At 34.6% G+C, this 130,749-nt stretch overlaps 7 protein-coding genes across 9 annotated transcripts; 2 read left to right on the plus strand and 5 right to left on the minus strand.

Annotated features, from left to right (window-relative positions):
- Positions 1–2,803: 2,803 nt before the first annotated feature.
- Positions 2,804–3,851, minus strand: LOC144848089 (P2X purinoceptor 7-like). The gene is made up of 2 exons (XM_078704771.1): positions 3,532–3,851; positions 2,804–3,240 (listed from the first exon to the last, which is right to left on the minus strand). The coding sequence occupies exons 1-2, from the start codon at positions 3,720–3,722 to the stop codon at positions 3,054–3,056; spliced, it is 378 nt and encodes a 125-aa protein (XP_078560897.1). The 5' UTR covers positions 3,723–3,851; the 3' UTR covers positions 2,804–3,053.
- A 15,105-nt stretch (positions 3,852–18,956) lies between these two features.
- Positions 18,957–23,798, minus strand: LOC144849213 (uncharacterized). The gene is made up of 6 exons (XM_078706271.1): positions 23,594–23,798; positions 22,890–23,004; positions 21,759–21,818; positions 21,482–21,643; positions 19,660–20,018; positions 18,957–19,092 (listed from the first exon to the last, which is right to left on the minus strand). The coding sequence occupies exons 1-5, from the start codon at positions 23,743–23,745 to the stop codon at positions 19,677–19,679; spliced, it is 831 nt and encodes a 276-aa protein (XP_078562397.1). The 5' UTR covers positions 23,746–23,798; the 3' UTR covers positions 18,957–19,092; positions 19,660–19,676.
- Positions 23,799–31,078: 7,280 nt separating this feature from the next.
- On the minus strand, positions 31,079–37,694 carry LOC144848048 (uncharacterized). The gene is made up of 8 exons (XM_078704715.1): positions 37,572–37,694; positions 37,063–37,392; positions 34,497–34,745; positions 33,777–34,031; positions 33,409–33,545; positions 32,895–32,939; positions 32,742–32,786; positions 31,079–32,535 (listed from the first exon to the last, which is right to left on the minus strand). The coding sequence occupies exons 1-8, from the start codon at positions 37,609–37,611 to the stop codon at positions 32,419–32,421; spliced, it is 1,218 nt and encodes a 405-aa protein (XP_078560841.1). The 5' UTR covers positions 37,612–37,694; the 3' UTR covers positions 31,079–32,418.
- Positions 37,695–44,252: 6,558 nt separating this feature from the next.
- On the plus strand, positions 44,253–46,137 carry LOC144849216 (uncharacterized). Its single transcript, XM_078706276.1, has 3 exons — positions 44,253–44,615; positions 44,826–45,016; positions 45,705–46,137. The coding sequence occupies exons 1-3, from the start codon at positions 44,345–44,347 to the stop codon at positions 45,936–45,938; spliced, it is 696 nt and encodes a 231-aa protein (XP_078562402.1). The 5' UTR covers positions 44,253–44,344; the 3' UTR covers positions 45,939–46,137.
- A 64-nt stretch (positions 46,138–46,201) lies between these two features.
- Positions 46,202–80,256, minus strand: LOC144849200 (uridine 5'-monophosphate synthase-like). 3 transcript variants are annotated; one of them, XM_078706246.1, is made up of 11 exons: positions 80,061–80,256; positions 53,653–53,748; positions 53,237–53,398; positions 53,027–53,130; positions 52,738–52,912; positions 52,294–52,425; positions 48,504–48,637; positions 47,799–48,013; positions 47,516–47,614; positions 47,015–47,127; positions 46,202–46,633 (listed from the first exon to the last, which is right to left on the minus strand). In XM_078706246.1, exons 1-11 carry the CDS (start codon positions 80,205–80,207, stop codon positions 46,559–46,561), a joined length of 1,452 nt encoding a protein of 483 aa, XP_078562372.1. In that variant the 5' UTR covers positions 80,208–80,256; the 3' UTR covers positions 46,202–46,558. The 3 variants fall into 3 exon arrangements, with proteins under 3 accessions (XP_078562372.1, XP_078562373.1, XP_078562374.1); XM_078706247.1 differs by lacking the exon at positions 80,061–80,256 and adding an exon at positions 79,700–79,798; XM_078706248.1 differs by lacking the exon at positions 80,061–80,256 and adding an exon at positions 54,886–55,005.
- Positions 80,257–110,657: 30,401 nt separating this feature from the next.
- LOC144848935 (uncharacterized) lies at positions 110,658–112,994 on the plus strand. Its single transcript, XM_078705886.1, has 3 exons — positions 110,658–111,129; positions 112,075–112,169; positions 112,905–112,994. The coding sequence occupies exons 1-3, from the start codon at positions 110,658–110,660 to the stop codon at positions 112,992–112,994; spliced, it is 657 nt and encodes a 218-aa protein (XP_078562012.1).
- A 1,006-nt stretch (positions 112,995–114,000) lies between these two features.
- Positions 114,001–125,154, minus strand: LOC144849228 (DNA helicase MCM9-like). Its single transcript, XM_078706291.1, has 16 exons — positions 125,105–125,154; positions 124,068–124,164; positions 123,255–123,396; positions 122,840–122,951; positions 122,453–122,541; positions 121,536–121,709; positions 120,985–121,061; positions 120,153–120,282; positions 119,641–119,691; positions 119,105–119,264; positions 118,246–118,422; positions 117,325–117,404; positions 116,887–117,109; positions 116,382–116,475; positions 115,808–116,070; positions 114,001–115,515 (listed from the first exon to the last, which is right to left on the minus strand). Exons 1-16 carry the CDS (start codon positions 125,145–125,147, stop codon positions 114,725–114,727), a joined length of 2,703 nt encoding a protein of 900 aa, XP_078562417.1. The 5' UTR covers positions 125,148–125,154; the 3' UTR covers positions 114,001–114,724.
- Between the last annotated feature and the right edge of the window lie 5,595 nt (positions 125,155–130,749).

Consider the following 130,749-nt stretch of genomic DNA (forward strand, 5'->3'; position numbering starts at 1 on the left):
TGAGACAATGGAAGGGCTGGAAGTGGGATGTGTTAATTATTATCACAGGCAGTATAGCCTATTCTGTGAAACTGTTTACTCTATGCCTTATCATGCACAAGTTGTTTATCATTTATTTCATCACAATTATTAGTATTTCAGGTTTTAAAATTGTTTTAATGGGCAAGTGAACACTTTTATCTGTTTCAGGAAATAGAATTTGTTCCAAATGTAACATCTACGCCCACAAAGGCAGTTACAAATGATTCCCTTGATGCTTCTCTTGATGTTACACCACAACACGAAGATGATCCAAGTTTCCATTTGGTTAGTGGGAGCAGTAGTAGTAGCGACAGTGATGAGGATGTCTGCCAGGTAGAAAAAATTATACAGGCAAACAAGTACATTGTTTTTGAAGATGAACTACTTAAACTGATAAGGTGCCAAGAGGAAAAGTGTTGTGCACCGGTGCCTGAGCCAAAACAGCACACAGTTGGTAGCATGCTTAGAATAACGGGAACATGTTTATCCGGCCATGATTTCTATTGGACATCACAGCCTATGTGTGAAAGCACAAGGCGACCAGCTGGAAACATTGCTATAGCTGCTGCAACCCTCCATACTGGCAACATTTTATAAAATTCAACGTGAGTTTCTTCTTCCAAATATTGAAGAGATGTATGAATCACACATTGAAGATGTCCGGAAAAGTAAGTTCCATTTATAGTATAGTCATTTCACAATTTTGGTAAAAATAGTAGTTACTTTACTAAACTGAATTTATTGATATTAAGTTGATAATATTGTCATTTCTGTATAATAAAATAGTATTACTGTAATGTAATGGTAATCAAACAAAAAGCAATGCAAAGCCATCCAGAAAACAAATATACTGGACATTATTTAAATGTTGTTTACATACTTTTGTTCCCCAGGATATGACAACCTACAGGGAAAGCTGATTGTAGCTGGAGACTGTAGGCATGATTCGCCGGGCCATAATGCGACATTTGGGACCTACTCTCTAATGGATACAGATACCGATCTGATATTGGCCTCTAAGACGGTATCAGTAAATGAGGAGGGGATACCAAATTCTCATCATCTTGAAAATGTTGGTTTAAAAAGATGTCTTGAAGAATTAAAGGTTTGAAATCTTGTGTTTTTCTGTGCTACAGTAGATGTCATGTTTTCAGTAATTTTTGTTTTGTATAATGTAGACAATACATACATGTTTATTGTTTTACAGGAACACAAACTGAATGTTGATATTATATCCACTGATCGCCACCCAATGATAGGAAAGACTTTACGTGAAAACTACCCAGAGATAAAACACGAGTATGATATATGGCACCTTGCTAAATCTGTGAGAAAGAGAGTTGCAGCTGCAGGAAGCACAAAGAGTTGCAAGTTTGGGAAAAAGGCATCATTAACCATCTGTGGTGGTCAGCCAAACCTGCAAAGGAAGTGTCACACAGCTCATGGTAGGGATTTATTAATGTAGAATGTTTAATAATTAATCTCAAGCGACAGCAGTTTGTTTTAATCACTAATAATGCATTCTGAAATATATTTAACAACAGGAACGTTGGACCTCTATTGTGCGTCACATAGTTGACGAACATGATTGGATTTGTGGCTTCGAGTACATGAAGTGTAGTCATCCTCCACTTGAAGCAAACATGACAAAACCCTGGCTAACACCAGAAAGTGATGCCCATAAAGCACTACAAGATATTGTTACAAATAATTTACTTCTGCGTGACTTGAAGAAGGTGAGTTATGCATTATGTATAAATAAGTAGCTTTTCAGTATTGTGTGCATTCACTGGAGGTATTATCATTAAGATAAATTGAATACAATTTTTAATTTACTGTATTTCTATTCAGGCAACAGAATTTTGTCACACTGGAAATTTAGAAGGATTCCATAACATGATGCTGAAGTACATGCCCAAACGTAGCAAGTTTGAGCACGAGGGAGCAATAGCTCGTACATATCTGGCTGTCATAGACAACAACATGACATCGAACAGATCATATGCAACATTGGCCGATGGTGAAAGTCAATACCGTTTGGAGTGGTCCAAAAAATCCAGAATGTATGTGGTTAGGCGTGTGAAGGAAGCAAAGAAATATACCTTCAGGAAAGACTTGATGAAAGGTGTTTTTGATCGCGTCATCCACGGTTAGTTAATTGCTTTTAATCTGAACAAACATGCAATGAAAGAATTTACAGTACTGTATATACACCTTTTTATGTATTTTACTTAACAGGCAAGAAGACTAAGTCTACCCTCGTGAAAGGAAAAATGAAGAGTTATATAAAGACAAATCCAAGTAAAGCTGAAGCTGTGGCAAGCCACAAGTCAAGATTGAAATAAGTGTTCACTACTGTTATTACTGTACTAAAAATGGTTAATTTAATGCCTACAGTATATTGAATCGATTATAGATCTTCAGGATCAATGGCGAGTCCCATTTTAAGTTCATGTAAAATTTATACTGCTTTGATGTTATGATTTCATTAGATGGCATCTGAATTTCAAAAATTGGATGTTTCGTCACAGTTCATCACATTAATTAGAGCCTGTATCTTGTTATGAATTTTCTCCAAAATTGCATTCTGAAACAATTCCCTTTCACATCAAATTGTTTTCATAATAGTTGCACAAAATCCTGTTTACAATGCTAATACTGTACTGTCAACTGTTGAATGGTAGAAATTGCCTTCAGCTAGAGTAGAGCTAAATATTTTGCACAATAGTTTAACTTTTGTTGATAGTTTTAATTTAGTACTGTAACAAGTTAATTATTGTTAGTCAATATTTTTGAAAGCACTAATAACTGCAGTTTTTATTACAAAATAAAGATATTTTATTTCTCATACTATTCACCATTATTTATTTCATTTTCTTATACATACATTAGTTACACAGTTATAACTACTACCGGTACAATATAAAACTGTAGTGGTATCATATTACAAGCAAATAATTTTGTAAAAAATACAGTACTGTACAGGTTATACAGTACTAGAGGCAAGTGTTAAATGCATACAAACATTTATATCAACCATCGTCGGAATTAAAAGGAAGTCCATCCACATCTATAAATCCTGTATAGATCCCACTATCCTCCGGATATTTGTCTCTAATTGCCCATACGCAGCATGATGGAATAGGCCTTCTGTCGTTTTTTCTTAGTCGCGAATACACCCACCAAATGTAGCATCTATATGCGATAAATCGATAAGTTCTGAAAATAAATAAATTTACAGTCAGCAGTTGGTCAAAATACAACTGGACAGGAACACACAATATGCAGTACACAGCCACAGTGGAAGGAGAGTATTAACATTGAATTAAATTGCATTAAATGTATTTTTATGACCCTTGCAAATCGTTAAATTTTGCACTGCAAATAAAGACTGATATTTTGCTTGGAAATTTTAGATTTTTAAGCCCTATCCTGCAGCTGGCCGAAACTAGATCGAGCGGCCGTACTAGGCCTACATACAATTATTACTAGCTAGGCCGGCGTACCTACCTGTTCTTAATTTCATCTTGTGTCACGCTCTCGCCAAGAATGTCCTTTTTTGAGACATAAACCAGCTCTAATACATCCTTGTCCATGCAAAGTTTTTTAAATTTCTCATTTATCAAACAGGTATTTTCTCCAATTTTGTCTTCTAATTCTACCCTCTCTCTACAACAAACGCTCCCCTTTACATTCTTCATTAAACGGCAATTTCCACAATGACACCAATCAAGCGAGGTTAATCTCCATTCGTCTCTCTGTTGCTGGGGCCTAGTAGGCCTAGGCTGATTTACATCTTCGCCGTCGGCAGTTTGAGATGTTTGTATGGGCCTAGGTTCTGGTTCAAATGCATAACCATGTCTTTCAGGTCTAGGTCTACGATTAAACATTGCCGTTTGATCCGTCTATCCACGCAATAACCACGCAAAACAATCTTAATCTTAGACTTATTATTCGTATCCTAGTTTATCGAGTCGAGAAGAGATCGATCGAGTCGAGCGCGAGGAGGATCGGCGGAGGCGCGAGGAGAGGCGAGTAAAGAAAGCCAACAGCTCGCGCATGCGCAAATTGATTGACTCCCTAGAAAGTAAAAATTACCCACTTGGCTCAAGTGGGTAGTTTTTTAATTACGTTAATTACGCAAAAATAAATTGGTCAACCCCTAAAAAACACATCGGGAATGAAAAATTTGGCTTCCGAAGAATCTGAAAACATATATGTATAATATTTTTGGAACTTACATATATTTTTTACGATTTTTTTAAAACGCATCGTTTTTTTTCAATTTACATGCAAATGAATAGGGAAAAAGGTTTGTAATTTGAACTATCCCCCCAGATGGCATTTTTTGATGTTTTTCAGAATAACCATGCAGCATACAACAAATTTAAAAAATACCTTAATTTAGATGAAAGTAATGTTTATTATGAACTGAATAAAATAAAAATGTGAAATTTGAGCACCTCCACTTTAAATGACCTGCCAATGCCATTAAAGGGCAAATGCAATGAGAATGTCCAATTTGAAAAAAAAATAAGATAATATATAGATAAAATTACAAATAATAGCCTGTCAATGATTTTTTTCCCGTTCGAATACGTTAAATATTTTATATAACGGATTTAAATTCACAATTATAGCTCAAATATAGCGACTAAGCCCCGCCCCCTTTACAGCCTCGCTTTCGCGTTGCATGTCCGTGACGTCATGTAAGAAACACGGTTTGCGCTTGACTTACCGATCGTCATTCTTTTCATGCACGTGTTTAGCCTGCTACCGCTCTATAACATAGTCTAATTCTCATTGTTAATACAATAATAGCTTTTCACATCACTATTGTTCGGGAATAATGCCTCGTTGTGTTGCTGCAAATTGCAGTAATAATCACTTCGATGCTGTAAGTTTCCATAAATTTCCAAAGGATGCGGAGATTCGTAAACTTTGGACTGCCGCCGTTTCCCGCACAAGACTAAATTTTACCCCGTCGGACTACTCTGTACTGTGCAGCAGTCACTTTACTGAAGAGGATTTCGCGGTTCGCTTCAGCCTCTCAGTTGAATTGGGTGTTTCTGGAAAACACAGTAGAACATTAAAAAAGGGAGCTGTACCCTCAAAATTTCCAAAGCCTGCCACACCTGGAAATTTACCGCAACATCCAGCCAAGAAGAGGAGATCCGGGGCATACGAGAAGAGAGAACGAGCAAGGGTGAGTTGAGTTAATGAATTGAACAATTGAATGAATTTATCCTGTATAATAATATTATTATTATCGTACCCCTCCTACTAGCTAGGCCTAGGCCCTAGCATATAGGCCTAGGCCTAGCCTAAGTATTATTATATGTAGCCTAGTACTGTACCACCATACATGCCCTGGTAGTGGGTGAGGCTTTTAATATTTAACTATATACCTAGACCTAGCTAGGCGGCAAGAATGGAATCGTTTGATGACAGCCTACTATGATACAGGGCTGAACACAGATCAGAGGTTATTATATAAAGTAATACTGTAATTGTTGATAGAATTAAATATGTGAATTTTATTTATCAAAACAATTTTTTGTTAGGTTGTAAAAGACATCTTAGTAGCATCTTCTTCTACTGCAACTAAACAATTTGTCGATGTCAATGATGTAGATATGAGTGATGAAATGACTGAAACAACAAGCGTTGCAGTTCAAACGGATGCATATGACGTAAATGACCTGCCAATGCCAGTAAATGACCCGCCAATGCCATTAAATGACCCGTCAATGCCAGTAAATGACCCGTCAATGCCAGTAAATGACCTGCCAATGCCAGTAAATGACCTGCCAATGCCATTAAATGACCCGTCAATGCCATTAAATGACCCGTCAATGCCAGTAAATGACCTGCTAATGCCAGTAAATGACCTGCCAAATAACCTGCCAATGCCAGTAAATGACCTGCCAATGCCAGTAAATGACCTGCCAATGCCATTAAATGACCCGTCAATGCCATTAAATGACCCGTCAATGCCAGTAAATGACCTGCCAATGCCAGTAAATGACCTGCCAATGCCAGTAAATGACCTGCCAATGCCATTAAATGACCCGTCAATGCCATTAAATGACCCGTCAATGCCAGTAAATGACCTGCCAATGCCAGTAAATGACCTGCCAATGCCATTAAATGACCCGTCAATGCCATTAAATGACCCGTCAATGCCAGTAAATGACCTGCTAATGCCATTAAATGACCTGCCAAATAACCTGCCAATGCCATTAAATGACCTGCCAAATAACCTGCCAATGCCAGTAAATGACCTGCCAAATAACCTGCCAATGCCAGTAAATGACCTGCCAAATAACCTGCCAATGCCATTAAATGACCTGCCAAATAACCTGCCAATGCCAGTAAATGACCTGCCAAATAACCTGCCAATGCCATTAAATGACCTGCCAAATAACCTGCCAAATAACCTGCCAATGCCATTAAATGACCTGCCAAATAACCTGCCAATGCCAGTAAATGACCTGCCAAATAACCTGCCAATGCCAGTAAATGACCTGCCAATGCTAGTAAATGACCTGCCAATGCTAGTAAATGACCTGCCAATGCCAGTAAATGACCTGCCAATGCCAGTAAAGGATACTTAAGTAGTGCATGAAGATACCCCTGGACCTAGTACCATACCGAGACACAGTGGTGTAATTGTCACTGCCAAAAGCAGCACCCCTGAAGAGCTACGACCACTTCCAAAAGCAGGACCAAGAAAAACAACAAAGGCTCAAAAGAGTCGCAAACGTGACACTGCAATTTTAACAGATACGCCTTTCAAAAAAACAGTTGAGGAAAAAAAGAGCAAGGAACTTAGCAGCTACTGTAAAAAACAATAAGATTAAAAAAAGTCTGTTTAAAAAAAAATAAAAAAGATGTGTCGCGTAAAGTAAAAGGCTAAAAAAGCAGCCTGTGAAGGCTATAATTAATGAATCATCTTCTGAAGAAGATAATGACGACTTTTGTGTTGTATGCATGGAGCCATATTCTAACAGTAGGTCTAAAGAAGCTTGGGTCCAATGCTTAGATTGCAAAATGTGGGCTCATGAAGATTGCACAACATGTTTAGTCATGTATGTTTGTCACAATCGCGAGTCTAGTGGTTCAGATTAGGACTGTTTGAAAAAAAAAATAATAATTTTTAAATGTAGTATTTATGACAGCACTGTTGATAGTTACTGAATAAATGTTTGTTTTGATGTAAAAAATAAATGTGTCATAGTTTTCTGTTAAATCTCACTAATTAAAAAATTAACAAAAAATGAAAAACGTGACAACCATCCCCGGTCTTCCCATCTCAATTATAAGCGTACAAAGGCAGCAGAACTAAACAATGTCAATTATCGTACACTCTTGCGGTATAAAACAAAATACAAGACAAACACCAGTCTGGATGACATAAAGTTAGGGTTAATAGTCAACCACGTTTGGTGCTCAATGCTGACCTCAAACAAAATATACTTGAGTATGCTAAAAAAGCAGTAGCTATTTTTTATGCCATTAACATACATGTTCTTTGCCAATTGGCCTATTCTTTGGCAGTTGCAAATGATGCTCCTAATAATAATATGGTGATCATTCTTTAATAATCATACTTTCTGATGAAATTTTTTTTAAATAATTGTTATCTGTTGCAGAAACGCCAACAAGACTTGTGAATTATGCAGACGAAAATCATGCGACTGTTATCCCAACCACTTAGATTGATGGAAATCTAGCCGTTTGGCCACCCTTTAAGTCCTTATTCAATCTGTGAGTTAATAAAATACTATTCATTCCTCTTGGACTAATTACTACAACAAAAGAACAAGAAAAATACAAATAATTTGACTAACATCAACAATAATACAATAATCCCTGTACTTAGCTATCTAAACAATACAATGTACACAATAAGAAAGAATGAAACGAGACCTATGAACATTCCATCTATTCAAAACTCAAGTTTAGCTTTTGCATGATTGGAAATAAGTTATTGAAATCCTTTGTTAGTTAAGAATGCGATTCAATTTACCTGTATCATAAACACCTTATTTATTAAAAAATGAATTTATTCAACTTCATCAAAACAGACATTCTCATCATGCCTTGATTGAGACTGAAAATGTTCTAAACCTAAATTGATTTTCCATTCAATATCTTTGGATTTATATGTACACAGTGGGAGCAGGATAGCTGTTGCTAGAAACCCTGATCCCCTAAACAACCCACCCACCCACGACCTAGACATTCCCCAGGCTGGCGCACCCCTCCCCGCCCTCTCTCTGTGACATTTCCCCCTGGTCCGTTCCCCTTATGACATTCCCCGCATTATATTTTATCATTATTCAAACATATTTAAATTAAATTAAATTGGGTCCGAATACTGTGTTTATAAAACTCTTCATTTAACTATGTCCAGGAGGAAAAATACCAGGGTAAATGATCTGTGGGAATATGTCCTGGGGAACCCAGCAAAATGTCATTCTAGAGGGGGTATTTTAAAAAATTCTAAAAAATAAATGCTTCAATAAAAATAATACATATGGGCATATAGTATGTCGAATTTAGCGAAAGCTACAAGACATGGCTATGCATTTGAGCCAGAAGCTAGGCCTATAGAAGGCAGTAATGTAAATACGCCGAGGCAGCCCACTGTGCGTTATGCAGCAGCAGAGTGGCGACTTCGTAGGACGACTTGGTGTCGATGCTGTGAAATAGGGAATAACAATTTTCTTATTCAATTCAGAATCCTTTCCTGATTATTCAAAGAATAGTATAAAGTAAATCGTAAACGATCCCTTTTTTTAGTAGGAAACAATTATTGTTAACTAGGCAAGCCTGTTCTCACAAAATAAACTAAATAATCAACAGAAAAACAATACTACATTATAGTCCCACATGAATATGCCAGTAACATTACTAAGCCTATTCACTATGCTTACAAGGTTATTCTGCTTTATTTACAGAACATATAGCTATATAGCATATCGTTGTTACATCTGGTGGGTATACTCAAAACTCAGCAAAGGAGATACAAGAGCAATTCCAGCTTGTTGTGTGTGGAAAATTAGAGACAAATATCCAGAGGAAAGCGAGAACTACACAAGATTTATAGCTGATGAAGTTCCTTTGACAATGAATTTTCAGAACGAACATGATAGAACAATTTTTAAAAATTGGATAATTTATTCAAAAGTATTGTGAGACAATCTGAATTTTCAAAGGAATTCCTTCTATCATAGTTTTCAATAGAGGGAGCTATGTGGTCAGACCTGTTTTTCATGTCAGTAAAAATTGACTATTATTCAACTGTAATATGTATATTACGGTATGCCATTTCAGGCGCTCGAGCTCCTTTATTCTGAGGCTACACAACTTTGTTATTAGCTACAGATGTAGAGGGGGTCTTAAACTTCATCACTACCCATCTTTCTTATTGCTTGGCCTGAATCGCCAGAGGTTGCAATTATACAACTGGGGAAAACGACCTGGCTGACCGAGACAATTGCTACATAATCCCATGCTTAGTGAACTTCCTGCTATGCGGAAAAGGTTGTAAACTCGCGATGATTTGTAAATTACTTAAATGATCGTCGACCGTAGTGGGCGGTCGCTTTAGAATGGCATAAACTAAATCGTAATCGATCCCTTATTTTCAGTAGAAAACAATAATAAATGTTATTGTTAATGGCAATGCCTGTTCTCACAAAATAAACTAAATAATCAACAGAAAAACAATACTACATTAAAGTCCCAAGTGAATATGCCAGTAACATTACTAAGCCTATTCACTATGCTTACACAGTTATTCTGCTTCATTTACAGAACATATAGGTATATAGCATATCGTTGTTACATCTGGTGGGTATACTCAAAACTCAGAAAAGGAGATAGAATAGCAATTCCAGCTTGTTGTGTGTGGAAGATTAGAGACAAATATCCAGAGAAAAGCGAGAACTACACAGGATTTATAGATGATGAAGTTCCTTTTGACGATGAATTTTCAGAACGAAGATGATAGAACAATTTTAAAAAACTGTATAATTTTTTCAACAGTATTGTGAGACTAGTAGTACTGTGTAATAATCTGAATTTTCAAAGGAATTCCTTCTATCATAGTTTTCAATAGAGGGAGCTATGTGGTCAGACCCGTTTCTCATGTCAGTAAAAATTGACTATTATTCAACTGTAATATGTATATTACGGTATGCCATTTCAGGCGCTCGAGCTCCTTTATTCTGAGGCTACACAACTTTGTTATTAGCTACAGATGTAGAGGGGGTCTTAAACTTCATCACTACCCATCTTTCTTATTGCTTGGCCTGAATCGCCAGAGGTTGCAATTATACAACTGGGGAAAACGACTTGGCTGACCGAGACAATTGCTACATAGTCCCATGCTTAGTGAACTTCCTGCTATGCGGAAAAGGTTGTAAACTCGTGATGATTTGTAAATTACTTTAGTGAGAAGATTTTCAAACTTACACTCTCCACTATGTTCAAAGTGTCAGGATTAAAACACAATACTTAACAAGGAAATTGTTGCATTATCTTCATCGTTATCAAGAGAGATTGTGACAAAGAGAGATGGTAAAACATTCAACTGGCCTGTGCGGAATGCAGTTTACTTTTGCCTTGAGCAGTTAAGTTTGCAGTTAAGGAACTTGGTGGTATGATAATTCGAGTTCTACCTGATGCGGTCTCATGTTTACATATGCTGTGTGCAATGAGAAAGCTTTCAAGAATACAAGTTAGTGAGGTGTTGAAAGGCAGTCTTGAGACTGATAACTAAAGTAGTTCTCATATTATCTAGAAAATAACCATAATGAGACAGAATTCAACCAAATTTCTTGGATGTAAGTGCCAATATAATTCAGAACTGTGAGAGATCCTTGTGGTTAACAGTTTGTGGGCGATCCAGAGAACCATCATATGTGGCACATGCAAGCGAAATTGCATGTGTAGATTTGTAGAAACAGCCAATAAAAGGCTGAAAAATTACATTTTTTTTATTTTTACAGAAAATGATAGCTGAAACAATATTTATTTACATTACATTGGTGTTTTTTCTATTTTGAGACAAATAAATATATACATTTTAACATTTTATATGTTGGTTAAAAAGATGGTGTAAATTATGTATGATTTTTATAAAACCTATCATGTTTTATGCTTAAATTGAAAGTATTTCTTTGGGTTGATTTTAATGGAAAATTTTGCATAATAATAGAACAATAGTTATTTAACGAAGGTGCAAAGTTTCATTGAAATAAAACAATTAGGCATAAACTTCAACTCCCTGTTTATTTTTTTGTATTTGTCTTTTAATTACTTAACTTTAAAAGCATTTTTCTCAAAACACCAAGACAACACAAGACTGAGATATCTCTGGAAGTAGACATGGTATCAAGATATTTTTTTTCAGCATTGTAAATCTTTGATTATGTAGTTTCAGTTTGTGGAAATCTTGGGTGGTTTCCCTTGCATATGCCACATATGCCACAATGAGAAGAGAACTGGACATCAAATTTAAATACAGAAAGGTACGTTTTCTTACATATCAAATGGATATTTGGATACTGTTGAAAATAGTTTTTTGGCTGATATACAATGAGTAGAAAACTAAACATTGCTTCTGACTGAAAGACAGGCAATTGATTTGTTGATACAGTACAAGTAGTACAAAATATTAAAGGACAAAGACAGAAATCAGTTGTGGATAGGAATGGATTGGGTTTTTTCCCTTGTGTGGTAAACAACCACTTTTATTCATTTTTGGCAATCTCATGTTGATCATATGAAACCAAAAAATAACTATAAAACATCAAAATACATCAATTGACAATTTCAAAGATTAAATTGATTAATTATGATGGATTTTTTACAAGAGGAGTGTTTAATGGCGTTTAATGCAATACCGGATCCCACAAATAGACAGTCTGCAATGCAGGATAGTGGATATACAAATTAAACATACCAGAGGCTAGTAGCCATACCTTTGCATGTACAGATATCATGCAGGTTAGTTGGTGATACTGCGACAAGTTTTTAAGTCCCTTGTTAATGTTATGAAATTAGATTTAAAAACACTATCAGGATGATTTTAATAAGTAAAAATATAGCAAGTACTATGTTTTGCGAACGTTCAAACAGACCGATGATGTTATTTTTAGTATGGTCTTATGTCACCTTGGTGTTGTTGATGGCTCTGTGTTTCACTGCATGATCATCATTACCACCCACCCCTTGATTTTACTCTAGGCCAGTATGATGTCATAACAAATATACGACAAGTTTTTGGATTTTCTAATCCTGATGGATTCTCTGACTTTAAACCAGGATGACCCCTCCTTTCTGAAGATTTTAAGTGTCCAAAATTAGAATGTGGATGGACTGCGATGATAGCTCATAATAATGTGAATTGACTTTCTTGACGTCTGTATTTTTTGTGTTCTCTTGGACATCAGACTGATGTTCTACAGTAAGTTCTTGTTTTAAGGGCTTGTTTCAATCCTGTTTCTTCAAGGCCTCCTCCAATTCTCCTTGTTGGCAGTTGAACTTTGTAAATGTAGCCACCATTAAGTTTCTTCTTTTTCTATATTTTGGGTACTATTCCAGTTCTATCTTTTTCTGTGCTTTGAAGAAGAATAGTCTTCTTTTTTAAAAAACAAACATCTCAATCAGTTTTTTTTTATTTTAAGTTTTTGGAAGATGTTTTTTGTTTTTTTGTTGCAGACTTTATGAAATGCATAATCCAGAGCTTGTCTGATGTTTTCCTTTCTTGTTTCCTCTTCTTGTCTGTTTATAGGTTGATATGTGTTTACACTGTAGTTCATCATGTTTTTGATGATATGAGTCAAAAAATGGCATGATTCGATAGAGGAAAAAAAAGAGGTTGGAGGAAATTGTTGATGATGCAGTAAAACACAGTACTCTCAACACCACAGTGCCGACAGATCAGACTAGAAGCATCATCAGTTTATTGAAAATGCATTGTTAATGTATAGTAGTTGTAAATTCTTCATTTTTATCTTTTTTACTTTTGCTAGGATTAAGAATCACAATTATTGTGATAAGTGTTTGTAAATCACTTAAAAGTGAGGCAGTGTATTGGCATTGAAAGATGAAAGGTTGTGAATAAACGATGTTTATGATATACAGAATATTTAGGAGATGGGGACACTTCTATTAAGAAAGTATGTGAAACAAACTTAATGTGTAAAGATAACCAGGCGGAGACTACTAAAAATCTAAAATTCAGTTTGGGAATGTCTAGGTGGTGCAGCAAAATTGATAGACCAAAAAATTGACACCTTACAAAATAATATGCAATGTTGTCAATTAAAAGAAAGGATAGACCAATATGAAGGACACGTCATGGAAATTAAGCAACTTCTTTATCTCACTTTTCAGTCTGGTGGTTTTTGGTGTCTTCACCAAATCAGGACTGATTAAAAAAATAATGGAGTTGGCTATTGATCGTATTTTCGCGAGGTCGATAGCTAATTTTATCACCTTGCATTATTTTGTAGTTTAACATTTTTTTACCATACTATTCAAGATAAAATGCATTTGGTTAACAAATAAACATTTTATTGTTTGACCACACTAAAAGTATAACAAAAATAGCTATAAAGAAGATTTTACTTATATTTAGTACAGTACGTGAACCAGGAAGTACTAATGGCTAGAGCTACAAACAGTAAACAAGCGCAGGTGAACAAAAATGATCGTATAAGAATGTGGAGGTGTACAAAAGCATCAAGCAGTTGAGATCTACTGATCTCACGAGATTCGAGGTAAGGCTTTGGCAATTTGTTTTTATTTATGGCTATTATATGAATTTGTTGTTGATGCAATTGAAGGATTTGCATTTTTTGAAAAGGAAACAATAGATGGAAAACGAAACATAGTAGATGAATGCTGGAAAGAGCGCAAGCATTCCCAAGTACACATAAGATTCACTTCATTATGCCTGTTAAGAAACATGTTGTACACTATGCTTTATAGCCATTCCACTCAGATGCAACATTTCACATTAAAGCAGTTAGTGCCATTGGAAACAATAGAAACTCAACCAGAAACATCCGACTTCACCACAATTTTCAGAAAAGGATTTTCAGTAAAGGAATTTACTTGCTTGATTGATTTGTTGATGGACTTCTTCAATTAGTCCCAACGTTCACTCGACCTTCATTGGATGATCCAACAGAAGGAACTCTTATTGATCACTTCTACATGAATCCGTCTGACAGTCTTTCGTTAATACAAACCGCAGACAATCCACTTGAATCTGACCACTTTGCTGTTGAATACAAATTTCAAATGCGAAAAGCTCAACCTGAACCAGCACTTATAAGGCAGTTTTTAAAAAATAAAAAAAATAATACCAATAAATATAAAAGGCGACAGGAAAAAAACAGAAAACTATAGAGACATTTCCCTAATTCCAGTTCTTGACCAAAAGAAACGACCGAAACGATCAACAGCACCATCACCAGCTCAAGCATCACCACCAGGATCAACTTCAACAGCTCCTCCTCTAACAACACCACACCCGGCATTATCACCAACATATCCCATCCCATTGCCGCATTATCTTGAAAAGACTAACATCACCATCATCATCAACTTCTCCAGCATCATCTACGTTTCCAACATTCTCACCATCATCTCTTCCTCCATCACCACACCCATCATTAACACAACATTGCCGCATTATCTTAAAAAGATTACCATCATCTCCAGCACCTCTCCGTTACCAACATTCTAACCATCATCTCCAGCATGATCACCATCAACTTCTCCAGCATCATCACCTCCTCCATCACTAACACCACACCCATCATTAACACAATATTGCCGCATTATCTTGAAAAGATTACCATCATCATCACCATAAAAATTATCTGTCAGTCAAAATTTCAAAAACAAATTGAACAACACAACGTGCGCGATCAATAAACGCAAACACAACACAAGGATGAACTTTGTACACCACAAACAAAGCATAGAGAGGAGATGAATATCATACAAATACAAGAAATGAGAATTCTTAAGCAAAAAAAAGACAACAATAAAGAAACGAAAAGAATGCTGCTTTCTAAGCGTGGGTCAGAAGGGTGGGGGTTCCGATCATAAATCTCACCAATGAGAGACATTGGAAAACGTTGGCATTGCCAATGCTGCAGTGATGGTTTGTTAATTAATTATCACAAAAAGTATAGTACTAGTAAACAGAATTGCCTTTTGATGCTATATATGGTAATATCAACGTATGCAGAAGATTGAATGATGCTAAAGTCAACCTGCAAAAGACACAAATCCAGACATTTGCATAGTTCTTTAAGGAAAAAAAAGCGGGTGAAAACATTTTAATATTTCAATAGCATTTCCACAGCATTGTATTTTAGTGTTTATTTGATAACATCAGTGTTTGCAAAATCTTCATTGATGCTAAAGTCAAAACACAGAGAGAGGCATCTGCAGACATATTTTTTAGGAAAAATTAGTCTTTAATATTCTTCATGGGCACATTCTGTAAACTTAAGGCTAAGTCGGTGCAAAAGATTTGTGTATGATAACAATCTATACTTATGCCAATGGAATAATGGAATAGGACCTTGGTTCTATTGAGTTGGTTTTCGGAACTCGAGGTAATGATTCAGAGGGACCGACTGGGGCATTCGTATTGCGGTGTGAGTGGTGAAATTCTTGGACCGCCGAAAGAATACCAACTGCGAAAGCATTTGGCAAGAATGTTTTCATTAATCAAGAACAAAGGTAGAGGTTCGAAGGTGATGAGATACAACAATGTCGACATTCTGTAACTTTAGGCCAAGTTGGTACAAAAGATTTGCGCATGGAAAAAATCTGTACTTGCATCAAAAAAACAAAAAAGTACCACAAAACAGGGAAGACAAAAATCAATCTGACATTGTATGCAGAACAATAACTATGATATTGCTCAAACAGGCAATATAAATGAAATATTTTGATATTATGTCTGAAAATCCGAACTATGAAAACACAAAAACGTTTTAATATTTCAATAGTACTTCAACAGAATTGCCTTTTGATGCTATATATGGTAATATAAACATATGCAAAAGATTGATTGATGCGAAAGTCAACCTGCAAAAGACACAAATTCAGACATTTGCAGAGATTCATTAAGGAAAAAAAAGCAGGTGAAAACATTTTAATATTTCAATAGTATTTCAACAGAATTGCCTTTTGATGCTATATATGGTAATATCAACATATGCAAAAGATTGATTGATGCTAATAAAGTCAACCTGCAAAAGACACAAATTCAGACATTTGCGGAGATTCATTGAGGAAAAAAAAGCGGGTGAAAACATTTTAATATTTCAATAGTATTTCAACAGAATTACATTTTAGTGCTTATTTGAACTGGAGAAACAACTGTTATTTTGCCCTTTAATGATAATTCCAACCGCCCTGATAATAATCTATCTATAATCTATCCTTGAAAAGATCAAGACTTAACTGATGCTAACTGGGGTACTTACACACTGACCCCTGAATTTGAAATTGAATTAATGAAAAGGAAAAACTGGAAATAACTTGTAAGATTTTACTTCGTTATTATTTAAGATCTAGCTAGGCCTACAGTAACTAGCTAGGCCTAGGCGGCATAGTTCTACTGTGCTTGGCAGTTGCCTGCGTTGACATGAACGGCGGTTTTAGCTATGATTTCTGTAAATGAACGAAAATGAAGCAGAACTTTTTGAGCTCTTAACTACAAGTAATGAATCGACTACAAGAAACGTATGTACATTAATCTACACATTTTTTAATGTTATTCAATAGAGATGTTAAATTACAAGGCAATAAACACTGTTCATTACGAATACTTTACTAACTATTAAGTAAGTTAATTACATTTTTTATTTATTAAGTGTAGGGAAAAAGCGTAGTACATCAAAACCAAAGAAGATAGATAAAACTAATCCACAACCAGAATCAATTATACAAGTTGATCAAATTCTGGAAAGATGTATTGTCAACTATAAGAAGAAATCCTTTGTATTTGGACTCTGAGAACTAAGTGAATTTGTTGAGCGTTTTGGAGCACCAACCAACCAAGAAAAAGAACTCAGGGTTAAATAAATTTAAGGTAGAGCTTTGTAAGAAGATTATCGCAGCCATTGTAGTAGCGGACCAAAAACAAATTGCCACACAGTCTAGTGACCTTTTGAATAAGGAAATACACAGAAGAAGAATGCTTTTTTTTTTATCTTGCCTCATGAAGTCCCGCCATTGAAAGAAAGAATGAATACTTCCACTCTTGACGAACATGAGGAGCAGATTGTGCAGTATGTAGCTGGTTATGTGTCTTTTGCATTGGTTAAGCGATACAAAAGACAATCCACCGCAGTTGCAAAAGCATATGTACAAGTGCTGAATTGTTTTAAGACAGATGATAAGATGAACAACATTACACTGAAAAGTGGATAAACATACAGAGGTGGATTATTTAGGGTTAATGCTACTGCATATAGCATCTTTAGCATTATGGAGAAAGTGGTGAAGTCAAGCCTATGGATGACATTAATAGATTTCGGACTGAAAGTATGCATGATTTCTTGACAGTTACAATTTTGAAGAATGACTGTGTTTTGAATGTGTAGTACGATTCATAAATGGAACACTATCAGGAGATGCAAGCCACATACTGTTAAAAATTATTGATCAATATTATGTCAAAATAAGGAGCAAAAGCTTTGTGAAAGGCATAATCAATATTCGAAAACTGAACAAAGACCAAATTGTTTCCAAACAATTTGAAAAAGCAGTGAGAAAAGTTGTTGATAAATAATTTAGAGTTAAAACCCAGCTATCGGACTACAGAACACAATTTGAGTCGGACAAAAACAGAATAGTCCTCGGCAAACAGTTGGTTTAGTATTATCAGTGAACTCCATGCAAAGTTGATGTTTTTAAAATAAATTTTATGATTTCTGACATGACAGTCCATATTATACAATTTTTCTTTTAGTTTTATTTAAAAGGGATGTCGATAATCATAATTTTATGATTTCTGACATGACAGTCCGTATGTCGATAATCATAATCTTATTAACTGTGGTGTCATGATTTAAATGGTGTTTAAAGTATGCAGATAATAATTTTTATAATCCAGTTTGTTGTTGTGACAATATGATCCTTATTTTAACTTAGCATACATTAGTCGCAAGTTACGCATGGGCAGGAAATACTCCACTTCCGCTGTGTTTTGAATTACTAATTATTATTTTATTGTTCCCAGGCTTATGCCATTGTATCCGTTTGTAATTCAATAGTGATGCACTCCGTTACGGGGTACCTGAAATGTTAGCGCTATAGTATCTTTGCTTCATTTACTCGCCAGGCCTGTATACGCAAGCTTGTCCTCCTTCGCATTGTGGTGGTATTAAATGCTTAATAAATGTTACTGTAGGCACAGTTACACAAGACTGACATGAGCAGCGACGATCGTCAAGATCCGCCAGGTCTGGGTATTTTCCTAGCAGATTGTTGCAACGTATCATATTATTATTTCTTTGACTTTTTATGGAATAACGGTGTATTTTACACGGCTAGATCATAACTCCTGCTAGATATTCATCTCGATTATTTAGAGTCAAAATGGTTCTTTTTTTACATAAGCCCACAGAATATACAGTATTCTGAATACACTCTTAAAAACAACTATACCTCAGCTCCATATAAAAAATAAAACAAAGCATGTGGCATGATGCTTGAACTGCCATAAGAGTATTATGTTAGGGAGACAGGATGAGAACTTAATTTGTGAGAAAAATTAATAGCTAAATAATGAATAGATTATGTAGTATAAACTGTTCTGTTGAAGAATGGAGCAGCACATCCACAAACCTATACTTGTATGAACCACAATTCACTTGGTTGCATTTGATTGAGTCACAGTTGAGAGATGTGAACGTGTAGTAAATAAAGATGCAAGAACCGACCTGACATTAGGCAGACTTGTTGGTGAGCATCATGGACTGCATATCGTACTGTCAACTGAAGCCTTTCATTCATCTGCAAAATAAGGATAGCAAATATCAGATGCCTACATATTATGATTGAATCATCTGTTACTCTAAATAGCCTCGTAAATGGGTGATTTAAACTGAAGGTACATTTTGGATTCTATGTAACCAACACTGTGCAGTCACATGTATCAATTAAACAATACTTGACAGTACTTGGGATCAAAATTAGTATAGGGCTCTCTGTCATATGTTACTTTAGCAACACAAACATAGTAATGTTACGCTGAGATTCTATCCTTAGATTATGAGTAATAAGTCACGTGACATAGGCAACTCAAACGAGTAAGACGTTCTGTGTGTGGTTATACAGTCCTTATAATTGACATGTGCGATTACACTATATTTCAGTATTTGTAAAAGATTTCTTATTGTCAAAATCATTTCATCAAACCCTTTCATACTGTATGGTTATCCTTGCTTATATACTCTTTATAGATGTTTCAACATGAATTGAAATGCCAAAATGGACAAAAGATACAGATTTTTTTTTTTTTTTTTTTAAAGGCTTATATTCGCAAGGAACAGAGGAATTTAAATTCTAAAATATATTTACCTTTGTTTAACATTTAGTCATGATGCTTGTGAAAGACAGATTAATGTTCCTGTGAATTCATCATTACCATAACAACACACCTTTTCAGCATCTTTAGAATCTAGTTTACATATAATCACAGGTGTCCGGCCCATACTATTTAAAACAATAGCTTGTGCCGTTTCCAGTTTCTTAGCAACTCCACCAGTAACATCATGAGTTAACTTTGATGTCTTGATGTTTGTTTGGAGCTCTCCATTTTTAGATAAAATCACCTTCGGCAACAGAACAGCACCATCTTCTTCTGGAGATTTGTTAAAAATGCCAGCAACATTTGTCAGGAAAATAACTCGATTTGGTTTTAGATTTTCAGCTAATTCCTGAAGAACAAATTAATGACAAAACAGCTCAGTTAGACATTAAATTTGAATGATTATTTTGGATCCCCATTGAAAAGAATCCTTCAAAACACTCGGAAAGTCCTAGCTCAAAACTGCGGTTCTCAAATTTATTACAGGTAAAAAGCATACCTTAAAGATGTATTGTCCCTTGAAACATATTTAATGAGGGTGATCCATCCAGCTATTGCTGATCATTAGGGACCCTCAGAGGTTTACAAGACAAACATATACACAAGATGCTCTACATAAACAAAGTCTTATTACAAGTCTTTGGGAGTGGAGTAATTTGGTCCTTAGAAAAAATCCTGACATGTGACGGGACTTGAACCCAGGACCCTTGGAGTGGTAGCCAAGCATCATAAACACCAAGCCACAACTCCACTCCAAAAACTAAAAATGAAGGTCAAATATTCTAAATTTAAATTGGCCTTATCATATTATTATTAAAGTTATTCACTTTAAGTCGAAAATTCAAGCCAAAAACAATAAGTTTACGTAATTAACAGGTAAATTAATTTGATTACATTTCGCCTGGAAAATCATCGCAAGCGAAAGTAAACAAAGACTTCAAACCACGAGTATGCATTATGCATGATGCTAATTAGGATTGTTTACAACTCGTCACCGTTGGGAAGGTGTTTTCACACAGATCGCGAGGAAGTTTTATGATTATGCATACATAGTAGCCAAACAAGCGCGTTGCATTATGAGATATGTTTTGATCGAAAACTTTGACTGACTTTCAAAGTTATTTTTTGAACAAAAAAACGTCTGTATTTCAGTTAAATGATTTTTTTTCAAAATATTAAAAAACAATTTTTTTTGGAATTAGTCAATGGGACAATACATCTTTAAACAAAGACAAATTTGAAATATATAATAACCTGTTTAAGTAGTTTATATCAGCTGCTGCTTTTACAGATTTTTTCGAGAGCTTTTCCAACTTTTATAAGTCCATGATTGACACCTGATATCATGAATAATGATGCTGAACTTCTGACAGCATAATAAAATTAGGATAAATTAGAGTTTTTTGCAAACATGTTTCGTTGTTATGCTGAACAACATCATCAGTGCAATTAAATACGGTCTGGGAGGTTCTAGTTATATATACCTCTATACTGGTGAGTATTTAAATGATCAAATGGATTTTGTAACAAGTTAGAGAAGGTTTATTCCATTGTATATATAGGGCTTCATTTATTTTTTATTTGTAACTATTGATTGATTGATCTAGGCAATTCTTATTATTGTGTTTGTATATATGTGAATTTTTTTCCCTATTCATATGTTCTTGAATCCTTGTCTTTAGATGTCGGGAAGGTTCGGTGTCAATCAAGGACTTACGAAAGTTGGAAAAGCACCCAAAAAATCTATAAAAGCAACAGCTGAAATAAAAATTACAAAACATTCATCGTGTTTCCAAAATGTATAAAAATAACCTTTATTATTGAATCTCCACTTAGGATGGTACATCCCAATGTTTGATCCAGTACACAATCACCATTGACAACTGGGATAAACCCTGCTTTCAAAAGGCTGCTTATAGAGTCTACGTCTGATTTGACTATCTTCCTGTTAGCTGTCTCCCAACTTCCAATACACTATAACAACAGAAATGTCTTCTTTAATCACACATTGTTTTAAGCACAATATACCTATGTTGGTAGTGTCCGAGGTGATACAAGGATATAGAGAAAATAAAATTGTGTTACTTACAGAATAACTGACTGCTGGTAAACCATGCTTAACCAGCTCTTCAACAATTATATGGTTGAGCTGTAAAAAAAAACCCATCATAATTACTCACACAAAGGAATTTGGAGGAATATATAAATTATGCTTTAGAAAGACAAATTAATTTTTCACAAACTTTATTTCGTCTTGAATGTACAGGTAAACTATCAAGAGAGTACAACATTTTTCACGAATAATCGGTGATTATTATACAATAAACAATCTCACTATACTAGTATCTTGTACCAGACTATTTCAAATGAATTAAATGAAATAACATTTGAAAGTGTTTTTCTACGGGGATTTCCATTGCCTAGACCAGGCCTAGTCGGTAAGATTGCAACGCACCGAACCATGACTGCCATTTGATTTGCTTCAGTCGACAGACCATAATGTACTTGGGCTAACTATCATTGAAAATTTGACGGAGATATTTCAATATCATAAAACAGAATTCACAGATTTTTATCTCTGAATTCTCTACTACTGTACTACCTCATCAATTAGCCTTTTTATTAACAATGAGAGAGGAACTTCATAGTAAATTGGCGGCCATTTTTCCCGGAACTTAGAACCGAGGGTAAGGAATTTTATAAACGTCAAAACATATCTCGCTGAAGGTATTTATGTACTAAGAAATAGCATGTTAAACTAAAAAGCGCTAGTGTACAAAACAAGAACTGGTTTTAATGAGTCGGTCATTAGGAACACATAAGTCTTCTACATGTAGGCCTATTTTATACAATTACTAGCTCAAATCTGTCCTTATCATTTTAGGATTCATGCCTGTAGGTGGCAGGTAAAGGTATATCATAATTAAGCAATTATTATTTTGATAAGACACTATTTGAAAATAAGTCATTTTGAACAGTAGAACTTAAAATAGATACTAATGCTAACAATTGAAATCATGTTTTCAGATCCCCTAAATATATACAATTACAAAAGGCTCATTTATTTTTATACATGCAATTCTTTAATTTGCCCTTTTCCATGATTTTGATTGGCCCATATGGTATTTTAACAAATTGAATTCATAGTAAAAAGGAATTATTAGAATTTAGGTTCAAAGTATATTGGATAAATTTGTATTATACACCTATAGTTTTTTACCTTAAGAACTGATATCCGTGTTAGTGCAAAGCCATTGCGTACAAAGTCACAGTTAGTGTGCCCACTCCACCCTTGAGCTACACAGTATTTATTTGCCTGAAAATGACCAAATGACCTTTGAAAGAAGAAAGTGTGTTAGAATATTAGTTGGTTAAAGACTGGGGGACTATATCCTGCAGTACGATGATCTTACTCAAATGAAAATTAAACATTCAAATGTTATGCATAATATAAAATGTTGAAATGAATATTGCCAAGAGATCTGGAAAAAAAGTACAGGGGCACACTATATTTTTACTTGATGCTTTTTAAAAACTATTTGATACTGAAAATTTTTCCAGTTCATTCTTTACAATATTTATGGAATGAATTTTATAATCCCATCAGACAGACGATTCCATTCATGAATTGCTTTTTATACACTTTTTACTGTAGAATTTACCAAACTATTTTGTCTGAATGTAGCCTTAAAATTTAAATAAAGTGGGTCCGATTTTACTCAACAGGGGTGGATCCAGGATTTTTCTTAACAGGGAAGTGCCAACATAATAATTTTAATAGTCTGTCAAAAATATTGTAAATATAAAAAAGCAAAACAAAAATCATTTTAGCTGTCAAAGGGGGCTGGTGCAACTCAAGCACTACCCTCCTGGATCCATCTCTACTGAGCATGGGATTATATACGGTATAAACTGCATCATTACCCAGCACCATGTACAATGATAATTTTCTTTTTAATTTTAGAAACCATAACAGCAGCTTGCTTGATTGCATCTAAATTTGGTGTTTCAAATTGCTCTTTAAAAGTAACAGCACTGCCACCCAACTTGATAATGCTATCAACTTCCAGCTCCATCTACTCAATAATGTTTACCACCTTTTGAATGCCTATAACAAACTGGAAAACAAAAGTAATTTGTGGTCAATGCTCAATGTTAGTATTTCAAAATCAAGAGATAGTGCGTTTTCTTCGGCATGGACTATTCATGCACTCGCCATAGCACTCCAAAGACCAATAAATGTCTATCTATCCACCATTAACGGTATCACAGATGCCCGTTTCAGGATTCTAAACAGAACTTTCAACCAAGAGTGCAACTAAATAAACAAGAGAGTCCAATCTCAATTATGTGAAGGGAATTTTCGAAAAAGCAAAGAAAACATGGACTATTCCTAGTAATTTGGTGCCATTGTTGGCTCTCTCGAAACCAGAAGTTATAACATTAACCAGTAGTCCTAAACCATGCACTTAGGTATCAAGGTACTACATATTTCAATGGATAAAACATTAGTAATTCAGACTACAGCATGTACTTCTCAACATGCAGTGCACTGAGACCATCTACACAGGGGAACCTCGCATTTGGGTAACCAGGGTACACCTTTGTTAAAGGGACACTTTACTATGGAACGAGTCAATACATGCTCAACACTATGCCAATCCCAATTTAAACGACAGCAATATTATTATTTTTTTTGTTTTGCGTTACTTTCTTATTATTTCTTAATAGATGTCATCATCTGATAAAGATTCCCTGACAGTCGAAGAGGCTTTACAAAAACAGAATAATCGACAACCAACCAGACAGAAATCACCTAATAAACCATCTGCGTCAACATTTACAAACAAAAGTGAAGATTACAGTTTTTCAGCGTACGATTTTCCATAACTGGTTTACTGATTTCACCAATGATGAAACGTTTAAAAGCAATATGGACACAAACAATGAAATTTGTAAATCATACAGCCAAAATTATGCTGATGAAGTCTTTAGAAATTTTGAACATGTTGACGGACAGTGATGACTTCTTTCAAAAGGCAGTATTCATAAAAGGACAAGCACCTGCATTTATGCTTTTTACGAAAGACCAAATAAATGATTCTGTTACGGAAAAATAGTTCCAGGGATCGACAAGACCTTCAATTTAGACAAAACTTATCTCACGCTAATGGTATACAAAAACCTAGCTAATTACTAAAATGGACAATGAGCCTCCATAAATTGTTTACCCTTTAGCATTTGCAGAATTCTACACTTTCTTAAAGTATAATTTAATTAGCAATGGTGTTAAGAATTTTAGCAATTTAACAGTAGGTACAGATGATGAATTAGCCATGCACAAAGTATTTATAGACGCTTTTCATTGCAAACATGTACTATGCAGAAAGCATATTCTTAATGTAAGCAGCACCGAAATTAGACCCCTATAAAATTTAGTTCAAGGACCTGTGGAGTATCACATGACCTCCTTTGCAGCTAAGGTTGGGTCTCTGGAATTTGACTTATTATCATTAAATAGTCAGATACTGAGACACCAACACTTGCATTTTGGGACCCGGATAACAAATTTGGCGATCCTGCCAAGACCATACTTTTATTAAAGAAGTTGAACAAAGAATTACAACTTAGAGAATTTAAGCATAGAGCAACAAAACCTGGCCTAAAAGTTATTCCAGTTAACGAAAGATATCAGGGGGAAACTCTATGATCTGGGAAAGAACCAGCTCCAAGAACTTTGTAACCTTTTAAAGATTGGTGGAACGGACCAAGAGTTAATCAAGGACAAGGATGAACATGGACTGATAAAGTTCATTGCGAGATATATCGATGGAGATGAGTTCGAGAAAGCAGAAGATCAAGGACTCTCTATACTATTAACATTCCTTCTTTTTATTTAAAAGTGATACAACTAAATTCAGCATTAGTTGTTGATGCAATGGCTCTTTAGCAAGGCATGAGTGAAACTCCAGAAACTGGAGAATTGGCAAACAAAATCTTGAGACTGATTGATATTCCTAACATTTGCGCACAAACGACGACCTTGAAGGATGGCACAGTAAACTCAATCGTAAAGGACGGCACTATAAGTATTCTACAGTATCGATGATTAATTATAATAGTAGATTGAAATGTTTCACTCTTCCCCGGTTATAAGTAAATATAGCGACTAGCTCATAATGCTTATAGTTTAATTTATTATTTAGCGACACTACATTCTTCATGATGCTTGAACTTCTATACAATGAAAGTAGAAATGTTCAAATTACTATGGAGCTAGTTAATCGCGAAGATTTGGACAGAGTGCAGCATTGGCAATAAGACGACTGCTAAGATTGTCAGAACAGTACCGATTGGGAGACCGATTGGCGCGATAGCTTTTGAATGCTGAATGTCGAGTAATATTGCATGATGTTCGCGAAGATATTAGGTATTTGCTTTAGATAGTTAAAAGAATTTATATGCCTATAGTATTTATAATATTATTATGTTATAATTCAGTGCAATCAAACTTTATAGTAAGTGTACATACTATACTATATAAAAATAAATATGTTATGGCTTGTTGAGATAATATTATATATGTATTTGAATTTTTAAAGTTTCAAAAGTTTATCTGATTTGATGAAGCCACAATGAAGGCCGCATAGCAGTTTTATTGCTGCAGTTTGCAAGATTTGTTATAAAAATGCTGTTGGTTTGTCCGCTGAAGTTGAAGGAGTAGTTTCAAGCTTTTTAGAGACATTATCACCTATCATGGGAAACCGTTTTCACATTTTATATTGAAATGTAATGGGTGTTCATCTGTTGCTGCTACACTTACAAAAGTCTGGTCACGATTTGATGCGCCGACAAGTAAAGCTTTGCTACGACCACTTTTAGAGGTTATTATTGATGTTTGCAGGCGGTATTTAACACAATCCCAGTGATGAGTTACAACAACAAGCAAAGTCATGCACAAATAATATTATTATTATTGGTGAGAGAGTATTTGTATTACTGGACCACTACATCAAGCAAAAGCTCCCAATGCCAGTTTAAACTATGTTAGGTACCTGCAACTTATGGTGACACGCCCCTTTTTGATGTCGCCAAAAAAGTGTGACCTGATATTCAGATCGCGCTGAAGGTCCTTTTTTAAAAAAATCTTTAAAATTACTTCTGGTTAGATAATGATGACATTATTGGTACCAAAATGTCAACAGGGAGTTGTTCTACTGCTGGGAAATTTTTTTTTCTTTTTTCTGATGTTTATTTCATGAGTTACAACGATTCGAAAATATACCTCATCAAAACACGTCTTTTTTTCATAAAAAGTGAGTTAGTCCATTATTTTCATGTTTCAGTCCATATACTACATGCTATTACGATTATTTTGACATAAGTTTTGTGTATATTGATAGATGTTACAATGGAATTTTTAGATGTTGAAATTTTGTATTTTTTCCACATGTTTACCTAGGCCTAGCATAGCATAGGATGTAGTGTTACGCAGGGATGTATCTCCCTGGTTAAAGAATAGGCCTTTGACGGTCTATGTCGACTCCTTTGTATACATAATATTCACTCTAAATCACTCTAAATATGTTTTAAAAAGTAGGAAATAAAATAAAACAATGTTTGATTTATAACATTCAATTATGTTTTGGTACTAAAGTTGTTAGAATACAGCGATTTTACAAGATTGCAAATAAATATTTGTTATTAATAACAATAACCCGTATGAATATTAGTACGCTAGGTTGTCAGTTTACAATGCGGCCAATCAGAGTGCGTGTTTTTACCCAAGCTGGTGTAGATTTGGGTGTGCAAGTATAGTATGTTTGTGAATATCAATTCGACTGAAAGACAATTTGTAATAATTGTCAGAGGGTAGGGAAAAAGTTGTTATAACGTAAATGGGTTTGGTTGTTGTTGAGAAGAGGTAGATTCATGTTTGGAAAAATAATAAATTTAAATAATAATTTTCAAACAATTTTTAAGAATATTGCACTTCATTGCCACACTTTTTTTTTCTTATGCATTGAAATGCCTATACTGATTTTTTATGAAAAAAAACAATTACCATGTTGACGAATTTTAATTATTTTTGTGTTATTAAATTTCTATTTTTTTTCTTCATTTTTTGATGTATGACTCGATCTGTTTCAATAAGTTTGAATTTTCATGTTAGGTACCTAACTATGTGGAATACAAAATAGTATACAAAATTACAAATGCAACAGAATGTCCGAGTGGCTTTAAAAAAAAAAATCAGTTACGGAACAGGAAGAACTACTTTTGATTGATGCCGAAAGGACACAAAGCTTTGAATAATAAATACGAGCCTAGGCCTAACGAAGTACTACTACTACTTACATTATTAGTTACATAACTAAACGCCTAAAAAAGTTTTACCCCTACTAGGCTACTACTACTTACTAGCCTAGGCCTAGGCTATATTTAATAGGCCTACTCTAATAGGCTTGGTGGCCTACAGGCTAGGCCTAGGCTAGCTAGCCTACTACTACTAGAAGACTCCTACTACTAGTAGTACTAGCTATGGCCTACTACTAGGCCTAGGCTAGTCTCTGCTCTTCTCTGGGGAGAGAGGGATAGAGGTTGTACGTCATCCAAAGTGGTTGGTACCAAAGAACCTACCTACTTTCTTACATGTGACTTTTGTATACATCGCCGCCGCCTCCATGTGCGCCACCAGGCTTCATCTATACGAATAGAGGGCGCTGTTCCTAAATTAAAAGCAGAGCCATAATATATAAAGAGTTTACGACATTGGATTATAAGATCCAAATCCCTCAAGTCAATTATTTTGCATGTCGGAACCAACAACTGTGCTTCGGATGAAACCTTTTCTAATAGTATCAATGAGTATGACTCTTTGGTTAAGCAGATCAAAACAGATTACCCACAAACAAAAATTGTCATTTCAACGGTGTGTCCAAGATCAGATGATACAAGGAATCAAGAAAGAGTTAACTCCCTAAATTGTGGTCTGAAGAAAATAGCCAATAGCAATACATATAAATGCCAAATTATCGACAATGACGATACCTTCATGCTAAGAAATGGGTCAGCGGCGAAAGCAAACACAAACAAAGGAGGTATGCATCTGTCTTATCATGGAACAAGATTGCTATTGGGTAACATTGAAGGTGTACACAAAATCCTTAAAAGCCCATTAGGAAGTGCTTCATCTCTCGAAAGAAACCAAAGATCTCGCAGAAGCTATGATACACACCACAGACAAGATCTTCGATCCTTTCAACATTAAGTTCAATAGACAAAAATAGGATTTTGCACACAACAGCATAGATTCACCACTTAACAACTATCATGTTCTTAATGACGAAGCCGAAACTACAATTTTATATCCAAACGAGGATAATTCTCCAAAACCACTCGCCAAAGACACTGTTAAACGTCGCCATAGGAGAGGCGGTAAATGGAAATATAATGCTAACAAAATAAATCAAGTTAATATCGCTTTTAATAATGTGAATTGGCTGCGTCCAAAAATGTATGAGGTATCTCAGTTCCTTACTGATAATAATATTGATATTAATTCTCGGAGTAGTTGAAACATGTTTAAAAAATGAGCTTGGTATTTCTGTAAAAGGAGGAGAGGGGGATTGGTAGGCCTATGTTTGTGTCCAATAATGTTGTTATTTATAATGATAATTTATTTAATTCTAATTCTGATGAATTTGAAAGATTATGGATCCAAATTAACACTAATAATGGCACTGCTTTGTTTATATCAGTAGCCTACTTCCCTGTTGAAGGTTGTAATTTTGAGAAAACGGAAGAATTATATAATCAATTACTATCAGAAGTCATTCAAATTGAAAACATGCATGAAGGAAAAAAAGAGCCTAATATTTTAATCTTAGGCGATTTTAATGCTAGAATAGGTAGTTCTGTAACGGGTGGCGACCCAATAGTCAACACGAATGGTAATAGATTAATTGAGTTTAGTAGTAATTCAAACTTATCAATTCTCAACAAAACTATTTTCTGTGAAGGCGAAATCACATGGTGTAGAGGCAAACAACAAAGTACCATTGATTATATTTTGTCCTCAAAAAACATGTTTAATGATAATACTATTTCCGAAATGAAGATAGACGAACCAAATGCAGCAAACTGTGTATCCCATGATAAATCTTCAATTGAGTTGTCCAACCCCTTTAATGGACTTGCCATAGAAGGGACTATATGTGAACATAACCCTGTAGTAAATACTAATACATCAGTTATTTCAGACGTACACACCAAAGAATCAATTGAATGCAAAACTCTACTAATCGGTCATTCAATGCTAAAACATAGAAACTAAAGTGAGGACCATGAGAGGAGCAAAGATCAACAAAGTCTGCAATAGACTCAACGAATATATTATTCATGTTGGAACGAATGATTGCAGTGGGGATAACTTTTCTCTGGAGAAATTCAAAGATGATGTTGATGCACTCGTGACTTTGCTAGAGGTAGAGCAGAAGATAACCGGAAATGTCTACATTTCAGCTATGTGCCAACGCTTTGGTGATTCAAAGGCTAACGAACAAGTGAAAATTGCCAATAAGATACTAAATACTGTTTACAAACAACAATTTATTGACCATGCAACGCACCTAATAAACTCTCCAAGTAACTGCACCTTAACATCAGGGGAACTACAGCACTACTTCGTAGTATCCATGCTGTTAAACCCATACTCAATTATTCTAGGAGCAGTGTAAATCGAATGGGTCCCGCCGCTGCCACTAACGTATGTTACTACTGCAACGAACCTGGTCATGTCAGTGCCTGTCGTCATCGTAGCCCTGTTACCTGCTGGAACTGCGACATAAATGGCCATAAAGCTAAATTCTGAACAACTGTCTACTGAGATGAAGGCGAAGCAAATGAAGCCGAAGATACTAAATATGAACTAGATTCTTCTTTTTCAACTAATATTAAGTTTGATTTAAACAAGTAAAAATTAAATAATAAGAATTGTAATAATGATATAACTGCAAACAATAGTGAAAAGTGCAACCATATAGTTCCTAAACATAAGTTTTTAACAAATAATAATATTTTAAACCCATCACAATCTGGTTTTAGAAAGAAACATTCCACAAGTACACTTTTAGATGTATCTGACTATATTCTAAATAATTATAATGATGGTAATGTAACTGCTGCAATATTTTTAGATTTAAAAAAAGCTTTTGATACTGTTAATGACAAGTTACTTATTGCTAAACTTAAGGAAATTGGTATATGTATTGATGCCTAAAATTGGTTTACTTCATATCTAAGTTATAGATCACAAGTTGTAAATGTAAATAGTTCAATTTCTGATTTAAGAGAAATTGACATTGGAATTCCACAGGGCTCTATTTTAAGTCCTTTGTTATTTATTATATAATATGTAAATTCTCTTCCTGATGCTGTTGATTGTAAATGTGTTATGTACGCTGATGACACCACTCTTTTATGTAGCTCCTCAAATCCTATAACTCTGCAAAACAATCTAAACTCAAATTTTATTAAAATATCAAAATGATTAAATAACAACAGATTGACTTTGAATGTTAAAAAAACTAAACTTATAGTATTTGGTACTAGTCTCTTATTAAATAAATAGATCGAATAAATAGTGTATCATCAAAAGTTTCTAAACGAATAGGGGTAATAGGGCCTGTGAAATAGTACTTACCATCTCATACAACTATTATGCTGGCAAATTCGCTTGTAATGCCATTGTTTGACTATTGTAGTGCTGTATGGACTTATTGTACAAATCAAAATTTAAATACGCTTCAAATATTATTAAATAGATTAGGTTCTGTTATACGCAGATATAATAATATACACTAATAAATGATATTTTTAAAACACTTAATTGGGTTACACTAAATGAAAGAGGAGGGAACATCTACTATTTACAACTTTGAAATACATTAATGGCCATTCACCATCATTTTTAACCTCAATGTTTAAGTTTAATGACTCCCTCCACCCCAAAGCACCCGTAGCCAAAGTTGTAAAAGTGCTCAAGGTAAAAGAACCTTCAAATACAGAGCAACAAAAAAATGGAATCTTTTACCAACTGAAACTAGAATAAAAGTAACTGGGAAACATATTTATAAACTAAATATAGCAACTCTAATGTCTAAGTGATCCTACATTTTTTTTGTATGTCTTTTATACAAAAGAAAATTTGTTTTTAACTGTTCTGTATATATCTTTTAAATTAGGCCTACTATGCTTTTATCTTTCTGTTATTACAAAGTGCGACACCTCACCTTGTCTTTAGTAAGTCAGGGGGCTTAGTGTACCCAAGATGAAAAACAAATAGCATACTATATTTGCCCTACTGCAATGAGGCAATTCAATGAAACTTTTAAACGTTGATCATTTTATGCTATACCATTTTCACACACCAATATTGCTTGTATTTTGTATTTCAAACGATGTACTTTATCTGTATTTTAAATGATGTGTTTTATCTGTATTTTACCAAGTTTTAATCTTTTTAAATCATTTTTATATTTGTATGTGAATTTTTAAAAAACAAAAATAATTTCAAACCATGTATCAATCAATCAAAGCATAAAAAAAGCTGGTCTTGACCTTCTTTAAGGCACATTTGTATATGATGTGTGTATTTTTTTGTGTTCATAACGCATTAACAATTCGTCACATCATTTGGTTATTATTAATATTATATTGTTCCTCTATTCATTTCTAACATCACTTTTCTAGTTATATTTATTTCCTGGCTTAACGTTCTCATAAGCTGACTCCTGTACTGTATGTTGTAAGTCTTGGTAGGTTTGGTTGTCTGTGCCACTGTCTCCCATATATTCCATATAAGTCTAAAATAATAATAAAATAATATAAATGAAATATAGACTATAATTCATAATAATAATCTGTGCCACTGCCTCCCATATATTCCATAGGCCTAAGTATAAAAATATAATACTAAATATAAACGAAATATAGAATATCATAATTCATGGTAATAATCAATTTTTTGATTGTCTATACTGATTGTTCTGTGCAAACAAACAATACTTACATCATGGCTTCTATTTTCTGTGCCTTGTTTCTCTGGCAATTTCCTCTAAAGAATAAATACATAATAATTAAACACTCGGTTCAGCATAATTGCCTAAGCGTATATATTAGCCTATCAGTCAGTTCTTAGATTGTATTTAAATGAAATGCTCACATCTTGTTTTCTTTTTTCAGTATCTTGTTTCTCTGGAAACTTCTTCTACAGAATAAATAAATAAACATTAATTAAAAATTCATATCAGGATATTGTCTAACGCATTCAATCTATTTCAATAATTATAAAATATATATACTTAAACCATAACTAAGTTTATTTCTATAAATCAATAATTAAAGAATAATTAACACAATTGCAAATTAGTAAAATGTTTTTTTGGTTTTCTTTTTTCCGCTATTATGAGATAATTATCTTTTTTTTTTTAAATAAAATACAAACAAAATGAATAAACAGCAGATCCACATTGCGTACAAACTGTAGAATTAATAAAGTATTATGCTACTTTACTTCTCTACAACTTAGGGAATTTTTAAAATTATATTCATCAGTGAACTCATTTAATGAATTATTATATCAATTAACTCATTTAATAAATTATCATACAGATAATAATAACGGTTTCATAAAGAATGGTAAAGTGTACAAAATTATTGCTATTATCGAGGAATACCTTTCTTATCTTATTGTAAGTAATTTCTGCAATGTAAAGTCCAATTGCCCCTACAAAGACACCTACAAAGAACATCCCGATGACCAAACTCTTACTATCACTGACGTCTTTATTGTGTTCAGCTTGCTTTGACGACTCTACAGAAAAACACAAATCAAGTTAAATAAACACTTATCTTCCACTGATTTTTATCTGTCAGATACTGCACGCATTGGTAAAAGGAACGTTGCTGTAAGTGAGGTTGCAAGACAAGTAATGACTTGTTGTTGCCATACTTAAGGCGTCAACTGCTTGTTAAATCATTAAAAGTTGGAGATAGTTCGATACTTGTTTGTTTCTTTCACGAACGAATGAAAAAACATACTAACCTGAGACTGTAATTCGTACTTTCTTTGAAGTTGATCCAATGAGATTAGTAGCCTTCAGTGATATGTTATGAACTGTGCCAACAACCATTGATGAAGTAAATGTGAATGTTGCAGGGTTTGTATCTACGTCGTTAACATCATCACTGCTCCAAACGTAAGTTACCTCTTGAGGGTTAGCTTGAATGTCAGGGGCGATAACATATGCCACACCAGGTTCAATACTATCCTTTTCTACTGTCTCAATTGTTGGTTTATCTGAATACATTATTAAGACATTCTTGAAATTAGAATTTCTTTCGAAACAAATGTGTGTATTACATTACGAGATTTAAAAACTGGGCGTTTTTGTTGATTCAAAGTGTTGTGTTGGCTGATAGTACATTTAATTTAAAACAATCTTGCTTTTTCCCAAAAAATGTCAATATCAGTGTTTGCAAGTATCTTTAATAGGACAATCTGATAAACCTCTTAGACTGATTCTTTATATATACAGTTTTTAAAGTTACAAAATTAGGTCGTCAAATATCGTATGTTTATTTATTTGTTTGTTTTTATTGTTTTGGTATAAAATCTATTTCTAAAAATTGTATAGAATTGTATTAACAAAATAATTTGTTTTTACACCAAACCCAGTTCAATTATAATCTATTATGTTTACTTTCATCACATTTTGAATTAGTTCATAATCAACAAACCACACATATATTATTGAATACTTACGCAGTTCTAGTACAGAACTATTTGTCGAGAGAGCAGTGCTGTAAACTTCACACATGTAGCTTCCTCTGTCATTTTCTGTTACACTGCTGATCATGTATGTTAGAGGTAAGGCAGATTGTTCAAGAATGGTATTACCGTCTTTATAGAGCTTTATATTTGGAACCGGGTTACCATCAACTGAACCAGAGCATGTAACTACAATATCAGTATCATTAGAAGTGGAATTAATGGTGACAGTACCGGTTAAATCTGAAAAATCAATTGTTTCACTTTTATTTCTCATTTTCAAGATGAACATAAACATTTATACTGAAAAAAAATAACTTCATCTTTTAATTTATTATTTCTTACCCGTAATGCACTACTATGAAATATTAAATGAAGAAAAAAAAAATAAGCAAAATAAATTGCTGAGTGCATTTAAATATTTGCTTTGAGTTTTGAATTTATTAATTAATTTAGGATTAAAAATAGTAAATCTAACAGTTTGCGGTACACCGTGTGTTTACAAAGCGAATTAAGGCAATTATTTATTCTCGACGTTTCGGTTGTATTCTACCACAGTCTTCTGTCGAATTAAACATGAGACTATAGACTGGCAGAGTGAACCAAATCAGGTCTATTAGGACAAAACAAGTAGTTCTTTATTCACAAATAGACATGAGAATGTTACATACATCCCTGTTCACAGCTTGAGGACCAAGCATATGCAAACAAAGCAAAAAAAGAAGTTTAACATACACATACAAGAAGAAACTAGATTTAATTCGTCATTATGACGAATTATAGGTTATATGCATTGATTTAAATAAAGATAATTGATTTTTAAAAGATATATTGATTGATTGATTTTCTCAGATTCTTTAATTATTTATAATATATGATAGGACCTTGCTAACGCGAATACAATAGCCGGTATCACAATCCGATCAAATAAAATGTCATAATATGTTTGATTGTGGAAATTAATTTTTTAAAATTTAATATGCAACTAGATTTAATTCGTCACTATGACGAATTATAGGTTATATGCATTGATTTAAATAAAGATAATTGATTTTTAAAAGATATATTGATTGATTATTTTTCTCAGAATCTTTAATTATTTATAATATATGATAGGACCTTGCTAACGCGAATACAATAGCCGGTATCACAATCCAATCCAAGATCCATATGCGTATAATGTCATAAACAACATTTGTTCTTGTTACATAATAATAAAGACATACGTTACTTTTTATCTAGATTTCATTATAAATCATGTGAAAAATCTATACACTAAGAATTAAATTTGAACAAACAATACGGATAATAAAAAAAAATTTTATTTCGTTTCCCAAGGTGAGACTCGATCTCGGTAACTTGAATGCCATAGACACGAGCACAGACCAGCGAGCCATACACAACTGACTAAAAGTTGTAGACAAATTCCTCCGTGTATTTACTATGCAGTAACCACTTTGGTGCAAATAGATTATTACATACCGCAATGAATTATAATTTTTTACTATGATGACATCTTTAAAAATGTAAAAAAATGATGCACTGTCAAATATATACTTATACGAGTATGCATTATGCATGATGCTAATTAGGATTGTTTACAACTCGTCACGGGTGAGAAGGTGTTCTCACACAGATCACGAAAAAGTTTTATGATTATGCATACAGAGTAGCCAAAAAAGCATGTTGCATTATGAGATATGTTTTGATCAAAAACTTTGACTGGAAGTCAAAGTTATTTTTTGAACAAAAAAACTTCTGTATTTCAGTTAAATGATTTTTTTTTTCGACTAATTTTTGGTGAAAGTTAATAACTATTATGATACTTCAAAATGACCCAATTTTTTTCGAAATCTTTTTTTTTATTTTTTTGGAATTAGTCAAAGGGACAATACATCTTTAACTTATACGTGCGTCACTTTTGACGTGCTCGTATAACGCAATTTCGAGTTGAAACGTGAATAAAATATGATTATATTATTAAAGAAAGGTTGTACAACAGAAATCGGACAAAGAGTGCGCATCAACGTATAACGCGCAGTGCGCGTGCAAAAATCTGCGCACTCATGGCAATTTTTTAAACGTTTAAATTGCATGAAACGTATCTAATTTCATCGAAAATAAATTTTGACAATTTTGAAAATTTTAGGCGCGCGTACGCATGCGTTATATGCGCTACGCACGTAATTATATTGCCATATGATGGAATATGACCTGAAATTTATGAGTACTAAATTTTGTTTAAAAGTGATTCATGCTTGTGAAGATATGATTACAAACGTGATTTCGTGGAGATCGCGTAATTTTTGATTGCGCACCGAAACATAACCACATCGATTCCTGGCCATAAGGAATGTTCTCTGAGAAATTTACTTACCTAAATGAAACTGATATCAAGATAATTGACGGACAAAATAGTGCTAAGGAAAGAATAAATAAATATTCTGACAGAATCAAGAGGTTATATGCATGATAATGCATATAACCTATAATAATAACCTATTCATAATAATCCAATCATAATTATGTTATATTAATAATAACGAAATTTGATACTTACAGTGAACATTAAGTTTCCCAATGTTTGAACCAAATTCTAAATTGGAATCTATAACTTGACATAGGTAATAGCCATCGTCAGATAACAATGTTTTTGCAATGGTGAGAGTAGCTACATCAGGTTGTGTGGTGATATTAACTGTATATCTATCATTTGGATTAGTGTCCCAGTTACTAACAACAATGTTTATCCCATCTCCCGTTGAAGTACTATTGTACCATTGTATACCAATAATGTGTGGCTGTGTGTAGACACAGTTGATAATAGCATCTTCACCTAATGTGACATTAACATCTTGTACAGTAACTGGAAATGTATGTCCATTCATAACTGAAATTGAAAATGTAGGCCTACACAATTAAATATTATACTTGCATTTTTCAATAGGCCTAATAAGTAATATACAAATCTATTTAACTGGTTAAATACGATCTTCCTCATAAACCTGGCAACTAAGTTTATAACGTTTTACAAATTAATTATCAACATTAATTATGATTACGACTTACCAAGGTGTGAGAGCAATATCAACACAAATGTAACATACATTGTTAGGTTACAAACTATCAGCAATTTCCTACATACATTTGAACCGTCCGTTATTCTCGAGTATTATGCCTACTAGTATTTCCTGGTTCAAATTCAATAAAATGGTCCGGTATCCACTCAGTATCCACACTCATACTTGGCAATCCACGAATGAAACTGAATAGTCGCACATGGGTTGGTCACATTTATGCAGCTGGGCTTCTTAATTTTCCTTAAATATTGTGTTCTAAACGTTTCATATTGATATTATTATTATTATATTACTATTTTTTTTAAAGTCTGATTGATATTGTCATTTATTATACCAAAACAAATGGCCGTAGCCTTTTGACAAATCGTCTAAACGTAGTACTGTTTATAACAGATTTGATGAAGCAGAAAACGAAACCATTTACCAAAATACATTTACAGAAGGAAGTGAAAACAATTTATTCTACAATACAAACTCTATATCTGTTTATATGTTTATTCTATTTATTTTGATGGTCTTTTGTGAGTTTCATTAACCTTATTTTCATTTCGAAACATAATGGTTACTTAATTCTTTTGACATATATTGCTGTTTTTGTTTCCATTCTTATTATGCTTTTGTATATATATATATTTAAATCTATAAATATTTTCCTTCATAAATATTGTATAATATAATAGTAATATTGTATTTAATGTTGTTAAATTTGTCTGTATAAATGACTGTTTGTATAATGTAAAAAAGGCCTAGGCCAAAAGGCCATAGTTAATCAAAGTTAAGAAAACCTCAAATAATCGATCATTCTGTAGTAATATACAATACAAACTAATAATATACAAACTATTATATTTGATAATTATAATATAATACAGAAGCAGCAATAAAAACGGTTTATGCCTACTTTTATAATGGACTTAATTGTCTCCACAGTTATTGTTTCTTATCACTTCTCTGTTTGTTCACATAATTTCTATAACTAGATGATCGTGTCCACAGATGGTTCTCGAATACACAGTAATTTAGCGTAAAAAAACTTGCGATTTCAAATGTACATACCGCAGGACTATAAATACATTGTCGTTTTCAGAAACGAATAAATAGACACGATGATTAATGTAGTCAACTAAAATTAGAACCCTGGGAATTATGCCTACTTTCGAAGGAGAAACTTGTCTTAAAAATGAGTCCAAATTTTTAATTTGAACTCATTTAAACAAACCCAATTTGTGTTTTGTATATAACATTAGAGTTAAGGGATGGGGAAGAGGATGGGAAGAACAATTTTTAAATATATTCTTTATCCACTCAGTAACGAAATATTGTTTTAAATGTTTTATAGGCCTATCAATAATATACCACTAAACACAGTAAAACATTTACGATTTAATACCTTTTTAAAACTGTCCCTGTTATAGTCGATTGAAATAGTAAAGTACATGTAACGATACACCACTACGACGTTTATATTTTTATAATTATTAATTAATACAAACGTTGAGAAGCAAACTGGGAGTCTGAGAGATTGGAATGTTCCATTCATCGCAAATCAATACATTTGTATAAACGTATATTAAATCTATCAAAATAGTATTTTTTAAAGAAAATCGGCCTGTCTTCAACATTATGATGCTGTACTCGAGCTGTTCAACCGGTTTTCAGCCATTAAAAGCAATTATCGTAGGAGGCGATAGAAAAATGCAAAGCATCCTCGTATTATTGACTTCGGGTATTTTTCAAGATTGACATCCAAGATTGACAGTGTATACCACGATCGGAAAACACCCCTATTTGGGGCAATTAATCGTTGAACCTAAATTCGTTCTAATTGTCATTAACTAATTATCGAACTCAATTTAATTAGTAAACAGGGTTACATCAGGTGGTAAAAATCAGTACCGAAAGTACTAACCAACTTTATATACCATCGAGTAAACATTCTAGAAATAACGCGCGATTTACCGAATTTTGCCCTTACGTAAATTTATATATAGATAAGAGGGCTATAAAACAGCAAACCTGAAAAGCATAGGCAGAAAATAGAGCTTTATTTCACTGGCACACACTGAATTTATGCGTTCTACAATAATGATATTAACAAAAAGTGAAACAGCAAAACATAAAATCAAAACCTTTAAAGATGTATTGTCCCCCTGAAAAAATAATTTTTTAAATGTTTTTATGTTGAATATGCCATTTTAATGTCACATAGGCCTAATAGTTATCCATGGTTGAATTTGACCATTTATTTTGGCATTTTATATGAGAAAACATTCGTTTTTGTTTTTACGGAAAGGATTAACTTTATTAAAACTACAAAATAATTAATCTTCATTGTTCATGTTTTTTGGGGGACAATGCATCTTTACATACATGCCGGATCTACCAATACCATGCCGGACCGCCAAATCACAACAATGTTTAGTCTCGGCAGCCGACCAACCGTATAGACCGATGTTCTCATTAATTACACCTATCCTTGGAACAGAATGAATTTCATAAATCACGGCTAGCCCAGTGAGTAATTATGCAGCAGAAACAGACAAAACGCCGTTCGCCATTGATATCAATGCTTAGTAATTTCGAGTTCAAATCCGCGAAATGTGTAAATAGTAGCCTATCCACAGCTTATAGCAAAAACATCAAAACTAGACCACAATTTAATTATAAAAGTAGCAAAAAATATAACAAAGATAGGTATAACAAAAAATGTAAATGAATAAAAATAAACACACATAAAACGAATAAAAATAATACGGAAAATGTGTGAGCGATATGAGGTCATTTGTATGATTTAGGTCGTTTTCATTCGATTTATGTCCCCTTTGATTTATAGGTAAATGTGACCACTAATTCACAGCATAATTAACAAACAAAATATCAAATAATAAACAACGAAATATACACCTAAAATAAACTTTGGTATTTTATACTTTATATTAGTGTCCGCGTGCATCATCTAATTTCTACTACCACCACCATGTGCACTTTTTTGTGTTGATTTCAAGTCCGTAAGCAATACTTAATCTTAAATCTATAAATTACCAATTCATATTTTATCATCGAAATGTTTTAAACTGCCGACTGATTGAGTTCAATCTGCATGTTCCTCTCTGATGCGTTCCTAGATATTCACACAGCACAATTTTTCTTTAGCGTCTTTTATTTTCGTAACGTCTTAACACAATAAAGTTCCATATCCAGTAGGCCTATTGCTTTCATTTTTTAGCTTATAGATATTTCAATAAGGAATTCTTCGTGTATAACAAAATAAATGGCCGTAAATAGTTCCAAATTTTATTCTTGATACAATTTGTTTTTTTTTTATAATTTGTCAGAGTACTTTTATCAGGGAGGAGTGCGCTTTTATTATACTTACTTAACCCATGCGAATTAGTATAACCACATTAAGGTAGAAAAAACCGGGTTACTGCTGGTAATCATAAACATAATTACTCACCATAAGGTTGAGTTTATTTATATAGGCCTATATCTTTATAAATGCTTCTATTAGTGACGTGTGTTCACTGTCCCTGTGTTCCTTTCTGTACTGGACTACGCCAAAAGGATTGCGCCTGACTGCTATGCAAATTAGGATCAATATGAAACAAACCAAAATTAACAGATAATGTATTAGATTCATTGTTTTCATTTTCTGAACGTTTGGACAAATTCTTAAGATATATTTCGACTTATTCCAACTCAACTCAACGATGTTTTGTAATCCATACAACCCGCCATTTTTGCTCATTTTACCATGCCAACACCATTCTGGTTTTCAGTCAATACATTAACTGATGTTAAACAGTTTAAGCCTGGTTTGTCGGTCCGTCCGTCTGTCAGTCAGTCAGTAAATTTAAATTTCGACATCGTTGAACTTCAGCCTAGCTGATGTCTGCCGACGTCTGCTATTTACGATTTAATTTAGCATTTTGTATTTTTGTATCTCCATTGAGATCAAAGGCACTGATTATCTGTATCATGGCATTGTCATTTTATGCCTTTTGCCTATTATGGGATGATTATTACACTTTCCAAACTAAGAAAGAATGTAAACATTTCAGGAATGAGAAAACCAGTTCTCATTTTCCTACCACACCGGCTAAAATTTCATTTTAAAAATAAACTACATCTTATATCCTTTTAGTAGTGAATTGTTATTTAAATCACAGAGAAACTTATTTATCCGTGTTTAAACTATCCACAGGATTGAGAACAATGAAAACATTAACAATAGCAGCGTAAATTCGATGTTTTGACATCCGCTGCCTGGAGGGATCACTGTGGTAGAGTACGGTGGACCGTCCGGCTGACCACCGTCTGGTGGACCACCTCCACCTTTTCCCAATGATACAGTTCCTCTGAAACAACCTAAAATGTAGGGGAAATCATGTAGTGTGGTAGCGATATTCCCCGCCTGAAGACATTAATTTTACCATGACACTCGTCCAGATCAGCTGATGTCAATCTTGTGCCGTCTTCATCGATTGGACCGTAGATAGGAAACCCGTCCCGAGCTACTCCAACAATACTGGATGGCACACCTTCAGTTACAGTAAAAACACAACTGGATGGCATCTTGTATTCAATTTTCTAAAATACAATACAATCATCGACAGCCACTGTCATCCTAGAGAAATATTTGACGTATGAGTATATCTTGGTGCATAAAGATCGAGTATACATCTTGGGTTTCTCTGTAATTTTTAATAATTCTCTCAACGCTGCTAATATTACCTACCTTACCCAAGCATATAGTCCACTTGTATCATTCGCAGTGCATAAATGCTCAATGATGTAAATACAGGTACACTTTCTTTATAAAGGGTACCTGGTCGAACCGTGCGCGTTATATTTATTCGGTTTTCTGTGATAAGACTTAAGAGTGTATTTAATGACTAAGCTCAACCTACAAACATACACATATCATATCTCAACCTGCCTATTATTCTGGCCTATTCAGCTGTATAGACATTCTGCTGAATATAATAGTAATATTGATTGATTGGCATGCACCATTGGTATCGACTCCTTCAATGATCAGTTTACTACGGTGGCCTATAAGTGTCACGGCAACTTTCAAAAAATATCACGGCAATTTAAAAAAAAAAAGCCACGGCAATTTGAAAAAAGCCACGGCAATTTGAAAAAAACCACGGCAAATTAAAAATAAAACATCACGGCAAATTAAAAATAAAACATCGCGGCAATTTAACAAAAATACCACGGCAACTTAAAAATGAATGCACAAATAATTACTTACCTCAGAAAAAATCGAAGATTCCAAAGGTTTCACTTCCGCCGTGGTAACTCACTTCCGCCGTGGCATTCTGTAATTTGCCGTGGTGTTTCATTACTAATTTGCCGTGGTGTTTCAATACTAATTTGCCGTGGTGTTTTATTTTTAAGTTGCCGTGGTATTTTTGTTCAATTGCCGCGATGTTTTATTTTTAATTTGCCGTGATGTTTTATTTTTAATTTGCCGTGGCTTTTTTCAAATTGCCGTGGCTTTTTTTGAAAGTTGCCGTGATATTTTTTGAAAGTTGCCGTGACACTTATAGGCCACCGTAGTTTACCGTATCACATTGGCTGCGCATGAAAAGGTAGTCAAATACAACATGTAACTAACACACTGGACTGTCTATATGTAACCCTTAACCTGCAAATAGGCCTATATTTTTTTTAAAAGTTGCGTACACTCAAAAGCACATCAGAATTCACGATGTATTGTAACCTGTTCTCATTAAACACGCACACATATATTATTATAGCAGTATATAATATAGTATATAAACGCGACTCTACAGCTCACTATGTCGGTCGGTTGGTCGGTAACTAACTCAAACTTGCGCACGCGACTGCAGCCATGTATATTGCCTTGTTACAGACCACGGTGGTCGCAAGCTTTGTTTATGCAGGACCCGCGTCAATCCTTTAGTTGGGAACGGGGGGTGGGGGTGTTGGCAATACAGCACATAACAAAAACAGAAGAAAACAAATCCCTCACATTTAGGCTATTGCACTTTAAGGTACAGATGCATGTGAATATGCATGGTCTTTCTTTCCATGGCAATATATTTGTTTCTAGCTATATTGGAATTTGAGTAATTTCTTAAGATATTGTATGCTGGTGCTGCACACATTTAAGGTTTCCATCATAGGTAGATGATCAGATAGCAAACTCGTTCTTATGATGTTCAACCAGTGATGTGTATCTCGTTTTGTATTAATTACTTTTCTAATACTGTTTAAGTTACTAGTCACTATATGAATACGAAACACGAGCTAGTCGCACAATATCTTTTATGTATTCAATTTTTCGAATAAGTAAGTTGATCATGATGACGTAACCAAACCACTCGTGATCAATCACATGATATTATAATAACCCATGATAATGATAACACGTTAAGTGGTTATTTACCTATCTCGATAAAGAAGATACAGGTATGCTTACTATGATAGCCATACCATTTGTAGCTGAAAATGTAATTGTATCTCTGCTAAGCGTCGAGAATTAAAAATGCTTAAAATGTAAGTCATGGCGCACTAGCATTACATGAAACGCCATGTCCTTTTAAATTTGTTTCTGATGAGACGCAGACATTGATTGTGTGTAATAAATGTAAAGAACTTTGATCTCTGACCTAAATTTCAAACAATATAAAGGACTATTACTATATAACTAACGATCCAACAAAAGATATACAGTAGTCTTGTTATAAAAAGTTAAACAATCGTCAAAGTATTATCAAATACGAAACAATGGCGAAGCTAACAGGTTTGGTATGTTTGTTGGTCTGTGCTTCTCTTTGCAGTTCTTTAACTGTCAAAATCAAGAAGCACTGTAACAAATTAGATTCGGATTTATCTGATAACTTCAGCGAGAATATAGCACATGCTGTCCATTCTATGACTGTACAAGGTCTCCAGTTGTTCAATCCAAGAGCTACGGTCAAAAACTCTGTACCAACCGTAAACCTAAATGTCTCTGCACCAGAAAAGGTTGTGCCTTTTGCACCAGATGAGCCAACTGGTAGGTATATTTACATTACATTACAAATATTAATTTAGTACAGTATTTTGGAAACGGCCAAGTATAAACAACAGGGCCATGGGCCTAATAACCTAGTGATACAATTTAAATGACTAGATATAAGGAACAAATAGACAACAAAAACAAAAATCCTCGTCACCGGGTAGTGTTCAATGAGAAAACATGCTATAATGACAAACTATTTTACAGGATCCGACTTTTCCACACCAACAATGAATGTTATTGACATGATCTTGAGCCATGTTGGCAAGTCAGACGATGGTCTTGGAGAATTCTGGTCACCAGTTGAACGAGTGGTGCACACATTCCACATGTGGGATCTTTGGCACAAAGTTTTAGAAGACTTCAATGCAAACGTCAAGATGAACCCTCCAAAGGATGTAAGAACCAACACTTGTATTCAAACATTTTCTATCTTTTCTCACTTTGATTTTTTTCACTTTTGTTTTCATTCATTCGATTGCGTCATGTTAACGACTCGTGACTACAATATGGATCGCCAAGTAGGTCGGTATTCAGTTCATTGATACATTATATGTGTACTGTGGGTTGTCCAATCAAAGTGGTTATTCTGTCAAACCATCTTGACTTTAGACGAAGTGTCTTTTCTAAAGAAGTACCATCTCTTCTAACAAATGATTGTTTATATCTTATGCATACTTTGTTTTTCGTTTTCATGTTCGACAATATTGATTTTATGTTTTCTGGATTTTTTTCCATAAATTATTACTTGTCCTATTACTTTTCGTTAATCCAGAATTCCATATGTAACATAACAAATCTGCAGTTTCACAAATTTTAATCAGCATATACTATTTTATCTTCGCGCTATATCAACAATTATCCACCGTCCAACTTTCCACTTTTTTTCATCATCTGGGGAATCATGTAACAGTACATACTGAACTGCTGAAAAAAGTCCGATTTTTGTAGCAGAACTTGTGTTTTTGTATTTGACCAATTCTAAGAGAAAATCATGTTTTTTTCGTCGTGATGTTACATACTTTGGTTTAATGTAGGCCTACATAAATTAAATATTCTATCTGAGCTTAAATCAATTTTTTCCAGAACGTTTGCAAGTGCTTGATGAATACGGAGAAGAACGGCATTCGTGATTCTGTACAGTGGGTTGCTGAGCATTATAAATCAGGTACACCAATTACTCTACTGAACCGACCAATCCCCAAGCTAAATGATGCAGACACATGGCAAGTATGGAAGGAACGTCTACTTCATTACTACGACACCGAATCTCTCCATGACGCTGCAAAGTACATTTACTGCGCTACTAAAGATTTCTAATCAGTAGTGCAGACATAATAATACACTACAATACTGATGTGGGTAATTTAAGTACAATTTTGATTGTTATAGTCATCGATTTGAAATAGCAAACAGGCTATATGGTACTGTAATGTGTTTATAAAATACTTTATAGCTAGTACGTAAAGATTAATACAAATACAAATCTAACTGTACACAGTGTAGCTAAAGCACAATTAAGAACAGTAATGTATTGTTTAGAAAATTGATTGAATTAAAACGCAACAAAAAGAGAATATGTCTTATGTATTTACAGTATTTTTATTTTAATCTCCACAACTGTCCTTACCTACAAAAGCATAGCAAATAAGCAACCAATGTAATGCTATTTTTGTTTTACCTATATTTTTTATTCCCAAGCATGAAATGACAGTTTGAGTTGAATGAAATGTTTCCCATTCTAATTAACCTTAAATATACATTATACTCAGTGTTTTGGCAGCAGAAGAAATATGGCTGAAAATTAAATTTAATAAAGTGCATATAAAAAAATCAAGAGTGGTAGCCATTTCAACTCTTCCCAACACATTCATAAATTTTACATATCATCACCCAATGTTGTCATTATTGTTTTAAATCACAGGCCTGATACTTGTTGTTTACACTATTGTTTGTAGATATGCATTGTATCCAGCCTCTTTGTAAGCTATTGCTGTTTTAACTGGATCCTCTGCCTGTGAATACAAACAAAAAAGGGGGTAAAAATTAATGTTACGAATCGCTTCAAAACACTTCACGTCCGTGTGTCCCAACAATGCTCGAGAGAACCAAAAAACTATGACGATTGCGTAAAAATGTGTAAATATTAGTGGTCCAGCTCGATCACTGTTATTGCTATTTATTTTCATCTTTTAACGATTTGAAGATTCAACGCAACTCAATGCAACACACCTTAACGTTACGTCTACAAAACAGGCTTTAATCATTTTGTGGACACTCATCGGAAGTAACATGCTTGTATAATTTCATGTTTGACGTAACTTTACGTCAGATGTGAGGCCGTCTGAACATAAATTTATACTCCTTTTATAGACATTAAAAAAACCAAACTTTACCTGATAAATTCCTCTACCAACAATGATAATATCACTTCCCCTATTGACTATGACCTCTTCTGGGGTCAAGTATTGTTGTTCAAGATTATCCTTACCTACAGCCATTTTTACACCTGTCAAATAATTACAGTACTTGAATTATCTGCTTTAAAGTAAAACATATTATCTAATCCATTTTTTCATAATTATATTCTAAATAACCAAAATAAATTATAGAACCATTTTCTTTAATTGTGCACAAAACTACTATCATTATAAATTCTACAAAATATGCATATTACACATATTTATATAACACCGAAATAAATTCCTGTCATTTGATTGGACGATTGTGGGTCACATGGCGTGCAATAGTATGCACTATTAAACAATCATTATAAACATTTTTGTGTACGAAAAAAAATCTAGTGTACAAATTACAGTGAAATACAACAGCGCCATCTATTTTGTTTGTAAACACCGCAATATGCATAAATGAATTCTTTTTTTACATTACTGTACCTGGAGTCATGTGAAGAAACTTTGGATTTTGTGAGATTTGTGAAGTTGAAATGAATCCAAACACAAAATCTGAATGATTTTCCGCCATCAAGACAGATGCTAGAAAAAAAAAAACAACTCCAAATATTGAAATAAATTTTGTATTTATTTCAAACATTATCATTAACTATATTTCATGAACTCTTTTATTGTAATTGACAGAGTGATTATTGTAATATGATATGGTTGATATCATGTTGTGCAATTGTCCCCTAGTAATATTTCAATAATACTGAATTGTTACCATCTGTATATGAGCCTGTTGCTAGGTTTCCTTTGGAGCTCATTTGACCAATCAATAGGCATCCTCTTTCCTTTGGTAACCCAATTTCTTTTAAGCCCTTCACAACACCATCTCCAGGCACTGTATGTGCATTAATAATGTGAGCCCATTCACTAGTTTTGTACATGCCTGATCCATATTGCAGTTTCACTGTGTTACCAATATCACCATATTTTCTGATTTATAATGGAAAAATAAATATGACAATTGTAGATACTGGAAAACTAATATTGATGTTGCACTAAATAATAAATAGTACAGTATATGGATAACAATTCATTGTGTAGCTAAAAATAAACCATTTACATTACTACTAATGAATTTTAAAAGGATAATGCATTATGAATTAGAATGCATTTTATTGTCAAATTTGTAAAATAAAAGGCAAAAATTATGGAGGTGCTAAATTATCAGTTCTCTATTTAATTGAATATACATGACATATGATGTAAGCATGGACACACTATTTTTCACTAGAATTTTATTATTAAAATAGCAAATTTTTCTGAGCACATGAGGTGGTAAAGCTGTGCTTATGAAATGACATGGGTTGAATTTTATTTACATAAATGCTGTTGTGTGGAAGAGATATTAAGACTAATGATTACCGATATGTCCATGCATAACATCATACATATTCATGTTTCATTGAATCTGACATTTTACCTATCTTCAAATAACAAGAATTGATGTTTGTCTGCTAAGGCTTGAAGAGACTTGATAAAATCTTGATTAAAATCCTCAAGAATATCCACATGAGTTTTAAGGATACATATGTAAGGACCAATAAGTTCGGCAAGCTGAGTTGAGAGGGGAAAAAATAATTACAGTTTAATTTATATTATATAATTAATTGGTTCTACCCACGGCAGGAGAACCTACCATACCATGGAGACAATGGTGGTGTCTCTTCGAGAACTACATGTTGGCTGCGGCGGCTATGGGTGAGTCAGTCGAACGTAAGAAGGCTATGTTACTACACTCGTTAGGACCTGAGGGCCAAAGAATTTTTTATTCTTTACCGGAACTAGGAGAAGCAGACGAAAATTGTTATACTAGAGCATTGCTTATTCTAGAAACTCATTTTGCGCCACAAGTGAGCGTGGTTGCAGAACGCTACCGATTTAGACAACAAGCACAATTATTTGAAAAATAAAAAATTACAGATTTGAGAATTCTGATAAAGGACTGCGACTACCGAGAGCAGGACTGAATAATACGTGACTTGATCGTATGTAGCACCACTTATGAGAGTGAGAGAGAAGATTCCTAGAAAAATGAGACGATTTAACCCTAGATATCTCCATAAATATTGGCAGGAATTATTAAGCATCACACAAAATTATGGAGTCTGCAGAAACTGTTCATTAAATAACAATTAAACCAAGACACAGGAAACAAGGGAATAACTAGATAAGACCTAGGTGCCAGTGCTAGTATACAGTATAAACCAAGACAAAAACACTGGCCTGAGCCTACACAAAGTCAAATGAGCAAACAATGCTACAGGAGCTAACAGCCGCTCCGACAACACGACGTAGAGTGGCACTGGGGAAAACACGCAAAAACAAGCGATTGACAAAATAAAACAGATGATCATGGCAATGTTGGTACTAGCATACTATGCAGGAATACCGAGTTAACAATACAGTGTGATGCAAGTGCAAGTGGGATTGGCCTAGATGCAGCATTACTCAAAAAATGCAGACCAGTAGCCTACGCACGCCATCATTAACTGAAACAGTGAAGCGCTATCTGGTCATTGAAAAAGAGATGCTCACAATCGTTTATGCTCTGGAACACTTCCACCAGTACACATTTGGAAGATATACAAAGGTAAAACACTTGCAGTCAAATTTATTAGAGCACTATGGTACAAAAATAACCATTTTAAAATTTCCCTGGAAAACCTAGTGTTTTAGCAATGCTGCCCATGCCATTCTACATGAAAAATGGTACAAATTAAAATGTTCAGATCCAGCAAATGAAAAAGGCGGACAGTAGAAACAGCTGCATCAATTATAAGCTTAGAGTGTATGATTGTGATACATACCCATCCCCAATTGTATTCATCATGTTCTTGTTCCAGATACATTGAAATGTTTTATGAAAAGCATTATGAAAAGTAGGGGTCATAAATAAACTAGCGTTCCGAGAAGATGTAATGCTATATCACATGCTCTGATTAATGCCTGTCGACCAAGTTCATTCATTTCACCACTATTTCTTAAAGTGGGAGTCTACTACCTTCATTGAAAATATGCTTCACATGAACTGTTTAAATAGTATTGGCTTTTCTGTCAATTACAAAGAAGTTCAGTGGTATGAATATTCTGTAATGGCTGGCAGAGAGATCAGAAAACTGGTTGCTTCATCTTTATAAAATTAAACAAATGCTATCCTACTTTCATTGCTTGCTGGACATCTTGCTATGCAAAATCAGCTCAGTTGTATGTTCAGCAAATGATGGATTTACCCAATGTAATGCTTGAAAGGGAATGTAACTAGTTCACAAAGCAAGGATATTTTGCCATTTGTCACAAGTCACTTGCTTCAATGAACAGCACAATCAAAATATGAGGGGAAGACATAGTCATTAAAATTGCAGTGCAGTGCAAGAGCAGAATTGGAAACCTTTCCCCAATTTGAGATAGCTCCACAGGCACAATTTCTCTTTTCAGATGGGCAAATATGGAAAACTAAAAAAAAGCGCACTCTGAAAAATGTTGAAGCCTTCAACAGATAGTCAGAAAACAAGTCCGGATAATGCTACCTTTGTAAATATTGATGATAGCTACTTACTGCATGCTGTAGTTTGGCTGAAAGGAGCAACATACCAAGCTGTATGCGAGGCATACAGAGCCTACGTGCTCAAGCATTACCATAAAGGTGCCACATTAGTGTTTGATGGCTATAATGGATCACCATCAATCACGTTGTCTGAGAAAAACAGAAGAGCAAAGACTGCAACAAGACACGACTTATTGACACATTATCCTTGGTCCTTTTATCAAATGGAATCAATGTATTACAGTCAGAGTCAGATGCTGATACTTTAATAGTATCTAAAGCCTTTGGAATTGCTGAAACTTTAGAACCAGAAAAAGTAAAGGCATTTAAACTTGCACAGAAGCAGGGAGAAAGTTTATGTTGCAAAATGAACATTTTTTCACAGCAATCCAGAACACATGAGGAGGCTGCTACTGCAGGTTAACAATTTTTTTTCGTATGGAGCTGAAAAGTTTGCAAAACTAAATAAATACAGATTTGTAGCATATAAAAAATCTGTGAAGGTGAAATTAACAGCAAGCAGCTATTTTAACATGTCAAGTCTTCTACCTATACTAGTGCAGCAGCTAAACAACACTCATACAGAGTATATCTTTAAGTTCAAATGGTTAGGTCACTCCTTGCCTTCCACATAGTGGGGGTGGAGAAAAGGAAACAATATTCTAATAGCAGTTGCCACTGATCAGCCTGTTGCCCCTCAATCATTATTAAATTGGTTAGCTGTGCATGCAGATCCGACTGTGTCAAGGCCGTGGTTGCAGAAAGACAGGCATGGTTTGCTCGTATATATTAAATAAACAAGTTCGTTCATCGCATAATAATTGCAAATAAATATAGACAGTAGGGAGTGGTATAAGTGTAATGATCTGGAAGTTATTGAGTATTGAGGGCACTGCGTAGTCATTCTGTAATTGGAATACAGGTGACACTGTGTGATAGTAAGGCCGTGCGTAAGCAGAGCGGGTCTTTTGTTCGTTGTGTTTCGGGCTCTCGCTATGTTATAGTTCTGATATAAGGCTGTGCGGGTTCTTTTGTTCGTTGTGTTTAAGCTCTTGCTATGTTCTTATTTTGTAAGTACTAAGCTTAACTTGTATATATGTATAAGCAACTGATTTACCATATGTTAACTATAATCATGCTTACAATTAATGAAACTTGCATTTACAATATTTATTTTAGATTCAGAGGTATAATAGTCAGGAGTTGTTATCACGAGTTGATGCTGTGTCATACGTTTGGTGTTGTATAACTTGAGGTACTATTATATTGTGATTGTTCATTGTTGGATTGGTGCATTTATTTACTTATTGATATAATTGACTGTTACATACAGTGGTTGTTATTTGTTTATTCCTATTTTGCAGGGCTTGAATTCTTGTACTTGAAATGATTTGTATAATGAATTGTCTCATGTTTTGATTTTTTTAACCAAAGCACCAAGCCTTTCCAACAATGTGTACTAGGCCTACCTCATGAAAAGCTAAAGCAAAGGAGATTTTTGTTCTTGTGGTAGAAATCGTAGTTATAGCGGTAGATGGGTACTAAAAACAATAGACTACCGCGAGTAGCGGTAGACTTGGGAGGTCTGCTCGTAGTAGGAGAGTCACTGCTTATTATTCTATAATTCTTTTCTCAGTATTTTTTTTTATGGTAAAGTTAAGTTTACCTTTAAAACTTCCTGGCATTTTGTAACATCGACTGAAAATGCTAAATTTGTTGATTTCTTTTCCATGATATCCAGTAGTTTTTGAGCAACAATGTGATAACACACTTCCTTCCTATCTTTGTATGTTAAACGCTGAGAACAAAATAAAGAATTATTCATTTCTACAATTCTTGCTTAACCCAGGTTAACACCTATTTATTTCAATAACGTTTAAAGTAAACTTATACTTTCAACACACCCATTTATATTTTAAACTGTAGTAGATTAGATTAAGGTGGATGGTAGTATTTGTGATGCAATTCGCCAAAAGAGGAAACTGTATTTATCTATGTTTGTATAATTCTATCATTGCACAAGTAAAAATAACATCATTTATATATCTCACCATTCATTTTTATCACATCTCTAAACTGTGAAAGTGAAAATGTAGTATTTTTTACAAACCTGTTTAATTTTCTTTTTCTCACTCTCTTCTTTATTTTCTTGTTTTCTCTTTAAAGCCACGGCACCATTTTGAAACTGATTTTTTACAATAAACTGTTCAACTTCATCTACAACTTCTTTGCTAAGCTTTCCTTCTTGCTCTAATATTTTACTGACTTGAGATAGCTTTAGTACACTAAACACCAGAATCAGAATGTTAAGAGGTTATAGATGGGTTATACAGTACTATTGTTTTTTTTTATTATAATCCCTTATTTGGCCCCATGGGTGTATAAATACAATTTACTACCTATGTAATTGAATTCCATTAGATGCAAGCATGTTCTTTCCTCCTTGTTCTCTATTAAGTAATACAACAGCATCGGTTACTTTCAAGCCAACCTGATCCAAACTCTGTAATAAAATAAAAAGATGTACCAGTGACAAACAGTCTTTATTATTATTTTCCTTCCATTATACACACACACTCTGGGTACAAATAGTCTAATTTTAAGCTTACTTGTGCTGTTTCCATGACGCTGGTACCACTTGTCACAACATCCTCTACTATCAAACATTTATCACCTTCTACAAAAACACCCTCAACCATTTTTTTAGTTCCATAATCTTTTGCTTCTTTTCGACGAATCAGCATTGGTTTATTGTATTTCACAGCCATACACTAAAAACAAATTTTTTTATAATGGATTTGTTAGTTAATTAGTTGTTAGTTTAGTAGTGGAGGGTCTGCAGCTACCATTTCCTGTATTTAAAGTTATATTCTATTTCTATGGAAAAATGTTAAATATATACAATTTTACATTCTTCAATGCTTGGTTGAGTACTCCATGCTCCATCGTCCTTTTTTTTCCGGACAATTTCTAAATTTGTATCGTTTGTTAGAAATCAAATGTAGTAATAAAAATGTTCACTCACTGTAGCAAGTGGCAATGCAGTATATGGCACGCCACATAAATGCTTGAATTCAACATCAGAAGTAACAGCATCCCATAACAGGTCAGAAACTTTTTCCTAAACAACATTAAAAAAGTAGTAGAATATAAACTAATTTGTATGGAGCACCATTAGCAATCAGTTGTATTTGAAATTGGTTGCTGGGCTCATGGGCTCAAACGTATCCATTGTTGTGAATAGCGTATGTTGGGTGAACGAGGGCATTGCTACGATAACCTGATTTGCATACACGGAACCAAAAAAAACAATTAACTCTACTTGGTATTGCTCTACTATTTGTGTGATTAGGGAGGTTTCGCAACCTTACGAATACGATAACGAAAACGGATACGTCACGCATTTGTGAAACTTTTGAGCTGATCCCCATTTCATATTCGTAAAGCGTATTCGTGTTGACGAATATCACCAGTCATATTCGTAACTACAAAACGAGTATAGTTTTTGATCTATTTTGCACATTTTGCATTTGAATCAGGAATGATTCATGATTATAATATAATTATAGATTTATTGAAAGTAATTTACTAACGTAATTTACTAAAATGCCAGCTCAATTTTGATAAATAGCAGTTTTTAAAGTCCTCACTCGCATTGATGTTACGCTAGGCCTAGGCAGCCAAGCACCAAGCAACACGTACCTGCGCTTCGCTCAAATTTACCGCAGTCATATTTTGGACGGCCCTCAATATTTCATTGCCATGCGAAACAGATTTTTACTGGCTTACGAAAACGAATACGTGCGCATGACGTATCCGTTTTCGTTATCGTATTCGTAAGATTGCGAAACCTCTCTATTTTTTTATGGCTTACGAAAACGAATACGTGTGCGTGACGTATCCGTTTTCGTTATCGTATTCGTAAGATTGCGAAACCTCTCTATTATTAGGACAGCAGGACTGATACGGTAAGCCTAGTTGCTTGTACTATTAGACTATTACAGTGCTACCTAAAAATCACAACAATGGCAATGTGAGCAAAAGCTTAAACATTTTTTGTTGTTGGTGAGGCAGGAACCTTGATTGTCAAACTGTAACTATATTTAGGAACGTAACATCTAGAAGCATAGAGTTAGCGCCCATAAGATCATGTCTATAAAGGTTCTTATTAACCTTTGCTCAGTGCAAGACCTTCACCGAGTCCCTAATGTAGGAAAGAAAAGAGTGGGGAAAATATTTAAATATAATGGCGGTCTACCCATGGGAACATTACACCAAATCCACAGTTAGGTGGTGGCATAAGCCAACTAATTGAGAATGTTCCTAGTGTAGTTGGTCGCAGCTCTCTAAAGCTGTAGTTGTCAGGCTACTCAGTCAGGACCACAAATTGTAGTGTGTTAGTTTAGGAGATACCGTGAAAATATGGGTTTTATAGCTAATTTGCATATTTATGCTAATTTGCATATTTATGCTCATTTGCATATGAAGGAGGTGGATGACGGAAAGTTGATTCATTTAAAACTGAAAAACCTTTGCCTACAATTTTGTCCCAGTTCACCATATTTTTTAGCTAGATTCAGTAGCCTAGATGGATATTTTAACAAAACAAACAAGGCAAAACTTCTGCATATTGTTACAGATGTTTCCATCGTGAATTTTAAAAAGACACCTCTGCCACTTCCGTCACTTTCCATTGAAGATGGAAATGCTGTATTTCAAAACATTTGAAACAGCAGTAGGGCTGGTGTTAGGCTAGCCAAACCTGCAGGGTATGGCCTAGCCCAGCTAGTTGTAAGCTAGCCCTACTAGACCTGGGTTATAAACAATCAATATTTTACTACTAAAATAACGAAATGCGATATTCTTTACTCTAGAATAATCCTTTAAAATCTATCTAAAAAAAATATGGGCTTCACCACTAGTACTGTAGTAGGATAGTTAATTTACTTCATTACTGTATTGATGAATTTAATTATTAATAATAATAAATTTGTTTTGTTTCACTGTTCAGATAACTACTGTAAAAATAAAGCCATAGCATCGCTTTCAACAACTGATATCAATAATTTAACCAAATCCCTACTATCATATGACAATTTTTTAACGATCATTCAGAATGTAACTCAAGCACATAGAAATACTACAAGACCACACCAAGATATAAATAGTGAAATGAATAGTTTATTTTACCACACCATCAACAAGATCAAGAAATACCACCAGAAGAAGAACACCAGATAATGCAAGGTCTCGTTCATGCTCCAATTCTAGGTAAAACCAAAATTACTTCTACTTTAAAAGAAGTCATTTTATTAGATACATCACAAAGCGATCAAATACCCAGGGCAAATTACTATGGAAAACTATGACACAAAAAATGTATTTATAGTCTAAACATTTAGGTACTGAACTTTTTTAAACCAAATTCCTTTCTAAAAGTCAATTGGGATTCATGTCTTGAGTAAAAAATAAATTGACTTTTTTTCTCAATCTTTTGAAAGTTGATAAAAATTGTCCAAAATGGTCTAATATAAGGATAAGAAAATAATTTATAATAATAAATATTATACATTGTATTATTTTATAATGTAATCAATACATACAGACTTTAAAAACCACTTAATACTGTAATTGATAGTTTTTATGAGAGATTAAATGATGAGAGATTTAATGATTATTAATATAATTTATGTTTGCCTAATTAAAATATACACATCAGCATTTACTATGAAAATAATGTCCTTATCATTGACTGAAAGACTATACAAATAATTAAAAATGTATAAGAAAAAAAAAAGTTGACATATCAAACTGCTTGAATATTCTAATTGTTACTGTACATTGTTTTTACTTTGAAGGGATTTGAGCAGTAACCAAATAAGTACATTGCCAGTTAATGTATTTGATAGTTTGACAGCACTGACATGGCTATAATAAATATTATACATTGTATCATTTTACAATGTAATCAATACATACAGATTTTAAAAACCACTTTAGCGTTAGTAAAATATTCAATCATTATCAATAAAAAATATTTAATACGGTAATTGATAGTCTTTAAAGAGATTTATTGATTATGTTAATAAATACATTAAAATTTTCAAACTTATTTTGTCTAATATATTTCCATAAAGCATTTGTAAAAGAAATGAGCATCATCTTGATTATATTATATTATTATTGAATTATTTTATAATCTTTCAGTCAATGAATTATCTACATAGTAAATGCTGATGAGTACTTTAATTAATTCATAATGTTTATACCTTAACTGTATAATATAAGTTTGTTAATAATAATATTATACAGAGGTCTAAATTGTTACTGTTGTAAAAAACCAATAGGAGCTTAATTGTTTAAAGATCGATTTTTCATTATTCATTCATTGTTCATTTATTCATGGTCAAACAGAGTAATATAGAGTACATGGTTTGAAATTATTTTCAATAATTGTTCAAAGTTAAAAAGTTCACATACAAATACAAAAACCGAATAAGTTTAAACGTTGAAAAAACGACAGAAGAATAGATTCTCTTCCTTGAGATATACTCGACATGACGCAAAGAAGCATGTCCCTATTCGTATTATACTATACGGCCTAACATACATACATCAATAAGTACATATTTTTGCTCAGTGATTCTTTATTTTTAGTTACAAGCATGACTGAGTCATAGAAACAACATTCCAACTTCCTTTTCATCTTCAAAAGATTATTAAAACCAAACTATTTCCTAAAATGCCTTACAAAATCTTAACTGCACATCATATCATACTATCACATTATATTGAAAGCTCAAAGTTAAGATCACAATAATTTTTGAAGCATTTACCTACTCACTGTTGAGTAGTTGGTTTCTTATTGTAAGACTAGTACAATTTTCCATTTCTACAAGTAATCATTGGTCATATTCTGAATGTTTTTAATGCATAAATTAACTGTACCTTGATATTTAGGTGCTGAGCGTTCTAAGCCAGCAAAAAAACAATGCCTTGTGTACAGCTTTCAAGTCCCTTCAGTAAATGTTTTAAATATAACATTTTGTCTTCTACATTTTATAAATTATATATCTTCTAGGTTTGAGTTTATGATTGGAATGGGTTCACGATTAACTAAACTACGTTTAACTGAACAAGAAAGGAATGCACAGATTTTGCTTTTGTACTTGTTGCCTTCCCGAGATATTGTTAGTACAACTAACAGTAACATTAAATTTATTTGTGAAATTAAAAAAGAGTAAAAATATGAGAAATGTCTAAAAAAAATGTTAATGAAAGCGGCAAAAAAAGCTATAAACATTTATAATGTATGAAACATACTGTACGGAAACAAGTTATTTGCAGTTATCAGTATATGGTATCTACAATCTGCTAGAGTAATATACAATAGTATTACAACATGAATGATGAATGTATTTATTGGTTAGGAATATTGTCAGGATCTTCGTTAGAGTCGCACAGCGTAAGTTACGCACGATTTTATGAAATTTTATGGTTTCTCATAAATTTCAATCGTCGTGATACTATATGTGATTGAATCTAATACTATTGATTATTGAGGAACAGAATAATCGAAAGCAATGAAACTATGGGAAGTTATTTATAAACAGTCAAGGAGATGGTCCCTACGCTGGGCTGTGAACGGACCAGTAAGACATACAGAATTGACAAATGATGAATGTGTTAACCACAAAGTCAAATCTTGAAGAGCAATTTAAAAAATATGCTAATCAGGACTTCAATGAACAAAGCCACAGAAACAGCAAAAAAAGCTATAAACATTTATAATGTATGAAACATACTGTACGTGTTGTAAGATTTCTGTAGTCCGTTGAGGGCGCATATCATAATATGCTTCGAGTATCGGACGATGTTAAATAAATAAATAAATAAATAAATAAATAAGATTCTCATCAAACCTGATGATGCTGGGCAGGGAGGTATCGACACCATCCGACCTCATGTTCGGCTCTTCAGGGGGCACAACAATTAATGATCCCTACTCATACACCACTGGCCTAGTAGAAAATATGAAGTTAGCGCACGATATTGCAAGAACACATCTAAAATCAATGCAAAAGCGCAATAAGTATCAATACGAACTCAAGCTACTAGAGCGTACATACGCAGTTGGGGACAAAGTCTATGTGTTCGACCAGACCAAAATAAAGGGGAAAAACAAGAAATTGAATGCGCCATGGAATGGTCCGGGGGTAGTGACTGAGGTGCTGGCTCCGTATGCCTTCCGTGTGCATCTACGTAATAAAGTATTTGTGATCCACCATGATAAACTAAAGCTCTGTCGGGATCGGGAATTGCCAAATTGGATCACCAACCTTGATCAGGCAAATTCCGACCCCAATGGGGATGCCGAAGATGACGGCCTGTACTGTATTTGCAGGAAGCCATGGGAGGGGCGTTTATGATCGAGTGCGATCTATGCGGTGAATGGTACCATGGAGCATGCGTCAACATTACTCCAGCAGAAGCTATCGATATCGATCGATATAAATGTACCAAGTGTGCCGAGTAGATCCGCATTCAAACGTCTCACCCCGGGCTAACTAACACTGTAATTCATATTCAACATGATTTGAAAAGGTGCTTTTCATTATATCTTTCAGATTTAATATGGAGAAGAAGAGTTATTCAGAAGCTGTGACGCCAATGGACTAGGCTGTGCAAGTGGAGAGGGAGTTTCCTTCTCTGCCTGCCCCTCCGAGAGGGCGACCACTCCTATACCCTCCGGGGGAGAAGAGGCTCCACATCGGCGCCGACAAACACATCTGCCGTGGCCGCACTCCTCTTGGCCCCCGGGGCAGAGGACAACAACCGAGAAGAGCCATCAGCACGAAGAAGAACGCCAGCGACGTCTCCTCTACTTCTAGAAGGAGGGAGGCGCCAGCGAGCGGGAAGTGTTTCCACCTCACCAGAGAGGCCAGCATCGCCGCTCCCACTACCTGTCCAACAAGTGGATGAAAATCCTGCGGTCGACCGCTCAGGCAGTGGGATGCGAGGAGCCAGCAACGTGTGTAAACATCAACGAGCCGCAGTGTCCACTGGCGCTGCTATACCCACATTGTTTATTGGTGCTCCTGGCCGAATTAAAATTACAAAATTACAAAATTACAAATATTCAAACCCGTTTTCCACTGCACCGGGATCGACTGCTTCGGACCCATGTCTGTGAAAGTTGGACGGAGAACAGGAAAGGGCCAACCAGCTAAGATTTTCAGTGATTGTGGAACTAACTTCAAAGGGGGAGACAAAGAACTCAAGTCAGCCTTCGATTGACACAGACAGTTTCAGCTTCAAGGTAACTGCCAGAGAAAAAGACGAGGAATACTGTGTCAAGTGTTTCTATTTTCATTGTGATGGTACTGATCATTCATGAATGGTAGCTAGACGATTAACGACAAATGTTTGATACCTAGCTGTGGTATTGTTTATATAACCCGAGGGCGGCAGTACCATTGGTCCAAAAAATGCTTGGTTCAACTTCAATTTGCAATTCTTCTTTTAGTAATAATCTCAGCGGTCCCTTATAGATGTAGGTGTCTCTTCATCCCATCCAAGATTCAGTCTGCATAGATTCTGCAAGTTTTTTGCAGGAAGGATTGAATGGTTCAGCGAAGCCAAGAGGGTGATATACAGAACACAAACTAATAAAGAGGTGACCAAACCAATAAAGAGGAGCAGTCCGATATCCAAGTTAGACCAAAATTATCTGACAGACTACTAAGAGTCAGAGGAAGATTATGTCGAGCTATAGCATGCCAGAAGAAAGCAAGCAGCCCATCATTTTACCAAACAAACCGCATGGTGTCTGAAGTTAAACAGGGACGATCCATAGAGCAGTATTACAGTGTTATTTTCACATGTCTGGCAACTCTGCGAATGTGAATTAAAGATGACAACTTAGTATATGAAGTAGGTAGATGGACCGCACATTATCAAGGATCTACTGGACAACAAACAAGGAAAGTTAGCAGCCTTGGAAAAGAGGTTGCTGAAAGATCCAACAAAACAACTGCTCTGTGCACCAGCATAGGGAAAAATTAGCCATGGAAATTCCAAAGTGCTCATTTTCAACTTAATTGTTTAAAATGATCACATGTCCAAACAAGGAAAATCAATCAAGCAGAACATAGCTCAATACTTCCTTGCCCCTCTACCATGTGCTTTTTTACTGCATGTCAAATATTTCCTAAGATATAAGTTTTTTACTGTTTGAGACACCAGATTAGCCGAATAAATACGGAGAATCAAGCTCCTGCGGAGCACCGATTTGACGTGGCCCGGGAACCTCCGCGACAGCTGAGTTTAGGACTGTATTCCCGGTTCCACCAACACTCCCCGCCTTTCCTGGAAGCCGCTAAGGGGAGAGCGTGTGAGGACGCCCTCACTGCGTTGACAAGGAAGCTCGTGAAACCCGAGTGATCTTGATGGCGGGATATCTGCTTTCGTTTTTGGCAGACCCGGATCGGCCGAAGGAACTCGAACCTGCTGCAGGTGACGGATAAATATTATTATTATGTACGGTTAAAACAATTCCTGACAGAAATTGTGAGTGATCCAAAACCTATTCTGGATGGATCGGCTGTCTCGTATACAGATTGTCCTCCAATAAAAGATGTAATTTGAGATACATTGTATACTTTTATAAGTGATAAGCAGGAGTCATTAGTGGAGCAGATGGTTGCTGTGCTAAGCACAAGTTTTCTGGTTACACTAGAGCGTCAACTTTTTTATTTTGTCAGTGGCAAATGGTTCGAAGAGTCAGAAGTTATACGCAGTCAGTCAACCACAGTATCTAGAAATAATGACATATCTGAACGTAATTTTTCCCGATTAGATCGACTTCTTTGAGTCAAAGTGACAGACAAACTTAATTTTATTCATGGTTTAATGTTGTATACAAACAATAAAACAGGGGAAGCTTTGAAAAACATGCCTGTTGATAAATTGCCCTTTGCAAAAAAGCCGTATACGAACGTATACGATTTACATACGTTTCGTATATGTTTCGTATAGGAAGTCCATTTCGTATACGAAACGTATACGTCAATTCGGAAGTTCCTGCCCGCATAATAAACATATACGAACCGTATACGATCATTTATAAACAATTTCCTAATAATATACGATCCGTATACGATCCGTATACGATACGAGTACGCGTGTATACAAACTGCATCATATTACCAAGCGAAAAGGGACTGTCCCTCTTTTTACAAGACGACGATAGCATACGTTTACGATGGCAGGAGCATCTTCCAGACTTCAGTAATTAGTGTACAATTTGGTTTTTTTTTCAGTCGGTATATGTACATTAAATTCCCTATGATGATTTAGTTCATAGTTTTCGCTAATGAAAAAAATTGGTGCTGTATTTTACAGACGTTATTTTTCTATCAAGCATAAAAACCCACCCAGGCTGTTCCGTCTTGTTTATCCCCTCTGCTATTTCTTTACCTTTGGTACGTTCCATTAATAAGTGAATCATACAAAATGTGCTGTTATTAATTTGAAAGTGCTTTAATTAATATTAATGTACTTGGAAATAAATAAATAAATATTAAATTGGGCCCGCAGTATATTAAATTTAAAACGAGTAAGTAAAATCCATAAATTACGATGTAATAAAAATGTAGAATACATGTGGCTCCCTATTATATATATGGAATGATCCAAATAAATTCGCCCAAAGCGTGCCTGTGTTGTATTCATTTTCAATCATCATTGTTGTTGTCCAAAACAGGATTTTTTTTGCTACGGGTTTTAACTCGCCATAAAAAAAATAAAAAATGGGATGTAGGCCTAGTTACAGTAGGCCAAAGTAGATAGTAAATTCGATGACTTCTAGCTAGCTAGGCTATAGGCATATTGTAATTGTATAGATCGAACATGCAGTAAACTAGCTACTGCAGCAGCTCTAGTAAACTAAGAGTAACTAGGTCTGGGAAAAATACGCCAAGGAAAAGAGTCTGTGGTACACTCATTGTGAAAATAAGCTAGCTAGCTTTCCCCTATATATTAGATTTGGCTATATTGTATTATTTTAATAACATACTCTAGCTAGTAGTAAATCAACAACGGTGAAATGGAAATACAATGCATTATGGATATCATCGTTGCAGAGTTAGGGGGTGACAACAAAACATTCAAAAGCCAAAAATACACAAAAAAAGAAGCTCCGACGTTTTAAAGCATTTTACTGTTTTAGGCTGCGGCATCAGAACTAATTGCTGTAAATTTTCTAGAGTTGTCACTGATGAATACAATTTAACATAACCTACATGTAACTTAAAAAATCCAAATGATAAATTGTACGCGAACGTAGTAAAACCAGGTAAATGTTAAATACATATTTTACATCTCCCTGGTAAAAAGGTACCCCACGCCCCCATTTTTATGCCTCCATCATTGACAGGCCAAGCGGTATTTAATTATATTTTTATATATTTAGGCTTTATTCATATCATATGTTGGAGTGGTAAACAACTAATATGAGCCTAGTTGCGAGGATACCGCCTCGTAACTACGTATTGACGTATAGACGTTTTACTATAATATTGAATATGTGTTACTTAAAAAAGGATGTAATAAATTGTGTACAATATTAGTAGCTAATAGTTTTTTTGTGCCCCCTCTGTACACACGGCTGCTGGATATTTGTTTATCATTTTAATGAATGTAGTACGAGTCTAACTCCAAATAAAGATATAGAACACATTTTGAGAATTCAAAGTTTTGATCTTTTTCAAAAATCTGATAAACATGACTCATCTTTTTACATAATATACAGCATCAGCATGTACAATCTAATTTAATTGTCACACAATTGAATTAACAAAGGACAAGGATTTCAAATAAACTGTTACAAATAACAATTATGAATGAAATAGTTGGGGTATTGTTGGGTCCATGGGAAATCAACAATGTTTAGTAGACTTATTTAATTTGTTATTTACAGTTGAGGGTGGTTATTTTTTAAAGACATGTTTTATGATTTCTTAATCACCAAGCAGAAATACCGCTGAGATAAATGAAAGCAATTCAATCTGTTCGCTTAACCGGGAAAAAATTGAAATTCGATATAATTGTATTTACTATAACCACTAATTTTGTTTTTTAATTTTTTTCTACGGAAGTGATCAACTTCATATTCAAAATCCGATTGTATTCATCGTTAAATAATAATAATTATTATTATTATATAATGTTAATGTACATATCAACACATCCCACTTCTGTTTTGGATCATGGTTTTCCTCTTCGGCATTATTTGCCAAATTATTGTTACGCCATCTCCATGCTATACTACAACACATGTCGCGGAATAATATCGCTTAACATAAACGATGTAATTTGACCACCCAAAGCTTGCACGTGGTGTGACGAATTGAGAAGATCGAACGACGTACCCGATGATATGCATGATTGGCCACCAGAGAGCCGAGTCGACCACGAGTTGCAACTGTAGGCAACCGAGCGACGCTCGGTCGTCGGCTGAACTTACTGACCTCTGTCATATTTTATAAAGGAAAACTGCAAACAACATCGTGAAAATGGCCCCTTAATTGTCTTGTCCTTTCTAGGCCTACCTAGTAGTAGTATACCTGTTTAGCGTATTTTATAGACTTGCGAAAAACGTTGTTTGAATTGTATCGGTAGCCTAGGCTATCTAATAAATAGAAATAAATAATTATGGTCTTATGTCCTAGCTCCTACTATACTAATAGACTAGTGGCCGGTGCTAGCTAGGCCAGAGAGCCAGCCTACGTACGTATTTGTTGTAATGACAATTAAAATGTTTTATTTAGCTCTATTCTACTTATTACTACTATTATAATTTATAAAATGGACTAGTTTGTTCGTATATGATTCGTATACGTCCCGTATACGATATTCTTATCATGAATAAACAACGTATACGTTACGTATGCTAAACGTATACGACGCCAACTCTTTGTGGAGCAACAGAGTGGAAATAATGTAAACAGTGAAATCGTATACGATCCGTATACGTCGTATACGTTTTCAGCGTATACGAATCGTATACGGCTTTTTTGCAAAGGGTGACTGCAGAAGTTGGTGGAGTGAATAAATTGACCAGAAAATTATTACAAACCTCAAAGCAGAAAAGCATTTGACCTATGTAATCAACGCATAAAAAAAAAAAAAAAGAAAAAAAAAAAAAAAAGAATTTTCTTGATACAAGTCATTTATATTCAAAATGCGATGGGTGCAGTAGCAATCGATGGCCACCAAAAAGATGCAAATGGTGTACACAAAAATACCAATCTGTAAAGGACAAAAAAGCAGCAATCAAAAGGCAGTTAAATTACTACAAGACACTCAAAATTAAGTCTATACCTTACACTAAATATCATTTCACTAGTGGAGGGGAAGAAAACTCAATTGATGTTTTGAAACAGATAACTATTTTGTAGAGAATGAGCAAAATGTATGTATTTTGTTTAGTCGTCTTCGCATAAAAAGGAGGCGATTATTGACAGTGGCGATTAGCGTCACTGGAACAACGAATATGCTTGACGACCCCGATGATAGGCCTAGGAGGAGACAGCTACACGGGCCTAGAGCAAATATTGTGTCAGTGGACTGGTGGAATGTAACGGTTTGTCAACGTTATACAGTTGTGGAGAGAAAACTTTCGAATGTCTGAAGGTACTGTTTGTTATGTAGGCTAGGCCTACACATAATTATTAAATTATTACAAGTTATTGTCTGAATGTCAGTAATATTGTTTTGGACCTGGTAGGTAGCCTACCTTAGAAGTTGTACTACTAATAATATACTAGGCCTAGTTTGTGTGTAATGGTACCATGCTAGATCCATCTCTATTTTGTTGATTAACTTTAATTAACAATTCTTATTAATTAGACATTATATCAAACAAAACTAATTTAATTAATGGACTGTCTCTAACAAAATAGAAATGTTGTATTTAATAAATGTAAATTGCAAGGATAAAAAAATACTTTCTGTATGCAACTATAGTTTGTATGTGATTATTTCTAGGTACATTTCATTTGTTACACGATAGACTTCAACCTCGCCTGGAAAGAAATGCTTCAAACTTCGAGAATGCAATGAATGTGGAAAAAATTGTTGGCATGACCTTGTGGCGGCTCGCCACACCTTGTGAATACCGCACCATTGGCGTTCATCGATCAACAGTATGTAGATGCATCAACGATACAATGTTTGAGGACTATATTGTTTGGCCAAGAGGAGAGCGACAGAAGGATTTACAATCTCCATTCTTTTCCACAATGTGCAGGAGCCATTGACGGTTCACATATACCAATGAAAGCCCCTAGTTTTTAACCAGCCGATCATTATAATCGCAAAGGGCGATATTCAATAATACTACAGACAGTTGTAGATCACAAATTGAGGTACATACACAAATACATTTTTTGTGCACTAACTTTTTAAGCTACATTTTCAATTCAAAATAATTAACTATTTGTTATGTTATTATTGCTGTTTCTAGATTCACAGACATAAATGTTGGGTGGTCTGGCAAAGTGCATGATGCACATGTTTTCAGGAACTCTTCTGTGTATCGAAGAGGTCAAAATGGTACACTTTTTCCTAGGGTATGTACATACAACAAATCAAGAAAATGAAATCATGACTTTAATTGCTCTTATTTTTCCAGAAGTCAAGTATCAGCACTTTTTCTTTTGTAGTTGGGTGTGCAATTTGATGGTGTTGAAGTGCCAGTTTTCATTATCGGCGACCCAGCCTATCCACTGTTATTATGGCTGATGAAATGTTTCCCGGAGCGAGGTAATGTAAATCAAAAGCATAGACGATTCAACTACAGATTGAACAAGATTTGGAATCAAACTACAGATTGAACAAGATTTGGAATCACTAATAAATATCTGGTTTAGTAAATTCACTTGGTTACATTTAATAATGTTAGACAAAGGAGAGCAGTGTTTCTACAGAATTTAGGTAAACCCAACGCTGCTTTAATTAATTTACGTTGCGTTTTTTCTAAGTCAAGAATATACATTCTTGCTCAGATTTACACATTGTAGGCCATACGTTAGTTGGTATCAGGACTGTTTTCCAGACATTGTAGTTTTACATCTGTAGACGAACCATATTTACACATGCCAGTTCCTTGCAATGCATAGAAAGCTCTTAAGATTACCACCCAGTTCAATGCCTAGGTATGTGACGACATCAACACATGCCAATACTGTTATCTAGATACCATGTGGGATCTTCAATAAATGGTGATTTTCCAAACACAGTGCAGGTCATCAATAGTTTTATACCCGACCGTAGACCAACCATTTGCACATCACACACCACAAAATTAATTACAAAATTATCTCATTTAGTATTTTTTTGCAATGTATCAGTTTGCGGAATGTTGCGGAAACGGAATGTTGTGAAGGTAGTGTCAGACTACGAGGCTGGAATATGGCAGTGTGTCCAAGTTATGTTTCCTGACGTTAATATGACAGGCTGCCAATGCCATTATACCCAGGTATGTAAATCATTTTACCTTTAAAATTTTTTAATTGCTTTGCTAAAACATTTTAACCTTTTTTTTTATCATTTTACTAAGCAATATTCAAGAGTTTGGACTCCAGTGTGCATACGTGGGAGATGCAGCCATAAGGACATTTGCAGTGCGAAATAATGGCGTTGCCGGTGGTGTCCGTCGAGCACATCCAGTATTTAGATGTATTAAGATGACTGCACGCCGATTGCCACCAATGAGAGAGATGCTGGAATACATTAACAGCACCTGGATCCAAGGAGATATATTCACACTAATCGATTGGGTGGTCTACCAGCAAGACATCAGAACCAACAACGACCTGGAAGGTTACCAATGCCTATGTTACTTTAATTAATATTTCTCTGTATATTTTTCTGTATTCATAATTATTAACGCTCCTTTTTCTGTATTTTCACAGCTAACCACCTTCCCTTTTACCTTTGGTAAAACTTTTGCACAAGGAGAACCACAGAGTTGCCATCACAGCTGAACTCCTTCTCAGATAATCTCAGGAATCGGTCCCGGCACGCTGCAAGAGTCACCCAGCACCTCAACGGTCTGTGGAACGAATACCAGCATGGTACCTGAACTGCAACGTTTCTTTTTTGGGCAGCCAGCAGAGTCATCAGCAGAAAGGCGCGTGTACTTTAGTTGGTTATTCGAGTAATGTACAATGTCCAAATCAAGAGAAATAATTTTATTTTAATGTTTTAGAAAATGCTTTAGTTTAAGAAACGACCGCCTAAATATTGATTCATGTTATTATGTAATATGGGCCGAAGGCCAAAATTACGAATAAAGAAAGAAAGATCACGGTGTTCTGTGATTATTTAGACTGAGAGGGCGCTATATATGTAAACAAATATGGCGGCGCCCATGTAACGGGTATTTAGTTTTACTTTTTACAATATAATCGATCGTTTGTTATGTTTATGACGTGTTTTATATTGAATTTGTCTAATGATATAATTATTGATAATAATGTGGTTTTAGTGCGGTTTGTTGATGATTGTTTTGGTAACAAATAAGATGATCAGTTACTAGGCCTATCTTTCTATGATTTTTTATGCATTTGTGAATCGAACTATCGCTACTAGTAATAATAGTATTTAGATGACAAGACGAATGAGTTTTGTTATATTATTGTACTAGAAATTATTGGATGTATTCATTTATCAGGTGTATGGTTAATGAGACCTGGCTTTGATGAACGACTATCCTAGTGTATTATGCTATTGTATACCAGAGAGCATTGCAGGTACATTAGTGTTTTAACACTAGTATACTATCCAACCCAAAACAAACCCCCAACTTTGAACCTGTACCACCTTCGGATAGACAGAACTGACCAAACTTTACGGAACTGAACGCTGGACGATTTCTCGGAAGATTGAACTGAAACAACGTGAACTGAATCGACGTGGACTGTTTGCAGTGAAGAGGAGTCAAAGCGGTATATGTTTCACCTGGTAGAAAGTTGGAACTGTTCCAAGGAAGTCCTAAGAAAGCAATCGAGCCGAACGTAGAGGACTGGGTGGCCGATGTACATGCCCAACTTGAGATGAGATGTTTGTCACCAGGAGCAGCCGTTGCGTTTATTAAAGAGAATTCTAGAAATTCTTCTTAAGGTATTCGGAGATGGAAATAATCTACGGCAACTACAGCAGAAATTCTTTACATATAAGCAGGGTGCACAGCAAGATTTACTCAGTCTTTCCCTTGAATTGGTCAGCCTATACGACTCGATTTTGTGTTTAACCTCATTGCATAATCCGATGTCATCTTCATCTCTGCTAAACACATGCTGATGCTTGTTGATCATTCCCTGTAATAGATTTTGTTGTTCGTTATTAAGGTCCTTACCAACATTCATTCTGGACATCAGATGTGATGTATGCGTCTCATTCGTGTCTATGTACTCTATTTATATGATGTTTAAAAAAAATTAATTAATTAAAAAAAAAACTCTACTTTCAGTTCCACAATGGCAAAGACTCAACCCACTAAGAAAGCAAAAACCAACACACCTGCCAAGAAGAGGCCTAAGAAAACTGGGGCAACGGAACTGGCAGAACTTACGGCGATTGTTAAAAACCTTTCCGCCGAGGTTCAACAATTGAAGGGTAACCCATCGTCGACAGTTGATATTTCTAACTAACTGATCTAACTGGGCATTCCCCAAGAAATTGATACAATTAGCGATAGTACCCCGCCATTATGTAAAAATATCCCTATCCTTCTGGCCGAAGAAAATCTTATTTCCAATCATTTCCACTATTCCGGTTTCCGAAACCCTAAAGAATAAAATGGTATGTAGGTTAAGAGTGTTGTATAGTGTTTCGCGTGGGGTAAGTGGGTGAGCATGTAGAATTATTCGGAAAGCTTTATTTTGCATTTTTTGGATATTATTTATATTGGATTCAGATCCGGAAATAAAATAGAAATGAAAAGGTGTACAGTATGCTGACCTGATACAATTCTTAGATGACTGAATATGTTTGCTAGAAAGTCAAAGCCAAAAGTAGTGCAACTCTACACAAACTAAACAACCATCAAAATGGGTGAGGAGGATTGCACATCCTTCATAATCAGAGTTGAAAAGATACTTATTAATAATCACTAAAAAGAGCTAAGGAAACACCCAGTGATGCCCTTCTAATAGCCATGGTGTTGAAGGGATTGCCTGCGACATAACGCTCCATTCAAACTATTTGTTAATACACTAGAAAGATATATTGTCTCGCCCCCTGAAAAAATACTTTGACCAAAAATTGGATTAAAAAAAAACAACTTGCATTTTAAAGTAAAAAAGAGTCAATAGTTTGTCTGACAAACGTGTTCCGGTTAAATATAACCCTTGACCCTCAATTAACTATTCTATAGAAAAACATGTGATGGGCATGTTAACAAGGAGACCAAGTTTATTAGTTCAGGTGTAAGACACTAAAAAACTAAACTAAACTAAAAATGTTGATGAACCCAACACTGTATTTGCATTATTTCATGAACTCTATTTATTTTCAGATACCAAAAAGTGAAAACTTAAGACTTGACTTATTAAACATTTCTCTTGCATTTACTTATCATTGTTATTAAATTCACTTAATCATTTGCTAATTTACATTTTAAAGATTTTTAAGAAGTGGTCACCTCAACAACAAATGGAGTTTGCAACCAATAGTGAAAAACAACCTACATGGAGGAGATTTATTGACATCAACTGCAGTGCTGGCTTCAGGGAACAATTATGCAAAAATTTCTCCGATTGCAAAGTTGTTGAAACTGAAAATTGTAAATACCACACCTATTACAGAATTCAGAGATGTTATCTTGATCCGGCCATAACAATCAGAAAGATGTCTTAAAGTCACATGAAGAAAAAGATGTTGTTGTGCTTGGTAAGTTTTGTTGTAAAGTTATTTCCATTTAATTTTTGGCAGTGCACTTAAAATAATAGAATTTGTTTTGTTTATGCCAAGTAGAAAGCTTAATGAATACTAATACATCTTTTCCAGCTGTAAACAAATTGTGGGATAAGACACAGAAGGATATTCTAAAAAGTCATGAAGGAAAGGAGGTTGTTGTGCTTGGTAGGTTTTGTAATTTACACTAAATTCTGATATATGGAGGGTTAAATGGTATAATTTGTAAACCGTGAAATCTAATAAATTTACTAATACTTTATATTTAGGAGATGGCAAAATGGACAGCCCAGGCCATTCCGCACAATTCTGTACCTACACCATGATGAATAATGCAGACAAAAGCATTCTGTCAATTATAACCCTGGACAAGCGTGAAACCGGTGGTAAGAGTACAGCAATGGAAAAGGTCGGTTTTCAAGACCAACATTTCTTGAGGAACAAAATGTCAACGTGATTGAATGCATTACAGATGCACATATGCAAATTGGTGCAATAATGAGTATGTATTCCTTTTCTGTAAAATTTATGACATTAAGTTCAACAAACTAAAAAATACAATGTTCTGAACTTAATTTTATTTTCTGAATATGTTACTAGGCAGGACAGAAAAAAGATTGCAAAGCATTATTAAGTTGGAGCCAGGACATCGTGAACTATTTCTGGCATACATGTGAGGTTGCAAACACATATGATGAATTCATTGTAAGTACAGTATGCCTATGGTTAATGGATGATGAATAACAGAAATGCATTTAACTGTACCAGGATGTATTAGGCAATTCCAGTGTCAGTGATTATTCAATACGATAGGGAAATAATTTTTAGAAATATAATTATAATTTTCTCAAACAAGGTGTTATTACTTCTGGACAATCATGATTCCCATATTAGCATTGAGGTACTAGACTATGCACAATCAAATGGGATAGTAATGCTTTCATTCCCACCACATTGCTCACACAAGCTACAGCCACTGGACAGGTCTGTGTATGGCCCATTCAAAAGAGATTCCAGCTCTGGTTTGGAAGGCATTTCCTAGAGCTATGACAACTAGCAGGCCTCGAATTTGGGGATTTTAGGGGTAAGGCCATTTGGCCTCCGGTTTTTGTCGATTTGAGGGACACCAAGGCCAAATGGGAGGGCACCAAGGCCATTTGTTTTAAATCGAAGGGGCACCAAGGCCAACATTAAAAAATATTTTAATAACTAGGCCAAAATAAAAAAAATAGCTTGTTTCCGGTTGAGCGCCGGGTGGAAATCTTTTCAAAAAAATTGTACCCGCAAACATTTTTTTGGGGATTTCCCCTATTCATCAGATAGCATAGTATGTAGTAGGAGAGGACTGTCTACATCTTTTTGTATTTCCGATCCATATAATAATAAATAAGTGAAGACATATTTTGTACATTCATTTTACGCAAAAGAAAAAATCATATGCTGCAGTTTCCAATTTATTAGCCAGTAGTCATGGCATTAAAATTGCTAAAAGTACTGTGATGAACATGGAAAAGAAATTCAAAGGCTATAATAAATCAATAAAATATGCATCCGTTTACAGGGAATTCCAATCATATTGTGCTGATAAGTTTACAAAGTACCGGTATACATCTACAACAAGTTCTATATCATCTGAGCCCCCAGCATCTGTAGCAGTACACATGTTGCCAGTTTCGTCTGGACCGTCTACATCAAGAGTAGTGTCACCAGTTTCGTCTGAACCGTCTACATCAAGAGTAGTGTCACCAGTTTCGTCTGGACCGTCTACATCAATAGTAGTGTCTCCAGTTTTGTCTGGACCGTCTACATCAATAGTAGTGTCTCCAGTTTTGTCTGAACCTTCGACATCCGCAGTCATTACACCGAAAACATCTGTACATTCATCATCTCCAAAGAAAATGTTGTCTGGAAAACGTTCATTAAAACGTAGAGGAAAGCTGACGCCTGTATAGGCACAAATGCAAAAGAGACTGGACTTCACATTTGAGACCATTCAAGATCTGCAGACAAAACTAAAAAAAACAAAAAGTAAAAAAAATGGCGGAGAAGAAAATCGAGGAAAAGAACCGTCACTTAAGACAAACAGTTGAAAGAAAAAAAAAACAGATACAAAAGAAGGAAGAAAAAATATCAAAATTGAGTACCTAAAATTCCAATGAAGCCTTCAACAGGACTATTTGGAAAAGGGCTCCCAAAGAGATTTACTCTAGCGCCAAATGTGTCGAGCGAGCCCTATATTCAGCTGTTTTGGCATGGAACCGAGGAAGCGTCAGCCGGTGGAAATTCATGCGGTCAATGGACATTCTCCCAAATATCCATTCTATAAAATCACTAATCAAGAAAGATAAGGAGAGAATCAGAGATGCAAAAGCTAGTAGTACTAGTATGGAGGAAAAAAGAAAAAAGAGAAAATCAAAAGAAAACGATAGCAGAACATTTAGCAGGAGAGGGAGATTACGGGGCAGCGAAGTTCAATGACTAGAGACTGTGTATACCAAATATATATGTTAAACTTCATGTATAAAGTAGTACAATTGCATAAAACAGGGTAAACTGTTAACTGAAAATGCTAAAATATGAGTAAATACTGGGAAATAATTGGTTTTATGCTCTTTAATGCGAATTGAAGACGCGGCGTGTCGTGAATTGACATGACAAAATATTCAAACGCTTATTTCTTAAATTCACATATTTTTCACTAAAATTGAAACTAAATTGTTATTTGTCACCCAAAGTGAACCATGTATTTTTCTTAATAGGCTGTAGCTATTATGTGACTATTTTAATAGGGGAGTGAGAACAAAATTATTTTCATTAGCTTTCCAGCAGTATATAGTTTGTAGGGGTTTCTATAAATAATTTTGACATGACGTTAAACAAATCTCGCGATTTTCGTCAATGTTATGTAGTCAGGCACCTTAAAGGGATTTGACTGGTAACCGAATACGTACATTTCCAGGAAATGTATTTGATAGTTTGACAGCACTAACACACCTGTAAGTATTTTGATCATGTCAATTTCTTTGTTTAATTTCTTTTTTAAATTGATTACTTAACAAATAATGAGTTATACAAATTGTGTTCATGAGAATAACACTTTCTTATCTATATATAAGGGAAAAATTCGGTAAATCGGGCCTTACTTCTAGAATTTTTAGTCGATGGTATATAAAGTTGGTTTGTACTTTCGGTACTGATTTTAACCACCTAATGTAACCCTGTTTACTAATTAAATTGAGTTAGATAATTAGTTATTGACAATTAAAACGAATTTAGGTTCAACGATTTTCCCCGAATAGGGGTGTCTTCCGATCGTGGCATACACCGTCTAATGGATGTCCATCTTGAAAAATACCGGCATACAATAATCTATTCTGTCACCCCAAGTACTGGAATTAATGAATTATTTATTGAGAACTTATGCCTCGACCTCAATATAGAGAGCTTAAGCAAGCATGAGCGAAATGTTAGCATTTTATTTGATGAAATGAAGGTAAAGTCTGGCCTAGTGTACAATGTTAGAAGCGGCCAATTAGTTGGATTCACCAACATTGGTGATCTATCCAATGACATAAATGTGTTTGAATCAATAGGTCTTTGTGTAAGAGCTCTGGTCTAATAGCCATGGTGTTGAAAGGACTGCCTGCGACATAACGCTCCATTCAAAATATTTGTTAATACACAAGACTTGCCTTATTAAACATTTGCATTTTACTTATCATTGTTATTAAATACATTTAATCATTTGCTAATTTACATTTTAAAGATTTTGAAGAAGTGGTCACCTCAACAACAAATAGTGTTCGCAACCAATAGTGAAAAACAACCTACATGGAGGAGATTTATTGACATCAACTGCAGTGCTGGCTTCAGGGAACAATTATGCAAAAATTGCTCTGTTTGCAAAGTTTTTGAAACTGAAAATTGTAAATACCACACATATTACAGAATTCAGAGACGTAATCTTGTTCCGGCCATAACTGAATTATAGACAACAATCAGAAAGTCACATGAAGGAAAAAATGTTGTTGTGCTTGGTAAGTTTTGTTGTAAAGTTATTTCCATTTAATTTTTGGCAGTGCACTTAAAATAATAAAATTTGTTTTGTTTATGCCAAGTAGAAAGCTTAATGAATACTAATACATCTTTTACAGGAGATGGTAGGATGGACAGCCCTGGCCATTCTACCCAAAACACAATAATGAATAATTCTGACATAAGCATTTTGTCAATTTTGACGATAGACGAACGAGCGACAGAGGGAAAAGCACCATTATGGAGAAAATAGGATTCCAGAAAAGTTTGAGGTTCCTCAATGAACAAAATGTGAATGTTAATGAAGATTTTAAGGAAGGACAAAGTCAGGCTGTAAAATGGGAAACTGCACGCTGTTGCTGCATTTGACAAAACGACAATGCTGTCAGGCCAGCTGGCCAGCAGACGATACGATATTGAACCTTGCACAGCTGGCAACGAACAACAAGCCACTCGTATAATTGCAAGGCGTTGACTACTAGACTACTATTACTAGACACCAAGTGCTACAAATTTAGCACCACAGATGAAATTATGCCATCCATCAATGATAGATTTGCAATAGTCTTTTAGTACTTTTAGTTAAGTTACTTTCACTTGTACATTGAACATCGAACAATAAAGATCATATTAGTATAGCAACTACGTCTCGTGTATATTTTATAAATTATAACAATAAGTTTACATGGTGTCAGAAGTGACGGAAATTTAAGCAAAATGGCTGAAGGACCTTACTTTAAAGCGCCGTCGGAATTTTCAAACAAGTGATAAATATAAGCGTGATTTAATTAATGATGTATTAATTAAAGTTCCTGCGGATAACAACCAAGTACTTTTTTGGCAGCTATTTGTGACATTTTGAATATGATTATTCCACTTAAGATTTGTGCTACTATTCCCGGGAATCAAGTGTCACATCAATGCTACATGAACTTGAATGGCAAAGTCTTGAGACAATACGTACTATCACACATTTAATCATGATGTCAGTGGTGGCGCCAGCTGTTGGGCTACGGGGGCTGTAGCCCCCTCGTCGGAGAGCCTAGCCCCCCCCCCCGTCGGGGAACGCGAGTACTTTTCGTCGGGGAATATAATATACAGTAAAAATCATTCGCGTTCACTTCCTAGAAAACCGCAGCGTTTCATTTTTTTAGTACGTCGGACGGAGAGCTATTAAACTTTTTTGCATGCATTATTGCCGGCGATCTAATAAACAATGTACACACTTGTCTGGCGGTGTCTCTTTGTACGAATTGTTTAACATTGGGCCCGGCCCATTGCGGTTTACACGTGATATCATGTTCCATCCAGGGACCAGAATGTGTACTGTTATTATCCAGGCGAACTTTACCGAAGCGTTATGTTGTGAACTGTGTATCGACGTACGCTATACTGTTATGTTCGCGATCTATTGTTTTTTTTATTTACGATTAACCCCAGTGTTCTCCCCAGGCCTTTGAAGCGTCACGGTGCCGTGACGCTTAAAACCTTATCCGTGACGCTTAAAAATATCAACCACAACCAATCTAAAAATAGATTAATAACAGGCAGGTACTTTCTAGAGCTGAGGCGCGGCATATCCATGCATAAAGAGCCTAATGCATACGAGACACGACCACAAGCCAAGAAACAAAAGACTGCGTGTTATAACAACTGAGACACGCTTTCACCGGCCGCCGTTTTTGTTTTGTTACTGCCATGTCTCTCTTTCGATCTCTAGTATTGGCTGTTGTCTGAATCGTCTAAAATGCGGTAACTTGTATATTGTAAATAAAACAGTGATTGATTGTATTGTTTTTCTTGTAAAAATGTTATGTGTATTAAAAAATAAATATCAATGATATTTTCAATATATCACACTGAATTAATCGACTCTCTATGGATCGGTGGGATTTACTCTTTCGTCGGTAACGTTACAGGCCTCGAATATTACCGCGGCAAGTGCTGTCGGTGCCCTCCCAGTTGGCCTCAATGCCCTCGAAAATAAACAGCACCTACGGCCACTACTGGCCTGCCCTTTTTTGCGTTGGCCGTGAGTGCCCTTCCCGAGTTTTACCACAATAAAAACCACTGAAGTAGACAATAGCGACTCAGACGATACGCAAAACTATCGCAAGAAGGGATTTCCCTAAACGCATAATACACAGTAGACAAAACATCGAACATATTTGTGTAAACCAAAACAATATCGTCCCGGCTGCCGTGTGCGTGGTAAATCATGGTATGGATAGTTTACTTACATTAAAATACAGGGGTGTACACTTTTAATAATCAAGCTAAAAACGAAAGTATTAAAGTCGCACCACCCCCGCCTCAATAATCGAGCTAGCCGCCTTCGTTGAAAAAAAATTACACGCACTCCTAGCTTATCCTCCCACCACTGCCGATCCGACCGAACACACGCAATTCAATACATTTGAAGCACACGCACCCTCTGATAAGAAATTTCACACGACGTGTGTCGTGTACACGACGAAGGATCGGATCATTGGAAAAACAATTCCTTTTGACGTACACGCACCCTCTGATAAGAAAATACCATGTGCGTTCCTGCATGGTGTAGTCCATTATACGTGTAAAATTAGGGGTGTCCACTTTTAGTACCAAAGTTAAACCCACACCTCAACCCGACGATCGTTATATTTATATTTTATCGCACCCACCTCAATAATTCAGCCGGCAGATCATCTAAAAATCAACGTCGTTGAACTACAGTTGTCCTACTGATGAGTAGGCATATTTTTTTTTCATTGGGGACTTCTCCTTGACGTTCGTAATGAACGCAAAAAATGTTTCTTATCGCGTAGGCCTATGTTTACCGGCGGAAAAGTAGATTACGATCGTGCTGTTTGCTAGCACGCTATGAAGTGTCCTTTCCGGCCAACTACAGAGTTGTCCTACTGATGGTAGGCCTATAGTTTTATTTCATCGGGGACTTCCCCTTGACGTTCGTAATGAACGCAAAAAATGTTTCTTATCGCGTATGTTTAGCTGCGGAAAAAGTAGGCTAGGCTACGATCGTGCTGTTTGCTAGCGTGCTATGAAGTGTCCTTTCCGACCAACTACAGAGTTGTCCTACTGATGAGTAGGCATATTTTTTTTTCATTGGGACTTCCCCTTGACGTTCGTGATGAACGCAAAAAATGTTTATCGCGTATGTTTACCGGCGCAAAAAGTAAGCTACGATCGTGCTGTTTGCTAGCGGGCTATGAAGTGTCCTTTCCGGCCAACTACAGTTGTTGGCCGGAAAACTAGTTTTATTTCATCGGGGACTTCTCCCTGACGTTTGTATTGAACGCAAAAACATTTTCTTATCACGTATGTTTACTGGCGGAAAAAGTAGGCTACGATCGTTTTACTGTTTGCTAGCGCGCTATGAAGCTTCGTTTCCGGCCAATTAATTAGAGTTGTCCTACTGATGAGTAGGCATATTTTTTTTTCATTGGGGACTTCCCACTGACGTTCGTAATGAACGCTAAAAATGTTTCTTATCGCGTATATTTACCGGCGGAAAAAGTAGGCTATGATCGTTTTTACTGTTTGCTAGCGCTCTATAAGTGTTGTTTCCGAAAAAAACTAGGTGCCACTCAACATGAATGTTACGTGCGAGAGTACCATTTCCGGCCATCTAGGGTGTCAATTACCAAAAATCGCTTCGCCACAGCCCCAACCATGGTGGGGCTGTGGCTCATGTACTTAGTGTCGGAATGGCCCCTCCCCCACCCTCGGGGGGTGGGGGAGGGGCGGAAGCGTGAAGCTTGATGTGAATCCTGGGGAGAACACTGAACCCTGTACCGTGGGGTACCTAAAATAGACGTTTCACTGTAGGCTTGCCTAACACTCGCACTAAACAAACATTTTTCCAACATCTTATTATAGCTAAGTTATTACATTTCCAATGTCCTGTATGTCATGAACTGCTCATCATACATCGAAATTCCAGATTCACATCTGGAAAATAAACTGATTTTCCCCGAAGGAAAATGGTCTACGCTTGCGGACGCATTCCCCTCCAAATAAAAGATAAAAGGGGGCACTTTTTAGGCCTTTAGGCCTGAATTTTTTTAAGTCATAAGTGTAGTTTTTGAAGACCTGCTCTAGTTTTCAAAATTGTCTTAGCTCAATCGTCTCCAATTATAGAGCTGGTCATGGATACTTATACATTTCGTTTCATATTTCGATGTACAATATACAGTTAGTGCATTGTCTGGGAACATAGAGATCTCTTTTTTTTTTCAATTTTTTTTCCATATCCATGTTAGGGCTGGTTCTGGAGACGTACCGGTATATATTTTGTTTTATGCTTCGAAGCCTATCAATTTTCTTGGCAGCTCATCCCTAATGGTAGCTGGTCCTGGAGACGTATATATTTTGTTTCTTTTTTTTCGAAATACTATAATCCAATTTTCGGGGACCTAACAACTCTACTTGTTTAAATGTTCTTAGCTCTATCTCAACCTCGGTGGGCTGGTTCTCTGGTAATTTGTTTTCATATATCAATGTATAATTGCCTCTATTTTTCAAAATGTTCTTACAGATCAGCCCATGGGTGTTAGTCTCGCGCATTTACAATTTTCGCACCCCCACCAGACAGCAACCTGCCTACGCCTCTGCGATTATAACGATATACATCTTGGCCCGTGGGAAGTTTTATGTTCGCGTATATTTTCTATGATAGGCATATTGAACTTCATTTTTAAAATTGAAAGAATGGATTAACACAGTCATCGCATCGGATCTCGTGCAATGTGTTTTATCGCACAGTCTTTTAACTATATACCATACAAATGGAAAAGGTTGGCTACCCTAAATCTGATTAAAACGGCCTCAAATTACGCTATAACGCGTTGCTTCCGGGGGCGTCGCCCCCTGGACCCCCACCGGTGGGGGGCCCTTGTCGGCCCCCCTGGCCCCAGCCTAGCGATGCTCACGCTTCGCTCGTATAGCCCCCGCGTCGGAAAGATCCTGGCGCCACCGGTGCATGATGTTTAAAATAAGTCACTCATTGGTGGACATCGATTAGAAAAATTATTTGAAAAACCCATGATTTAACCTACCAACGTCAACAAACAAGAACTACTCTGCTCGAATATAGTTTTTTCCCATGGACAGTGAAACATTGGAATGAATTACCACACAACACATTGTGATATTCAAGCAAGCAAGGAGAACAGTCCCTCTAAGCAGGTAAGCCTCTCCTTGTACTACTAATCATACACACTCGGCGATTCAGAACATGATCCAGATCAAGAGACGTTTCGGCCTTTAAAGTGGGATGTTTCGGCCCAATAGTGGGCCGAATCGTCCCACCAAAAGTGGGCCGAATCGTCCCGGGCCGAATCGTCTCAGGGCCGAATCGTCCCGGATTCGAATATTTAGATGGGCCCGCTAATAATATATAAATAATATATACTTTACCATTATTGCAGGGTAAGAAACAATAACTCGTAGATCGAAGTAAACTGGTGATTCGATTCCACTCTTTAAGGTAAACTTGCCAAATTTAAGAGCATTAATCTCAAAGAGATCAACAATTAGTTTCCGTGTATTTGTTGTACACTCCATTTTTCGCCAACTCAATCTACACCGTCCACACGTGTGTGTCCTTCCTTCAAATACCATAATACCGAAAACTATGAAACGCCACTACTGCCTTCTTCCCCAGCTGCATCGACGCACAGTGACGGGGGCAAGAATCAATTAAAAAAATCCAAAATGGTAATGTGGCAATTCAATCTTTTTAAAGGTGTATTAGGAATAAGACATCCTAAATTATATAAATCAATCAATAATGTTATATTTGGTGAATTTTAATAGTGTCTTGTAACCATGGAAACTGAAAGAAACTATGAACTTTCACTTAAAATGAGCAAAAGTTTTGATAAATTCGCTGTTATTTGATTTAGAAAGCAATGAATTTGATACTGCATGAAATATAGTATCTGATATTTACTATATTAGGCAGTAAAATTGAAATGTCCATTATTGCTTTAATTGTGGTTAAATGTCACTGAATATAGGCCAAAATACATAAAAATCGTATTTTAAAAATAAAACCACTATTAATAGCTCTAAGTTTGACATTACTATTTCGAGCAAATCTTAAGCTTTCTAAATTTGACACCGACAATGCATGACATTACATAAGGAAGCGATTTAAATGCCCCTATAGGCCAAAACAAAGTTTGATTTTACATGGATGGATTGAGTAGTGATGCGTATTATTAAATATCAGTTATCAGTAACGATAATTATTAATATAGTACTACCGTCTATAGTAGGCCTAATAGTAGGTAGTACAACAACAATAGTAACCATGTTTTTGTTTTAATTCTTCGCTAATTGGTAAATAAATTATGCTGTACAGCATGTATATTCGTGTTTCCATTAGAGGTCCCAAAAAAAGTTGATAGCTGCCAGCAATCTAACATTAGATAAGGCAATAGACATAGCTAGAACACATGAGGCAGGTAGATACAGGAAATATAATATCTGATCTTTTTGCGCAGCTTCTCAGTATGTGACACAGTTTCAGCAATTTCTGGGTCTAGCTATACAGCACTGATGTGACAGAGAGTGCAATGGATGTTTTTTTGGACATAAGAGACAAAAAAGAGGATATTATCAAAGCTTGGTACGAGATTTTCCAGATACTTTACGGACATAAATAATGCTAAATAATGCAAATCGTATTTATCCCAAATCAGACCGTCTGATTTTGGATAAATACGATTTGCATTATTTAGCAATGTTTACAAACCAGTTTCCATTGTTTCCAACCATATCATTCAGCAAACAACGATAGACCTGCTTTTTATGTTGGAAGAGGGGGAGCAGAAACAAGCTACAATAGCCTCGGAATGTAACATTTTTTCAATAGCGAGTATTGATGTCTTTTTCAGGTCTATCAATGCAAAATGGACCACTGCCTTGTTTCCTGACCAAAAATGAAGCAATGATGAGTGATGACACTGCACAACATTCTGAATGCCAAAAGCAGTTTAAAGAAGGCTTCAACAAATTAGAGCTGATACATGTAAGTTTGGAAGACATACGTGATACCATGATACGACCAACAGCACGAAAGGCCCTGACAAACAGGATGATTCTTTCCATACTGAAACCGGAGTTCTCAGAAAGAGGATCGAACCAGTGGAAAAAAGAAGACGGCGTTTACACAAAATTGATCTGATATGTGAAGGAACCATACTGCAAAAAATTTAAAGAAATATCTTACAACATTGTGATGCACTACCAGATAGATACAGGAAATATAATATCTGATCTTTTTGCGCAGCTTCTCAGGGATATGGGATAAATACGATTTGCATTATTTAGCAATGGTTACGAACTATGCTCTTTATTTAGTGCTGCTCTAGATCGAACCATACAAAAAAGACGGCGTTTACACATAATTGATCCGCTATATGAAGGAAGTAGAGCCTCCAATTCTCGGGTTTGCCACGCAACCCAGAATAGTTTTGGTTGAGGAGAGAAGCATTTTCCTGTCAAGTTCAACTTGCACCAATACGTTGTACCTGCCTACAAACATGTCCTATATCCCAAGACTTGACTTGTGAAAAAACTATCATTTCGAGTGAGCAAAGATGACTACTAAGTAGCTGGAAGTCAGACAAGGGTCTGAGACAACTGAATGTGCAACATACAACTGATGGGTAAGATATTGAGAGTTGGAGGGAGATTGGAAAACTCTCAGATTGCATCAAGTATTGGGTGCTTTGATTCGAATGCTGACTCTTTTATAAACACATTTAATAGGCGTTTTGTTACGAGGTCAACCTCTAATGAAGTTTAGCGATAATTAGTCTATTGATAATGCCTGTACTAATGCTGTTCAGTCCTTAGTCGCATAGACTATTGCAATTCGCTTTTTAGTGGGATGTCGCAAAATAATGTTAATGCCTTGCAAACAATACAAAAACGCACAGCTCGATTGGTTTTTTAGGTATCTAGACGTACGAGTGCTTTTCCTTTGTTACGTCAACTAAATACAAGATCCTAGTTCAGGTGTATAACTGCGTTAGCAAACGCACACCAGTTTACTTACAAAAGTTAACCGCTAATTTTCAAGCTAAACAGACGTGGACTCGGGGTCTGCCATGGACACTCACAGATTTGTGATGCCACTTACGAAAACTAAAACTGCCCTATTATTAACAGAATGCTACAAGAGTTTGTAAACATGTGAAACAATCACAAATTGCGAACAGAACAACACAAAACACCAAATCAGCTCTTTATTATGGGAATGCAGAATATAGCCTACGAGGATATTGTTATATCATCAGAGTACTTCGAGTTGTTAACACTAACAGAGGTAAGAGAAAGAATGTAGAAGAATACAAGCATGGGCTTCTATTGCACCTAACTGACCAAAATAAGTCGGTTTACAGACACCAATATATATATATATATATATATATATATATATATATATATATATATATATATATATATCGACATTACAAATCGATACCGTACTTCATTATTCTTTCAGGAAGATGCAGATCAGTTCGGACTTGATCGGGATTGCGCTCCTCCAGATAGTGGTAATGATGAAAATGGCATTGTATGCCCTCTCGATGAAGAACAACTGTTACAGTTCAGGAATAAAATGGATGTAGTAATTAACAAGCCATCTTTGTTCTTACGAGCTCTTGAAATACTAAATACCTGTAGAAACTTTATCTCAAATATACTAATAGTTTTAGACTGGTACCGTAGTAAATGTGAGACAAAGTAAATCTGAAATAAATTTACTAAATTGCTGTTAAAAAAACATTACAATTTTAATTTCAGTGATCCCTACTGTACCATTATATAGAACTAATGCTGCTTCCCTTTATAGAGACTTGCAGAAATTGCATTCAGAAATGGCTGGTATGTACCTTGAAATTTCTAAAGCATCAAATGAAAGGATTCAAATAATAAACCATATAAACAAATCAGATGTTGTTGAGCTCAACCAGTTTGCGTCAAATCCATTATCAAAAACACCAACTGCTAAGAGTAAGGCACCGTCACTGTCTGAAAAAGCTGAGAAGAAACATAATATGAGAAAAAAATGAAAAACCTACCTCACCTGCATACACTGACGCAATTAAGGAACATTCATCTTCTAGGCCAGCGGCTCGATGAGAGATGAATTAATGGAATTTAGTTCAAAAGGTATAGTGCAACTGTAATAATGATGTAGGCCTTCATCACTAAAATGATGCATTTATAATAGGCCTATCATCGTCCGCTTACCGACAGGCAGAAGACCACTCATATCTTTTACAGTGAACCCTTTTTCTGTATTCAATATACATTCAAGTTGGCATGACACTTATTTCAAAAAATGTTTAATCACTGATCACTTTACCCATTACGCACAAGCCTACAAGAAATCAGACAGCTGTCACTGTGGCCCAGACTTTATGGAGCAATTCATTATTCACTATGGGACACATGAAAGAATACATAGCGGTCAAGGAAAGTGCTACGAAGCTGAGATTGTACAGGAAATGTGTAAACTCCTCGACATGAAGAAAAGCAGAACCACACCTTACCACACAGGGGAATGGCATGACTGAGCTCAACTCAACTCAACTCAACTCAACTCAACGTTACTTAACCTCGTTGGCGAGACCATGTAAAGACCATGACGCATGTTTACAATTGTACTACACATTCCTCAACTGGGTTCACCCCATTTTATCTGATGTTTATGCGTGAATCGAGAGTGGCTGCACCACTTTTCTTTTAAAAAAATGGAAAGAAGCAAACAAATGAGGCCGTAAGGCTTTTAAGCGAAGCAGCAAATTTGTTGCATGGCCAAGAACACTCAGCTGACCCCAACAACCGTAGACAAGTAGCAGTTTTTTAATCTGTTATGGACACCCATTGCAATAATTACGATTCCAATGTAGATAATACTTGGTAGACCCTTTGTTTTTTTCAAAGGGAATTTAATTGATAGGCCCAATGAATAACATGTACGGAAGTCAAAACATTGAGTTATTGACATTTCTTACAGTACGTAAATTGATGAAAGTGTTTTTGTGTCTTGCAACAACGGATTCAGATATTGTGCCGTCTGTATCATTCCAAGCAGTGTTATTGGCTAATGGGTTGGGGAAAAGAAGTAAGACTAAGAGACATTTTGTATAGGTAATATACCATTTTTTTTACAATTTTTCTGTGTGATTACTATTATTTAGTAATTTTGGTCAATTCCTGATGAACATTTCATTGCATTGAAACGTTAAAGCTACAAAGTGAACGCGAATCGTATCATATGTGCAAAACATGGTTTAAATTTCCCCCGATAAGTAGAGGCACACCGCCGGGTAAACCTCAGTGAACTACTCAATCAATTTCTAAGTACACTCCAGTACAAAGGGACACCGCCAGAGTACCTCTTTAGATCGCTGGTAAAGATCGCATAATAAAGTGCGGTTACCTACCCTACAGTGACTTCCGTGTGGCGATGAATTATGTGCTGTAGTTTGCATAACCTTTGATTATTAGGTGATCATTTAGAATAAAATGATCACCTATTGTTATTGTATAAAATCTTTATTAGGTGATCATTTAGAATGCTAAATGATCACCTATTGTTATTGTATGAAATCTTTATTTTTTTTCTTTTTATTGTTTCTGTACACTATTTTGTGTAACAATTATCTCAAAAAGTTTAATGTCAATGATTACCAAAATTTCAGAATATCTTTCAAATAATATAACTTAATCCTAATAAGCTTTCCAGCATGATCACTTATCCGTGACGACATTTATACGCCATTTTGCGAAATCACATTATCAATCATATCTCCATAATTCATTATCACATATTAATGAAATTCACTACACGTAAACTTCAGGTCAAGGGTAAAAATATTAGCAAATAAAAACGCACGCGCACGTAGGTTCATGCGCGTGATATCGCGCGTTAAAAATTTAAAACGCTCAAAATTAAGTTTTGATCAATTTAGAGCATGAATTAGGCCATTTGCGTGTTTCAAAAAATTACTGCGCAAAAATGCGTTTTTGCGCGCGCGATACTTAAAAAGCGTAAAAAATATGAATTTTTTTTACAAATCTCATTCTACTCACCATCCTTAGTACATTCACCAAATTTGAGTCAGTTCCGACTTAAAATAACGCTATACGAGCACGTTAAAAATGACAAAATGCGCATATTAATTTTACAAAAGTTCTGAAAATGGTGAAAAATAGGTCTTTTTTAAAATGAAAATAATTCTTCAGAATGCAAGATGACCCCCGATTTTTTTAACTTATTCTGGAAACCATTGAGTTGTAGATATGAATTCATGTACACACTTTACGTACAAAATGTTTTGACGTCATCAAATGGCCACTTGAATTTAAAAATTAGGATTTGTTATCTTTTTGTGTAGATTATCACATTCAACAGAGCGCATCTTGGTTATGTGTGCTCGAATTTCGCAAAACTTTCAGTATGTGCTTGCTTAATTAATTATCTTTATCATGAGTTGACACTATCTTCATTTTAATGACGTCATCACGCGTAAAAACTTGAATAACGTAGGCCGTGTAATTTCACCTTCGCAGTAAATTTGAATATCTTACAGCTCTTCAGAATTGAAGGTTACCTTGATGATTATAATTTATTATGAAAGCTGATGAAATGTAGATATTAATTCATATAAAAATTAAGCCTATCGGATGTTGTGACGTTAACATATGGCCAGTTGAATTGAAAAAGTAGTTTTTTCAAATTTTTCGTCAAAGTTATACACAATTCAAAGAGCGCACACAGCGCTTCTACGTGCCAACTTTTTTTCAAAATCTTATATTTTTTTGCTCAATTAATTATCTTTCGAAATTGTCATCTTAAAGTTTAGTTTGATAACGTCATCATGCCAAAAAATTAGAACATGTGTGTCCCGTAATTTCACCTATGCTACACTGTATATAGTGTACATATTGTATATGGCATATAGGCACAACTCAGCACTATAAGCATATAATAGGATGGCATACATCAACATTTTCCGATCGTATGTTAACGTACGTGCATGTTTAAAAAAATTAATTTCAGTAAAATGATAAAAATGATCACCTATAATTCGTCAAAGTGACGAATTAAATTCTAGTTATTATTTTTTTTTTTCTTTTTATTGTTTCTGTACACTATTTTGTGTAACAATTATCTCAAAAAGTTTAATGTCAATGATTACAAAAATTTCAGAATATCTTTCAAATAATATAACTTAATCCTAATAAGCTTTCCAGCGTGATCACTCATCCGTAAACGACATTTATACGCCATTTTGCGAAATCACATTATCAATCATATCTCCATAATTCATTATCACATATTAATGAAATTCACTACACGTAAACTTCAGATCAAGGGTAAAAATATTAGCAAATAAAAACGCACGCGCACGTAGGTTCATGCGCGTGATATCGCGCGTTAAAAATTTAAAACGCTCAAAATTAAGTTTTGATCAATTTAGAGCATGAATTAGGCCATTTGCGTGTTTCAAAAAATTACTGCGCAAAAATGCGTTTTTGCGTGCGCGATACTTAAAAAGCGTAAAAAACATGAATTTTTTTTACAAATCTCATTCTACTCACCATCCTTAGTACATTCACCAAATTTGAGTCAGTTCCGACTTAAAATAACGCTATACGAGCACGTTAAAAATGACAAAGTGCGCACATTAATTTTACGAAAGTTCTGAAAATGGTGAAAAATAGGTCTTTTTTAAAATGAAAATAATTCTTCAGAATGCAAGATGACCCCCGATTTTTTTAACTTATTCTGGAAGCCATTGAGTTGTAGATATGAATTCATGTACACATTTTACGTACAAAATGTTTTGACGTCATCAAATGGCCACTTGAATTTAAAAATTAGGATTTGTTATCTTTTTGTGTAGATTATCACATTCAACAGAGCGCATCTTGGTTATGTGTGCTCGAATTTCGCACAACTTTCAGTATGTGCTTGCTTAATTAATTATCTTTATCATGAGTTGACACTATCTTCATTTTAATGACGTCATCACGCGTAAAAACTTGAATAACGTAGGCCGTGTAATTTCACCTTCGCAGTAAATTTGAATATCTTACAGCTCTTCAGAATTGAAGGTTACCTTGATGATTATAATTTATTATGAAAGCTGATGAAATGTAGATATTAATTCATATAAAAATTAAGCCTATCGGATGTTGTGACGTTAACATATGGCCAGTTGAAGTGAAAAAGTAGTTTTTTCATATTTTTCGTCAAAGTTATACACAATTCAAAGAGCGCGCACAGCGCTTCTACGTGCCAAATTTTTTTCCAAATCTTATATTTTTTTGCTCAATTAATTATCTTTCGAAATTGTCATCTTAAAGTTTAGTTTGATAACGTCATCATGCCAAAAAACATGTGTGTCCCGTAATTTCACCTATGCTACACTGTATATAGATATACAGTATATACTGTACATATTGTATATGGCATATAGGCACAACTCAGCACTATAAGCATATAATAGGATGGCATACATCAACATTTTCCGATCGTATGTTAACGTACGTGCATGTTTAAAAAAAATTTATTTCAGTAAAATGATAAAAATGATCACCTATAATTCGTCAAAGTGACGAATTAAATTCTAGTTTTTATTGGGGTTGAGCGAACTAATTGACCATATCGATGACATAAGATGCTCACTTGAAGTGACGTTTTATGGAGAAGAGGCTGCAGATTCTGGAGGACCCAGGAAGGAATTCTTTGTGATGATGTTACAAGAATTCATCAAAAAAGAAACCCAAATGTTCGTAACAGATGACGATGGCTGATATATGGTCATAGAGACATCGTCGAATTTAAGAAATAAATACTACTTTGGAGCAGGTTTGCTTTGTGGTAAATACGAAATTCAGGCTACTATTCATACCATCATCATACTATTTATAGCTCCATGACAGCGATACCATTATCAAAATCATTACCAATTATCACTTTTGCAAAATGGACCACTTTGTAGAAACTAAAATGGACCTATATCAACTAATTTTAATCAAGTAATGTGCCTTAGAAAACCATTTCATCCATAACTTTATGAGGCTTTGATATTCAATTCCATCTTTAACATATAACGTTTTTTTACATTTAAGTTGATTCAATCAAAACCGCTGGCAAATAACCACCCACAAGGGCTAAGAGAACTTTCTTTTGATACTGCATTCCTATCCAACTACTTTGGAATTGTTTAAAGATATATTGTCCCCCTAACAAAATTGTAAAAATATTTTTTTTTTTGTATTTTTTGTTGTTGAATATGCCAATTTAATGTCACATAATAGTTATTCACTTTGGCCAAAAGTTACATCTAAAAAAAAATTATTTACCTGAAAAAACTGTAATTTAAATCAAATTGTCTGACAGACAATGGATTTTTGGTTAAATTTAACAGTTTATTTTGTCTTTTTATAAGTAAAAACAGCTTAAAAACTTGATAAATACCACAAAAAATGTATCAATCAATTGCATAGGAACGTTATTCTTTTATTCTTCTCTTTAAAATTATTCAGAAACTCCAAATAACAAAGGAAGAAAAAGAAAGCAGGATGATGCGGACAATGAATGGCTGATTGAATATTTAGCAAGAAAGGGAAAAAAAGAGGAACAAAGATAGTAATTAAGACTGAAAACATTGTTTTTATCTCAATATCATAGCGTTAACAATTTTCCAATCAAACAGTCAAAGTAAAAACCAAAATTGTTTCAATGTCATCAATAGAGACGGAATTGGCCCAGTCGGAAGAATAATGTGATCTGCTGTACATTGTAATTGTAATGAAAAGAAGCAGTACAAAGATATCAATTAACACATTTTTGGAAATTTAAAAAACTGATATACTATCTGGCCCGTAAAGAGAATTTTTTTTTTATATTTTATCCCAATATCAGACCGTTTATATAGATATATTGTTGCGTACTTCTAATGGATTGTCTTCTTTATGAAAATGTGAACAAATTGATGATGCAGAAAAAATCGAAATGCCTCCCATCAATCGCGTCCAACGCGCATAGGGTAGTTCCATCGTATATAAAAGTCTCTTGCCAAATGCTCCCAATTGTCAGATGATGATGGCATTGCCATATAAATCCCACTAAGACTATTCCAGATGGCTATGCACACTTCCACCACCATCATAGAGACAGTTGATAAGCCCATTCTATAATGAAATGATCCATGTTAGCCAAAAACCTGTACATAAAGATAAATAATAATTAAGAATGTAAATATATGCATTCATAGTTGCTATTATTGATTAAAGATATTTTGTCCCCCAAAAATAAATGAAAAACGAAGATTAATAAAACCACACTTTAAACAGGCTATTTTGCAGTAAAAAAAACCAAAAATAGTGATTACAGTTAACCAACACCCAATTTTTTTTTTATCCAAAGTGAATAGTTATTGACATTAAAATGGCATATTCAACTTGAAAATAAAAAAACAATTACACAAAACAATACATCTTCATTCTCATTATGGTAATTGTATAAATAAGTATCAGTTAATTAAATAAAACTTGGCTATTTCGTTTACCTTAAACAAACAGATCTTCACTGCTACTCTCGATGTTGTTATACTTTACAATACCAAAAGAAAATAATAAAATAAGGGAACAAAAACATACATGTATTTTTAAATAGGCCTTATAGGCTGTACTTAATTAATACTAAAGGCCCAATACAAGCCTACTAGCCTATCCTAGGCTACTGTAAGTACTTACTTTAGATTTAATTCGTCACTTATTTAGGTAATACACTAGTTACTATTATTTTTTGTTGTTGTTTCACACAGGTACTGGGAAAAAATGGCCGTATTCATGTGGCCACGATTGTGCAGCAAAATTTAGGAACCATACATTTTAATGTTTTTTTTTCTAGGATGGGAACTTTGAACACTATGCCAACCAAGAACTCAACACCATCACTACTGGGCATGATGGTTGTGTTTCAAAAAGATTGAAAGAAATTCATGTATTCAATGATATAGGTACGTTCTACAGTATTTCATATTATTAAAAAGCCAAAATGTATATTATGATTTGGCATGTACATTTGTACCTTAACATTTGATATAGCGTTTATTGCATGATGTTAGTGTGAAATCTTATATATAAGAAATAAAAATGCTATGTTGCCCGAGCACAATATTTTTCAAAATTTGGGTGGGTCAAGTTGTCTGTTACATAACTGTTAACTTCACCAAATATTTTCGCCTATAAACCCCCCCCCCCCCCCCCACCACACAAAGGAATTCAATATTCTACCTTTTTAGGAAGATACCAATGTCTATGGATTCTTTCTGTCTATCTTCAAAATAAGAAGTGATTGTGTTCAGATAAAGTCACAGCAATAATACAAAAAAGCAGTTTGGCGCTGTGTTTAAACTAAAGAACGAAGAGCTTTACATAGACGATCATTAGCAAGTGTAGATACTACACCTTTAAATTAAAAACTGTAAACAATTTTCAAAGAAGTTTTCTACAATTAATTTTCAATGGGAAATGCGATCCCTGGAAGAGGAAATGGGTATAATTGCTTTTGGTGATGTTGGAATCTCACAGAACATCCTTGTTGCTTTGTACAGATGCAAATCTTAAATTCATTGCAAAATGCAAAATTTGCTTTGAGATAAAGCTCAGTAAGGGGGGGCATTTAATGGGATGGTGGCCTTAACACCAGAAGAGGTGGCCGGCGTTCCGCGGCCTCGTGGGTCTGAACTTTCATGCCCGCCACGAGATGCAGAGCTTAGCCAGGAAGGGTGTCCTGCTTCAAGCAAAGGTTGTAGCAACTATCGGACCGGACCGCATCATTTGTTCGATCCATCCAGTTCCATCTAGGGCAGAGACGGTGGGGGAGCTTATGACGCGGTTCCTCAGAGACGAGGCAAACAAAACACCATTCATTTGCCAGGATGTCCAACTGAAGAATCCGTCAGGGGACGCTATGGGTCGGCCTGCTGCCAGGGAGGACTAAACCTTCGGCCCGGTCAAACTCATCGAGGCCTAAACCTGGCGTCGTCCCGGCTGAGGTTGTTGATGTGTCGGCAGTGAAGCGATCCAATTGGTCGCAGCACCCTGATATTTCCGCAGCCAAGAAGGGATCAGGTTATGTGTGCCCAGTGCCCGCTTGCGGTCTCCAAGGCTCGGCAATGGAACACCTAAATGGGCATGCACTACAGGTGGTGGCGAAATATATACCTACCATCATGAGGAATGTAAGATGAGGACAGGTTGGAGATACCTCCAAGAACTAATCCCCTTCCTCCCAAGTGGCCTTACAACGCTAAGGAAGGCCTTCGAATACCTGAGAAAGTACCATCTGAAACCTGGAGCCTGCGGCCTGAGCAACCATTGGTTGCGGCAACTAACACTCACAGCGGAGGCAGTCAACTGGAAGGCGCCATTAGGAGTCAGGTCACTGCCCTGGTGATGCTGCACCCCTTCTGTCTGTGCCCGCTGTTGGCAGAGGCCATGAGGGCTAATCTGAGAGGACTGCAGGAGCTAAATGAGAAGTACGGAGGACTGTGTATCCAGCCCTCATGTCCTCCGCCACCGTCAAAAGCTCCAGGAACAATGAGATCGGCGCCGGGATCCTCATCGCTAGTATGGGAACTCTGAAACCCCCTCAGCAGTCTTCCACAACACCGCAGCGTGCAGCGGAAGCCTTGGATGAGGAAGCCCGCCGACTGCCGAGAGAGGCGTATAATGCTAACCAACGAACGGCCACAGCAGCTTTGTCATCCTCCGGCAGCGCCCTGCGGGAGGCGCCCGCCCGCATGTGCATTGAGCAGCTGACCCTTGCAGAAGACGTGTGGACGTGTGAAGAGGCACTGGATTATAAAAAAAAACCAAAAAAACAAAAAAGGGACCGTAAAGAAACCACAAATGAAAAAAAAAAAAAAAAAAGAGTAAAAGAACTCATTTCTTCAACACTATTATTATTACACCACACCGTTCAAAATCACTTGGGTACACAGTACACCCTTTCTTGGTGTACTTGCGTATCATATTTTCAACCACAAATCCGTTATACATTCTTATGATCTACAGTGTATCCTTTTGGACTTCTGTAGACATACCCTTGATTGTTTTTAACCCCACGACAATTGTCTGTCTTATTTTCAATGCACGTCCAAAAACTGGTGAAGAGCAGATCCTCTTCCCACCCCAAAATTTGAGGTCCAACATGTCCTCTACCTATTTAGCTGGGACCGTAAGTCCCTTGTTTAAATTACGATTGTCTGTGCGGTCTCTTTTCGCTGATTTCCCTCATAAACATTATGATGGTATACACACAAACAATCAGCCCTATATACTGGAATTCCAGAACAAAATTTTACTTTTGTGTGCTAAATTTTTGCCATTCCCCATAGGCTTGTGCCTCCTTTTCTCAAATCTGTAATTCAATACCCCTAGAACAGTGTTCCTATGCCGCATGGCTTGTAGGGAGTTGTTTTTCTTAATTATTTCTTTATTGTTCCCGCATCATGGATGCTCCTGCCCGTTGTTCAGTTGTTATGGCAGTTTTAATGTTATTCGGGACTCTTTAGTCCCCTTTTGGCTTTCATCTGTTTAAATTGTTGGGGTAAAAAAAGAAAAAAAGAAAGAAGACAGAGAAAGGAGTGGACAACGACACCACTATCAAAGATTTTTGGTAATCACTTAAAATCAATTATCCACGAACAGAAAATTCATCTCATTAAATACACATTTCTCAGAAATTAATAACGAATTCATATCAAGAACAAAACATGTCAACATAAAACACACTGACAGTACACTATGGTTCATAACATGATTTCGAAAATTTATACACCAATTACAAAACATGTAAACCCGTAGGTCTAAATGAATTGCACTGACTGGCTTCTAATACAGGCCTATATTTATCACAATATCGGAAGCTGTACATTCCTTGGCAGAACTACTGTATTTATATTTGATTAGGGTATGTATGTCCTGGTGTGGGCAATTAGGGTTCAGGTTTTATAACAAAGACAAAGCAATAAAATATGGCATCAAATTTGATGTCATATTTTAGAATTATTTATTTTAGATTAATCTTACCATATGTTTTGATCACATTGGCAGATCCATGATTTTGAAATAGGGGCCTAGGGCCCTAAAAAAGGTTAAATGGAGTGCTTTAAATCTGGATGCTTAGGACTGATTTTACCATGAGTTACTCCTGCCAGCTAAAGACATAGACAAAGACATGTCATGTTGCTGCTTCCTTTGAGAAACAGGTTATCTTTTGTTCAGGGATAATCTGTATAAATCAGTGAGGTTATTTAAGAGACTCCTAGAGGTATCCATATTTGTGGTACAGAGGTGTGCCACCTGTCTTATATAATGGCACTACAAACAACAAAGATTTGTGTGCACAAAGAAATAATTTTTAAACAGCTAAACTGTAAAAAAACAAATCCTAAAATTCTTATAAACTCTGAGCATACTATTACAAGGATCTACATTAGCTCGCATGATAGCATACAAAGGACAAATTTGCAGAATGTGGAGTTCCATCCATACTGTATTCAAAAGTATGGAGGAGATGGCAAGGATGGCTGGCGAAGAAATAAAGATACTCAAAAGATGTCAATGCCGAACCATAATGGGACTTCCAACCACAGAAAATATTTTTTTCTTTTGTAAGATCCATGCTGATTTTTTTTTATTGGCTAAATAAAAAAAAAAGAAAAATGGCAGAAAGAGAGAACATTTGAAAAATTGACAAATTTAAAAGAACTGAGTTTACTTTCAGTAGCAGCAGACAAACTAAACTGCAGTGAATTACATCACATATTCTTGTCTGTTAAGAGATCAGAGGCACTGTTAACAGAAGACAAAGACGCAAAGAACAAATGCAAACTGCAAGAAAGTTTATAGAGATAGGACGTTTGAACAACTGACAAGGAAAAAGAATTATAAGTACACGGTATCATAGATTAGCATACCAACATTGCAGATATTTCATACAAATCAATTATTGTTGGATGCATTGTGAGAAAATGTTCATGAGTTGAATGATTGCTAACAGTTTGGCTTTCAACAAATTGGCAACAAAGAAAGTGAAAACAAAAAAGGTAAAAGCACCCTGTTGTGTCACTTATTACTATAATTTATCTAATTTATTATTTTTTTTTATATATTTAGAAAATTACAAAACAACTTGCAAGGAAAGATAAAATTTTAAAAAAGGGAAAATAACAAGAAAGATAAGACGTTTGAAAAATTGACAAATTTAAAAGAATTGAGTTTCTTTTCAGTAGCAGCAAACAAAGTATTTCTACTCTTTCTGGCCAATGCTCAGTATTCACATTGAAGTGGCTAAAGAAATAATGGAAGGTAAACCGATCAAAAAGTACAAACCAAGAACGTCTGTGATTGTGTTCTCCAAGTGCAAGCAACCTGGCTGAAAGAGAACCACACTCAGTACTATGGAAATTGGTTTTGTGCTGCAACATCTGATGTGACCTTCGAAGAATGGGAATCGGCTACGATTGCCAACACTCATGATGCTTTTGAGCATTGACTTTCAGTAGCAGAAAACAAACTAAACTTTATCAATTGCAGTGAATTACATCACAATTGGAACTGTTAATAGATGAAAAAGACGTAAAAAACAAATGCTAATTGCAAGAAAAGTCAATACTAACTGATTTAGATTATATCTGAAGAATTGCAGCTTCACTAAAAAAAATTGTTTTTATAGAAAATATACTTTTTCCTTAAAAAAGTAAATTACTATAAATACTGGTTTTTTTTTGTTGTTACAGCAGGCACTCCGATTGATCTCGTATTTGTTGCCTTGTTGCCTTGTGAGTATCACTGATTTTGATAGCAGTGTATTTTAACATTACTGCATGTACTGATATTCATTATCGAGGAAGATAGGCAAATACTTCAAGAGATTAAAAAAACAGTTTTTCTGGCGCATTTCTACTCTTTCTGGCCAATGCTCAGTATTCCATTGAAGTGGCTAAAGAAATAATAGAAGGGAAACCGATCAAAAAGTACAAACCAAGAATGTCTGTGATTGTGTTCTCCAAGTGCAAGCAACCAAGGATGAAAGAGAACCACACTCAGTACTATGGAAATTGGTTTTGTGCTGCAACATCTGATGTGACCTTTGAAGAATGGGAATCGGCTATGATTGCCAACACTCATGATGCTTTTGAGCATTGACTTTCAGTAGCAGAAAACAAACTAAACTTTATCAATTGCAGTGAATTACATCACAATTGGCACTGTTAATAGATGAAAAAGACGTAAAAAACAAATGCTAATTGAAAAAAAAGTCAATACTAACCGATTTAGATTATATCTGAAGAATTGTAGCTTCACTAAAAAAAAATGGGTTTTTTTTATAGAAAATATACTTTTTCCTTAACAAAGTAAATTACTATAAATACTGTTTTTGTTGTTGTTACTCTTACAGCAGGCACTCAGATTGATCTCGTATTTGTTGCCTTGTGAGAATCACTGATTTTGATAGCAGTGTATTTTAACATTACTGCATGTACTGATATTCATTATCGAGGAAGATAGGCAAATACTTCAAGAGATTAAAAAAACAGTTTTTCTGGCGCATTTCTACTCTTTCTGGCCAATGCTCAGTATTCCATTGAAGTGGCTAAAGAAATAATAGAAGGAAAACCGATCAAAAAGTACAAACCAAGAATGTCTGTGATTGTGTTCTCCAAGTGCAAGCAAACCAAAGATGAAAGAGAACCACACTCAGTACTATGGAAATTGGTTTTGTGCTGCAACATCTGATGTGACCTTTGAAGAATGGGAATCGACCATGGTTGCCAACCGTCATAAGATTGAAAAAACAGTTTCTTCTGCAGTTTTTTTGGTGCATTTCTACTCGTTCTGAGTATTCACGCTGATGCTTTAGAGCATTGACCGAGCTCCATCCATTGCAAAATGTGGTAGCAGCAGACAAACTAAACATCATCAATTGCAGTGAATTACATCACACATTCTTGTCCAATAAGAGATCAGAGACACTGTTAACAGAAGACAAAGATGGAAAGAACAAATGCAAATGGCAAGAAAGTTAATCTACTGTAGTTTTACAGTGATTTATAATAAACAATACGGTAATTTACTTTAGATTTACAGAACTTCTCATGAACAGTACCTGTAATTTACATTATGGTAAATTAGTGCCGTCAAGATTGCCAGTAATTTATAATTTTTTTACAAGAAATGTGTGATATCATCTGCAATTGAATAGTTATTATCACGAACGAATAAAAAGGAATGCGATAGAGATGATAATAAACAATGTTAATAAGGTACAAACACTCATATATCACCAAACCTGACCTATTGATGGAAGTTTATTTGATTCTCATTTAAGAGATTGGAAAAATAGTTTCTTGTGCAGTTTTGCTTACGCACTTTCTTAACTTTCTGGTCAGTATTTAGTATTCACATTGATGGTTTTGAGTGTTGACCGAGCTGTCGTCGATAATCGAACAAAAATTGAAGAATTATATAGTTTTCTTCCAGTAGCAGCAAATGAACTAAACTTATATATATTTTAGATAATTACTAGGAACGTGTGTGAAGAAGAAGAAGACAAATTCTGGGGTAAAAAATGATTTATAAAGTATCCTATAATATGATACAATCAATACCAATTGATTAAGAAGATGTCCAAAGACTTGCAGCTTCACTAAATGTTTTTTTTTAAAGAAGAAAATAGACTTTTTCCTTAAAGAAGTAAATTACAATAATTTTTTTTGGTACAAGTAATTGGATTTATCTCGTCTTTATTGCCTGAGACTTACGAATCAGTAGATGTCTGCTAAATTTGAAGATTTACTCATCAGCAATTAGTGCAATTTCAAGAGAATGGGGAAACAGTTTCTTGTGCATTTTTCTGGCTTATTTCTACTCTTTCTGGTCAGTGCTCAGTATTCAGATTGATGCTTTTCAGAAATGACCGAGCTATGTTCAGTACAAAACGTCTCGATCTTAAAAAATGTAGAATTATTATTAGATTTGCCTGGCTGTTGATTAAGACGTTTTGTACTGGACAGAGATCGGTCAATACTCAATAAACTTCATCAATTGCATTGAATTACATCACACATCCTTGTCCATTAAGAGATCAGAGACACTGTTAACAGAAGACAAAGATGGAAAGAACAAATGCAAATGGCAAGAAAGCTAGGGTTGGTTATATTTATAGCAACTGTGATTTTTCTGCTGCTACTAAACTTTATCAATTGCAGTGAATTACATCACACATTCTTGTATGCCAAGAAATGAGAGGCACTGTTAACAGAATACAAAGGAGAAAAGAACAAATTCAAATGGAAAGAAACGTCTTAATCGAACAAAAATTGGATTTATCTTGACCGTTGTTGTCTAGTGGGAATCACTGAGGTTCACGATCCAGTAGATGAAATTTGAAGATTTACTCGTCAGAAATTAGTTATTATATTACGAAAGAATAATAACAACAATGCTAACAAAGGTCCAAACAACACTTATCACATTCATGGGAAAAACAGTTTCTTGTGCAGTTTTGCTGGCGCATTTCTACTCTTTCTGGTCAGTGCTCAGCATTCAAATTGCTTTTCAGAAAAGAGCAAATGAAAATGGCAAGAAAGCTAGGGTTGATACAGCAACTGTGATTCTACATTACGATTGACCACAACCATTGGAATCAACACTTAGGGAGTTTTTGATTTGAAGTTCTTGGTCGTCACAATCCAAAACTCACTAGTGTTGTTCTAAGAACCTAGGACTAAGGTGACGTCATTTGTTCCTTTATTAAAGATGCTATGGAAATGGTAAATACAGACCTATTTTAAAAGCCACAGAAATATACATAGTCGAGCTGAAGTACAGAAAAACAAAGCTGGTTCCAACATTGAGAAACAAGAAGGCAACAAACACATGGGTATTTCCAAATATTTTTTACCTTAAATGCAAAAACAGAAGATGATACAAGTATTCAGGTAAATTAAATACTAACAAATTATTCAGCATGCTATGTTTATATAATGGAATGTTTTTAATCTAATATGGCGACCACCATTTTGACAAATGACGCCTGAAATAGATGAAACGTAGAAAATGTCATAAACATGGCATCGAAAACTGAAATTGAGAAAATGGTCATATTGTAATTAATACTGCAAAAAAAGAAATAAAATAATGTTTCTAGGACCATAAGTAGCTTTTGTCAAATGCAAGTATTGTTTAAATTGTTTCCAAGTTTGTAGTGCAAACAAACTGTAAATGTCAGAAAATTGCAAATAATTATGTCATAGCCAAAATTATTAATAATCAGGAAAATAAAGCACAAATTTAATCTGGAATAAGAACAAAATGGCCAGCAGTATTGTATTTAATAGGCCTAGCACTTTATTAGGATTCAGAAATAAAATCAGTATCAATAAATGTGCAAAAAGATTGGTTGACTATTTTCAATACATTTTGTGCTTCTTCTTTTCTGCATAGCTGTGTCACTGTCATCAAAATGTTCTTTAAACTTGATAATTATAAGTAGTCATCTATTTTTATTGAATGTGTCTGCCTAAAATATGTGAACTGCAGATAGCTGTCAAAATATGGTTTCAGCCTTGGAGATGTATCTTCATCAAACAAAAGCTGGGAAACTTTAGCTTGAGCCGTTTCAATTTGTACTGTGAACAAAGTTTTTTTTATAAAATGATTTTTCCAATAAGATTGTGCAAACTAAGTTCCAAATTAAAACTTTTCCTTGGGTGACTCCATGGACAAGATCACCTGAATACAACTTGACTTTAAAGTGCTTAAAAAAATGAAAGCACTGATTTTGGTATTTCCTTGCAATTCCTAGATACTCTGTCTTGCTTTCCCCACAGAACTCATTACCGATTAAAAGTTACCAATATCATCTTCTTTCAAAGAAGCACAAGTTTTTGTGACATCATCTTTGCGAATGTAGTCCAGTCTGCTTTTATTTCGAGCCACTGTCTGATTTTTCATTTGGTGTTGTCACTGGTTTAATATCTCATAAAACAAACTCTTTGTTTTAGTTTGATTTATTATACAACTTGATCATTACCAAATAAAAGTTACCAAAATCGTCTTCTTTCGAGGAAGCACTAGGTTTTGTGACACATTCTTTGCGAATGTAGTCCAGTTTGCATTTGTCATGACCTTTGCAAAAAGATTTACCACTTGAATTTCGTGTAGCATCTCCAAGCATTAATTAATGTTATAATCTGCTCTTTAAACAGACTTTTATTCAGCAATAAGAATGAGATGCATGGATGTTTTCAATCTTCTTATTTTTGAGCATTGTAAACACTAGTGACCATTAGTGATGACAAATTCGCTTTGCCTGAATGTAAAAAAACTTGAAGGGCATGATGATGGTCGCTATAGTGCTAGACAAGGCCATCATGTCACCTGAAATCAGCATTTTGTATACTGGTATATAAAGGCTCTATCATTAATTTTGCAGAATTAAATTGAATCTGACACAAACAGAACAATAATTTAGCACTATCTTTAATTTAAAGCATGGAAACAATTACTTAATAAAAGTTGCTTATGGTCCTTTTCTGTATTAAATTATATATTTTTGAATATTTTAAATATACAACCATTTTTCTACAATTTCATCTATTTTGAGAACCTTTTCGTATAGTAGTCCCAATATTTGACTTGATTGAAGCACATTACAGTATTACACAAAAATGCTTCCATTCCTCTAGGAATTTACAAGGTACATTCAAAAGGACTCAAACCACCTACAGTTAGAGTTTGAGAAGCTGGGAACCAAGCTTAACAAATCTGAAAGGTATTCGAAGAAAATAAAATTTGCATTGTCAGACTAAAGATCAAGGTGAGATCTGTATCAGCTTAATGAGTAACATTCTTAAAAGAAATTATTGAGCCATCACACCCTGATAGCTGTAATAGTAATGGCAATGGAAATTCTTGCACTAAGGCGCAGGATTGGTCATAGCAATAGCCTCTTGTTTACTCACACTATACCCATGGTGTTTGAAAATACGTTAATAAATAACATTTATATTTTGTTAAACCTGTAGATGACCACAAGGGAGTTTAGGCCAAAGCTCAAGGGCAGGTTGCGAGCCTCGCCATGATTTACCAAGCCATCTTCAATGCGTGGGCAACGCTCGAAGACATAGACGAAAACACAGACACCCAACTGACACCAATGCCTGAACGCCTATGGCTAAGTCAGTTGACACAAACAACCACCGGGACGGCTTTCACAAACCAAACAACAATAACTGACACAACCATGGAACATGCCATAGCAACGGTCCAATACTGTATGGCCAAGACATTCGCTATCATGCCAACCCTTACAACGAATTTCATAGACAGCAAGATGCATAACAATCTCTTTGGAAACATTGTCCAAAAATATCCAGCCAAACTGGCCAAGCTACTAACTAAAACTTTGTCCACAAACAGAGTACACAGCATCGTGGATGGCTGGCCAGCATCTAATTCCACCAGCAAAACAGTGTGAACAGGAACTTCTGCACGAAGATGATACACCTAGTAAGAAAAGGCCTAGAACAATGTATCCAAAATCAAATGCAATCATCTTCTTGCAACAAGTATCTACATTAGTCTTCGGCGAGCTCAAACACACAGGCGCATCCAAACGATTCATTAAAACCTCATTTAACGCTCTCAATGCTGACGCCAAAGGTATACACAACCAACTGAATGTAACTGAGGTGGAGTATGAAGAGAACCCGTCACAAGCTAAAAAGGCCAAGACAACGGAAATCTTCGACGAGAAACATCGGATCGGGCACAGCTAGTTCTACCGCAACAACTAATTTTTAGAGTGCTAACGGAGTTGCATGACAACATGGGTCATTTGGGCGTAGAGAGAGTACTTCAAATGGCACGGGACAGATTTTATTGGCCAAAAATGCAGAAAGACATTGAGGACTATGTCACCAAACGTTGCTCCTGTATTAAGAAGAAGAAGCCGGTGAGAAATGACAAAGCTCCATTAAGACCGATAAGTACAACTGAACCATTTGAGCTGGTCTCTATTGACTTCCTTCACCTAGAGCGTAGTAAGGGCGGGTATGAGTATATCCTAGTGGTTATGGACCACTTTACCCGATTCGCAGTGGCCTACCCAACTACAAATAAGTCTGGAAAAACCGCAGCCGACAAAATATTTAATGATTTTTGTTTAAAGTTTAGATTTCCTAACTGCCTACATCATGACCAAGGGCGGGAATTTGAGAATAGTTTGTTTTACTACCTCCAGAAATATTCAGGTGTGGAACATTCCAGAACAACACCATATCATCCACAAGGAAATGGACAAGTGGAGCGTTTTAACAGAATGTTACTCTCTATGCTCAGAAGCCGGATTGGAAGAACCATTTGACCAAACTTGTACATACTTGTAAATGCAACCAAGCATGAAACGAACTTTGTAAAGATATTTATTTGTACATCTGAAATTTTAAATACTATCATAAAATTACTGGACTGGTCGAAAATTCAGAATGAAGAGAGGATTCCGCAAAGTCGCTGGTGCTGTCGATGCTACACACATTACTGCACCGCCTGAAAATGCACAAGACTACTTCAACCATAATTGTCATATTCAGTGCTATTACAAGGACTGATGGATGCCGATTCCAAATTCGTGAGCACTTTCTTAGGCTTGTGGACAGCACAATTTGAAATCCAAACCCATTTTTGAATATTCCAGTCGAAAAGGCTTTTGAAAAAAAAAATCCCATAATTTTTCCTTCTACATGTTTCCCCTTCTTGGGATGACACCACACTTATTAATTCTACTGTTTAAATTTACAACAATCTTTTCAGCTCTATGGTCGTCAATAATTTCAAATTTACCAATTTATCCATGTTTCATCATGACTGTAAGGAATTTGACAATGACCTTTGAACTTGGTCTGATCATCACTTTTCAGCATTGCAGATGGGAGTGAAGTGGAGGCATCCGCTCGGACATTCATACATACCATGATGGTTATGAATGTAAAATAGCTACATATAGCTGTAACTGAATAGCAGTCTATAACTAAATAGCAGTAACTCAATAGTTCATGCTTTTATCACATTAGTTTCTCATATAAAATATGTTTGCCACATATAAAGACAATAAGTATTTTAGTGATGGGGCAGCTACTCAATACATTACATGAACTATAAAAACATACATCAGACATGTGTTAACAACTGATAACAATTTTATGTGGTTACGGAAAATGTTGTCTAGGTCAAAGGTCAGTGTAAATATGGGAAATTCCATGCAAACCAGACATGATACCAACATTAATTTTATCTAATTAAAGCTGAAATTCTATATTTGAAGATTGAAATTTCAAAGAATATAGATAAATATAAATTTAATTCACTTCATATATTTTTGCGATAAGTTTAATATAATTCAGCATTTTAAAATTACCAAGAAAACTACTATAAATATTGAAATTAGGATTAATATGGTCAATTTGATTACTGTGAATATATATTTACATTCAAATTTTATTTTGCCTCATTTGTTATTGATTAATATGCAAACAATGTAAACACCAACATTGCATCAATTAGAAAAATATATAGAAGTAGCACAAAAAATTGAAATCATAATCCATTTTCCAACCACAAGTGCCTCAACAATACATATGTGCATTATAAAACTTTTATGATAATTTTTAATGACTGAGTCTAAAAATAAAAATTATTGGTGGTATTCCAAAGTTAAATGTGAATTTTGCGAATGACCTAACCAGTTAGTTGTATCTAATCCGATTACAGATTCTGCTCTCAGAAGAGAGTTCCAATACAAAATAATATCAGGCTGAAGTTTAAAAGAGAAATAATTTGTAGAAACAAATACCAGAAATTAAGCAGGAGCTTACGGCAAATATTAATAAGAATTTGCTGAAAACAAGAACAATTATTTGTAGAAACAAATACCTAGTAAAAGGAACATATAGGTGATATTCAAGAATTTTACGTAGGTGTTTTACAGATAACTTTGCAAAAGCACATTTTAAGAAGATTTTTTTTAGAAGCAAATATTAAATAAAATTAACAGGTATAGGTATAAAACAAAAGAAATAGGGGAGGATGGGGTAAGTGGTCCATGGGGTAAGTGGTCCAATTGCTAAATTTTTATTCAATTACTGCTATGCTACCCTCTATAGACCATATTTGTTATTATGAACTTTGACATAAATTACTTCTCTATTGTTTTATACATGAATTAGCACGATGTCTCATTAGAAAAAAATCGCAATTTTTAACTAACTAAAACAGTTAGTTATGGTGTCATATGCAATTATGAATTATTATTATGATCTTTTTGTTTGTTTCATGTATTAATTTTAATTATTTAAAAAATTTCTATACATATTTCAGTATGGTTAGAACATACAAGCCCACGAAACGGGGCGGCCAAAATAAATGTGAGTCAATTGTGAATGCAGTGGAGGCAGTAAAGAATGGGGAAATGAGTTGTTGTGAAGCAGCAAAGTGCTACGGTGTATCATGAGACAAACAGACCTGTATCGCCAGTGAGTGAATATAGCGATGATGATGACACCTACAAAATGCAACATGCCATATTTTGACAATGAATCGTGGACCTCATGTCGCTCATGTAGTGCATGGATGTTGAATGTACTTTATGGAGAGGACAGATGCATAAATTTATTTGCACAAACTGTATAAATGAATATGGGTATGATGATATCAAATGATAGATAGTAATCCATATAATCAGTATCGTATAAATCCGATTGGTATCGCACAAAAAACGACTTATTGTGGACCTATCAGCACCACATGATGACTTAAACAACCCGAGCCTAAATGAACTTATAGACAAGGACGCATTTTCCCTTCAATACGTATCAATAGATATCAATAGATGACGTGATAAAAATAATAAAACAACAAGGGCAAGATGACGTGATAAAAATAATAAAACAACAAGGGCAAGGTGCGTTATAAGACTGATATCACGGACGCCTTCAAAATTATACCGATTCATTATTCATTCATTATTATTTCTAAATTAGGTGGTATCTCTCTCATCTAATTGTTACCGATTTTTTAGCACCTTTCGGGGTCCCCCAGGTCTATACGCAGCGGGTTGGGGGGGGGGGGGGGAGAGTGTGTTTACCCGGCAGACCCCCATTTTTATTGACTTCAGGTGACCCCCAACACACTTAAATAGTCAGATATTGGTACCTAGTTCATCTAACCAAATGTCTCTGGGCTGCCGTTCTAATACCAGAACATTGTTAGATTACATATAATGCAGATGCTGTGCTGCACCCAGATCTCACTCAAGATATAAAATCTATTAAAGCTAGAAATGCTTAGTCCTGTGAGTGGCCCGGATCTCGGCGAATTAGATTTGCTTTTGAAAGAGGGGTGGCACATATTTCTCAAATTGGGTAGTGCAATAACATTGATTTTTTAATAAAATGAAATATAATATATTATTTATATTGCTGTTGCAGCTACAGTAAAGCACTTTCACAAAGAGGACGAAATCAAAGTGAAGAGGGGAAAGGAGTACATCAATACAAGTTACAACAATACAAGCAGAATTAAGAGAAAAGCAGCCCCACCAACTCCAAGACACACATAGAACTACTATTTTTTTTTTAATAACATCATTATAACTCAGCTTTAACCACGTGCCGTAGATCCGATAAAATATACCAACAAACCAACATAGAATAACAACTTTTTTCAGCTTCCTTTTTAATTTTAATAGACACTTTGCTTACTTTTTTTTGTTTTAATCAAGATTTTAAAATAGCTTGTAATAATAAAATGTTACTTGCCTATTAACATTACTTGTATTTGGTTTATTTATGACGGTATGGAGAGGATCATGTTATTGAGAGTGTAACATCTAGTCCGCAAGAATAGGCACTAAATCAAGGATATTTCTATGGTATATTTATTATTGTTAAGCTCACAGCGATCTCGCCATGATCTCCTATGATTATTTATTATAATTATCTCATGGCGACCTCACCAGGATCTCATTATTATCTCATTGTGATCTTACCATGATCTCATTAGTATCTCATGGCGATCTCACTATGATCTCATTATTATCTCATGCCGATCTCACCATGATCCCTTCTATGATATATTTATTATAATCATCTCATGGCGATCTCAATGTGATCTCATTATATGATATATTTATCCGCAATATCTCATGGTGATCTCACCAGGATCTCATGGTGATCTTACCATGATCTCATTAGTATCTCATGACAATCTCACCATGATCTCATTATTATCTTCATGGCAATCTCACCATGATCTCATTCTATGATATCACTTTGAACAACTACTGTTCCTTCATTTTGTATTCTTTTTGTCTGAAATTTGCAACAGATATCCACAAACAATTGTACTATTCAATAAAATAACAATTGACTGATTACCTATTACCACTTCTAACATGGAATGGATAATTAGCATATATATGTAACTACATTTGATCAAATTAAAATATTATTTTAGATTGTTACAAGTAGTGTATTTCCTTTTTAGTTTATCAAATGCAGCTTCTGAAGAGCTTTCCAATGATACCAAACTCAAGGGTGTGGGACCTTGTTAAGCCAAGATATCGCTGCGGGAAATATTTACTAATTAAGCCGGATCGTTAATTAGCTAATTAGCATATGACCTGAAATGACCCGAAAAAATGTCATTTCAGGCCAAATGGGATAAAAAAATCCATTTTTTGTCAATCAAAACAATTTTTAGTTAAATTGGGAGATTACCACCTTAACTTGAATGTGTCATTTATTTATTTTCAGTTAAAAATATATAGATTTTATTATTTTAAAAATGATTTATAATAATATTATAATACAGTACAGTAATTAGTAATTCGTGTTCAACGTAGATTAGAATATAATTTGACTCATCATCTTTATGTTCAATAATAAATGTAGCCGAAAACCTTTGTTAATTTAGCATGCATTGTTCTTTTTAAATTAATTTTCTTATGAAGATAACACAATGACACCTTGGTGTTTTGTGGAAAGCGCGCGGTGAGTGGATGATAGATGGCTTCTTTGTATTAGGTGTTGTATTGTGTACTTTGTGTTGTATTGAAGTATGCGCTGTATTGAAGTATGCGCTGTATTGAAGTATGCGCTGTTTTGAAGTATGCGCTGTTTTGATTTATATTGTTTTCCTAACTTTTCAATGTCCCAATAATAATAATATAAAAGCACTGATATCGGAGAGGTACATCATCATTTCGTCTTTATTCATCTTCAAATTATTATCTCTGCAATGGTTAAATTATCAAGTACTGTTCAAGCAATCGATGTCGAATGTGGTGTGTGGTTGACCGGAAAAGTGAAGGAAATTAGAAAGAACGAGGCACTGATCCAGATATAGATACTCGACATGGGTTGCAAGTAAATTTATTAGATTTATTTCTTCGACTCACAGTTTTTTTAGGACACTACAGAGAGGCGATACCTTCAGGAAAACTTTGCCAGGTGGAGGAATATGCACCACAGCCTTGACAGTAGAAACTAATGACCCGTTTGAGTGTAAGGTACGTTTATTTTTGTTATTTCTTTAAATTACTTCCTACTAGACATCAATAACAAATTATCCAACTAAACTTAATTAGTACAGGGTTACATTAGGTGTTAACAATCAGTACCGAAATTATCAACCAACTATACCATTGAGTAAAAAATGTAATAGTTACGCGCGATATACCGAAAATTGCCATTTTGCATTCATTCTTTTGGTAAAATGTGGATTTGTAACATCTTTATTAAATAACACTCATTAAATACCGGTAACCCCGATGTTGTAAATTGTAACATCTCATATTTAGTTTAAATATAGAGGAGATAAAATTGTTCTATTGTTATTAACACGTTAATTTAAGTTTATTTTATTCATGTATTTTTAATGTTTTTTCTACAAATTAGGTTAAGACGTCAATCGGAGTTACCATAACGTATGAGTATATCGCTGAAGATGTGAACGACGACGATGATGGTGGTGATGAGCCAATTGTGGATGATATGCCTACAGTCACAGTGGAAAGTGTTCTGAGAAAGAAAAGGAAGACCGTAAACGTAGAGAAACCGGTTAGTAGAATTTAACACGCATTAATTAATTAAACTCGTTTCTGTTGACAGTGCATTACCATGTTTAACTATTTATTTTAAATTTGTACGAATGACGATTTTTACTGTTACTATTTTAACACTGATTCTGGTTAATTAATTCAGTTTAAACAATCTATTTATTTTGAGTTTTATGTAACATCATAATTTTTAAATTGCATAGCGTCATCATGGGTACTATGGCCCATTATTATTATTATTAATCTTACTTGGTTTTAAGATTTGACTGAACTGGAATTTTATCATTAAAATCTTATTGTATGAAAATATGTTATAATGTATTTTTTTATAATTTATTTTTTATTATAGGTTGCACGAGTGATTGATGTTACTGAACCAAACCAAACTGTAAATGGCGATCAGTCTGATGACTATGACTACGAATGGACCGATTTGGATGGGATAGATGTTGAGATAGACCAGATGACAGCGCAGATTGAGGAAAGTGGAAAAAAGGTACAACGATCGGCTGATCAATGGAAAGCGACCGGTGATGGTGGTGGACAGCAATGCGATTGTCAAACACGAACTACCATATCACAAATGCAACGCACCATTGACATCCAACAACAACAACTTACAAGCGAACGTCATACGATCACTACATCAACGTATTATTGCCATCGACAGACACCACAATCACACACAGTACAGACACGTAGGCCTACACCAGTACAACAACAAACACCAGTACAACAACATGCACCACCAACACAAACACGTTCAGTTCCAGTACCAAGACAACAGCTGACCCCACTGAACGATCTGCCACATGAACTTATGATAAAGCTGCTGAGGGGGCAAGAAGATACCAAGAAGGTCGCAAAGCTGCTCCTGTCTTTTTATTTCACTGAAGAAGAACAACTTCGTTGTAACGTCAGTGGCACGAGAAACGCAGAGAAGTTCGACCCAGAGCGGTTAGCCAAAGTGAGATTATTAACTTTTCGTTATTCACACGTTGCACATGCTCTTGAAGAGAAGGTTTGGCGCACCTGTGTCATTGCGATAGATGCCGCACGGCGCAATAAGAAACGAGAACTTAGATTAAGTTTACAAATAACTAGAAAACATGTACTGTAAATATATTTTGTAATTAATTTTGTACTGTTGTAAATATTTTTCGATGTTTTTGTATTAAAATATATTTAATAAAGTGTTAATGTTTGCTAAACTTGTGTTTTTTAATTTATATATATAATAAGCTTTTAATTTTATACATATTAATCAATCACTCGGGTTTAGATCGGGACGTTCGGCAGGGGTTTTTCACCAGTATATACCATATAACATAAATTAGTGCCATTCGCGGTATGTTTTGGATCGTTGTCTTGCATAAATCTGTAGCCAGTGTCTGAATAGTGCGTTGTGACGAATGGTATGACTGTGTCCTTTAAAATCTAATTAACATAAAAGTCTGTTCGCATAATCCCGTCGAATATAACGATGGGCTTTGCACCTTTTCTTGAGATTCCAGACCAGACATGAACTTTAAGTGGGTGTTTTAGTTTTGTCGGTCATCGCTTGGTCAATTATATTCAAGTGTTCATCAGTCACTTTCCCCGGACATCCAGATCGAGGTCGATTACCAATAGATTTTAAATTCTTCAAACCGACTAACAATTCTTGAGACGGTGGTCCTGTGAATTTGATAACCTTCAGAGTGAAGTATTTCTATAATTTTCGATACGCTGAATCCGAGATGAAAATAACGAACAATCCTTGATCTGACATGGAACAGTGCTTTAGAGATGTTGAGGAAAGCTCATCAAACAAAAAATAAAATGATTTATAACTACAGTACACATAATATATAACACAACTGGTTTTGTAAGGCTACGAAAGGCTACGCGTAGATACGAAGCAGTAATTTCTTTCTGTACTGTAGAACTGAATTTAAAGAAGTAGTTGCTGTATATTATCTTATGGTACAGCATTTTCTTCAGAGTTTGATAAATGTGATCTGTGTAGTATTGAAGTGAAAGCAGCGGACATTTACTGTGACCAAAACAAGTGATGAAGTAGGTGGAGTCTCTCATAATAAAATTCCCTGAATTATGATTGGCCATTTATGATTTTGTCATCCAGGTTATTGTGTAGTAGGCGAATGAATCTATTGGTCAAACACGTAACAGAAAATATGAGTATAAATAAGGAACTGTGATTGGCCAAATGTAGCAGAATTTTGTCAATGTTAAAAATAACTTGTCTAATCTTGTCAGGTCTGGTTGCCACAGGTCAGAGCTAGGGATATTTTGTAGGGTGGCTGGCTCTATCTCTGAGGTAGGCCATGGAGATATTTTATAACATGCATAGGCCTAGATAGAATCAAAAGGCAAAAAGCTTGGTATTTCTCAATTTGTTAAAGAAAATTTGGGAAACTAAATTATAGTTTATACACAACACCATCTAGAGCAACCCTGACGCCACTACAAGGACATTGGACTATTAGTAAGTTCCTATCCAGTATATATTAACTTTCCAAATTACAAAAGACTAAAAAAGTACATTGGCAAATACAGTACATTGCAATTCAACTATTTTCTTGACCCAACAATTTTTAAAATAATATAAAATAAAAAAATTACATTCTCAAAACAAAAGTTATATACATTGTAGATCTGCATTAATAGAATAGATTTCTGTCTGTAGAAACAAATTTAACTTTACTTTTTGTTGCAATGTTATTAGTTGATACATCTTTAAAAGAAAATTTGTCTTATAGAGCATGGTAGAAAATTTCAAAATGAAAAAAGGCTTTCCGCAAGGAGCTATAGATGGGACGCATGTTAAGATCTTTGCACCAAAGAAGAATGCTCAGGACTATTTTAACCATAAATGGTCATACTCTGTTCTCCTTCAAGGGTTAGTAGACGCAAACGGAAAATTTATGAACACTTTTTTTGGATTGCCCGGAAGTGTTCATGATGCCAGAATGTTGAATTTGTCGACGTTAAGTCAAAAGCTAGCTGAAAATACATTATTTAAACCCAATCCTACTGTAAATATTGAAGGAAGTGATGTGCAACTTTTAATAATAGGCGACCCAGCCTATTCAATGCTCCCTAAATTAATAAGGCCGTACATTGGTAGAGGAAATCTTGACAGAAGAAAATCATCATTTAACTTTAAGCACTCTTCAACAAGGATGACTGAGAAAAAGATTAAATTAAAGGAACGTTGGAGAATACTACTCAAAGAAAATGAGCACGAAATAAGTAATCTACGCCCGATTGTACAGACATGCTGTATTTTGCACAATGTTTGCGAAAAAAACAATGTGCCGTTGATACATTTATACATTTATACGAAGATCCTGACGAACAATTATGTAGGCATTCACCTTTTAATACCATCTGGAGAAATTATGAGAGACTCAATTACTACCTATTTAGAAGATTAATAGCAATAACTGAGTAGTTTAAACCAACATAACAATAACTTTATTTTAAACTCTATATGCACTCTAAAAGCACCAATGAGGAAAAAAAATCATAATTTTATTCTCAACTCTATATGCATGAAACATCAGAAGGCAACAATTATTAACTGTTTATACGACATGATAGATATGGCGTCAAGATACCCTCGTAAAGGATTTTACGAATACCACAAACAGTTCAGTCTAACAGCAGCAGCACATAATAACATTTTGGTTGATTGGTCCATGAGAAACAATACACTATTTTGCAATATATTCGCGAACAGTCGTCCGAATACATGTACAACATGTAACAGCACCCTGCATTCAACAGCGTTCTGTTCCGATGTGAATATATCTCACGCAAAGGGTGCTGCACCAAATAACTACGGCACCAATGATTTATACGGCCGGAAGCGCATATTTCACAACGGCAGAGAAATTTGCAATAATTTCAACGGGAACAGAGGCTGTCTCAGGCCAAGATGAAACAATCTACATGGTTGCTTTGACTGTGAAGGAGACCACGCAAAACCGTTGTGTAGGCTCAGCACTTCCAAAAACGGACAACAGCCCCACCCTTAAGGGGCCAGATCAGAGAGAAACATGATACCGCTAACTTTAACTTGTCTGTTACAACGCCCATTAACATTAATGAACTAACATTAATGCTTGATACTTTTCCAAACACAAGCACCAAAGAATATTTACTTTAACGGACTCTCCCATGGTTTCTACACAGGCATCAAAAGCCTGCCAGAACAATCAATTGAATGTAAGAACTTGAGATCCGCACTGCGACAACCCAAAATCGTTACAGAACTAATCACAACCGAGGTGAGCAAGGGGTATTTGATTGGCCCATTTATTAGTAATCCATATAACCAGTACCGTATAAACCCGATTGGTATCGCTGAAGGTAGATACTCGCACAAAAACGACTTATTGTGGACTTATCAGCACCACATGACGACTTAAACAACCCGAGCCTAAATTAACTTATAGACACATTTTCCCTTCAATATGTATCAATAGATGACACGATAAAAATAAAACAAGGGCAAGGTGCGTTATTAATTAAGACCGATTTTACGGACGCCTTCATCATATACGCATTAATCATGAATGTCGGTCTGATCTAGCAATGTGGTCACGCTTCTTGAAGGGATGGAACGGTATTTCATTTTTTATGAATGATGACATAACAGCGAGTGATCTTAAACTATTTACCGATGCAACACGTACTGCATTTGGGAGAATTTATGATAATGAATGGTTCCAGGGGGATTTCCCCAAAGACTGCATCACCAAAACGTCCATGGCTTTTTTGAGCTCTATCCTATTATCAGCTACGTGTTATGGGGCCATAAATGGAGTAGAAAGAGACTTCTGTTTTATTGTGACAATATGGCAACCGTAGAAATTATTTCTAAGGGTAGATCAAAAACACTCGACATTACGAAACTTATGAGGAGATTAACATATCATTCAGCTACACACTGTTATCATATTTATGCAAAACACATTGCCGGTAAAGATAATGTAATAACAGATTCAATTTCTCGTAACCAGATGGAGAAGTTCCGAATGTTGGCACCCGAAGAGAATCTACTACCAGGTCCAACGAACTGCCTACATCATTCCGAGCTTCTGATGAATTAAAACAGCAAGTTGAACAACTTTGGAATGCGGTTAATTGTGATTCTGCAAAAAACGTTTTTTTTTTCTTTCTTGTTATGCCGAAATAAGGACTACCGCCAATTGTTGAGGCACACCTTATTCATTTTGCATCTTACTGTACAGAAAGTACTGAACCTAAAACTCCAGACAATCAAACTATATATTGCAGGTAGATTATATCAAAGCGGGTCATCAAGATATACCATTGGGTGCTGAGAGGCTACAATACATACTTCGCGGAATTAAAAAATCACAGAACAATAAAAGAACAAAAACGTTTACCGATAACTGCAGATGTACTAACCAAAATGTGTAAATGGGTATATTTTCCCCGTTTATGGATCTTATGCTTCAGTGTGTGTTCAAGTTAATAGCGTTTTATGGATTTTTACGATGTGGATAGGGGCTGCAACATCCGCTGCTGCAGCAGGTGTAGAAGACCACGTAGTACAGACCATGGGAAGATGGTCCTCTAATTGTTATATTAGGTACATCCGAACGAATCGAGAGGTTTTAAAAGATGCACAAGCAAATATGTGTAAATTGTAAGTAAATTAGGACAGTATTTATGATAAGTTTAAAAAATCCAGCCGGGCTCATCCCCTGGATAATTTTGAGAGTTCGACATCACCTTCTACTAACACAACAACTTGTCCCTAGTAGGCCAGTTACTCCAATGCGATCTATTAGGTAGGTCGATCTTAGCTGGGCCAGGCTCGGCCTAGTAGGTAGGCAGAATCTGATTAGTTTTCTAGGCTAGGTTGAAGACCAACAAGAGACCCCAACAAATCGTCTAGTCTAGTATAATGAAAATGAATACAAAGCCCATTATTCATGATAAACAGGATAAAAATGGAGCATAAATAATGAGACAAATAAGAAGATTAAACATGAACTTACCTGTTGGAAGTTTGATCTTAATATTTTATGTAGTACAGTATTTTTCCCGCTGTCAATTAGCACACCTGGCCCTACTTCCTACTTTTCTTAGATATCCAATGCAAAGACTGATTTTGTGTATGCAACACACTGATGTGTGTGTGCACAACATGATCTCATGTGATCTCGAATGATCACCGTAGCAAAATAAAATACATGTTAAAAACCAACTAAAAACATACTGGAATTTGCCATCCAGACAGAAAAGTTTGTTGCTGATATGCAGTTTATTAATTGTCAGATATAGTAGTTGGGAAATCAATCAAGTTTAACCTTTGCTAAAGGTCTGAACCATCAAACTTAATGTGACAAAAAAATGTGATTTACCCATAGATCATATCACTACCATACTTGGGCACATCACACTTTTTTGTCAAACTAGTTTGACTGGAAAGGAATGGCAATCAGTACATTGTTTAGGCTTTACCAGTATACAGCTATTAAGCGCAAACTTAAGATGATAACTTTGTTGTGTACCTAACATGGATGTTTTAAAAACTTTGATAGTGCAAGATTGTATACATTTATCAGTCTGTTAGTGGCAATAAACTAGCTCTTTAGCTTGGATCCCACTAGAAATGCAACGCAAGGACGTAATGCATGGTAAATGATTTGACCAATCACAAGCGATGGATTATTCGAACAGTGGCTTGTCATTGGTCAACTCGTCTGCGTAGTGCGTACGTCCTTGCGTTGCGTCTCTAGTGAGAACCATGCTTTAGTCTAAAGGATGAAGTAGTATAATGAAATATAGGTATACATACATTGATTTTTTAAAATTCATTGAAATCCAAGTCATCCAATGAGTCTTGTGTTGTAAAAATTTGAGATGTTGGAGATTTGTTGAAGTCAGCTTGCTTGGCAGCTTCTCTTGTACACTGCTTATCAGGTGAGCTCATTTGTTGTCGCGTGAAAGTAAATGCACTTAGTTTTCTCTTTGTATTTTTACCAATCAAGGATGCTTGGTTTTTATTATTTAATGGCAGCACTTTGCTTTTCTTTTCTGCTGGTTGTATTTGTAGTACATCATCTGCTGATCGTTTCTTTTCATTGGATGCACATACATCATCATTACTATTATGAGTAGATTGTTGTGAAATTAAAAAGTTAATTGATACTGTATCATCAATTTCAGTTCCTTGTTCACTATTTTCACTTATTGACGAGTCTTTAATATCTTCATAAACTTCTTCAGCAACGTTTGCCAAAAACTCTTCTGTGTCATCAGTTTGTTCATTATCTTCTGTGGAATTTCTACTATATTGTAATGAGCTATCATCCTCTTTATTGTTAACTGAATTTTTTAATCTGGTTGAATTTGAAAGATCAGGCAATTGTTTGTTTAATAATTCACTGCTGTGACTTTCAATACTGATATTAAATACATCAGCACTAACAGCTTCTTTGTCAGTGTCTGATGAATTGACTGTATCTTGTCTCTGTTCATTGCCCTTTAAATTCAGATGGTTAGATTCGAGTCCTTCCTCAGATTCAAGTTCTGTCAGTCTGTCCATCTCAGCTGTTAAAATGTCATGAAGGTTTAGATGGGCAAGAATCAGTTCAGCTGAAAAATAAATTCCTCTTTATAAGTTCATGATAGGATCTATGAGAACCAGTACACCGAGTGTGTGCACATGGCCAAGTGATGTACAACTGACCTACAGTTTAAAGTCTGTTAACCAAGACTGGTTCTACCACAAGATGGAATGAGTCAGACACGAAGGCATTATACATACAGTGTACAAGCACCACCATTCATAAAAAATCTCACACATCTCAAACATGTTACATACAATTCATAAATCTACTTGCACCACCTCCATTTATGAAAACCTATTTTAAACTTGTAAACATACCTTGCAATTTGTACTCTTGCTGTGGGTCGTCTGGGAATGATGTATGCAATGCATTTATACCTCCTAACAAAGCAGCACCATACATGCTAGATTCCATAACACTAACAGCTACCACAGCATCACATACTTGCACTTCACTGCGGAACATAAGCCTAGCGTGCGCTTGTGACAAACGCACCATGCTTTCCAATAGTCGTATTGTAGTACGCGCCACATTACGTTGATCTGCTCTGCGTTGTGCTTGATAGTACCTCGACAATACTCTAAAAAGGTGAAAACAGATTTCATATATTAAGTAAAGTTGTATTGTAGCATGCTCTATATTACCTTGATCTGCTCAGCATTATGTTGTCACATAGTCACACATAAAATTATTTAATTTACCTGAAAAAAACTGTAATTTTTGGTTAAATTTAACAGTTTATTTTGTCTTTTGATAAATGAAATCAATATTTTAGTTCAATTTTCTTTCTATAAGTGAAAATGGCCTATTCAAAATCTGATTTTATTAATATTCATTTTTTATGTTTTTGGGGGACAATACATTGTTTTCCAAACACACTCAGATACTCACATTGTAGCATCATTTGACATAACTGGTTCAATAGCCGATACCAGTGTAAAATAAGATTGCATCTTGTCTAATGTCCAAAGCTCTCCACTGGGATCTAAAGATATGAAATATTGGCATATAACATAGACGATATTTAACTTTAAAAAATAACCATTTTCCTACAGATGTCTATCTCCAGTCTTAATATTCAATTGTAATATCAAATTAGTTCTTTTAATTAAGACTATATTGGGTAAAAAGAAAGCAGCTATTCAACTAGTCGTATTGTGTAAAGAGCAAATACAAATCTGTGAGAGGGAAAATGTCACCCAAGCAAGCCTCAAACTTTTAATCTTTTGATTGATATGAAGGCACCTTACTATGTTGTATTTTCAAACATATATGCTCTCCCTCTCAAATGTACACATGCACAACCGAGATTAAATTGTTATGCCCTCATCTTCTGAAAAAAAAGGTGGACTATCGAAAGAAAAACTACTGTATATTCAGAAAATAATGGTTTTACCTTTAGAACCAGGTGTTTTATCTTCTAAAATAAAAGATGAAATAATCTTGTCCCATTCTTCGTTTTGATTGTCCAATAAAACAAGTACCATATCAAACCTGCTTAGCAATGGACTAGCTAGGGCGATATTTACACTTAAGTCCTCTGACGGATCATATTTTCCTTTAGGATTTGTTGCTGCTAACACTTTAGTTCGAGCATTCAACTTGCAAACAAGACCTGCCTGGTTATATAAAAAAAATGTAAACAAAAATTTATAAACAAGGAACAATTATTAACACATGAGAGTTCATTATTTTAATCTATTGGTTAAAAGGCTAAAATCTACAATTTTTGTAATAATCTTTTTGAGAAATGTGCCTTTTTACAACTATACATATGCACTGCATTCATGATAAAGTACGCAATTTGAATGTTTGCAAATATTGTTATTATTACCTTAGCTACACTAATTGTTTGCTGTTCCATTGCCTCATGGATACTTGCCCGATCATGTTCACGGATACTATTAAACTCATCTGATTTGAAATAAAAGTTTTTTAAAAATTGTATTTAAAAAAAAAGAATGTTCTTTCAAAAAAGATGTGCTGAAATCGGACATGAAAGTGACGATGAAGTTGAAGAGGGCAGTGTTAAAGAGTGTCGTCGTTGTGAGGTACTGGGTATGATCAACTGACATTTATGTTCCCAACTAATCATACTGATGAAGAATTCAATCTGTGGCAACTATATAATGAACCAGAGACCTGACTTTCTTCGACTTTTGAATTATTTCTTAGGATAGAAATGTATGATGTATATAGATTTATTTAAAATTGCTGACATTTTTGAATAACTTTGTATATAAATTGCGATAAGAAAACAGTTTATTTGATCATTAAATACTTTCAATAAACATTATTAACACAATTTGTTAGTATAAACTTAAGCCTTGTCTACACTATCAAACTTTATGTGACAACAAAATGTGATGTTCCCATATATGGACATGATGTGTCATATCACTATCATGTTTGGGCATATCACTACCATATTTGGGCACATCACATTTTGTTGTCACATAAAGTTTAATAGTGTAGACAAGGCTTTAACGAGAGTAAAGAATGAAGAAAAGAGCAGCTGTTCCAGAATATACAACACCAAATATTGTAAAGTTTAAATACTGTAAATTTTAGGCAATCTTGTCAAAGGTCAAGCACTTCAGCCTGCTATGAGAGGATAACAAATAATTAATTAATTTAACTTGGTTTTTAAACTGAATCGGTGGAAGTGTTGTTGTTTGGGATTTTTAAAGTATGTTTGATAAAGAATTAGAATAAAATGCTTGCATGCAATAATATTGATTGCTCTTTGTGTTACCTATGCAACATATTCCTCCATCAGCAAGAACCAATGCACCTGCTTCTAACTGCCATTCTCCTGAATCTTTCACAGCAGTCACCGTCAGCCCAGCATTAGTTGACCCAATGCCTGTAGTCAGTACTGAACGCGGAATCACCTTTGCTGCATATTTCAAAAACTGTGACTTGCCGGTACCTGCAAAAAGAAAACATCAACATTGTTGATATTGAGATGTCATAAACATATCTCCAATACAAATGAGATAGAAATTTAGAATGATCAAAATAATTCTTGAATGTATCTAAAATAGAGGATGTACTGAATTGTTTTGTCTTCCACCTTTTCGAGAACGTACTCAAAGGGATTTCTACTGTGTATGATTGGAGGATCGAGAATTGTCATCCTGCTCTGAAGCTTGTAGTTTCAGCACCCTAGCGCCCAGCCTCCTAGCAGGTGTTATGCAGCATGAATATGTACAAGACAAACATATACACAAGATGCTCTACATAAACAAAGTCTTATTACAAGTCTTTGGGAGTTTCGTTTCGTTTCGTTTATTAAACAATTCTCTACACATACAAAAAAAATACAAGATGTTACATAGTAAAAAGCATGTGTAGAAGGAAGCCTAGATAAGTTTTTTGTTACAAACAAATAAACCATATATACCATTTGTAATTACTACTGCAACAGATTACAAATTATTTGACATTACAAATTTAGTTTAAAAACATTAAAATGGTGGTGCTTCACGATAACAATACGATTAAAAGAAAGACAAGATGGACTAAAAATTTGTTTGTAAGTCATGTTACATTTTAAAAAATCCATGCATGTGGAAAATGAATATAAGGCTTGAAGCTTGAAACATGCCTACCTGGATCACCAACAAGAAGCATATGGCATTCACCCCTTGTTCTGGTTCCTGATTGGTCAACTCTTTGTACACCTCCTATCATCACCATAGCAACTGCTAGTTTAACAACATACAGACCATAAATTTGTGGACAAATACTTGATACAATCGTATTACGCGCCTGTAAAGTGAACATTATTTTTTTAGAATGTGTAGCATTAAATTAGAGTTTTAAAACCTTGCAATATTAAGATGTATTGTCCCCAAAAAACATGAAAAAATGAAAAAAGATTAATTAAATCAGACTTTGAATAGGATATTTTGTAGTTTTAATAAAGTTAATCCCTTCTGTAAAAACAAAGTTTTCTCATATAAAATGACAAAATAAATTGTCAAATTCACCCAGAAACCCATTGGCTGGCAGCCAATTTGACTATTTTTTCAGTTTTTTCATTTATTCAATTTTTGTTCAACGTGGATAACTATTATAAAATAGCATATTCAACAATTATTATTAAACCCTGTAACAAATGGTGAAATAAAAAGACAGTTCTTACAGAGAATGGTGTGTGTTTTTGTCTTTCCCAGAATTCTTCAAATTCTTTTTTCTGTAAAAAAAGTTTACAAATCAATGCAATAGAATAATTAATCAAAAATCATTTGAGAATATTCTTTGCAAGCTCTCTCAGCCTACGGTCTCCAAGCCTGGCATCCAAGCTAAATACTGAGCTGGCACTTAATATGGCGATTTGCGACGATTAACCTACTTCGTGTTAGTTCTTTGTGTGCATGTGGGAATATTAGGGCGCGTGTTCTCGTTAAAATCAAAATCTCCCTAATGACTAAGATTATAGGGTTACCGGAAAGATAGAGAGGATGAAAGGTAGTTACAAGTCACTGTTATGTTATACTTATCCTTTGACAAAAAACATACTAAAAATATGAATATACATTATGATATATAATTATTTTTATTTACTTCTTTTTTAGCTAAAAAAATCAATAAGAAAATAAATTATAAAACGATTATGATAAAAACACCAAAATAACTTTAATTTACAATACTCACTAATTCGTCAGTAACAGATAATGCCCCATGTTGTTCATTGTTTACTTGGATATTGTTAGCCTTTACTACCAGCTCAATTTCACACTTGCTCTCTACTCCCAAATGATTCCACCTTCTCATGATAATACCACTGTAAATACAATAACATGTTTTTATTAACATCTTATTTAAAAAGATACTCTCAAATGATAAGATGTTTATTGTGTGATCAGTACACCAAATATATGGTAAAAATAATGGGCATAGATGTAGTGGTATCACTACATCTATGGCCACTGTTTTAAACATATAATTTGGTGTAAAAGTGCATTGCGTCTTATATACAGCACACTAAACTAAAACTACTACTGTTGCATAACTATTTAACTTAGTGTTTAGAAATTTATTGGATAAGTTTTCATCCTACACTTTAACATTTACGATGTAATAATTAACATCATTCAGACAAATGGCAACAGGACTTATGCTATACAGAGCAATGATTTATAAAATCTGTTTTCTAAAAATGAATAATTACCTAACTGTGACATCATCACCTGCCTTACACATGTCTACTAGGTCATCTTCCAATACTACTTACCTAACTATGACATCATCACCTGCCTTACACGTGTCTACTAGGTCATCTTCCAATACTACTTACCTAACTGTGACATCATCACCGGCCTTACACGTGTCTACTAGGTCATCTTCCAATACTACTTACCTAATTGTGACATCATCACCTGCCTTACACGTGTCTACTAGGTCATCTTCCAATACTACTTACCTAACTGTGACATCATCACCTGCCTTACACGTGTCTACTAGGTCATCTTCCAATACTACTTACCTAATTGTGACATCATCACCTGCCTTACACGTGTCTACTAGGTCATCTTCCAATACTACACACATTGACCTTGGTATCTGTTCTTTATTTAAGCAAAATACAAATTTTTGTCAAAATAATAAAATCCATAATAATAAACCACTAGCGTCATAAGCATAATTATGAAGTGTATGTGTTTATATTTGGGGCACATGTCCGTAAATAAAAAAAAAAACTATATCGTACGAAGTAAATAGTATTGAAGCTGTAGCTTGGTGGTTAACATGCTTGCCTTCCAATTCCAAAATCCAGTTTGTAATGACTCTTTAAACTCCACTCAACTCCTCAAATGAGAATTATAAGCATGATAAATTATAAAATAGTTTATACATCCTGAAATTGGCAAGTTACTCGTTGTTGGATGCTTATAGAGAAAAAAAAAAGAGTATATTATGTATATATAACTTCACAATTCAATTTAAACTATATTCATTGATTTCTGTAGATGTTTATTATGTAAATGAAGTTAGATCAACATACAATTAAAAAAGATTGCTATAATGAAAGTATACTGTTCCCACTGCCAACTTCTGAACCTGTTCTTGGATTTTAATCTCTTGGTAATCCCGACAACGTGATGGACTGCCGTTGGAGTCACTGAGACAGGTAAATTTGGTTGAACCACATCCTTCCTCAAAAGGGCACCCTTCAGGTTTGCAATCACGATAAAACTGTTCAAAATCAGCCTGTATTGGAAAAGCAACAAATTTACAAAAATGTTAATCATTTGATCATGTTTCACAGCACATTCAATGTTATATTAACATACACATTTTTCCAAATGTCTTTATATATAATTAAATTGTATTTGATGTATTTAAAGATAATATAAATGATTATATAAATGTTTTCAAGGAATGTTCAAACCCAACTCTGACGATATTTTGGGTGTCTCCCACTGAAATATAATTTCTCTCGATTTTTTGAATATACAGTAAACATAAAAAATCTCCAGATAATATGATAATTTTAATTTCTACAACCTCTAGGCTCTGGAAAGGGAAAAGAGATTAGAAAACATACTAATAAGATGTTTATAATAAATTCATGAATTGATTTTTAAGTGAAATGGAGTACACTTTCCATAGCATTTTTTAATGTTGGGAGGTCTGAATGTCATATTGTGTATGTTGAAAAAGACCTAATTTATTCAATAAAAATTGCACATAGCAGCCAAAGGATTAATTGAGTGAATTACAAAGTTTCATAAAATACATAAATAAAAATAAAACCATCAAAAAATTGCATATACAAAAAAAAAACAAATGTTTTATGCGTACGTAAAATCCAGGTACGTAAAACAGAGTTTCTACTGTATTATTATTTCCAGACAATGGTTGCGATAAGGGCGTAGCAAGTCACAACAAATTTTTGATTGCAGATCATTAATCATTAATAGTTTATATGGTATAATTTGACTAGTTCTTACCTGTACAGTGAACACAGTCTTACAACGAGAGCACATGAAATCTTTCTCAAATTCTAGAAGTTTAATTGAACCTCCTCTAATGACAGTACCTATTTAAAAATGAAAAAACAAAATATTGTCAATATAACAACCTTCTTGTAATTTTGTTGACAAAAACATTTTTAACTTTATCTAAGCAATAAACATGCAAGGTAATAATTTTGGAAGAGGAGGCTGGCTCATTTGAGTTAAATACAGCAATCCAATTTTCTTAAGCTGCCTCTGCTCAGCATTTTTCATTTTTACATGTTGTATTGTATTTTATTGTGTTGATATTATGCTGGTCGAATAAATAATAAAACGGATGCAGTCAAACTGATATTTTTTTAATGAATGTGATTCGTTTACCTGAAACGGATACAAATTTGCCAACATCACAGTTTTTAGGTAATGTAATTCTAATAAGTTCTGGACAGACTGGGAGACTAGTCATTCTGGCATGAAGATTAACTTTCAATATCTGAAAAACAAACAAACATAGTTGTTAAAAACAGCTAGCAGCACTTCAAAGATGATGACATACAGTTGAACTGTTTGTAAGTGGATACCCTCGGATCCAGTAAAGTGTCGGTCAAACAAACATGTTTTTAACTAGTTCAACTGCAGCAAGGTGTCCACATAGAGAAAAATTTAATTGTAGTAGGAATACTGAAACACAATTTTTCATCAAACTGTTAAACTCCAATAATAATAAAGTACACAATAGATATGGATCATCATTTGCAAAAATAAAACAAATTTGTAAAATGATTAATATACTTGCCATTTTGTCTTTACTTGGGCTATTCTTAAAAATATTTCTGGCAACACTTTTCAATGCATTGTCAATGACTGGTAGCCCTTCAAGAGGGTTTTGTAGAATTAACTCACTTAATTTCATGTTATTTTCAAATAGGGTCATCGAACTAAAAATAGTGGATAAAAACAAGATGATGATAACAAACCAATTTACATTCTGTAGTAATCTTATTTTTTAAAATTAATTTCATTATTAAATGTATTAAAAATTATATACATTGCATTTAATCAATAGTTAGTTTCCTGAGCTACAGCTTTTGTGTATATTTTATATTTAAACTGTTTTAACAATTAACATTAACTATGTACAAGCTGCAACTTTTTGTTGATGGTCTTTTTCATATGTTGATGTTTTTTTAATCTCAAATTCTGCATTTAATCGACTTTCTTTGGATGAATAAAAATGTGAGGCCTACCTGTGAGGCCTTAACTAGAAAAGTATATGCAGGCTGTGTGATGTTTAAATAAAGTGTTATTATAAATAACAAATCAATATTCTTGTATTTTCTATCTATAAAAACACCTGCTACTGTATGGGGAATGCAAGTGTGTGGCTTGTCTCGCAGCTATGGTTTTGTGGTTGGTTGCTATTAAATTGCACCCTCAATGTAAGAAAATAACACACTATTTTGTACAGTAATAAATTACTAAAAATGATGACATCATTGGTAATTTTTTGAATAGGTAAAATCCAGGGAATGTAAAAAATCAGGGTACGTAAAACAAAGGTTCTACCGATTACTAAATTTTTTTTGTAATAAAAAATCAGAATACATACTCGATATACACTGGAAAGTGTTCGTTTTCTTCTGAGTGAAATAAAATGTCCACTAGGTCTTTCTCGTGCTGTGTTTTGATATATGTGTCAAGCATACCTGCAGAAAGAAATATAATATTGAATGTTTAATGTTGGTCATTATTGGAAATGGCTATTGTCACGATCAACAATGCTTCACAGTCAACCATGTGTTCAGAAGCATGATTCACTGTGCGTTTAATGTGAAGTTTTATATTACCATGGTTGAGTATGTTTCACCTAGTTCTCTGTACCGAAACAGAATAAAGGCGCATATGGCTAACATTATAGGAAAAAAAACCAAGGCATTAGATACACAGTTGACATAGTGCTGTTAAGTGTATTTTCTTTTGTCATGGTTGACTGTGCCATAAAACTTTAGTTCCGATAGTCACATCCAGAGTTGCCAAATGTCTCGCACCGTGTGTTTTTTTGCAAATAAACACTCTCTTAAAAACATTATAAAACAGCCTAAAAGTACCATATTTGTCTTGAGCACACAGGGGGGGGGGGGGGGGGTTCTTGATTTCTTCCTCCCAAAAAACGAATGGCAGAGTCTGTCACGCATTTTAAAACTCTCAGGTTGGTAACTATGCTCATCCATTACTAGGGGATTAGACTATTAGTTTAGCTAAAACACAGATTACCCAGCTGGGTGTAATTGTGTAAGTTTTTACTATATGCCATTATTTTTTCGTACAGAATTGTTCGCAATTTACTTGATTTCACTTGACATTTTTCGTGTGTTTTATGGTTAAATGATAGGAAATTCAACAAAATTAACTCTTATTTATAAATTTAAGACATTGAGAAAAACTATGTAATGTAAATAGAAATAACAATCAATTTTACGTATGAAAATACTATTTTTTGGTTACAATTGTCATTAAAAGTTGAAAAATATGAGGGGTTATATCAATGTTACATTTTAAACAAAGAGCTATATGTAATGGAAAAAAGGTAACCTACTCAGTATTAAAAATAAATGAATGATTACTGCATAATTTAATTTACTCTACCTGATAATTGTGAATCTCCATCAAGGCTATTGGTTGTAGTCATATTTAATATTCTTCATGCATCTCTACAAAATATAAAAAATTTATTACCATTATCCAGTTGTTAAAATGCGTGTCAACGTGTCAATCATAGATATTGTTGGAAGTATGAATTTACTTCGAGATCAGTCCACCGAATAATTTATCAAATTCAGAAAATGTGGAAAAGTGAATCATTGGCCAGTATTGAGTAAAGCTGCCGAGTCTCAAAATAGTGGGTCAAAGTACAGATCAAAATCTTCTCAACAGAATGGAAGGAGAATAAATGTAATTGATTAGATTATTGGTTTGAAGGTAGTTGAGACAGAACCTAAAGCAGGAAATCTGAAATGCAAAATAGACACTGTACACAATCAAATAAAGAAGAAGATAGGATTTTATGAAAAGCCATAGACCTAGCCAACTGAACAATCGTATGCTATAATTTAAAAAATCTTAGCATGTAATAAGAGTTCAAAGTTGTCCCACTCACAAACAACTTCAAATTGTTTGTAAGATACAATCTGTTTATAAAGCTCTTTAATATTGATGTAACGTTTCAAGGTACTGTTTTATGTTAGTGTTAATACCATATAAATTGGTTGCCAAAAGCAATCCATCGCTGCCAAAATACTGTAGGCCCAGTACTTTCTTCTGTCGATTTTAATTAAAGACCCCTTCCCTACGTTTTTTAGATCTAATTTAAAGGTCACAAACTACATTTTTTTAATGTAAAAATAAATATTATATGGTCCTATTAAGATGCCTTTTTTGTCTTTAAATGTGAAAAATAAGTTGATTCTAGTAATTTTAGCGGCCGCTATAAATCCTAAAATGGATTGCAAGCGGATTGATATTTTTGTTTTTCTTCACCCACTTTTCGATTGATCGATCGTGAGGCCAAAACAAATGGAAGACTCCTAAATTTTCAGCGAAAATACCGGGTTTTCCCCAATTTGTATCGCAGTCAGAGCAAAAATAGAAAGAAAATGAATGCAACAACTATACAAGATTAAAACGTCAGGCTAGGTATATAACTAGCGTACGATGTTCGTACGTTACCGATGTTTACCAGCTAGGCCTACAAAACTAAGCCTAGCTAGGCTAGGCCTAAAGACTGTCCACGAGAGGTCATTCGCAGCGAGCTACTTAGGTAGTGCATTGTTTCTCACTTTTTATGATAATTTACCATAAAACTTACAATTAAGACAAGGAATGACCTGGTTTAATGTTTTTTAAAGTAATATGTATTATTTTTACAAAACGTCACAAATTGTAGGGAAGGGGTCTTTAAATTACAAGGCTATTACACTATATGATAATAGTATATGACTACTTACAAGATTATACAAAAATTATAAAGAAAAAAAAAGATTATTAAAAAAGTTCCTACAGATTTAACACAGAAACTGGAAATTATAATCAAAGCTTAAAATGTTGGGGATTGTTCCATGTAGGCATTGGTAGTTTACACATTATCTGTGATAAGAAATGTTATTTTGTGGCCATGAAAATGTCTGGCTATCACTAAGTTTTTAAAAAAGTTTACCGTCAATGGATTTTCACCAATGACGTGGCCCATAAAATGTACGTAATATAGCGTCGTTAGGAAGATATACACAGTTTTACTGTGTCACGGACGTTTAGTGTATTTACATTAAAACAAGTCTATTCTACACTAAATGGATAAAAAAAACTTTTAAAATATTTTACCAATTTTAATTAATACCTATACTTAAATAATTGTAATGGACGTGATATAGGTGTCACGGATGTGACAGAGACATTCAATACTGACTATGAGTGCTTACTACTAGTTTATTAATAATGGGTAGCAACATTAAAAGATTGTTCAAAAGACAATTGTGCATTACACTATATGATAATAGTATATGACTACTTACAAGATTATACAAACATTATAAAGAAAAAAAAAGATTATTAAAAAAGTTCCTACAGATTTAACACAGAAACTGGAAATTATAATCAAAGCTTAAAATGTTGGGGATTGTTCCATGTAGGCATTGGTAGTTTACACATTATCTGTGATAAGAAATGTTATTTTGTGGCCATGAAAATGTCTGGCTATCACTAAGTTTTTAAAAAAGTTTACCGTCAATGGATTTTCACCAATGACGTGGCCCATAAAATGTACGTTTGGCAGATTTGTATTCTACCAACTAACCAATCATCAAATTTTAAAAAAGTGCCAATTTACATGGACATTACATTTACAATGTCCTTCTTGGAGAATGTGAGTGAGCAGCAGGCTGTGATCGGATAAGTTAACGGTTAGCTCACGATCAGGATCACAGTCTGCTAGTGTGAACCAGGCTTTACTTATTGAAAGGTCAGATAAGTATAGCTAAAATTGGTCTATTATGAGGTGTAACTTCCTATAAACAGAGCTTTGGAATGTTGATGAGTATACAATGTTTACCCAAGGATACTAACTATTTAGTCCAGGGAAAATAGCATGGCTTTTATCATTCTGTCACGTCTGTGACACAAAAATATGATATTAATATTTAGACTGCATTTTTCATTCTGGTTATATTAGAACAAGCATTTAATCTAATTGTCTTTTGAAGATTTTGACAATTGTAGCTCTAATATTTTAGAAATAATAACACTTTTTCTGTTATTTTGTAACAGACGTGACATTTGATATTACAATATTTTAATAATTAATTTTCATACAATTATGATTATGAAGTTAAAATTATTAACTGTATTTTTATTGACGTGTATCAGAGGAAAAAAAATGAACTTGTTGCACCTTTATAACAGATCTAAAAGTATAGATAAATCATTTATTTAGACAAATTTATATAAATTGTTTAAAAGTTTATAAATATTTATTAATTGATACTAATTACATAAAAGTGTATAATTTTGACATTTGCATTATGATTTTGGGGGAAAAAAAATCTTATAGAAAAATTGAGTTTTCTGGCTTTCTAATGATATATAACACAAGTTGATTCAACAACATTCTAGAGTTTACCTTATGGTATATGCCCTACTACAAACAAATATATTTTATCTAAAAACATAACTCGGTGTTCAGTCAAATTTCAGCCGTCCAGTTCACACACCAAGGCTATCAAACAACAGGACTAGGATATATATGGACTGGTAGTACCAAAACGGCACCTTCCATAATACGTACACTATAGCCTTGATTTACAAAACCCTTCCAACTTTCAATATAAATTATTCAATGTTGTTTGATAGCCTTGCACACACTCACAAGAATGGGTATGAGATGCTGATATTGTCAATAAACAATAGATATGCAGTGTAACAGGCCTAGGCCATTCTTCCTCGGCCTAGTCAATATTGGTATAATTGTTTCATAATTAATGTTAATTTATCAACCATATTATCATTAATAAATTAAATTGTTTTTGACATCATAATTGGGAAAGGAAGATTGATTAACCATAAATCATTAATAATTTAAAATTGCTTTTAACATCATAATCGGGAAAGGATAGAAAACAAAAGAACATTTAAATAGATTAAACAGATATATGTTGATACACAAAAAGCCTCGAAACTAATAGTAGTAATTATTGATGAGTTGCTAACTAAATAATGATACTAACTAGAAATTGCAAAGTGCAAGCGAGTGTTATGAGCAGATGTTCTCAAACAAAACTTTTAAATGGCGGATCTAGGGAGGAGATTGCAATCTGTGCTTAACAATTGGCTGGGTGGTTTGAGGTTGTTTTAATCCATTAGGGGGGAAAAGTTTTGTCAATTATTTTTTTCACATTTTACAAATGGACTTAATGTGAATCTGTTTGTTCATGTGAATTTCAATGGCGAGAAAGTCGAAAAATTTGTATTTTTTACAAAGACAAACAAAGTTTCTTGTAACATACAGTACCTACCCTAGATTGCGCACCGACAATCCAAATGATTAGAAATAAAGACACACTACCATTTATTTGTACACATTAAAACACAATGATGGCCTGAAACATCCTGCCCTTAATAAAGCAAAGGATAAGCCTACTAAGCATAAGGTCTAGAATATGAACAGGCTGAATTTATATTAAAATAATAAATATGTAAGTGAAAAGCCTTAGTTTTCAATATATTATTTATGGCCTGTTTTGAATGATACATTATGACGACTTTTGCACACAATATTTTGTGGACAAAAACAGCCCTACTGCCAACATTGTTTTACCCAAATTTACTGTCGATAATGCATGTATGAACACAGTCACATAACTCTGAGATTAGCGTTACATTTGGTCTACATGTGAAATGGTATAAGGGTATTAAATATAGTGTTAAAAAAGACATTTTAATTGACTTTTATTTGACTAATCCCTACCCTACACTATCAAGTATCATATAGTTAAATTGGTAGTTCATCTAACCAAATGTCTCTGGGATGCCAGTCTAAAAGGACGTACATGTCACACAGGGTTCTCGCCAAGGTGGTCGGCCCCGTCCACCACTCGGAATTTCCGACCAGCACTTTCATGATGCCGACCACCACTATATTTACACATGTAGATCGTAACCTATTGTTCTAAACCTACTACGATGTACTGTTATTATAATTATCATACCAGTGGTTAATAAACACCATTGTCAACCCCTTTAGAAAAAGCATGGACAATGCAAATTATCAATGTGCTGTTCACTAATTAAAATCGGCTCCGCCTTAAAATCCTACCTAGGCTAGGAGACGACACATTTTGTAATTATTCTCAATAGTGTATATCTCAGAACAATTAAAATCAAAAACGACAAATACATATTAATTATTAGATTCATATTTTAGTTCTGTAATGATAAAAGTCCATTCTATTATATATATCATCATAATAATATTAACACTAGATTTAATTCATCACTATGAGACGACTCAGCAATGACTATGATCGTTTTCAATTATATTATAAATGGAAGAATCGTAACTTTTTCCGCGAAAATACCAGGTTTCCTCCAATTCTGGCAAAAACAGAAAGACAAATAATAAGGCAAATAGACAATGTCAGAAGAGACCTATAGCTAGCATACGATGTTCGTATGTTACTGTTGTTTACCAGCTACTGTAGTCCTACAAAACTAAGCCTGTTTGTTCTTCCTATCTAATTAGTGCATTTGGTACCTCCCGTAAGTGTCCAAGACCACTTTTTTTTTTTTACTAAAAATTAGATTTTTTGTATGGTAAACAAAGAGACAGAAAAAATGAATTCATCAGAAATGTGATACATTATAAATAAAGGTTATGCACCCAATATATAATTAATTGTTCTGGAAAAATTATAATATATTCGTATATGATACACACCTGAAAAATGCAGGTTATCAGTGTTTGATCTGCATAGATTTTAAAAGGGGAACCCTGGGCTGGTTTGTTTAATAAGTAAAAACACGTACAAAGAGGACTGAAGTAGTCACAACGCGCAGCTCATAAAATCTGACATGACAATTATTCTCAATAGTGTATATCTCAGAACAATTAAAATCAAAAACGACAAATACATATTAATTATTAGATTCATATTTTAGTTCTGTAATGATAAAAGTCCATTCTATTATATATATCATCATAATAATATTAACACTAGATTTAATTCATCACTATGATGACTTAA

This window comes from Antedon bifida, chromosome 7, assembly GCF_963402885.1.
Source record: "Antedon bifida chromosome 7, ecAntBifi1.1, whole genome shotgun sequence".
In the NCBI taxonomy this organism is placed as follows: domain Eukaryota; kingdom Metazoa; phylum Echinodermata; class Crinoidea; order Comatulida; family Antedonidae; genus Antedon; species Antedon bifida.

Bases quoted from the DNA above. Each gene is read 5' to 3' on its own strand.
- LOC144848089 (XM_078704771.1), bottom strand. From the start codon at position 3,722: ATGAAGAATGTAAAGGGGAGCGTTTGTTGTAGAGAGAGGGTAGAATTA. The intron at 3,241-3,531 runs GTAGGTACGCCG...ATTTATTTTCAG, and splicing joins CAAGATGAAATTAAGAACAG to AACTTATCGATTTATCGCAT.
- LOC144849213 (XM_078706271.1), bottom strand. From the start codon at position 23,745: ATGGAGCTGGAAGTTGATAGCATTATCAAGTTGGGTGGCAGTGCTGTT. The intron at 21,819-22,889 runs GTAAAAAACTAT...TTTTTTTTACAG, and splicing joins CACGGATATCAGTTCTTAAG to CTCAACCATATAATTGTTGA. The intron at 20,019-21,481 runs GTTATTTTTATA...TTTGTTCTTCAG, and splicing joins GTGGAGATTCAATAATAAAG to GAATTAGCTGAAAATCTAAA.
- LOC144848048 (XM_078704715.1), bottom strand. From the start codon at position 37,611: ATGTATGTTACATTTGTGTTGATATTGCTCTCACACCTTG. The intron at 32,787-32,894 runs GTGAGCATTTCA...TTTATTCTTTAG, and splicing joins CTGAAAAAAGAAAACAAGAT to AGGAAATTGCCAGAGAAACA. The intron at 32,536-32,741 runs GTAAGTATTGTT...TTATTATTTTAG, and splicing joins CAGAAAATAGAAGCCATGAT to ACTTATATGGAATATATGGG.
- LOC144849216 (XM_078706276.1), top strand. From the start codon at position 44,345: ATGGCGAAGCTAACAGGTTTGGTATGTTTGTTGGTCTGTGCTTCTCTT. The intron at 44,616-44,825 runs GTAGGTATATTT...ACTATTTTACAG, and splicing joins TGCACCAGATGAGCCAACTG to GATCCGACTTTTCCACACCA. The intron at 45,017-45,704 runs GTAAGAACCAAC...AATTTTTTCCAG, and splicing joins AGATGAACCCTCCAAAGGAT to AACGTTTGCAAGTGCTTGAT.
- LOC144849200 (XM_078706246.1), bottom strand. From the start codon at position 80,207: ATGGAGTGTACAACAAATACACGGAAACTAATTGTTGATCTCTTTGAG. The intron at 52,426-52,737 runs GTTTGTAAAAAA...TTTTGTTCTCAG, and splicing joins AGAAAAAGAAAATTAAACAG to CGTTTAACATACAAAGATAG. The intron at 47,128-47,515 runs GTACAGTAATGT...ATTATTTGACAG, and splicing joins GTTTCTTCACATGACTCCAG to GTGTAAAAATGGCTGTAGGT.
- LOC144848935 (XM_078705886.1), top strand. From the start codon at position 110,658: ATGAAAAAAGGCTTTCCGCAAGGAGCTATAGATGGGACGCATGTTAAG. The intron at 111,130-112,074 runs GTAATCTACGCC...GTTTCTACACAG, and splicing joins AGAAAATGAGCACGAAATAA to GCATCAAAAGCCTGCCAGAA. The intron at 112,170-112,904 runs GTGAGCAAGGGG...TCTCGTAACCAG, and splicing joins CAGAACTAATCACAACCGAG to ATGGAGAAGTTCCGAATGTT.
- LOC144849228 (XM_078706291.1), bottom strand. From the start codon at position 125,147: ATGACTACAACCAATAGCCTTGATGGAGATTCACAATTATCAG. The intron at 124,165-125,104 runs GTAGAGTAAATT...TTCTTTCTGCAG, and splicing joins TGGAGATTCACAATTATCAG to GTATGCTTGACACATATATC. The intron at 119,265-119,640 runs GTAAGAACTGTC...TTCACTTTACAG, and splicing joins AAAAACACACACCATTCTCT to GCGCGTAATACGATTGTATC.